Raw genomic sequence first — 123,301 nt, 5'->3', positions numbered from 1 at the left:
GCCAATGCAATCCAATCAAAAGTGGAAGTCTGACTTTTTTTTTTCAGGAAGTTGACAAACTTTATTTGAAGCTTTTGCTTTTGTCATTTGTTGGTGTAAAATTTCCTGAAAAAATGTACATGTAATGTCACTGAACAATGCGCCATGTAAAAACTAGCTTGAGGTGTGCAGCCATTTTGCTTTCAGTAACTTTCAATACAACAACCATGTTTCTGTAGGTTTCCCTATGTTACTTACATAAAATATGTCACTTCATTATTGGGATTTCTCCATATTTTATACTGCCGTTACTCCTTAACCCTTTCACCACCATGGTTTGACCCAAACCCATTGTTATAAATGGTGATTGTGGACCTGTTTACAGGGCAATGGGGTGAACAGGTTAAAGTAGCAATGCAGATTTACGGTAAATACAAATTAAATTTACTGCTCCTAACGATAGTTGTCAGGTTTTAAAATTTGAAATTATGTTATAATTTTGGATTAAATATTTTATGTGAGTTTTAAATTTGACCTTCACATTACTGATACTTAATTTTCAGAAGCAGACATCAATGTGCCATTGTAGTCGCAATCTCTACTGTACATCAAGAAATGTTTAATCTGAAATTTTGTAATATTAGAGAACACTTTCTGACAGAAGGCTACAGCATTGTCAACTCAAAGCACCATTACCGGCACAGTTAGCAGGTCCATGGCTACAAGTACTGAAACAGAACTCACTACAATGCTACACACTTTACTAGACCATAGACAGTCTATGACCACACAAAGCTCTTTAAACTCGCTAGCAAAGAATAATAGCCATCATATAAAGGCCTTTCACTGCAACTGGTCTCCATGAATGCTTATCGATTGTCTGACCTTCAGAGTGACCGCTTTTGTGGAACAGAAACACCCAAAGGCTTGTATTACACATTACTCATTACAGACAGTCAGTGCTTGCTCAGTCTCTGAACTCTTTGGAGACTGGTGGATTGGGCTGTCTGGAGTCAATACTCAGACATGCCTGAACAATTGTCATTCAAACTTTGCATCAAGACTAAGGCTTCGATATTAACTCATGGGGCCTTTGAGAATTTTATGATGCTGGGGCTGGCTTGAACCAACTTCAAATTGACTTCAAATTAGATATTTTCAGATGTCACGGACTATGTCATCAACAAATTGTTCACTACAGCTTGATTGACTGTCAATGATAAGTGACAGTCAGTTGGTATCCACCAATGTTTCAGATATTTGGATCTTCATCTTGCAAACCCTGAGCTGGTCATTGATATTCAATGAGTGTTTTCCTAGAGAATGGAATACAGATTTCCAAGTGTAAAATTGGAGATTTGTCTCTTATTTGTATTTATTTCTGTATTTTTGATCAAATCATATCAATTAATTTAATTTTTCCATGTGCTTTCAAATTTGGTATTTATAGTATTTAGGATAGTTCGTAGCAATGACACATTCAGATTTGCTCAAATGAGTACAAATTTTTTAAATCCAAATTTTCTGGGAATTTTTTTCTTTCTGAAACCACTTGATGGATTCCCTTCAAGTTTGGTTCATGGGCGTCATTAAATTACTTAATTCAGACTTATTCAAATTATGATGCAATTTTACATTGAGTGTATACACACCTGTGGCCAATTTCCTTACTAGTCTGAATATTTTTAATACTGTCTGTGATCTAGTAAATTTACTGTAAAGGGATAATTACCATATTTGTTTTCTGTGAAAATCACGGCATAACGATATTGGCTATATGTGGACTACTTGCATATGAACTTGCATTGTCGACTATGTTATCACTGGGCCGCCAGGTAACAAACAAAGGTCCTATATAATGAGCAATGAGTGACAGTTCTCATGAAGCAAACGTTTGCTTGTTCTTTTTGACCTAGATCTGTAAGTTGTCAAAAGTGTTGTAAAATACATCATGGAAGTATTATTTGCAAAGTTCACCATGGACACTTCAAATAAAGAACAACAATCACATAAAATGCATGCACCTCAATTGTGACATTTCCAACTGTGATAAACCACAAAAGTCTGTAAAGTTCTCAATAATTTAACATCTGTGACAAATTAAGATGTAAAGAGGCAGTCCTCACATGCCTGTATTTATGGTTATCCTTTTAAAGTTGTGCACAGTTAGGCAATTTGCTCAGAGATTAAAGCTGATAAAAAATCTACACCCCTTTAAGGAAAAGAACATGTTAGCAAGTGTGTATAGCCACCTGTTTTTTAATGACTTTAGCATTCAAGAGTCCATGAAAAAAACAGTAGTAGTCTAGTTGCTGGGTAGTTGATTAATGTAGAAATACGCAGTGGCGACAATGAAATCACCAACTGTGAGACATTTGATGCCTACTTTTGCAGTGATTTGGAAATGCAAATGCTTGCTATTGTAATAATCCAGTACTGGTAGCTTTTGTACCACGCATTTCCTGTTGTGTCCAAAGTAGAACTTACTATAAAGTCTCTGGCTGAACCTCTTCCAAAATGCCATTTTTCTTCAGTCTATGCAGATAGACAAACAAGTATGGCATTTCTGTTTGGCTTTATGTAGAATATTTTAGCAGCCCCATATTCTGAGGCAATTGATTTTCACATGGCACACAATAAAAGGTAACTGATTACAGGGAAAGCATGTGCGTATATAGGTTCTTTTTGCATTTGGGAACTGTTGGGACCAGATAGGTATTAAAATGTAGTTAAATGTCCCTCAGCCTTTGATCTCTCTCTTCATTCTCAAATGCACCACATGATTCAATCCATACACAAGAAATTGCTGAGTCTTGGGTAAAAGTAAAGTTCACAGATTTGGTGATTTTGCAGAGTTGTGAGTCACATAAAGTGTATGTGACTCAAAAATGGCTACCAGGACATCCATTGTTCCAAAAGACTAGTACCGCTGTAGGGACAATTTTCTATTACAAAAATTTGCTTTCTATATACCTTGATTGAGAACAGTGAGGGCCTTGAAAGGAAGCTTGTCATTACAGGAATGTAAGAACTAGGCATCCATGTCACATCAAAAGATCTTTGAAATCCTTTGTGAACACAAGTCTAGAGCTCTGATGTTTTTTAATAATAAAATAGTGAAACTGCCAAGATAAAATGGGCCAACTTTGACCTAGATTTTTCTACCTGTTGAAAACCAAATTTGAATATTAGATTGACTGGGTAAGAGTATCTGGGAATATTTCACTTTGTGTACAAAAGTATGATTAAAGGGACAAAGTCAGCCATTTTTCATGAATTTTGTTTGATACGATACACTACATATTTTGTTTGACTTGTTGAAAGATACTGATTGAATAGGTGACCATGCATATATTTGACCCCAGTTTTAGACACGATACATAAAACCATCGCGAAAATGAATTAATGGTCATGACTATTAATTCATTTTTGCAATGGTTTCATTTAATTTGTGTAAAACCGGGATCAAATATATGCATGGTCACCCATTTATTCAGTATCTTTCAACATGTCAAACAATATAAGTAGTATCTTGCATCAAACAAAATTCATGAAAAGTGGCTGACTTTGTCCCTTTAATCCTCGGTGTATCCTAGTGGTTTCCTGTCCCTACAAAAGAAATGGGGTGTGTGTGTGTGTGTGTCTGTGTCTGTGTCTGTGGGAGGGGTTGAAATAACAGCGACAGTATCTGTTCCAAATTCAGCTCACTGTAAAAACAGCGTACATGTACATGATAAGTTCACAGCAAAGGGGAGCCAATCAAGTTTTACTTTGGTACTGTTTATTATGGGAAGGTAAAATGATTTCTCAGACATGTAATTATTTCTTAAACTCAGGTGACGGCATTGGAATCAATAAACAACTCATGACACTCCCCTGGAAAGTAAGATATGACAGCATGGTGCCAGAATATGCTGTCTGGGAAACTGTCCTACATACTGTACAAATGCAGTGTATTGTTGAATGAAACTGAATATACAATTCCTCTCATGACAAACTTAAAAGGTTTGTTCACTGGAACATTTGTATGGCTCAATTGAATGGAAAAGTTTGTTCTCTGTTGGTATATTAGCCTATTAATTGTATAAGTCTCTTTGAAGAGAGTATTTTTACAAGTTAATGAGTAAGTGAGTCTCATTTGAGTGTAAAACAAATGTAGCTCACAGCCCTGGCAACCAAACATTTCCTCTGTAAAACAGCATGACTTCACAGCTCTAGACAGACAAAAACATTATGATTTCACTGACTTAGGGACCGTTCAGTTTTTACGGCCGGGGGGGGGGGGGGGGGGGGGGGGCGGCAAAATCCAGGGGGGGGGGGGGGGGGGGTCATCGTAATTTTGGAATCCGCAAAGGGGGGGTCATCGCTTTTTCACTGGTAGGAAAGGGGGGGTCACCACATTTTCAAAAACAAATATACCAACAATAAAGTTCACTTTATGCCATGGCCATGATCGACCCTCTTTACCGGTGGGCCGCCTTCGGCGGCCCAATACAATTAATATACATTATGTATTACCCGTGACCCTCTTAACAGGCAGACGCCTTTGGCGGCCCACTCCAATTAGGTTTACTTCATGCCATGGCCATGATCGACCCTCTTTACCGGCGGGCCGCCTGCGGCAGCCCACTACAATAAATTAACCTTATGTAATACCCCACGGCAATCTTACCATAAAATTCCCAATTGAAGCCGCGGCTTGTATTAGAAACATTTTTGAGGGACCCCTGGGATCACGCACTGAATAATGGTAATGGCCGCGCGCCTAAGCTTCAGCGGCCCTGTCCGGTAAAGTCTACTTTATGCAATAGCCTCTTTACCGGCGGGCCACCTTTGGTGGCCCACTAGAATAAAGTTGACTTTACGTAATGGCCCATGACCCTCTTAACCGGAGGGCTGCCTTTGGCGAACCACTCCAATAAAGTTTACTTTATACAATGTCCATGGACATGAGTTGTCTATGGAAATGAAGTTAAAAATTGCCTTACAGTCGTCCTAATTAACAGACGTTTCAATGGATGTGGCTGAGAAGTTTGTGCACTGGCATCTCTGCTACACGAATAAAGTGCGCCGCGTACCGGAGTTCAAATCCAAACCATACGGGTAAATTTGACATATGGGTTTTGGTTATTTTTCAGGGGGGGGGGGGTCATCAATTTTTTTTGTCTGACAAAGGGGGGGGGGTCATCTTTTTTTCACAAAAAATGCAGGGGGGGTCTATATTTTTTTGAACACCGGCGACAAGATTTTGCCGGCCCCCCCCGGCCGTAAAAACTGAACGCTGACTTAATTGACCTGATAGTGACAGCTTGTGTCGCAGCTGGCAATGTATGTCACAGCAATCTTTGGAGTTTCAAGGTTTTTACACAGTTTATGAATGACTCAAACCTGAAGGGTTCATACAGAGCTATTGTGTGGCATACTGATGGCACGATTCATTTCACACTTTGAAATAGAAGCAATCAAGCAGAGAAATGTACAACTTAACAAATTTGATGACATCATTAAATGCATATGTGTATTTATATTTTCTATACTGTACAATAATCATTATAGCACAACTGTACATCATGTTGACATATACATTGATTTTTGCAATACCTGAAAACATTAACTTCTTGCTGTCAATAACATGAAAATGAATAAGAGCTACTGTCTATGGTTAGCCACAAGGTTTAATATATTGATCACACTGATAATGGGACACGATCACGTATTAAAAGCTTACAAATTTTGCCTTGGTGCAATATATGTCAATAAAAATTATACATAAATTACCTTAATTGCTGGCAGTAGGAAAATTGTGCATGGAGAAATCAATGAACAAAAATTGAAGTGTGAAATTTATCACTGCTAGTAACTTTCATGAAGGCCATACCTGTGGCGAATGCTGTTCTTGCCAGTTTCCCTGTCTTGGCATTTTTACCAGTATACATCACATAGGCTGCGATACCATACAAACAAAATCCACCAACCAGACGACATTCAAGACAGTCATCCTTTGAGGTTTGTGAAGACACCTCATTTGGTTTGTCTGCCACCGTGCCTGCATCTATACCAGGTGTTGCAGCCATTACTGAAACAAAAGTTATAGATTTCAAAAAAGACTTTATATTGGGAATGCATGATCCAAAACCATGAGTTAAAACAACAACTGATGCATTATCAGTAAATTTGAAATATCTTTTTGAATATCTTTTCAACACCTCCAAAGAACAAAACAACAGCATCAAAATAAAAGAAGAGACACAGGGAGAAAAATAAATAATATATATGTCAGATTGTGTATATATATAAAAATAAATAACATATACACTGTATATATGTGTGTATATATATATATATATATATATATATATATATATATATATATATATATATATATATATATATATATCATACAAATGTATATTATATAATATATATACATTTATATGAAATAAAAATATATCTGTATATGTTTTTTTCAAATGAGAATTAAATAACTGTGTTTTGTTTTTTCATTCTTTCTTGTTTTAAATTAAAACCTGTATACACATGATATGAATTTTCTTAATTCACATAATGTTAATTTGTCAGTGCTAGAACAAATTTTTACAAGGCCCTCTTTGTCCCTGAATGTGTTATTGCCATGTTTATCTTACATAGGAAATCATTGCTGATATCTGAGTACCTTTTGCAGTGGAGTAGGACATATACCTCATCTTCTACTTGATTGCCTTTACGAATTGGACATTCTGTATCTATGACATTGATATTCTCATATCTTACTGTTTTATTTGTAATATGTGTGCACTGATACATAATTTACACAAGGCTGCTCTATGATGTTTGTGTTTTTTATTATATAAGGATACTTTTCAAAAGAGAAATCCTTTAACTTTCTGTAGGTGCGCAGTTTACTTCTATGGTTCCCATCACTATCAAATATATGTTTTCAAATAAATATTTCACTTTCTCCTTGAAAACTCTAATAGATTGTTGTTTATTTTCCCTTCTAACATCATTGAAGTCAAAACTTTATAAACGACAATGCTTGTTTAACCCAGTAACCCAATTATTATCTTTACGTTATTTAATTGACTTCCTAGATTATATCTGATATCTGTGTACTACTTGAAACGATTGAGAGTGCCTACCAAATTCTATTAGACACTGTATTGGAAGCTTTGCTATTAACTTTACAAATTTGTATACAGAATTTAATGTGCAGTTTTCCATTGGTGTTGTAAGATGGCTTTAACATTTGTGCACAATTGTATGCAGTCAAATTTCCGAGCAATATAAGAAGATGAATTTTATCATGTATTAGATATCTGAAGGTGGAACTTGATTGGGATATTTGATTCAGCATACAGACACTTTCTCAATTTAACCCTTTTCCTGCCAGACAGTAATAACTGTATCACTTCCCCATCAGCCAAGTCAGTAAAAAGCGGTATTGAGCCAAAACATGACGTATTTCCACCCACTTGGCTTGGTATGTTATAGCATCTTTTGTCCAAAAAAAATCAACTTTACAGTATTATGTTTTCAACAGCCTTCAAATGTACAGTATTACCGTACTATGTTAAAATACATCATTGGAATACGTTTTGTTTCATTAATTGTAACCATCTTGACCTGGTGGTGAAATATGGACTTGGCAGGAAAAGGGTTAAACATGCTTTCATAGCTCTTACTTTAAGGTCAATTTGTGCCCTGTTTAGTTTTCCTGTAACATTTAATTTCATTCCAAGGTAACTATAAATGTGGATATTAATTGTAAATGTTGGCAAGGTTTGTTGTGCTAATTGTCATTATAGTTAAACATCGAGTTTCTGAGGGTGATTTAATATGTGCAGCTTATCTGAACTGTTAATGCAATTTTTGCAGTTGCAATTACAAATGTGGTAACAAAGTATAAAACAATATTGCCAGTGCTGTAAGCATGATTTGAGGACAATTTATCAAGAATTACAGACAAATAGTTATTTTTGCGTATGATAGTTACATTGTATATCATCAGAAAGAAGTCCTATTGTCCAGTTAAATGTACCATTCATTTTGCTATTTACGGCAAGTTTGCAGGTAAAAAAACTGATTTAATAAGTTTTTTTAATATTTCTTGTTTTTCTATGAGCAAAAGTGTTTAACCCTTTGAGTGCTGTCATTTTTCCCTCCAAAATTTAAGGGTAACATGTTCCCAATTTTTATGAATTTTCTTAAATTTTTTATACTTTTTGACCAAACTAACACCATATTTCATTGGTTACAGTTTTTTAACGAACTTTTTGCAAAAATCTGAAAAAACTTCAATGGGGTATATTTATAGACGCGACAAAAATTGACAAAAAGACACACTAATGGATGGAGAGAAGTCATAAATAGTTTGTGAATTGTTGAAAAAAACGAAAATGTTCAGGCAAGGAAAATGAAGGGGATTCCTGTATGTACTAAAGGTAAGTGTTTACATTATCAGACCATGTAAAGTGTTAATTGTTGTAAATGCTTTTGCTTTCTTAATCTGAGACTGAAAACATTGATGGCACTTTCCTTTCACTCAGTTCTAAACATTAATGATCCCTGTGTATTGCTGTACTTAAACATTTTAAGATAGCAAGCTTATGAAATAGTTGCCGTGCAAACAATAGAGTCCCTATATGATATGACCTGCTGTCAAGATCAGAAATTTATAAGTGTAATATATGAGCATATTTCAGTCGCCAGTAGAAGTTATTTCAAAACTGTATGCACACATGTCAAAAATTATCCCATTTGTGATTGCACTAAAATTATGAGTGAACCTCTGTCTTGGCAAGGATAAACAGTGATAAAATAAACTATCGGCTCCATATTATAACTCAAAACAAAATATTGAAAATAGGATATTTTTAATGAAACAAGGATTATAGATTCTGATATAAACAGTGCATTCCCTGCTAGCCAACTGATGACTAAAGTATACATGCTCTGATCTCTTATCTTGCCAATAATATTGCAAGTCTGTTAGTTTGTGACAAATATCTTGAAAAAATATTCTGGAGAAATTCTGGTGAGTATGGCAACAAGATGAATAAAATGCAAGCTGTGCATGAAACAGTCAGAAACCAAGTGACTCTCATAATTTGAGTGGAAGCAAGAATGGATCCCTTCATTAATGTCAAACTATTAAAAGTTGATATATCTTCTTGAATGTTTATTGTCACATTTATTGTTTATTGTTTATTGACATGCGGTATTCATGTACATGTGAATGAAATTGATTTGACTGATTTTGTACTTTTCATTATCAGATCATGAAATCCACTAGAAGCCTGTCTTAATGACAGGCTTCTTCAACAAAAGTCCTCACCTGAATGCAGCCTTTATAACGCCTGAGACAGGTCAAGGCCACCGGTGACCTTTAAATGTGCCCTACTTTATAACATGTCATTGAGTTACTTTAGACCTGGTAAACAGGTAACCAACATGTTTAAACATAGGCTTGGACACGGTCCCTCCACATTGAGGGACCGTGACTTGGATTAACAGTGTCTAGATTAGTTTTCTATGATTTATACAAAGACTGACAGGAAAAGATATATCCTGCCATTTTGTATGGTTATGACAGGTATTGAAACTGTCACCAGTATACAGACTTCAAGAATGTTAAATGAAAACAATATTTATTTGAAATAATGAAACTGTTGGTTGGTGGGGGTCAGGTATACAAGCTTTTATGTCAATAAATCAATTTATGAACCATGATTGTACATAGTCACGACTTTGTCTGGGGTACAGTGTATAATAACTCAATCATGAACAAAAATGTCCAGGTTTGTCAGCAACAATGGCATATCAGCTGATTTTTATGCTCATTGAACTGAATACAGTACGTGGTAAAACTTATATCGATGAAAAGACTGTTGTATAATGAGGTCAGCATTCTACAGAAGATATGAACTATACAGTACAAATCATTTTCCCACACTTTCTGAGGGAAATCTGACCAGGTTACATCACATCTGAATTATTGCAGGATATTTGGTATGAGTTAAATATAACTTGTAAATCATAAGTCATTTTTCAATATTACAAAATTTTGCATACTTCGTATATTGTTTTTGGTTACAAGGCTAAGGAAGAATTAAATTGTTCCTTGAAATTGCCACTTCTAACTTAGTCAATCTGAAATTCTTTTGAAAAAGCACAAATGTTAGACACTACCTTGAGAACTTAAAAAAGAAAAGGTTGCAATTTTACTTTAACGGCAGTTTGGTTTGCATATTTTTAAAGCTTTTTTGTTTTCTTCTTGGTGCATGTGGAAAAGCTCAGAATTTGTTTGGTCAACACTGCCTATATATGTAAATGTTTCTATTACTGTGCACAGACTTCATCAGTAACAATGTGCTTGTTTGTAAAAAATACACAAAAAACATGACAAAAATTTTGCATGCTGCCTCTATAGCCTTGCCAAACAATCTAAGGATGAACACTTTTTTATCTCCTGCCTTACTGCAAATACAGATTAAAAATTCTTTCCTCTTTAAAACCTTTGTAACCCATTTCCCCTTGCAACTCATTTTTCAAATGTCAACCTATCCCTGTGAAGTCTGTGGGACTTGTGCCATAAGTAGTGAGGTAAATTAAAGTTTAAGGATTAAAGCCAGTAATCCCAGATAGGAAAGCTCAGACACACAGGTTTAATACAGTCCTTGGAATACAAGTTGAATCAGCCTTGCTACAACTGAAGCATCAGAACTCTAAACTTTAAACAATAACAATTCAACTTGATTGCAGAAAATTTCAATATCAAAATCCCTTTCATTGTTCATCATTGCTATTACTTTGACGAAGGTCAACAACTGCAGTGATTTTTGCATCTTTTATCAACATTACTGGTAGTTCATTGTTCAGCCACCTACAGCAAGATACAAGACCCAATGTACAAATTGCATTTGTCATTGTCATTAAATGGCATTGTTTTGACAACAAATAAATACAAAACACAAATACATGTATTTGTAGAACATGTTTTGCTACCCATACTTCATTAAAATATCATATTTGCAAAACAATATTCACCTTTTGTCACCAGGAAGTTCAAGACAAGATGAAATATTTGCATAACAATATACACCTTTTGTCACCAGAAAGTTCAAGAGAAGATGAAATATCAAAACAAATTTTCCAAAGTGTAACCATACAGGTGTTTTACTGCTCGCTGTTTACTGCATGCTTTACAACATTAAATGATGTAAAAGTGGGCAAGAAAATGAATGGTGTTTCACTTCATTACTAAAAAGTAATTTTACATAGAAAATATTCTTTGCCATGTTCCCAAGAATGACTGTTTCAGTGGGCATTCCAATGCATAAATGCACCCTGTCAACCTATTTTGTTTGCAAATTTGCATAGAAACGGCCATTTTTGAATGGGCCAGTAATTTAGTATTTTTCTTGTTTAAACATGCTCACTGTTCCAGTCATTAGATAATAATACTTTTATACACATTTTTCAAAAAATCTATTTACACAGACTAATTTAAATTTGAAATGAAATCAAGAAAATAGTGTGAAAAGTTGCAGCTTTCAGGCCTTTGATCACAATTTGTGAGAAAATATCAATAACATAATCAAAATCGTAGACTCTGATAAATTCAGATGTTCTATACAGAATTAAAGAAATAAATAAATGATAAATACCAATTAATAGGTAGCAAATCATGGAACAGTCCAATAAGCGATACAAGATTGGAAAAGTTTGCATTCAAAATGGTCAAGCGATCTACACTTGATTCTTCAGAAAATCCTTGTGTCTCAGTCTGTGATATGAATACTTTCTAATGATCTAGTCCTACCAGCAATCCTAAATTTAGAGATCTACATTTTTGACATTATATGTCACAGCAGTTGACAAAAATTTGCAAGTGTGATATTACAAAATGAAGATGAAGTCATCGTTTCCTAACAATGCCATGCATTTGATTATGAGTTTATGCTGTTCGATTTGTTGAGGGCAGACATCCAAGCATCTATCCACTTGCATTAGCAACTGCTTCCCTATCTATTGTGGCTCCCTCCTAGTTCCTTCAGTGTTACCGATCTAGAACCTCTGTGAAGCTAATGTTTCCATCCGCAGGGGCAAACCTCTGTGAAGCTAATGTTTCCATCCGCAGGGGCAAACCTTTTCATCAAATGGGCAATATCTAAAAGCCACACAATATCTTTTCTGAGATTAAAAGTCTCTACAATCCAAGGTCACTGTGAATTTTCTCACACTGTCAAAAAAATTGCCTTCGGCACCAGTGACTAAGCTGTGCCTTTTGGCAAAAAGCTCTGCACAAGACTGAAAACAGTCAGAAAATAGTAAACAAAATCCTGAATATGTATAACGTTTCAAGGACACTTTCCACATCTCTTATGCATAGTGTCTGGATATTGCGCTGGATAATGAGTAATTTCTTCATGGCATACTATATGCTACATTTGCCGACAATAGACTTCACTATGCCTGCAGACATAATGATTTCTGAATCATTATATATTACTGGCAGTATACATTTTACAAGAGCACTTAATTAGATGATGAACTACCACAGTGTGAAGTATTTTCTATCGCTATCTGTCTACAATATGCCTACAGCTTTTAATCCTGTAATAATGAAATACTTTTTCCCTCAGGCTGTTCAGCAAAGTATTAACATATCACATAATGATCATCCCCTCATTACGTCTGTATTAATAATGTTACATCATTATCAATATGGAGTTCAGCATTAACAGTTTGCCATTTGTTTGCACAGGAGGGATTTTAACCTCTAAAGTACAGTGCACAGTTCTAATTGAAATATTTCATCATTTTCAAAATTTCAAGCATTTTGTATATTTTGACTATTTTGACTGAATAAACAATGGTTCTTAACTCATATCACTGTTTTTTTACACCTTCATTTGTATTTCTAACTCCTCCTAACAAATTAATATATTTTTACAAGTCTTTCAGCAATATGTACCTATAAATGTATTAGACAAATATGGGACAATATAAGCACAGTTAGATAACTTCATCAAAAAAATGTCATAGATGTGGACAGCCAGTTGCAGACATCCCAAAAGTCGTTGAACCAGGAATTCGAAACAAAAGAGCTTATGCGCAGCATCTCAGAAGCTGTTATCCAATTGGGTAGCTAAATCTTACTATTATAATTGAATAATACAAATAGACTCCCTAAGTTGGTGTGAATAGTGACAATCGAAAACTGGATATAACGTTCCGAGCACCCAACACATAAGTAGAAAAAAAAGGGGAGTGCAAAATCTCGAGTCAGCAAGATTCACCATAAATATACTAGTATTCAAGTATGTACATTCAGTGGCGTCTGACAGAGATTCAGCGAACTTAGGCTAAACTTATCGACTAATTTAAACTTGTTTGCCATGAGGTAATGATACAAAGGCCTGGCTTACTTTTAAGCTACTATCTATCCTGGCAGATAACTGCATTTCTGTTTGAAATCAGGAGTATAAGTTACAAGTACAGAAAAATAATAGGTGCAAAACCTAAGGTTTGCTTTCCAGAGATGATCAAGTATTTTTGCCGTCTCTAGGATTTCCAACATTATTTATCTTCTCTAAATCAAAAGACGTCCATAGCCATATAGTGTGTTCAGTGATTTGTACTATTGAAGCACTGCTTGGATAATCTATTTGATGAGAATATTTCCTGGCTCAAGCCAAAATGATAAGATTCACAATATATACATTTTGCCATCAAATGAGAATGGTAGTATGTCATTTTGGCAAAGTTTTACAGTAACCTGGTAGGTTTAACAAATTCCATGGAACACATCATAACACATCATATTAAAGCATTCACCGTCTTATGATATTTGTAAAATTATCATTGAAGTCTACAATTCTTTTCTTCACATTGAAATCTTAGTGATTTGAAGGATAACGGCGAATTAAATGCATCATCCTGACTTAAATGATTTTACATGGGAATTTCAATTTAGCAATAACAAAAGTTAAGTATGATTAATGAAAGACCCAAGGGACATGGCGAAGTCACATTGCACGAAAATTAAGGTTGTTTAAATGTGAAATCACTTTCAGACCAATTAATCATTAGGGATGACAGACTTACATGAAATGGACAGATTTTAAAAATACAGGACACATTAAATTCATTGAGATTACAGATTATGAATAGGAAACACTTATTGCAGGTCAAATGGTCAGGATATAATTTGTGTCAATGCAACATTCAACTGCTTCATAGGTTTAGATTGTGCAAAAACAAAGCCCTAATAAAGAAATTGTAAAATCATCTTGATAAGCCAGTATTTCCATGATTTCTGTTGTAAGTATGTACATGATCGTTGAATAATTGTCGAATTATAGTGGGAGAATGAACATATCCTCAAAGTTACCACTGTTGGAATATTTTCCCTGAAATTTGAGTTTATTGTCCAAGTGCATGAATTGTGAGGGAATTTGTTAGTCTTACATCTTATTGAATTACAACCTTATCAAGTTATCCTCTGCATACAAATTGATTTATAGTCACAGATCTTGGTGTTACATTATATAATAGCTTAAGGTGGTTGGAAAGGCTAGAGCGTCAGTTATAAATTTCAACAAAACTATTAAAATATAAAAGTAGTCAACATTCTCTGTGGAATAAAAAAAACTAGACATTTGGGCACAAAGGCATTGCAGAGTTATAGCCTGTTAAAACTTCTGAAAAACTGACCAAATAAGAAGAAGTTAGGGAGTCTTTAGTGTATTAACTATGGTAGAGGGCCCCTAGCTTTTAATAAAATGTTTGAAAAGGGAAAGTCATTATTTGCTGTTTTTCAGGAAAGTTTGACAAGGTGGTGCTGGCATTCAGAGTGAGTGACTGCTATTGTAAATGCATTTTTAGATTCTTTGAGTGTCAAAGAGGTGTCAAAAGTGAGAGTAACCAAAAAAACCTGCTCTATGACTTCAAAAGAGGGGTGCAAATATGGCTTGTTTTCAACATTTTTGACAGAATAACAGTTTTCCTACATAATTGTATAGCAATTTAATCCAACTTTGAAATGAGATATGGACATGGAATTTTTACAGCCTATTAACAAGGTTACAGATAAGATTTGTACGGCACAATTTTGCTGTATTTGAAGTACTTTTTGAAAATCACATTTTGAAATTTGAAAGAATTTTTAATAATTTTTTGATATATAAACCCATGTAAAATCATAAAAACAAATTTTATTTACAAATCCTGCCGTAAAAATCTTACAATAAATAGTGTCAACATATTTATAACTAATTTGGTAATATTAATACTATCCAATTATTATGAAATTCAAATATGTAAAAAAAATATGAAAAATTAAATTTTAATATTTACTGGTGTCATATTTCAAAATCATGGCTGCAAATATATAATTTTTATATTCTTTGGAGAAAATACTAACTAAGGGAGTTATCCTGAAAATTTGAACTAAATATCTTGATTCTAACACTTGAAACTTGACATTAACTCTGAGAAAAGAATTGGTGCAAAAATAGCCTTTCCAACCACCTTAAATTAAAACACAATGATATTGCAGTGTGGAATAATACAAGGGTCACCAGGTTACATGTTTATTACATTGGTAGCATGCAAATTGGAAAGGTCACAGGTCAGCTGCATGGCACCAAATCTAAACCAATTAGGTAGCATATGAAACTGCAAGATTTTGACGTTGAAAACCTAATTCTATATGTCAGTATGGCAGCAACATACAACAATTCTCCTTGAAGGTATGTAGGTCTGGCTTTGAGTTGAGGGATAACTACATGAGCATCTTTATTCATGTCAGTAAAGCATACTTTTCCAAGTGATTAATGGTTTCCAATGGCACTAAATTATGCAATGAAAATTCACTTTTTCTCCGTGATGGCCTTATCTGGAGATTTACCAATACTGTAGCATTGTAATGAGATGAAGAATATATTCATAATGCAAAGGGCAAATCTAATCAAGTCTGCCCATCATATAGCTGTACCAATGGTAGAGTTTAGTGCAATAAAAACTTTTCACCTTCAACCTGTTTCATTTATTTTGTGGTTCAAGAATTGCAACAACAAAATCAACTCATTCAAAGCAAAAGATGTTTGCAAATTGCTGAAACTGATTAAGAACATTTAATATTTTAATATTTCTAAGTAAAATGAGTGTGAACCAATGACATTGTAACTGGAATATATGCATGTCAAGTGAAGCTGAAATATGCACCAGTCTGTCATGAAAAGACCAGAATTCAAAATTCTTGAATATATTTGATGAGTAATATATGAATCATAAACGAGATATGACATATGCATGAATGGTGGAAAAGGTGTGCCTCTGAGGCATGTCTTAGTGATGAATGTGTGTCATCTCAAAAACAGACAGTGCGGCCACGCCCAGTGGCATGATGCAGCGTCTTAGGATGGAAACACTAGTTGAATGATTCATACCCAATAGGTAATATAATTCTTTGTGTCTACCAATTATGACTGTTGCAAGAAGTCAAATTACAGCAACAAAAGAAACATTTTATCAGAAATAGTTGAGAATATTTGAGGCTTCAAAATTGTCAATGGCACCTTGAGGTACATCTTAACGATTTCATAAAGGGAAGTGAACATTTTAATGTGAAAATTGTCATCAAATCAAATTGACTCATTTCCTAATTAAGTGGAACTATAGTCTTAGTTTTGCATCCGTCTATCTTTGATTCAGACAGCTACTAAAAGGTTAATTGAATGCCAGGTATCAACAATATCATATAAAGTGATCTGGTCCATGGTCCCCGTGTCTAGTCATACATGCAATATGAATTACATGCAAAAATGCCAGTTATCTTCTAAACAGTAATGCTTTAAATTCTCTTCTAAATAATTCTAAATTTATATACGGCAATTTTCCCCCTGTGCTGTCAGTCAGTGATAGTAATGCCAATGAATGAAATACAAATCAATTATTCATTTATTTTTTATTTACTATCAAAATTAATAAATTTCCTTTCCCTCCTAATGGACTGTTTTTTCATTTATTTACAACTTTTTAAAAATTACTGTAGCCCCAAACCACTTAACTTACATATATGGATACTGATTCACTCACATGACCGAAATGTCTGTAGTGAAGTGGACATATATAAACCTTGTAAATACCTTGAAACTGAAATAACATAATGCAGTAATCTTGTGAGTCAGATTTTCAAGGGGCTGGCTCTATAACATAATAAGTGAACATTTTTATGATTAGAATAGGGGTTCTTTCGTTGGTTTCATTATTTCATTACCAAGTCAATGCACTTACATTAAAACAGGATTATGAAATCTTTATTGATTGATCTGTTAGAACAATTGATTAATGGTACTGATTTATATGGATATAAAAGAAAAAAATAATGCAGCGACAGGAAACTTAGTCATATGGCAAATTGGAACTGTTTGTTGCATTTCTGTAGATTTAAAAAAAACATTTTTATCAACCTGTCACTGATCAAGAATTTATTGCAACAATTACTGAGTATCAAATCTTGTTATCATTGGGTGAACACTTGTATCAATGGTGTGACCTTTGAGTGTTGAAATTCACCCCTTGAAAAGTCAGTTTTTTTTAATGTAAAATAATGTTCCTTCTAAGACTGGATACAGTTGCCATGGTAGTACTTATTGCGCTGATGAAAAATCACAGCACATGATCACTGCCATTGTTGAATAGGGCCCTCTAAGTTGCTAAGCTTTCATCTTTTTATGCAAGAAATGACTTGTCAATGACAAAACATGGACCAGAAAGTTATTTATATCTGGATTTGAAAATTGTGAAATTCTCCTCTCTCTGAGACAGACAAAAGCAAAGAAAATATTGCCAGCTTTGATAACTTCTATGACCTGATTTTCCAAGATTGTACAGAGATAGCTTTTCAAGAATTGTATTTTCATACTGTTTTTTCTGATGTAATTATCTATGAACTATGTGTATATTAATTATCATCTCGTCTTTCAGAAGTGTGATATCTAATTAACCATTCTGTAGAGTTCAATATGTAACTATAAGGGCCTCTATCATTACTATTATTATTCAAATGATCATTCAAATGATTAGGAAAACAAAGTTCAATTATGTCGACATAGATATATGCGAAATACCACATTAAGGCCTGTAATGGTGACACCGTTCCATCCTTTCTTTGTTCTAAGTATGAAAATGGAAGTACTGTCAAAATGGAGGTATTGAAGTGCTGTACTGGCTTTAATATAGGATATCACCCTGTATTCAGAGTTTAAAGGTGTTATGGAAGCAATAGGTAGCTTGATGGTGATACAGATGTAAGCTTCAGATCAACAGGAATTTCCCTTCTGTATCATATCTGTACAGGAGAGATTTGTTCTTGTCTAGTTTAAGACAAAATTAGACGAATTAAAAGTGTCCAGTTTTGATGTATCAAAAATAATTGCAATCTGACATTAAAACTATAATACATGGCACTGTGAAGATGCATCGTGTGCATGATGTGTGCTTGCTAAGTGTACAATACAAATTAAACATATGAAAGCACAGTACATCATTAATAACAAAATATACTTATCAGCAGGGCTATATAATATCTATAATTCCTCCGTCATGGTAGGACTGCACATGGACTCTCTCAGAGCCCCTTGTTCACTACACTTGTCTTCCTAGCAAGTGTGGCTGTCTCCTAAGATTAGCATAAACCAGCTTTGCCAGCACGCTTAGCTGAGCAGAGCTAGGCTTGGCTCAACTGTTATGGGATTGCTTGCATGGTCTGAGAAGTGTAGCTGTCAAGGGGCTAGAGTCTAGAGTGTGTATTAAAGTTTTTAGACAGTTATGGGCTACACATTTACATGTCTATACTGGAGAAACAAGAAACTTTAATAATAGATCATCATTAGGAGCAAGAGATAACCTTGAATTTTCCTAATTCTTTGGTCTTAATTACCATTTTCTTAATGAATAAATTAGAAATCTAAAATAATTTTTAGAAAATCTGTCTGGTCTTTGCTGTTTGAGTGCTGTTTGAGTAGTACCCTATCATGAATAAGAAAAGCAGGGTTCAAAGTTTGGCACTGGAGAAATAAATTACCTATCATTTACTGATAATTGAAATTCAACATGGCCCAGGCTACCTCAGAGTTAACTCTAGTGAGTCTAGTATTAGAATTCTCACTGTCAACAATAACAGTATATTTTACATGTAGACTGGGTGTTTCAGCATGCTTTGGGGAGTGAAATAAATAACTTTCAATGAACATAGAAAAAACAGAGAAAAAAAAATATCAAAAATTACAGCTGCAGACTCTCTAAAACACATATTGGCTTAGTACGGTGGCCCAAAACTACCTGTTCTCCGCATTCAAAGTCTGCGTCGCAATCAAATGTTTTTCTCTCACATATGTCTCTGCATTCAAAGTCTGCGTCGCAATCAAATGTTTTTCTCTCACATATGTCTCTGCATTCAAAGTCTGCGTCGCAATCAATTGTTTTTCTCTCACATATGTCTCCGCATTCAAAGTCTGCGTCGCAATCAAATGTTTTTCTCTCACATAGCTTATGTCTCCGCATTCAAAGTCTGCGTCGCAATCAATTGTTTTTCTCTCACATATGTCTCCGCATTCAAAGTCTGCGTCGCAATCAAATGTTTTTCTCTCACATATGTCTCCGCATTCAAAGTCTGCGTCGCATTCAATTGTTTTTCTCTCACATATGTCTCCGCATTCAAAGTCTGCGTCGCAATCAAATGTTTTTCTCTCACATAAGCTTATGTCTCCGCATTCAAAGTCTGCGTCGCAATCAAATGTTTTTCTCTCACATATGTCTCCGCATTCAAAGTCTGCGTGGCAATCAAATGTTTTTCTCTCACATATGTCTCCGCATTCCAAGTCTGCGTCGCATTCAATTGTTTTTCTCTCACATATGTCTCCGAGGTATGCCTCAGTGTACGTTATTCCGCGAAGCATAATTTCTATCGAACAGCGCTATTGACAACGACGAACATTGTATCAAGTTATTTTCAATAGATTATCGATCGAAAATTTGTTTGGACGGGCCGGGCGCTCGTGTGTTGAGGTCACGTCATAAACATTTCCACAATAACCCATATATTGACTTATACACTTAAATATCAACATTGAAGGTATCCGTTGGTTTCCTGTACTGAAATTAAATCGACGACAATTTTTTTAGTTTTGGTGATACTTTTACGTACGTTTCGGCACATTTTGGCGCACCTCGGCGTAGTTTGGCGCCATTGCGAACGGGGGGGGGGGGGGAGACTACACGCGAGTGAGCGAGACAACAATGTATCAATTTCGGACAAAAGGATATCGATCGATAACGTTCACTGCACGATTACAGTGGAGACTCTACGCCCGTTCGCCTCTGTTCTGTGTTATTCTTGCAGTTTACTGGGATTTTCATAGTTAATATTCGCCAAAATTTGGTATAAATTACAACAACCTGACTGGTATTTGGTCTGTATAATTTAAGAGACGTTAACCGATTAAAATGGGTCAATATTAGACCCTGATTCTGCATATGCAAACGCTGTAAGATCGCCATTTTATTGAGGGCAAGAGCAAAAATTCAGCGATCGGAAAAATAAAATGCAACTAAAACAAGTTTCGTCGAGAAATTCAAAAAACTAAAACGACAGCAATTTTGTATATATATCAAGGAAACACCGTGCCACTTTTCACTATAATTGGTTCAGAATTGAGAAATTTGAACGAGCGATAGTTGTACGGTCTGTTCTGTACATTAAACGCAATTGTTTTCTATGGGAAATCGAGCAGAGTAGACACATCGTAAAATGAAAAATACATCTGAAAAAAACCGTTGGTTTAACTTTTCATTTCGCTGTTATTTTTATAATATTTGGTATGACACATATCATGAAGGGTAACTAAAACTCTATGGTTTTATTTTTTTAGTTTCCCTCTTTTTTTATGAAATGACGAGTTGAAGATCGTTTTGCTGTTGACTGTGTTTTTACTTGATTTTGCATATGTCTCTTATCGCTTACGTATTTTTGGAATTTCCTTGTGAAATTCTTCCCAAAATATTATAATTGTAAGGGCAGCATATACGGGAAATAGGACCTGTTGCTCTTTCATTAATATTTAGATGTGCAGCAAGGAAATACGGCGAAATTTTCAACATGACGCGGGAGGTGAAATTGACTCTCCGAACGCGCACTCCACGTATGTGTGGCAAATTCGGGACGCTATATACCGTACAAAAGGGGCGCCTTTGGGCCGTAGTGCACTACGTATATGCTGCCCTTACAATTATAATATTTTGGGAAGAATTTCACAAGGAAATTCCAAAAATACGTAAGCGATAAGAGACATATGCAAAATCAAGTAAAAACACAGTCAACAGCAAAACGATCTTCAACTCGTCATTTCATAAAAAAAGAGGAGGAAACTAAAAAAAATAAAACCATAGAGTTTTAGTTACCCTTCATGATATGTGTCATACCAAATATTATAAAAAATAACAGCGAAATGAAAAAGTTAAACCAACGGTTTTTTTCAGATGTATTTTTCATTTTACGATGTGTCTACTCTGCTCGATTTCCCATAGAAAACAATTGCGTTTAATGTACAGAAACAGACCGTACAACTATCGCTCGTTCAAATTTCTCAATTCTGAACCAATTATAGTGAAAAGTGGCACGGTGTTTCCTTGATATATATACAAAATTGCTGTCGTTTTAGTTTTTTGAATTTCTCGACGAAACTTGTTTTAGTTGCATTTTATTTTTCCGATCGCTGAATTTTTGCTCTTGCCCTCAATAAAATGGCGATCTTACAGCGTTTGCATATGCAGAATCAGGGTCTAATATTGACCCATTTTAATCGGTTAACGTCTCTTAAATTATACAGACCAAATACCAGTCAGGTTGTTGTAATTTATACCAAATTTTGGCGAATATTAACTATGAAAATCCCAGTAAACTGCAAGAATAACACAGAACAGAGGCGAACGGGCGTAGAGTCTCCACTGTAATCGTGCAGTGAACGTTTTCGATCGATATCCTTTTGTCCGAAATTGATACATTGTTGTCTCGCTCCCTCCCGTGTAGTCTCCCCCCCCCCCCCCCGTTCGCAATGGCACCAAACTACGCCGAGGTGCGCCAAAATGTGCCGAAACGTACGTAAAAGTATCACCAAAACTAAAAAAATTGTCGTCGATTTAATTTCAGTACAGGAAACCAACGGATACCTTCAATGTTGATATTTAAGTGTATAAGTCAATATATGGGTTATTGTGGAAATGTTTATGACGTGACCTCAACACACGAGCGCCCGGCCCGTCCAAACAAATTTTCGATCGATAATCTATTGAAAATAACTTGATACAATGTTCGTCGTTGTCAATAGCGCTGTTCGATAGAAATTATGCTTCGCGGAATAACGTACACTGAGGCATACCTCGGAGACATATGTGAGAGAAAAACAATTGAATGCGACGCAGACTTGGAATGCGGAGACATATGTGAGAGAAAAACATTTGATTGCCACGCAGACTTTGAATGCGGAGACATATGTGAGAGAAAAACAATTGAATGCGACGCAGACTTTGAATGCGGAGACATAAGCTTATGTGAGAGAAAAACATTTGATTGCGACGCAGACTTTGAATGCGGAGACATATGTGAGAGAAAAACAATTGAATGCGACGCAGACTTTGAATGCGGAGACATATGTGAGAGAAAAACATTTGATTGCGACGCAGACTTTGAATGCGGAGACATATGTGAGAGAAAAACATTTGATTGCGACGCAGACTTTGAATGCGGAGACATATGTGAGAGAAAAACAATTGATTGCGACGCAGACTTTGAATGCGGAGACATAAGCGTATGTGAGAGAAAAACATTTGATTGCGACGCAGACTTTGAATGCGGAGACATATGTGAGAGAAAAACAATTGATTGCGACGCAGACTTTGAATGCAGAGACATATGTGAGAGAAAAACATTTGATTGCGACGCAGACTTGAATGCGAGACATATGTGAGAGAAAAACATTTGATTGCGACGCAGACTTTGAATGCGGAGAACAGGTAGTTTTGGGCCACCGTAGCTTAGACTTGGAAATGTATATCGTTAACTACGGCATGGAGCATGGAGGTTACCGTAATATCGCATCGTCATTTATGATATTCGCCGTAGAGGGAGACCTCAGTTAAAATGGATCGACATGGTGAGGCTTTGACTCGAATTCAGTCACAACTCACATACATACGCATATCAACTCATGATGAGTTCTTACACATGCTATGACACCCATACGTCACCACCACAGGCGCTCCTTAGTTGGGTAGTCTGCTAAGTGGATCGATTTTCGGATCGATCTATTGATCCCGTAGTCGATAATGCCCGCCACTGCAACCTAAATACTTAGGTTGCAGTGGCGGGCATATTGACTACGGGATCAATAGATCGATCCGAAAATCGATCTACTTAGCAGACTACCCAACTAAGGAGCGCCTGTGGTCACCACACAGTATGTACATGTATATAAGTATTGTCACCTGCACGATTACATTCAAGTGAAACGTTGAGCTTCAACACAGAGGTCGACGAGTGGACACTCGAGGTTGGCGGCGGTATGTGGTGAATCTTTGACCTAGAATCGTAACCTTTGACCGTTGGGGTGAACAGTCGATAGAGTGCACGCTTTGTGTGAGTGAGGCACAGTTACACACGATCCCTCCACATTGCCTTCATCGAATCACGGTATACTCAATAGTTTATTGTAGCTTTAAGCACCCTATAAATAAGAAAATAAACTTGATAGATGTCAATCGTTTTTTGCAAGAAGTTCTGTGTAAGCTTATTTTTCTTTTCATATTTAATATTACGTAGCCAACAGATACCTCCATAGTCCATACATTGTTTGGAATATTGTTGCCCGGTAAAGGAAAGGCATTTTTATTTGGTTAAAGAGTCCATGAAACGGAGTTTACTAAAAAGATGAAGTAGCAAAACGATCTGTACGGTGCCTGTTCATCTATCAGTCTTTTCATCAAACAATATTTTATATATATATATATATATATATATATATATATATATATATATATATATATATATATATATATATATATATATATAGTTCGGGGGTCACCCTATTTTCTAAAGTTGGAATGGGGGTCGCCCTGTTTTCTAATTTCCGAATAGCGGGGTCATCCTGTTTTTTTTCAAGAGGGACAGGTAAGCCGCTTTCTTTAATAATGTCCGAAAAATTAATCCAACCCTAGTCGAAGAAACTGACTAGTCCCTAATATACTGATGACAAGGCAAAAAAAAGTTTCTGGTCCTTGACATTCAGAAAAAGTGATGCGGCAACGCGGTTTTCTTTTTTTCTTTCTTTTTTCTTTTTTTATATTCCTAACAATGCTGGTTTAGCACTATTGATACAACCGTTATTGTCTTTATCACTGGCTGCATAATACTTTCGTTTTCCTTTCAGCATTATTGGACATGCAAACACTAACAGGGATATATCAAGGGTAACTGTACTGATGAGTATGTAACCAAAAACGTAAACAGACATGACGCGCAGGTTCTGAAATGACGCCCACGATGATCAGAAACAATGGGTGGACTTGATTGGGACGCCCCGGTTCATCTGACCGGAGTATGACCGGGTTTTTCCGTCACGTGGTCGGGGTCATCCGGCGGATTCTCCAATCAAGTGGCCGCCATATTGTATTCGTCGTCTGCCCCGACCAAAATCGATCGGGCTATTCGGGGATCCCCGAATAGATGCGCGCGCAGAATCCCCGACCCAATCAAGTACGAACTTACTTGCCCCGGGTGCACCGGTCTGCACCGGTCGTCCCAATCAAGTCCACCCAATATACACGCCACCGAGTAATACGGGAATCGAGCCGCTATCGCCTGAGGGCGTTCACACAACTTGACTGCTCACATATGGCCATGTGGTATATGGTCACATGATAAAAACTTTGTCTACGGTGTGCGCCATCGTTGGTGCCAGCGCTCGTACTGTACTAGCGCGTGTACCCCTACAGTCCTTGGGCAAAGCAAGGACTTATAGTGTCAGAATGACGTCCGTCAAGGTGTCAGAGTATGGGTCATGGAAGTCACCAATTACAAGTGCACTTGTCACTCAGGGAGGTGTAGGTCTCGGATACGATTCGCTTGTACAGATTGATGATGCGGGCCAGGAATACGCAGGTAAAACAATGCCTTAATTCGTACTTCCGCATTAGCTTAGTAGTCACTTGTCAACCGGACCCATGGCACCACAGGTGCTTGTTGCACAGCGAACCTGTGATGCGACAAAGGAATATCGGCAGTGCCAGTTCGCAATATATATTCTAGCACAGTCTCGCCATCACTCAACTTGGGTTCACCATGGAGGTAGAAGGAGAGACTTCTACCTCCATGGGTTGACGTTGACCCTCAACTCGATAACATATTTCCACTACCCCTCTAGGATTTACCATTGATTTGCACACCTGTTAATCAAATTTGGAGATTGGTCTCACAGTGAAATATAAAGAAACTGATTAATAACTATCAAACATGCGACAGCTGCGAGCAGCCCCCAGTGACCTTGAAGTTGAAGGACCAAATAACAACTGTGATTTCTTTACTCCAGTCATTGTTACATATATATATATAATATATATATATATATATATATATATATATATATATATAATATATATATATATATATATATATATATATATATATTATATATATATATATATAAGCAGATTACTTCAAGTATTATAATTTTCCTCGAGGATATATATATACTTCGATATATATATATATATATATATATATATATATATATATATATATATATATATATATATATATATAAATATATATATATATATATATATATATATATATATATATATATATATATATATATATATATATATATATATATATATATATATATATATAAAATACATTGATGAATGAAAAGTGACCCATGCGGGATTCGAACCCACACCCCCCGAATACATTTCGGTTGCTCTACCAACTGAGCTAATGGATCAGTCGGCTCAATGTGGGCAATCCTGTCTCTTAGATGGGGCAACTCTTCATTCTGTTGTGCGTGGATGGTGAGTAAGACGGCTAAACTCATCACCTAACCTTTCAGCCTAAGGATCCAATACTGGATTCAACAGGGTCTCGCGCACAAGTCACCAACTTAGGAATCAGTTCTTGGTAATGAGGATCAATCAATCATATGAATGATGCAAAGCCTTTTAAAGGTTAAGTTTGAATTGACTCACCATACGAAATTTATGAAATACATTGATGAATGAAAAGTGACCCATGCAGGATATATATATATATATATATATATATTATATATATATATATATATATATATATATATATATATATATATATATATATATATATATATATCAGAAAAGCTACACATTATCAATGCTGACAAATCTACACTGTTAAATTGATACCAAGCCACTGTTTATAAATCATTAATTACCAAGTAAAAGTTTGGAGAAGACAAAACTTTTGATTTTATAGAACACTAGTATTTTTTGTTTTTCCTACATACTTCAATTCTTAGTTCTCCACTTTTTGTATATGCAGATGTTGCATATTGGGCAGAATCAAGATTTGATGAGGCTGGCCGTGTAGTGATATGCTCCAAGCGACTTGGCGCTGAGCAATTTGAAGTATGGACCCCTAAAGGTTTCAATGTGAGGAGTCGCTGTCATGAATATGGAGGAGGGTCTTACTTTGTCCATGGGAGTTCTGTGTATTTTTGTAATTTTGCTGACAACCGGATGTATGTACAGAAGTCATCAGATGATGAACCGACACCACTGACTCCAGCAGACTGTGGTTGGCGATATGCTGATGGACAAATATCTGAAAAGGTAAAATTCCTGTTTATTATAAAAAAAAATTGAACCAGTTGAACAGTGTATTTTGAACTGATTAATTGCCACATATATCCAAGACAATCACAGATGAAAGATTTCATTTCCACTGAAAAAATATAACTTATGTACAATTTGTGTTTTAAGTATTCACTTGTAATTCCTACTCTTCAATCTATACCGTGTTTTATGCTTACATATCTGACATTTTATTTACAATGATATAAAATTCTTAATAATAGTATGTGGAAAAATATTACATATCTACAATAGATACTGATGAAAGTATTCACTGTTATATTACAATTAAAGTGTAAAATGTGGAGTAGGCATGCATATTTATTTATATAGATATCTAGTACACTACAATTGTAATATATTCACAAGAATATGTTGATTTATGTGTAATATTTCTGTTGCAATCAGTTAATATCAATATCAGGACATTAATATCAGATGAGCTATTCAGCTGCTCACATCAATTGTACAGCATGTTTATTCATCAAATCCTCTAAAATTTCTCTGATATATTTCAGCTCAACAGGATTTTATGTGTACGAGAAGATCATAGCGGAATTGAAACTGGTAAAACCAAAGAAGCAGTCAACACTGTTATCATGATAATGCCAGACACAAAGGAACAGAAAGTGCTGGTAACGATATACTTCATAATGTAATACACTACAGGTGTATAAAAACCTCAAAAGAGAGGTTTGATTTTGGTCCTTCTCATTTAGCAAAAGTTTTGCAGTTTCTTGTTGTGATTTTTTTTTCACTGCTGCAAAATATTCTCTCCTTTCATTTTTGCACCCTATTTTATAAAGGACGACGGCTCCACACACAGTCTTGTAGCAGTTTTCCAATATGGTTTCATGCCACTGATTGGGACAAATTTTTTCCAGTTGATCCAGTTTTACAGCAAGAAATCATAATTAACACATTAAACAGAAATTCTGAAAAGTTCTGGCATCTGTCTTTATGAACAAAATGCGATCAATGCAGATAGTGCTATCAGTAATGCAAACATTTCATACCAAAATGCAAACATGAAAAGTAAAAAAAGTGCTAGGAAGAACCAAAAAATTAAATACATGAATATAAAATGAATAAAGTTTATCAGTTAATAAATGACTGTGGTCATCTGGCATTTCATGCAAATGTTCTAGAATATTTGTAGTGCACTCTGATTGACCTGGTAGCCAGAGCAGAAGTTTTCAGTTTGTCGGGTTATCATATTGACCCTTCTAATTGTAGGCTACTACATTCCTCTTCTGGGTCATGACCTGGGGTCATGACAGGTTTCAGGTGCTGATTTTTATGCCAGTCCCAAGGTGTCTCCGGATGGTACAACGCTGTGCTGGATACAATGGAATCACCCAAATATGGTATGTTGCTCTTTGACCCTTGATCTGTGACCCGACATCAAAGAAAGCTACAGGGAGTGCGTGATAAGAGTGCTGTAAAACGTGCAGGCATGCAAAGTAAACAAAAAACAAACATGTTTATAGGAGATCTCTTTAATCATAGAGAAGCAGACCAAATTGTCACTTTGTCGTTAAAAACACTGCAAGGCATTGTGAGCAGCCAAAATCATGTGATAAAGGGTGGCTGATACCTTTACAATAAAAAGGCATGCAAGCCTTGCCATAGTCTCCATGAAAAACTGTTCAGTGTCAGTGATCAGACAGTATTAATTTTTGAAATTACAGATGTTAGTTGTTTGAATGCAGAAAGGAAACAGGATCAGCAAATTTTTGTATTAATCAAATATTATCAGAAGGTATTTTTTGCTTCTATACATGCATACAGCCTTGGGATAACACAGAATTGTGGATAGCTAAGCTCACATCTGACGGTATTGTAGAAGGTTCTGAGAAACAGGTAAAGCTCATTTCATACCACTATGCCTTTAATAATTGATATCACTTTTAAATGTTCTTGTTGAAAGGAAATTAATTTTCTCTCTTCAAAGTCAGATTTTTGATCTCTTTCAAAGGTAAGGTACAACTTATGCATCTTCCCAATCCATATGTTCACACCCTGTCATAAAACAAAGCTTTTCAAGTCCTGTAGGAGTGCATTATGTCATGGTGAAGATGTCATACTGTCATCCCTTTCATATCAAATTTTGGTATGGTCCTATTGTCTTCAGCGGATAGATTGGACCTGTCAATTGGACAGGATGTGTAGGGCTTAAAATTACAATTTATTAATTTCATTTCCTTAGGATGCCTGATATTATTGGCTGTTGGAAAGTATCGCTGTCAATCATTTCACCATGGTTACTGGAAAAAGTTTCACAGCACTAACACAGGCATGTTTTGCTCTACACTCCGTAGATAGATCTTGGTGAAGTATCTGTAATTGAATCACGATGGTCACCCAGTGGTGAACTTTTCTACATCTGTGATAAGACTGACTGGTGGAACCTGTACAGGATAACTGGAGATGGACAGCATGAAGCCATTGCTCCCAAGAGAAGGAGATTGGAGGGCCTCAGTGGCAGTTTGGCCCGAAGTCCTATGTATTTGATCCCCAGGACAGTCGAAAGGTGGCAATTACATATGAGGGAGTAAGTTGAAATTTCGAGAAAGCTCAAGAAAAATTTGTATGAAAGTTCATTTTTAGTTACATATGTCACACAATTAAATCCAAGTACGTACATAATCTTTTGAATTAGGGATAGGTGGGTTTTGATGCTAAAACGCCGGACTAAATTTATTTTATTTTTTCAGTAAATGAAAACTCATAAGAGGAGTAATCAGGTCATAAATCCCAAGACTTCAAAGTTTTCATCCCAAATTGAAATTTTTATGCTGTCTTGCTTATTGCTTGAAGCAACCTTGGTGAAGAAACCATCAATCCAAGATGAAAATGGTTCACAATTCATTTATTGCAGAGGAATCAATCTTGACAGTAAGCAAGTTCTAGAAAGGTCTGATATCCGGTTTAATGTCTTTAACCAATGGCTTTGAAGAAAATGAATGTCAATGAATTGATTGTTGTATTTGCATCATGAATACTGTTCCCCAGCAACGAGCGTGTTTATTTCAGAAAATCGAGATCTTTGATCTGACTTCCAAGGAATCTACAAAGCTAGAAACTGGCTTTACATCTCATGATCATTTGTGTTACTCCTATGATGGGTACATCTACTGTCGTGCTGGCAGTCCAGTCAAGTTCAAGTGCATCATCAGAGTCAATGCAAAGACAGGAAAGGTATGTCTGCTATGGGTTCTATTCCAAATACCTCAAGTTGATAATTGCGTAAGGTTTACAATACCAATTTCATCTCACACAAATCAGAAAATATCACAAGGATACCAAAGTATGCTTTTCCACAAATGATTTTCAAGTGGACCATTCTTGTAAATTGTAAGCGTAAAAGAAGTTTCACAAAATATATTTTGTGTCATATGAACCATGAAAAATAAATTGCCAGTCTGAGAGTACATGTCTGCTTGTCAGCAGCATTAAATATTGCAGCTGTTTCTTGACTACAATCATAGATAGAGTAATTGGTAATTGGAAAATTAACAATCATTCTTATTACACATTTATTTACATACACGCAAAGCAATCAAATGTTACATTTCACAGTTAACATAAATGGTTTCAAGATATGCCATGCATAAAGCAATCAAAAAATATTGCAAACACTGTTCACCTTACAGCTTGTCACAAAGTATTTTACTTGAAAGCTTCAGGTTAGTTCCCGTATGTCAGATCCTTTTTTCCATCCACTTTTTGTCATCTTTCTGTTTACAGACAGACATTTTACGAGAGTCAAGGTCAAGTGATATTGATGAGGGATATCTCTCAGTTGCTGAGCCGATCACTTTCCCCACTGCTGACAATGATGTAGCCCATGCATACTTTTACCCACCAAAGGTAAAGAGATGATAAATGGAGAAAAAATATTTTATTTCTCACATTTTAACTCCAGTGAAAAAGTTGTCAGAGATTTTACAGCACAATGTCAAGAAATTGAAAGACATGCTGCATCTGACAGAAAGATCAAACCATTTTTATCTGAACGGTTCATAATTTGAAAATAGAAGTAAACAAGAAGTAATTATACTGCAAGTCTGTAAATTAAAACTTGACAATTTTTGATAAAACCTTACAGAAGAATTTCCTTATTTGGTTATTATCATTTGTAGAGAAGTTCGTCATAAAGGCAATCCATACGAGATATGAAAAAACAACAGAAAACAAACTGCTTTGACACAATTTGGTGAAATATAAATTCTAGGGATTACTGGTAACTCCAGTATAAAGAAGTGGAGTCTGAGGCCAGAATCCTATAATCTTTCTGTACTGGCAGCTTTGCACATCTGAAGAACTAACAATCAAATGTCTGAAATATTGGCACACATTTACATAGCGTTCAAACAAATCAAAATATATCTGAGTTGTCACACTTATGAATTTAATATTTTTCAGTTTTTAATTCTCACTGAATGATATCAAGTGTTCCTCGCTGTAATAGCCACAGGCTACTGAAATGAGAAGCACATCAGCGTGGTCAAGATGGTCAGCCCTATATAATCACCAAAGGCAGCCATACAAATGAGAAGAGAGGCTTTTACCAAGCGTATCTAGAGCATAAAGACTGTATTTGTGATGTGTTTCAATTTGGGCTTATAATATGTTCTGTTAGAGAGCTCGGATTTACGCCAGTTCTCTCTGACAGAATTTGAACACCCCTATATAACAATATTCTCATATTGCAGGTTTACACACCTGCTAATAATTTCATATATAGGGCATTACAATGAACAACACTTTAATGTAAATATTGAAGTTTCTTATAACTCTTTATGGCAGGCAGAAATCACCTGCAGAATAAAAAGTATTTGTTGATTTGCTCTACAGAATAAAGATTTCAAGGCTCCTGAGGGAAGTTTACCACCACTTTTGGTTCAGATTCATGGTGGACCTACGGCAGCATGCTCACCAGATTTGAATCTAAATCATCAGTATTTCACAAGTCGTGGTTTTGCTCTCCTGGATGTCAACTACAGAGGCAGCACTGGTTATGGCACCAAATATAGAAACAAACTAAGGGGCAAGTACGTCAAAGTTGTGTCAATCTTGCAAATATCAGAATGGGAACTCACAATTTTTAACTGTGTTTTTGCCTTTTTTTTTCTCGAGTGGTTATGTGCTGCATTGTGTGATAATGGGTTTAATCTTTCAATCTTTGAAGAAAACTTCATGAATGCAAAATACATGTTATGGAACAAAAATAAAGGAAAACTCTACAAATAATCATATATTCAGTGTTGCCATCCAAATAATCAAGTAATTCCTCAGACGTAACACAACGAATCCTGAATTTGAAGTTGGCATAATAGCCTATAGGTACCAATATTGTCACAGATAAAAAAATATTGATCACATAGTTACACTGAAGCTACATTTCCTCTTCCTTTTTTGACCCAGCTGGGGAGTTCATGATATCGAAGATAGTTGCCATGGTGCTTTGTATCTTGCCAACGAAGCCAAGAAGGTTGATCCTAAACGGTTGGCCATTTCAGGGGGATCTGCTGGAGGATATACAACATTGGCTTGTCTGACTTTCAAAGACGTCTTCAAAGCTGGTAGGAGCACAATGAAAGCTTTGACATTCTGAATATTAATTAGGAATCTTTTGTTCTGTTTTTGTTCTTACAAGACTTTAAAAATTTATTCCTGATATCACATTGCAAAATTTAATTGAAAATTGACAATACTTGAGCAGAGAGAAAATTTTTATCCTCAGAATATTTTACATTATATCCATCATGTAGACGATTTTCTGCAGAACTACGCATGCACATTATGCTGTATTGTTCTTATAGGCTAGCTAGGGCATTGTTTCAGCTCCATGGTGCTACAATCTTTTGGTACTGCCTCAAGCTATTGTCACAAAAATGCTAGCAGTTCATGACATTGTGCACTGTCTGAAGGTCATATTTTTTTCACATATCCTGCTGTTGTTACCTAAGGCGTCAGTCACTATGGCGTCGGTAACTTGGAAGCACTTGCCACAGATACACACAAGTTTGAAAGCCGCTATCTGGACACTATCATTGGAAAGTATCCTGAGGAAAAACACGTGTACATTGACAGGTCACCTGTCCACTTTGCAGACAAACTCAATGCCTCAGTTGCATTCTTCCAGGGAGAAGATGACAAGGTAGTTATGATGCATCTGCCCTTTTTTCCCTACGAATTTGATTCACCGATCTCTCAGAAATTGAAATGTTGGGTTGAAGTTGTTTACTCATCAGTTAAAAAGAGTAACACTCCTTGAAACCTGAAGCATTTGATGTTGATTTCCTTCATTTGTTTAACAGGTAGTTCTACCAAACCAGGCCGAAGAAATGTTCAGTCTTGTCAAAGCCAAAGGCTTACCCACTGCCTATGTCCTCTTCCCAGGTAAGTATTTTGCAACTACAGCAGGGTTTTTAAAATTTTCAGTCACAATTTTTTTTGATTTTCCAAACATCATAATCACATTAAATTATTTGGCCTGTTGTTTTATATCTAAAATTTGGGTCTTATTTAGTTTTTAAATTAAAGTAAATTCTTTGTATTTTGACAAGTTTTTGAATCTCAAATTTTTTCAGGATCAAAATGGATAGCCAACAGATAGGTTGTATATACATTTATCAGAAAATAGGTTTTATTAAATTTATAGTGAATGTATTTTTGTGATGATGTAAGGGAAACCTCAGTCTGGTAATACCAAACTTCCACTACACCAGACACAATCATATATGGTTCCAAAAAAATAGACACATCAGACTTCTTTACAACACATCCTAGGTTGATAGTTTTACTAAATTCCTTAAAGTCTGCCTATTTTTAAGTTTCAGAAGATTCTGTTGCATCTAATCACTTACAATTTGAATTGTGTACAGAATTTATGTTTATCGTCCTTTTGTATGGAAAAGATTTGCAATTTTTTTATTAATTTGTGAACAGTCTCTTAAATTTGTACATTTTCCATTTTGTTTTGATTTGCAGGTGAAGGACACGGCTTCAGAAAGTCTGAAAACATACAGGCTTCTATGGATGGAGAGTTTTATTTCTACAGTAAAGTGTTTAGTTTTGAACCAGCAGAAACACCATATGAGGTTTGTCAATTATTGTTGTTCATGTCCAACTTTCAAACAATCTAGCAAATCAGCGCTTGTATAATGTGCTGCAATTTGGCTTGAAATGCAAAAATACATGATTTAAAAAGAGATTTTGTACACGGTTAATTCTCAGTATGGGTTCTTTTCGTGAAATAGGTACACATGCGGAAAGCAATGTATATTCCATGTTATCATTCTTCTATCTTCCAATCATGCCAGGAATTACCATCCTAAACAATGGAAGAAATACATGTTTTCACATTTACTCAACTCCTACGCCAGACTGTCTTAAGACCAAGACTTTATATTCTTGTGTTGCAGATGGACATCATCAATTTGAAGTGAAGGATGTCAATTCAAAAATCACTCAAGACTACAATTATTAAACAGTGTTGGAGGTAGATAGTCATGTAGACTGGGGAGTCTGATGTAATCTATATTGCAATTACCAATGAAAAGTGCAACAAACAATAAAACAGGTTACTGCAGAAGATAGCTGGTCAAATCAGCGATATTCATTACTAATAAGTTGTACAAATTTGTCAGCCGATTCCTTCATTTATCAGAAATTATTACAACTGTACTAGTAAACTTCGTTTGGTCACAAGCAGAATTATATCTTGTCAAGTGGATACATGTTATTTCATCTGAGAAAATTTTTTTGTAAATCCTTCATGAATTGTAGATATATGCAATAATACTTGTAATTGCCAGGGAATATTAATGACAAGCATTTTAGTTTTAGTTTCAGTTTTCTCAATACACCACAGCAATCACAGTAAATTTTACCAGGGTTCCTTTGAGATGTAAATGCAGTTATATTAGGAGACAATAGGAATGGTACAGGGGTTCCCAGACCACAGACATATAGGTCTAAACCCTAGCAGAAACAGTGAGCAAGGTTTTTAAACCATTTGTCTGTGTTCTTTAACCTGATTGAAAAACATGGTATGTCCCATTTACAATAGTTAGACTAGGTACTTCTGAAATGATTGATTGGCGTGTAAACAGAACCTGACTGACATTTTGAAACAAGTGGCAAACACTTGCAAACACTGGCAACTTTGTCATCATCATAAAGTATCCTTTTCAATTCACATGCCTGGACCATAAGGTCATCAGAAAATGCCAAAAAATCTACGCAAAGATGAGATGTGTATTTGTATGTGATAAATAAAAGCAATTACATGACTAGATTTTGCAGTGTGTATTTCATTGTATAACTTTACTGAACTTACGCAAGTGTACTTATGCCAGTGTAAAACTGGCAAATGCATAGTATTTAACTATAAATCTACTCTCTGAAATTATAAGAAACCTCTTTTTCAGATGCCTTACACATACTATAGAAATAACAGGTGACGCGCTGACCATTAATGTTTATTTATGGGCAAGGGCAAGTGGAAAGCCGAAAATTAACAGGCGTGGCTTGCTTAGCCTGTTAATTTTGGCTTTCCTTTTGTCCGCGCCCATGAATAGAAGTAAATAGTCAGTGGGGAGTATGTTATTTCAATTATATTATCAACAAAATCCCTCAACCGTCAAGGTTTATGAAATTTCCCACGCGAACAACAAAGGGGGGGGCGAGGGGGGGCCGAACTTGTCAGTGAGTAGTGCGCTCGCTGTAAAAATTTTGCAAATCGGAGATTTTTAGCTCTCATTTGGTGTACCAAAGAGAGCTTATCGTATAAGGTGAATCATTCATTTGCATGTCATTTACATGGCGTCTGTGTGTATGTATGTAAGTATGTATGTATGTCTGTTAGTCCGTCCAGATCAAAAACTCCTAAACTACAGCAGCTACCAGCTTAGTATTTGGTGTACAGGTGCACCCAGGGGTGGAGATGTGAATTTGTTCAAATGAACATGTCAGTGTCAAAAATATGCAAATGAGGTAAAAAAAGGAAAAATCCTGCAAACTGCTAGAACTCAGTAACCATTGGTCAGATTTGGTTGAAACTTGGTATGTAGGTTCCTTTAGGTATTCTAAATTAGGTGTGTACAACTGTGGATGATATTTGTGTTTGTATTTTTAGGTAATTTTTTTCAGTTTTTAATAAAAAAATCTTTTTTTCTGAAACAGCTCGTCCAATTGCTTTGAAAATTGGTATCCATGTTTCTCGGGATGACCTCAGTCAAGTTTGTAAAAATTGTGAATTTTTAGTATTTGTAATTTTGGGGCAATTTTCCCAATTTTTTGTCAAATTTTTTTTTTCTCCAAAAACTGCTCATCTGATACCTTTGGTATTTGGTGTACAGGTACATAAGGTTGATCAAAATGTGATATATTCAAATTCTTATGAAATTTTGGATTTTGTATTTTTTGGGCAATTTTTGTCATTTTTGGTAAAAAAATGTATTTCTCAAAAACTACTCATTTGATATCTTTGATGTTTGGTATACAGGTTCGTAGGGTTTATCTTAATATGATATATTGAAATCAGCATGAAATGTGCAATTTTGTATTTTTGGGGCAATTTTTGCTATTTTGGTCAAAAAATTTATTTCACAAAATCTTTTTTAATAGCTTTGATATTATGTAGAAATTTTCCTATGTATGATCTTAATTTAATATGTTCAAATTATATCTTCTTCAATTTAATAGTTGCGCCAGCGGCTTACTGACTACGCATGCGCATATTCATAATATACTATGCGAGTAACCGGAAGTGTACCTACTTTCATGGGCGCCGCCATGTTTTTTTTTTGAGTACTCGTAAATAAACAAATACGAAACAAATTACTATTATATAACGTGCCATTTATAAAATATACCGCTTTTGTTAGCCAGTAAATGTTATTATGCACCTTGTTGCTGATACAAAATATCGTTAATATTTCTAAAGCGAGAAAACTGTCGTGCATATGAACTGGGGCATACGCAAAGAATGCTGGGATTGAATTTTAGAAAAGCGCCCCCTGTGTCAATAACTAGATTCAAAAGTTGCCAGTTCTGAGACGGAACGCTCCAGTTTTCAGCTTGCAAGTGGTCCAGGTGGGCTGTGCGGTTACCATTGCAATGGTAACGATGGCATAATACGTCCCTTGTTTAACACAATAGGCTGTTATCATGGTAAAAATTGCCAATTTTTGTCCAACATTTTTACACATTACAGAAAATCTATACCTGCACTGCTAGCTGCTGCAGGGTTTGACGTCGTGTACGTGCGTGAACTGCTTTCATCAGAGGGAAACTGGGCATTCATAGTTGTCACACAAACGTATATGAAGTAACAATTAATTCTATTTTATCATGAATCAATACAAATAACATTGCCAATCTTAACCCCTGGCGCGACACCAAGGGCTGAGCCCTATATAATATTAATTTAATATGTTCAAATTATATCTTCTTCAATTACATATTTTTCCAGCTATATTTGCTATTTTGGTCTGGCTGACCTGAAGTGTGCTGTCAAAGATTTCCTCCTTCATCAACACATGTAACAAAAAGTTATTTTCTACATAACATAACACAAAGGAGCTCTATCAGCTGCCAGGTCGCTTGTTTAATTTTTTGAGAAACGTCTTCGATTTCCTATTTTTATGACGCTTCCTAATTTTTTTTATTGAAAAAACTTACAGAAATAGTCCACAGTATTGATTCCATAACTTATTCATGTTATGTTGATATGAACAAAATTAATATTAAAATATTTGTGAAAAGATTTTCTGATTTGGGGCGATTTTATACCTACAGGAACTAAGAATACATAATGTGGTGATTTTGTGAGCATTTCATATGGTAAACTGTATTTGTTGTAAAAATGTGGTAAAGGGCACAGTCGATAGAGGAAATGTGATCAGGGTTATAAATAGCTCTTACGCTTCCTGTCATTGTATCTCTTTAAATAAACATTGTTGATACCAAAGGGTGGACCATTTGATATCCTGATGGGGGGATCTGGAAGATTTTCAGAAAAAAAAAAGATTCCAACGAAATGTCAGTGAAAAACGAATCTGCCAGAAAAGGCTTGACTAAAAGAAAAGGTGGAAGAGTGGAAAAAAATACTGTAGAGTGGATTAGGTAGAAAATAATGCTACCTCATCAATCTTCAGACCCCCCCTGGATATCAAATGGTCCACCCCCATGTCTTTGTGCACACATTTTACAATGCACTGCATTTCAGTTGAAGATTCCAAGTCAGGTCACAGGGGACTCGTGCTTGTTGTTTATTTGTGTCTGTTTGTTTGTGTGTATGTGTTTGTGTTTGTTAATTTGTTATTTTTAATAAAATAACAGCGAAAAGCTGTTTTGTTAATATTTGTCAGTAAAGAGCAGTTTATTTATTTGTTTGTTTGTTTATATATTTTTTTGTTTGTTTGTTTGTTGATACGTATTTCCGATGGTTAGGGTTAGGGTTAGGCTTAAGTTAGGGTTAGGCTTAGGCTTAGGCTTAAGTTAGGGTTAGGGTTACGGTTAGGCTTAAGTTACGGTTAGGCTTAAGTTACGGTTAGGCTTATTCACTCCCTCTATATATGGGGTCTCAATATATAGAGGGAGTGAATAAGTCTAACACTAACCCTAACCGTAACTTAAGCCTAACCCTAACCCTAACCCTAACTTAAGCCTAACCCTAACCCTAACCCTAACCCTAACAATCGGAAATACGTATCAACAAACAAACAAACAAATATATAAACAAACAAACAAATAAATAAACTGCTCTTTATTGACAAATATTAACAAAACAGCTTTTCGCTGTTATTTTATTAAAAATAACAAATAAACAAACACAAACACATACACACAAACAAACAGACACAAATAAACAACAAGCACGAGTCCCCTGTGGTCAGGTCAGGATTTGAAAGGAATAGTCAAGTTCACCACAGTTAAAATTCTTAAGTTGATCTCAGTGCCATCACCCTTGTGACATATTGGTTTTAAAGGTTATTCCAAAAGTGGATGCACCAGTTGCACTGGAAGAAAACAATGTTTACTTTTCCCTGTAAGGTTTTTGAGTTGATGGTTGTGTGTTGAAATCTCTCTGTGTATCTGGTGTATGAGCAAAATGTAAACATTGGTCGCATGTTGTTAAGCAGTTCAGTCAAGGTTATCTGTTGTTCATGAAAATCAAGAAAAGGTAGCTACTTGCCTGTATTTGCCAACACGTAACTGTCTTGCAGGTTGATTGTCTTAAACATTATCACATACTAAGTAGAAAGAGGACAAGAAACTAATCAAAGAAACTAATCAAATTGATGTATAATATTTACCCTGAGTGCCTGTCTATATAACTATTTTATCATTACATCCAGCTGTTTAACAGGTATATCTTTATCACTCTTCATGGGCCAAAGCACACTGAGAAGCCAATGTCATCACAGCCAGTCTGTGTATGTCAGTCTGTCTGTATGTCCATCCATTCACCAGTCTTTCTGTAGACCAAGTTTGTGGAGCTCATAACTGAATAATTTCCATATTAAATGTGGTCAACTTCGGAATGCTTAGATGGTTATCTACAATCCAATGGAATCTTGTAGGCGTTGATAAAAGAATAAGAAAAAAACATGATTTTTTCATAATCTGCTATTTATATTGATAAGATAGTGATTACTTTATTATTTGGTCCATATGATAGGAGGAACAATGAATGCAATAGTTTGATTGAGAAGCATAAAATTCATATAAATGTATTTTTGAATTTTTTACCGACTTTTTATCAAAAGTCTTGTTTTCGAGAGTCACATATCAGATACCTAGTATCAAATTTGGATTTTAAGTTCTAAGGATCATTTGATTACCATTTATCAAAATATTGATGAAATTTGTATAAGTAAATATGAGCGAATTGGAAGACAGAAGTTTGCAGTGCAGCTGACACACTGTTTTACAAACAAATTAGCATAGCGCTATCAATATGTTGTGTTTAAAAGAAGTTTTGGGGTACCATGTTTTGCATGTTTTATTTTTTCAAAAATGCCAAATATGATATTCTTGAAGTCCCTGGTGTAATTGCAAAAGATTGAGAATGCTGCACATTTTACCTGTGTATTTGTGGTAGATACATGCTCAACTGTAAAATAGTATTTGTTCAAACAAAGTCAGGGTTACTAAAATGCTACTGGGCAACAAAAGTGAAAACTTGGTGAATAAACATTGGTCAGATTATCTTGGCAAGGCAGCTAACGTACCACATTGTACAAAAAATGTTGCATGGAAGTTGCTATAGGGGAATCTAAAAGAAGTTATAGTGTACAGATCTTGTATACAACCAGTCTTTCATTTTCAAGGACAACAAGTATATTCATGATAAGTGTCATCTGTATAGTCAGTAAACTTTGCTGCTTAATCCAACAAGGTCAGGTTATTAGTTACAAACTCTTACAGCTGTGGATGTAAATATGACAATTTTGTGTGAAAAAAATGTTCCAACTTTGATTTGAAAGGATTTTGTTTTTTTCCATTGTCATATTGTATATTTATGGAATTGCTTGTCTGTGTAAGTCAAGTAATGGCTTCTACACAAATTCCTGGTTTGATGCTTTGAAAGTCGGTTAGAATAGCTTTAAATTAGATATACATATCTGATGCTTCAGGTTTCTTGCTATATGTTTGTGTTTGGAAATTTCCTCATTTGTCTATGTCACTGCAATGCTTGTTTAACGTGGTGGCAGTTTGGGACATACCATTATCATGTAGGTGTGGCAGCTTCATTAAAAATGGAAGGTGACAAATGCCCGTTATTAGCTTAGTCTTCGATTGTGCAACTATCAACCGTAGAGAGACTAAATATTGTCTACATATGATTAATTTTATGCATTACAATATTATAAGGGACACGTTTAGTTTGGTACGGCTGATTTTATCTCTAGTTATGATGTACTAGGTTGCATGGTATTGTGTAAGTGTGTGTGATCTACAGTTGCAAGTTGCCAACCATTTCATACTTTAATGGATGGTGTATCAAAATTTGCTCAAATGCACTTGATTATGAATATCACAAGCTAAGGTAAATAGATAAATGTTGAATATCATGTATATACACTCATTCTGGCTTGCCACATGTAACCAAATGTGAGCAAAGTGTCATTGACGCTATTTTTTCAAAAGTGTCTAAACTTGGCTCTCAAGTGTTCCATTTCATTTTGTGATTGATTATGATTTTTTTACATATTACAATTTATGTTTTGGCCTAAAAGTTATGTTTACGAAATTATTCATATTCACGGGCACATAAACAAACCATTGTTGTGTATTTGTGGTTGGTCATATGGTTCAGCTCGACCAATTAAAATGCGAGGGACAGGGCATGGTAATATAAATGACATTCAGGGTATGAAAAATTTGTACCTGTACAATTATCAAAAGTATCACAAACATTGGTGTCCTTGCAAGTGATTTGTTAGTTTGACAAGTCAAGAGCTCCCTCTGTGGTAAAATTTTCACACTCTTTACCCTCTCACAAAACTATCTTTTCCAACTTTTATGTGGGTGAAATTTTCTCATTTTTCTGAAACCAAACCTACCAGTGTGTATTTTGCAGCAGCACTATCTTCATTACACTTCAGTCATACATTTTAATAACATTTGATCTAGGGACCATCGATCATAAAAGGTGATGCACGACAAATGTAATTCCTTTGTATGAGGGAAAGGTAAGACGGCAATTCGTTTTACGTGTGTCAAAATTGCAGTATGGATTTTGCTGTGAAATGAAAAAAAATTCAGACTGTGAAACCATAACAAATACGATATTTTAATTGCAACACATTGAAGGAGAAAGGAAGAGAGAGACTCTACAGAAGAGAAAGAATGATAATACAGATAAAGGGAAACTAAATGGGATTCTATGGTTCCAACTCAGTGCTATCTCCGCATTCATGGAGAAACAATGGGACACATATCAAGACAACCTAAAAACCAAAAGCATAATTTTACCTCTGATAGAAAAATAGACCACTTTGAATGTTGGAGCAGTGTAAAAGAAAAGTTTGTTTATCTATATTCATGTGTAGATTTTGCATGTGTAAAGACGGGTTGATATTCTCCATACATAAATAATCAAGTTTTCCTGCAACCAATTTTCATCGGAGGAGTTTCGTTTTCAAGGGAGGATTGGCACCGAAACTAAGGAATTATGTTTCAATTATGTCAGCTTTTATTAAAATTAAACAACTGCACTAACATGTAGATCCTAGATTGCCTTGCTTTTCCATATCGAATATTGTCTTTTGGGGAAAGCAAACTTGACACATCAATAGAACTTGCAGAAATAGGAGAATATAATTGGGACAATCAACTTGAATTCCTTGATACTGAAAATGTGTGTCATCTTTCATTTAGCTGCAGCAGTCTTGAGTTCTTTGAAGTGTAGTGAAATGAAATGTGTTCCTATTTACAATGATGTCAGTGTTGCCATGGACATTCCTTTGAATTTACTATTCCCTCAAAAACTAATCATCTAGCCAGATTGTTGACAATCTGTGATATCTTTTATTAATAGTTTTCCACAGCTACTGACGCAGCTTTTAAAACGACGCTATATGATGTTTAAAAAGACATTGAAATGTGATTGAGTGGTGAACAGACTGGCCTGTGATGTGGGCCAGTAATTGGAGTCATTTGCTGCTTTTCTTTGTCAGATTTTCATGCAGCAATTATGTATGCAGGGAAATGGAATATTCTAATGTTGTTCTACATACAGCAAGTTTGAGCCTGAGTTGGCATTATATCCATGTATAATTGATGGAGAATTTAAGATTTAAGAAATGGGAAAAATTTTCCATTTATGTTTGGCCTAATTAACAATGGAAGAAAATAGTTAAGGGAAACTGTTTGCATTTATGTTGGCTTGAAGATCTTTTCGACACAATAAAGTCTCCCGAGACTCATCATATACCAATAGCTTCCTTACTCCTTTCAGAGCCTAGCTGTGCCAGACTCTAAATGAACAAACTGTATTGGAAATAGAAATGATGGTTACAAAAATTTGAAATCACCTGTTGTCATTTGACCTGAGCCTAGCTGTGCCAGACTCTAAATGAACAAACTGTATTGGAAATAGAAATGATGGTTACAAAATATTGAAATCACCTGTTGTCATTTGACAAAATAATGGGTCATCAGAGGTTTCTATTTTTCCTGTTGAACGTTGTCTTGTCCACCAGAAGTCTGAATTTCATCAGTCCTTCTGACAGAAGACAGAGCAGTGTTTAATTTTATTATCTGCTTTTTGTGATCTCTTTTTCATGGGACTTTCATAACAGCACAACGTTGCATGTTTAAATATTTGTGGATTATATATGAACAGCAGGTAATTACAAAAAGGGTGTTATGGATGTTTACAAAAGGTGTAGGGATGGACTCTACCTTAGCAATAATATTCAGGTATTCTGTATGGATGTTTTGCCTTTGGCAAGTATAGGCCCATTTCCCAGGCAAAAACCCTGTTCTAAATACTGGACAACAAAACTATGTCAAAGCTTATGCAAGAAACTGAACACAATAGGATCTGTAAGAATACCTATAAATTAACGTGTACATGGCGTTTGTGCCATAGGCTACTATTCAATCAATCAATCAAACATAATTTATATAGCACTGAATCCAAGCAAATATTTCTGTTCAATGGCACTTAGAACAATTGGTTTGCACTGTAAGCTGGTTTGAAAAGATGTGTCTTCAATTTGTTTTTGAATGTTTCTAGACTTGATGATTGATGAATTTCTTGTGATAAATCATTCCACAGTTTTGGAGCACAATTAAAGATATATGAAATTTTCCACAAAATCGTTTGCTGTAAGGAAATGATAAAACGGAAACGACAAGCTCTTTGTACAAGGTGCTCTTTTATTGGTTACTTATTAGCAATTTGTATAAAACTATAACAACAACTGTGATATAAGCTGAAATGAAATTCAATTTTCATAAAGAAGTATTTCAGGTCGTGTGACATCTTCCTATCTAATTGGATAAAGTCAAATCAGAATCTTTGAAATGTTGATCTCTGCTGCATTGCCTGCTGTTGTTGCTGTTGTTGTTGTCTCTGTTGAAATGCGTCTTCATAAGATTTGATGAGAATACTCGTCTTTGGTCCAGTCTTCCACATCACTCCGTGCTCGTCAATCACACTGGCTGTGACTGTGACATTGTGGGTGCCGGGTATCGGAAACACCAGTAGAAACTGAACGCTGAAGTAGTCATTGCGAGGATCAACGGTTTGTTTCATTTCATTGGTTGACAGGTCAGCCTGTGGGGGAGAATGAGTAGAGGTGTAGGTAGAGTAGTAGGTGTCATCAATATCTGCTATCATTCTTTATAAAAGCATAGTCCCTCCACATTGTCAGGACTGCGGTGAAAAACATATACAGTGGTGTTTTTCCTTGGTTCAACTACTGTTACAGTTTTCGTTCTGAATTAATAGACTCCTGACCACAGGTTAGGGAATTGCCAGTATAGTATACATAGAGAGAAGGGGAAGGTTTGACATGATTTCGCCCCAGAATCCTTTTGACAATAAAAATCCATGTATATCAATGCATGCAGTAAAAAAACTACCTGACAGCCCAGCGCTTTGCTCTAGATTACTTTGGTGCGGGTAGTGTATAGATGAGATTTTTGTAGATATGAAATAGAAAGTTCTGGCATTATGTACATATGTGATAAGGCCTAATCACTTTTGCAACATAATCACGATTAATTCACACATGCCTTGTTGAAATTCAATTGGACAGAAACAAGAATTTTATCAAAACTTTGTTTATTTATATTCTTCAATGGTACAGTATCTGGGAAAGTGTGGATCATCAGATGAGAAAGAAGTGTTCCTGTTGACCTTAAAACTTACCTTCATTGTGTCATGTGGTTTTTGAATTCTGGCAATGCACACTGAAGACACAGTCAGGCAGACTTCTTTCACCTTACGAAACAGACCTATTATGAACATGAGAAGAAAGACACCATGGAATTGAATGCAATGTCATTCCCTAAATCAGTTTCATTCACATTCTAATTTATTGTTTCCTTCAGTGACAAGGCTGATCAATTTACAGAGGCAATTAAGAAAATAGAATAACTCAGTGTCAATAGTTGATTTGTACTTGTAAATGCTGAAATGGTATCTACTGTCTCATGGTTGACATGGTGAGAGGTAAAGCGTGTATCAAGACCTTAATTTGACATTGCAAGCTCTGCACAGTTTTTTTTACTAGATCGGTGTCACTTCTAGTTCTGCTGGTAACACTGACATAACTGCCATTTAAAATAATTGAGTTTACTGCCTTCCTTTGATTTCAGTCAAATTCTTGATGTGAAAAAGTTAGTGGTTCATTCCTCAAGGTCCGTTGCAAGTCCAGTCTGATGAGCCTTACAGATGTAGCCATCTTGACATGTACGGCACACACAATATTGAAAAGTTACATGATTGGCCACTCACAGGCCATTGAGTATTTTTTTTTGAGAGAGAGAGAAGAATCCCTGCCCGAATAAAACCTGCTTGGCTAGTGAAGATTCTAATATGAAAAGGACAACATTTGTCCAAATTTCTGTCGTCAGTAACCAAAGTCACAAACAGGATGGCTATTATTATTATTATTATCCTTTATTTTAGGTCGATGACCCATACAATAAAAATATATATATAATAGTAACAAAACTAAATTCACAATTAGTACTATTGACAAGTATGGTAAATATCATATCTTCAGATCATTTAAATTTTAGATTATCTGTCACTGCTTACAGTCACGTCCGTTTTACATACGATAAAAATATGCCTTGCTTATGATACAAACAGAATGTAGGAAAATTTTATGACATTTAAAAGGAAGGGCATGATTTACTGACCTGGCCTGTTTCCATGTTGTACAACACCTTCAATTTTCAAGGCTAAATGTGTATCATTCTGAATGGGTACTGGCTCACCAGGGTTCCGAGGTGTAGGTGACAATGCCAACTAGGGGTAACAAGTAAAAGAAACATCATAAACATATCTCCACTTTGGTGATAAAATGCATTAACTGCTATAAAAACATAATTTCTCAGCTGTTGAGGCTTTGTTCATGGAAAACTAACAACATTCAGTTTCTCTGACCAAATCAGAAAATATTAGTTTAAAAAAAGTCAGACATCTCGCCAATGGTGGCGCTCTTCATAATGTGCAATTGTTGTTACATGTTCTTATGAATAATCAAAATTATAGTGTTGCCTTGTGCTAATGAAGTAAGTTTTCTTGTGTGCTCTTTATTATGTCCTACCTTTATACTTGTTGATTGTAGACTTTGAAAGAAATATCTTGGAAAACCCAACGGAACTCGAAGAATCTCAAGTGAAGCTTTTGACAAACATTCTGTGTGCTACACGTGAAGAAGAAGAAGGAAAAAACATGCGTAAGAAAGATAGATTCTCTTGCAGGTTTAGAACTTTAAAAAATTTTTCCTATGCCTTTAAAACAGTGTAAGAATAACAACATTTTTCATTCTTTGACACCTGTACATAACACAAACCATTTTGAATTGACTATGTATAGGGATACAAGGTTTGAAAAACAGAATATCATCTTCACAAGAAGTCAGAATTGTCAACAAAATTTGGATTGAACTTGTGTAGTGGTACATCATTACAGAAAATTCCAAGAGTTTCTGTAAATATATCCTTCATTTGATTGCACTCAGAATGATAGTGCAAATGGCATTTGTGATGAGTACCACACACACACACCATGCACACAATGCTTCATGACATGGAGTTTGTCATGGAACACAAGTATGATTTGCCTCCAACAATTCCTTGGAAAGAAATACTGTGGAAACATTTTTAGCTTTTGATCAGATTTATATCTACAGGCATTGATCATTTAACACTCATTCATTTATTTAACCAGTGTTAGACATTTGAACATTTTTTTCAGAAATACACACATTGACCTGGAGTGCAATTCTTGCAGAGTAACTATACATAAACTTCCAATCTATTCTCAAATACTTTTGAAACAAAGCAGGGAAGAGCAGACCTTTCACCTTCAGCAATGGTCTGGTCAATTTCATTGCAATGAACAAACTAAACACATTTCCTACGTAGAAATTGATGTAAGATCCTTAAGAGGTTTGAAGAAAGAGCGCGTTCAGACATGCTGATAACAGAGAGTTGGAGGATTATATATAAGTGTAGAAATCTGATGATCCTCAAAGTGAGCACCACTAGTGTACCCTACAACTAAAATGATGATCCTCAAAGTGAGCACCACTAGTGTACCCTACAACACCGACTATCAGGATCTAGAAGGTCACTCACAAGTTGAGAAACTGAAGCCCCATTTGTCTTCTCCAACACTTCAAGGATTGATGTCATCACTTGCTGACATGTCTTGACCATCTGGTTGCCATGGCGAGTTGGACCACTCTGGTTGTCCGAAGAAAACATGTCTATTTGGTTGGACAGTTTATTGCTGCAAAACAGAAATGAAATGAAACCATAGTCCTTTTTTTCATATATTGGTGAGTGAATGATCATATTATTTTAATAATGTGTCAATTACATGCAAATATGTAGTTACACATGCAAATGGAAAACTAACCTGTACATCTTATTGCTCAAAATGAGAGTATCAATTGCATAGACCATTAGAAGACATGTCTGTTGCAGTCTGATGATAGAATTGTCAAGGAATTACCATAAGCTATGGACCCTGGGAAGAAATCTAGTGTTATCACCTTTTTTGTTAATCTTCATTGGTAAAGTTCAGTCTTACTTAAAATCTCTCTAAAATATTGTAACTTAAAGGTGGAAACAACATTGTTAAGCAGCAACCAATTTTTGTATTTCCAAGAAAGTCCCTGCCTTTCAGACTACTTATTTACACAAGATGAATGACACATTCTATCAAATGGAACTTAAGAGTGATTTCAAATTTATTGATAAGTTCTTTGAGTACTACAAGGCTACAAGTAGAGTGTTAACTGTAACACCTTGCTACAACAGAGTACTTCTGTCATTCCTTGCTTCAGAAAATCTGACAACCAGTCTTATTTTGCTAAGGTTGTCAACGCATCCAATCATCAGCTAATATTGTTTTTTCATTGAAGGTAAGGATACAGTTCCATGTTTTCCAGTGTAGCAGGGTCAGCATCAAATGAAGCTTTCTGAAAGTTACTGAACTGATTGGCTAGTGCCTGAAATGACTCATAACAGTGCTGCATCTGTGAAAATGATAAATGGCATAGGAGTGAAAATGTTAATTTAATATCCAAAAGTCAAGAAAACAGTAGAATTATTTACAAATTTGGAAACTGTCTTAACATGCATTCAGTCTTTTAAAGCATAAAAGATTCAATAATCAGTATACCAATAATTCAGTCACCACCCATTGAATTTTTAAAATGTGAACAATCTTGCAGGATTTGCTTTCAAGCTTGCTTGATAATAGAAGAAACCTTCCCTTGTGAACTCTCACACATTTCACAGTGATTCTTGATTCAACTGCTTTTGGACTAATCAAATGAAGAAACTGAGAAAACATGGATGATATGCATCATTAACAGATTACATTCTTTCCTCACCTGGGTTGCTAGGCGACCACATTTTTGCAGATCTTGTCCAGTGGCCATGGCAACAGCTGGGGCGATGGCAGGTGGAGGGCACGTCTTAATTGTCTGGCACGTAACGGCCAGCAGACTGTGAAGGCCAAGCATTTCACAGCGTAACTTAACATACTTGCACTGAAAATCCAATGGGTAGGTTGGTGTCACTGCAGCCTGTGAACAGACAGAAAGGCAAATGGTAAGATACGTGGGTGAACAGCGATGAAAGAAGATATACAGACATGAAAAAAAAAAGATATTGAAAGAATGTCACAAACAGGAAACTTCAGATGCCTAACATTACGACATCTTAGATATTTTTTCTTGCATATGAAATGTGCGGTGAAGCCATATGAAAATCTACAGAAAAGAATGCTGATGTACGAAGATGAAAAATAATGTTGGCTTGAAGCACAGATTCAAAAGTCACTCAGTATATTAGAAAATGAGCATTGACGGACCCCTGACATAGAAGGATACAGAGAGCTGTATTTTGTCAGAGAGTTGAGTTGAATTCTTTTAATTATACACAAAAACCTAACATTGCTTTCAACAGCAATTATTGCATCATATGAATGTTCCACCAATACTTACTTTGAGAGTAGCAATGCCTTTCTCATAGTGAATGATACTTTTCTGAATGGAATGTATCGTTTGATTCGGAGTGGATGATAAATTTCTAAGACACTCTTCACCTTCACAGAATGACTTCAAACTGTTCAGCCAAAAGTAAAAATGTTCTGACGCCACCTGTAAAAAGAAATAATATCACTTTCTTTACAACTTCAGAAATATACTAGTGGTTAAACCATGTAGAGTGTCAACTTTTCTCCCCCTCTGGCAAGATCAGCAACATAACACTGATTGTGAGTGATGCATTCCCCCTTTTTGACAGTGGCATCTCTGTCTCTTCCTTAATCAATTATTTCATCAACTGCTGCAGTCTTTTCTTTCATTCTGTCTATTCCAATTCATGTTAAGTCTATTTAAAACTTTTGATTTTCAAAAAACTAAGACAGTGACAATTTTTCTTATTCCAAGAGCTTTAAAATGAACTCCCACAAGTGGTAGATCAGAAAAGAATTGTAAAAGTTTGAGAGTTCGACTATCTGTCCCCGAGGCCCACTCTACCTTCATCCCATAAAAGATAAAGGGTGTTTCTCAGCCTCACTCAGTGCAATCCAGACCAGCCACATCAGCCCTTTTTTTCATGTTTGCTTAAAATGTGAAAGTGTTCAGTGCAACATGTGCAAAAAATATTAATATCTGTAAGATCCAATGTACAGACTACAGAGTCTTGAACAGGGAACTTATCACCATCATCTTGCAGCGTGTCAAAATAGTCACTGTGAGTCAACATTCCTATTCTGTTGTTTCCATGTTTGACTGGATAAGAACTACAATAAATAGATGCACTGGCACATCATTTTTGCATGAGACCAAGGACGGAAAACAACCTGATAATTGTTGTAGAATGTTCATAGTAAATATAATTCATCAAACTATTATAAACCCTACATTACAGATTGTACTGACTCACCTTGGTTGTCAGACTTCCAAAGAGTTCTGCTGCAACTCTGTGGTTGCCCTGCACAGAATGCAACATATCACAACGATGTACACAAAACAGTAAACACGTAAACATGTCAGTAAATGTACAACATTAAAATGTTTTCCTTCAAAAACTTTGGTGAAGACTTTAAATGATGTTTTGGTTCACATTTATTTGCAATCCAGCATGTATGATAAGCACTGTTACTCAAAAGTGATGAGCAATAATAAATCTGGAATCTAAATATTTCACCAGTCCTGTCATAGTTATAAGCATGATTAGTAAATGACTGTACCTGAAACACATTTAGATAACATTTATAGACCTGAATTTCCTGCTGACTTTTTTGAACATTCCATACTCAATACTGATGGTCAAACAGACTCTGAAAACTTGTATCATGTTTTGTGAAAGGAAAAGTAGATTGGAAAATGGCAGCCAGGAGTACTTGGACTCTTCAACTCACCTGCCTTGCTGCCTGCCTGGCACCTTTGAATACAAGCCAGAACCGTGAACTGCCCAGTAACTGGTCAATCACCACTTTTGATAACTGAACATCCGGGGAACCCTTGGTAGCTAGCAGTAAGATTGTAGCAAGGTACACCTATTACAGAAAACAAAGTAAAGTATATATCTTAAGACTGAGGCACTTTCCTAAGCAAACACTAAAAGATTTGAAATATAAACTGACAAGTAAGCTTTTGGTCTCCAGCCAAAAAAATACATACACATAGAGTATCCCTTTGTCAGCAAGGTCTGATCTTGATTTTTTTGTGTCTCTGGTAGTTGGGTTCCATGTTGTACACAAGTCAAAAACGAATCATCACCTTCCAAATGTGTAACACGACTAAACTGAAGGCCAGACCAAAGCTGAACAAATACTACCCCTCATAGAATCTTTTCAGTTAACACTGGACAGAATATTTCAAATTCATCAAACACTAAATTTTCATTACCATCAGGTTTTCTTCATCTTTATCTGTTACATTCTGAGAAACCTCTTTGAACATGTCCATAATATCTGATGTAAGTGTTGCTAGTACTTCAGGTTGGTAGGTGCCTATAGCAGCCAATGATTGGCAGAGTAGAATAGCTACCTCCCCTGCAATGGAAGTCATAAATCTCATCAATAATAAATGCTATATTTTGCATATATGCATCTAGTACGTGTATCCTGTATATCCTCCTTTAAATGTCAATACTGGTGAATTTAAATCACATAGTTACATTATAATCTTTGTTTAAGTATCTACATGCATTCAATGAGTTCCTCAGATACACATACAATAGTGTTCAACTGGACATAATCATTATACTACGTGTTGTGAAGATTTAACTGAAAACAACAACAGCCGTACGTAACTTTTGATGATTTTTTTCACTATTTTTATTTTTTTTATTGACCAGTTTCTTGTTTTACTCCCTACAGCATGTTGAGATACAAAGTATTCAGCCTGTCAACTCTGCCTGTAAATGTGTAGTCTGCATAGGTATTGTTGACAAGTAGAGTGTAGCCTGCACTAATATTCAAATTTAAACACTAATACAGAAGTGCATTTGAAATTTAGGGATGCTCTGCATTGAGGGATGTTAAACTCAGCACTGTTGACAGATTTAAAATGTCACTCACCTATGGCAGTTGTCAGAGTTGTGGCAATGCCTTCAACTAACATCTCTGCCGCTGCAGAAGAGGATTTGCAGAGCTGACTGGCACAGCACAGCACTGTCTGTTGGGCACCAGATAAATATAAGAAAGTACAATACTTAAGGACAGTGTAATATCTATTATGGCCAAAACTACTCTACATATTTCACAAATAGAGTTGGGTGGGAACTAAGATCAAAATGATCCATGTGTAGCATTTGTAACAAGACATGCTGGATGAAAGGAATCAGTCCTCAAGTCACACACTGAACTTGAAATCACAGTGTCGTTTTGATCTTGTTTCGTTCTGTTATCACTTACCAGAAAGGCTGAATGAAATATATGTAAATCTCTACAGTAACAGTAGGAAACCAGTAGATGATATTACTGTAAATTCAGTAAAAGAAACAAGTCACTTTTTTGAAATATTGAATCAACGTCTTTAATGAATCCACTGAAAGACCATCAGCGTTAAAAGATGTAAAACCACAGGCAGTAGAAGTGAGATACTATGGTAAAACCAATCACTAACTGTAACAATGCTGTTGAAATGAGAATCAAATACACACACCATGCTGATCTTTTCCTCATTTTCAAACAGAAAACTCCCATACATGACACTGCATTTCTAATCATGTATTTCATCTTTAGGACATCTCACCTTCAAACCATTCAGTCCCTGTTTACTCCCTGATGAAGCACAGCTAATAATCAGTGCTTCCATTGCCATGGCAACCTCTTGACTGGATTCTGCCACATCTCTTCCCTTTGATGCTGTTGTCACGACAATGTTTGTCATGACATCTAAGGTCAAGGCTGCAACTGTTGGGTTGTTATGGTAACTGCACTGTGAGCACAGGTCCATCACAACTGATCCTAAATCATAAAATGTGAGAAAGTAAATTATAATTTAAAAGAACACGGCATGAATTTAACTCACCAATTCTCAATTTCCTCTTGCCATGCTACCCAATAAAGAAATACTGTTACAGTAACTGTTTTTTATGTAAAATTTCTTCCCCCACACCATGTGTTATAATACATTTTTACAAGATACTTTCATGACCACAATCTTTGAACTGTTACCTTGTTCAAGGTTGATGATGGAGAATGCCACTGATCTAGACAGTGTGCTGAGCACTTTCATGGCACCAATCTTCAATGCATCATGGGAGTTCTGGGCAGTGAAATGGCACAGCGTCTCAATGTTCTCACTTGTCCACATGTGAGGTGCTTTAGTTGCTAACATTCTCAGATCCTGTAGGGCTAATGTCTTGACAGATTTCCGAGGATCAGTGTTGAGGTAGGACAGCAGCAGAACAACCTAAAATCAAAGGTTGTCATGATTTGATCAGACCATGTCTTCTTTTGTTAAATATTAGACCATTATTTTTATTCTAGATGTGGCCACGACTCATACTTGAAACACAATCATCACTCATGAAGTAGCTCTCATTAGTCTGCCCTTTAACTTTTAAGATTTCTGAACTTTTTAAGATTTAGGAATTTCTTGAATTTCCTTGAGCCAGTCCTATACAATACACATACTATGTAAAATCGTCTTCAGTCAAAGTGAACACTTTTGACTCGGCAGTATGCCAAACTGGCGTAAAGGGCACACTAGTTGTCACAATTCATCAAATCTCCTGATGGAAATTTTTATGCAAGGACCCCTTTTCAGGGAGATTAAAATCAGTGTTACCTGAGCCGGAATATCCATCAATGATGCTGCTGCTAGTTTTGACAGTGAGTGCAGCGTGGTGATGACAAATGACTTGGCAGGATAAGATGGTAGCATGCTGATACACAACTGTCTGACTTTGACTGCAGATTCTGCGTCATGGTGCATGTGTTCAAATATGTGGATGAGTTTAAGCTTCACTTCAACAGGAGTAGCAAGACCTATCCAGAGAAAAAATACAAGTGTTACAATGTTGATATTATTATTTAAGCTGATATTATTATTTAAGCACATGAACTTTCTCACTAATAATCAAAATAACTCTAGACTCTGTATATGATACAGACTTAAAGCATGAATGAAAGTTGATGTTGCTTTGATTACATGATAAGAAAATTTGTCAATGCATGTGAGCCTATGGATAAGTAACGGAAGTTCTTACATAAATTCATTTAAGAAATTATGAAAACAAATATGAAATATCTGTGCCAATAAACCATGGAACTTGGATTGATGATCTTAACAAAAAGCCAAATACCCATGTCATAAGACTTGCATCATACCTTGCATCATATCAGCAATTTTATTACAGATTCCAACAGCAAAGTCCCTGGAAGAGAGATATCACAGACAAAGCTAAAGTTGCACATTTAACCTTTTGACAAAACCAATGTGAAGTTAGAAACCTATAAACATTGACAACAGTATCGTACAAATCATACAGAATCTAATCCCAAGGTATATTCTTTACTCAACACATAAAGTTTTGGCTATTGTGTGAGGAAAATTCATTTCATAATTTTTTTGTGAATATAGGAAACTTCATTTGAATTACATTCATGGGGCATTTTAGAGCAGCACTGGTATATCTGACCATATCGAAAAATAGTTTAGGCAGTGATAACCTTTCACGTATGGGGACAGTAAAACACAAATTTCAGAAAAGTGATGCGTCTTACTTTGATTCTGCGGCAAATCTGTTGGCAGCAAAGATGGCAGCTTCTAGTTCTACTGCATCATGGGAATCCAAACTGTTACGAATACTGTAATGAACGTTCTTCCTATCGGCAATGATAGCAGCTATGCTACCAAGCACTCTGTTGAAGAGAATTTAAAATAAAAATTTAAGAACATAGACAGATTACCATTATTTGATCAATAAACCTATCAAAAGTCATTCAAATAAACTGTGGATAGAAAACTATCATACATGTAACCTTCACAATGTACATGTAGTAACCCTTTCGCATTGCACTTTTCAAAATTACCTTCTAATTAGAGACTGCGGCAAAACAACTTTCACAACAATGAGTCAATATTTCCGAGTGTCTATGCTCAACGCTCTGCTCAAGTTGCACTTTGGTAACTGTCAGTGTTACAAGTTTGAGTTCAGACAATGTCAAATCCATCCCTTACCTGAGTGTTATGGCTCTGGCTACAGGATCATTTGTGTGAATCACCGTGAATATTCTTCTAACAAATTCATCTTTATTCAGAATCTTGTCCAACTGTTTCTCACTTTGCTGGGTAACTTTCAAGACACACAAACGGAGAAAGTTGCTCCTTCAAGAAAGTACGTAGAGAGTTATTCAGTAGAAATGCCTCCCAGGAGATGTACTCTGGGTATGTTTTGCAAAAAAAACAAAATAGTTCATGGTCATAGTAAATCACTCATGTACAGTGCTTGTTCAACATTTCAAATTTAACATAATATATAACTGAAACATTTTTAAGGCTGACTTAACAAACCAGAACATCTACAAGGTGTTATCATGTTGCTGTACTTACCCTAGTCTAAAAACTTCAGATAGTTTGAGGAATGCCGAGTTAATGAGGATTGGAAAGGGGTATTTTTCAAATAACCTTGGAAATCGCACAATGGCTTCACACTGTTCTCCAACTTTAGCAGAACGCAATCCTGTCACACAAAAGATAATGGTATAATCACCACTGTATTGACACATTTGTAGATGTAATTTAATGATGATGAAGAAGATGATCCAATTGAAACTGGAAAAAATAAACTTTGTTCAACCATCAATAGACGTAAATTGATGTGAACCCACTGTACTTACCTTACTTGTACTACTTTCACTGTGTTTTGTGATCTTAATCTAAAAAGCTACATTTCTGTCTGGATATTGAACATTTCATCTCAGGAGACTGTGTGTACATCAAACTCTGGGAAAAATGATTTCATACAGTGTCTGTTTGCATCGCTCATTGTTGCTGCTGATTTCACTTTCAAACACGATTTAAATTTGTTAATGCTTGTGTGTATATACTGATGCAATTTTACAAACACAGCTTCACTGGACACCATTGGAACTTCAAAATTTAATCTGACTATAGCATCTACGTAACTTATCAAGTTTCCCCTTGTGATCGTAGCTAGCTTTTGGCTGCAGTGCAACCTGAGCTGGTTCATGTGCAAATCTGACGCAAAATAAAAAAAACAGAAACACAGATTGACAGAATAAGAGTGTAACCTTTATCTAGTTCCATGAGAGCAGTGTTGGCATCTTGTTCGGGCTCCCCATAGGTACTTTCCATGCCCATCATGGACAGGCGAGCGCTCACGGTTGCCATTTTGTGTGCTGGATGAAGCTATGATAACTATTTTCAGAACGTCGCTCATCCTGTAATTTCGTAGGAATCTAAGCAAGTAACAATATATTTTAAAATCTAAAAAAGTATAAATATCCATTTTAATAATATTTTGATCTGGTAGACTGGAACGTTGTCCTTGACAAACATTTTCGATACTACAACAAGGGGCTATCAATAGGAAACTAAATTCATCGTCAGGCAATGTAATTTGCATTGGCCAATCAAAGGATGTGACGTCATTTTCGCGGCAAATTTGTGGCTCCCGCGAAACCAGCGCATTCTGCTGGACGGTGTTGATCGTTTAGTTGACACATGTACGAACTTTCCTAATAGTTGCCCGATCTGATGGCCATTGACGAAATTTCGTATTTGTAATCATATGAGATACGCTGGAGTTAGACAATGATGATTCTTAATTCGCTTTACCATAGGGAAAAGTTAGGAAACTGGAATGACCAAATCGGTGAGTACTACCAGTGCACCACGGAGCTGCCAATGCGCTATTGTTCCCAAGGGCCTTTCCTTCCTCGGCCCCCTTCCAGCTTCATGCCACGCTCGCTTGGTGGCCAACCGCCGTACCAAATCTTGCTTTCAATTCCTCAATGAAATCTAAGGTAAAAACTCACAGTCAAAGAGGGCAAATTCCCTTAGTGGTTATAAGTGTAACGGATTGACCAATATGACAATGTGCAGTAGAATGCGGATCGCTTGGACTTGGGCCAACAGCGGCCAACTGAAATCCAATGTTGTATATCAGTTGGCCTATGGATGCAGGATGTTTGCCCGCGTCCAGCTCCAGATAAGTCACTGTCATGTCATTGACAGTGTCAGTGGGCACAGACATTTTTACTAAAGAACTGGACTGGCCACCCGGGGGTGGGGTGTCACCGTTTCTGATACCCGGGGTGGGATGTAACAGGTGTAAACCTGTTTCTGACTTTGCATGACCATGTTTTTGAAATGCCCATTTTTTTTGGGGGGGGGAGGGGAGGGGGGTCAGTGAGTTTTTGAATTTCGACACAGGCTCATACTTGCCTAAAGTGCCAGCCACAAATTCAGTTGCATTTTCAGCTCGATCTTTTATATCAGACATATTTTTCAGTGCACCCCTCAGAATTTAACCCTTTACAGCGAGCGCGAATAGAAACTGGACACCTAATTAGCAAAGTACCGAGCTGTATTGCGAGGCATATTGCTATTTCCCTTTGTAATTCGCCAGTGACTTTGTTAACTTGTCAGCGATATCGTTTTATGTTTCAGTCAGCTGCAGACACTTTGAGATGTTGCAATAAAGCTTATCTGGGTTTGAGTAATTCAGTATAGGGGTGGCTGCTTGTTGCTTGGTGGGATTCAAAACGAGTGAAGATAATAATATCCGAATCATACACTACTGGAGTGAAACTTCACTGATAAATAAAAATATTCTTCAAACTACACTTTTGGTCTCATTTACTGCTCATCGAATTTCGATAAAATGTGCATGATGTTCGTTGCAAGTTTGTGAATGAGTGGTATCTTCCATAGAGGACGGCCAATGAGTGGTCACACGACTTCTTGGCGGCAAAACTTCCAGGTAGTTAGCTGAGCGGTTTCACCCTCGCGAAGTGAAGTTTCAAATGAACACAGTTAACATTATGTACCAATTTCAAATACTTTACCGCGGCAGAACCCGTCAGGTGTACGCCAAAGAACAACTCAAACAATATTCCCAATTGACGTCTTTCATCACTCAAAACATACCATCGCTCAAGAATGTAGCTTTTCAGTTACAGTACGTCAACGATGAGAAGACTGTCATCACTCTCAGTGATAATGAATATGATCTTCAAGATATGTACCGATGCGCTGCACCAGTTCATAATGCGGACTTCGTTCGATTAAAACTTATGGTCAGCGAAGGGTGTTCACCAGCTATGGTTTTACAAGGCCGAAAAAGAGATCGGGATGAGTCTAGTAATGACAACAGTGCAGGCGGAGATGGCGAAAGACGGATACGAGCAAGACAACAACTACAACTTGATCATGAGTTAGAGACCGTCAAGTCGAAAAGCAAACGATGGAAAGATAAGAAAGAGGAAGAGATGTGTAAGGAAATAGAATTTCTCAAAAGTGAAAAAGTGGCAGTGATAGCACAGAAGCAAGAAATGGACAGAGTAGTTACCGAAGCCAAACCCGTGGGAACTAATCTCAGAAGTACTTGCAACATTTGTCACCGCCGCGGACACAGGGCTACCGGCAATAGGAACAGCGAGGGCTGTCCACTCGGTGAGCCTTGCAGAGGTTACATTTTCTGCGGAAGATCGGATAAGCACAAACATGACTACATGGCACGTCTAAAACAACTAAAGGAGCGGGAAAGCCAACTAACAAAAGTAATAACATCGAAAGAAAACGAACTAAAGCAGTTGCATGACTTTCAAAGTCGATCTACCAGTGTTTTCACAACAGCCATCACCCCACGGCTCCTCGCTGCCTTCCCTGATAAATACAATCGTCGAACAACGACAGGCAAAACTGACCTTCAACGTGACCTAAGCATTCTGAGGAAGGCCTTCAATAACCAAGTAAAGAACCTTCCCGCACTGTCTAACGCCGAAAATGATCGTACAATATTTTCCAGGGCCATCAAAGAACAGTTGCGCTCCATGAACAGTGAATACAGCGGATGCTCGACAGAGGAAAAGGAAAGTTGTACAAAAATATACGATATTCTTATCAATGGTAAGTAAACATATATAGTCATTTGAGTTGAATTCAACAATAAATTGTACTTCATGAATGTAGTGAGCAGTGCGACATAAAGTCGTTCATAATATGTATAAATGTATTATTTGCTTGTTTATTGATTATTTTTAATCTCCTTTTATTTCATTTCGTTTTTCACAAAGCGTCTCCGGTGCAAACAATGAAAAGTCATCAAACTTTGGACCTCTCCGATACGGAGTGCGCTAACTCCAGTGGACATCACAAGCAAGAAAGGATTAGGAAATGCCGTAAGAGGATTGGGCGTTGTGCAGATCATGAAGCAGAGAACGTCGAATCTTCGCAGTCGGAAGATGATGACATTACACCACATCAGCTGAAGGGTATCGCTCGCGCAAATCGCCGGGAAAGTTACCGCGACATGTTTTATTATCCTCCGCCAATTTATCCTTTCCATTTCCAGCCCTCGTTAACTCCAGATCCAGGTTACACACGCGCACCGGCACAACTTTTGCCTGACCATGTATATGCCCAACAGTTTCGCCATCCATTTTTATCCTCCCAACACGTATCGTCAACTCAAGGCCCAAATTTCCCATATTATGGAATGGGATTATCTCCGTCATACCAAGTCGCTACATTCCAAGATACAGGAAACAGAACGAGCGGGCAGTTTACACCTGTAGACTCTCTATCTCGACCGCACAACATATCGTCATCAGAGATGCTTTCGGAAACGCGCGGAAAATATGCCAACTCATGTGATTGACGCCGGGTTACGTCAAATATCTGGTAGTACAGATATTCAAGCTAGGGCACCACCAACTCAACAAGTCACGGCCGCAGCAGCAATTTCTACCGACACCAGCTGCCACCGGCCATCCCCGATAGCAACAGATCGTCATGCTGAACAACACATGTCAAATATGGATGCACTCTTCGAAGCTGCTTTGCTATTAGGCCTACAAACTGGGACGTCGAAGAAGAACGCGACAGACACATGACTCTCATTGAAGTTTGGATTTACCGGTACATGATCTCGCGGACTTGTCAAGCAGTATGCATTTATATTTTGGCATTCTTGGACTGCTGAAAAAGTGCATAAAAATACTGCACTCCACGTTCATTATCTCATGTGATTCAGCTACTTCCGGTACATATCTTGTCAGCGAGTGTGCACAACAGACTACTTTTGCTGTTCTACCGGTAAATTCGTCGTATTTTGGCTGTTTGATACAAATCTCATTTACATCGTAAATATTTCCATCTGAGCTTTTCATCATAATAAGCGTACCCAAACGTTTCACATTGCATTGCTGTTAAACTTATTATGTTTCCAAAAAAAATGTTCTATTTGTTATTTAAAAAAACCCATGGCCAATTGTATTGAGTTTATTCATGAAGATTATATTTACCTACAACAAACTTTTCCTTTCAGATGTGCCATGTCTTAGGATGACATTTTTCCTTTGTTATTAAAATACTGCATTTTACAAGAATATTCAATTGATGTGTTGTAAATACTGAATGTGAAAACCAGTGGATGTATTGAGTGTAACGAAATACAGGTGCACAACTAAGTCTCACTTTTGTCAACAACGTTTATTCTATATCGCGTTACAGAGTATAACGGTAGTTTGATACAAGTCTCAGTATTGCCGAGGAGAGAACGCTTCAAAACATGGATTAGGAACATCAGTGTCATGCCAGTTTGCATATCAATCTAGAAAACAACTACATAATCCAAACCTATGTTTAAAGAAAAGTTTGAGCGTGAGAGAAACTCTGACAACGTTGACATGTATTAGTCCAGCTGACTTCAAGTCCGCAGATCAGCTGTATTCCGCTCGGTTGATTACGGGACCATCAGAATGTCACAAAGTTCAAAGATAGATAGGTGATTTGGTAAGTTTTTGTGGGCAAATCTGAGTTAATGAGGTACAAATTTGCGCCCACAGCAACAGAAAAACAAACGCATGTGTAAAATACTGCATGCCATGTACAGCTGATTAGTAATCATTCGCTTGATGCTCGGTCCCAAGGCCGATGAATGATCAGAGTCAAAACAACGGGAAGCCGCATAGTCTAAAGAAATTCCGAGACATTATCGGTGTAATTTCTGAAACTCCGTCTATGATAGCAGTTTCTGTAAATTGCGTAGCAAATATATCATGCTGTTGAAGGTACCATTTCACGTAGCGAAAACAAAGTTCACACGTATTCATTTCGGGACTGTAAGGGGGTTGAAATATCAGATCCACTCTCCGGTCATTCAGTAGTTGGCGCAAGTTTGTCTCTGCAAAGCGCCCGTGGTGGAAACCACAGTTGTCCATTACCACAGTATCGCCTGGTGATAAAATCTGTTGACCTTGGTCATCTACCATTTCTAGGGCCTCCTCGAAAAAGTGCACCATTTCTAATCCGTTTGAAGGGCCGTCAAGAATACTGAAGTAACTCACTCCTCGCGCGCAGTGAAGGAGGTTTAAAGTAAAATTCACGTCTGATGTGTAACGCTGAACTTCAAACGCACGCTGGCCTATTGAACTATGCCCGTATTGTCTGTTAGCGGTTGTCCTTTTGATGCCTGCCTCATCGAAAAAAATGAACGCTGAGAGGGTCCAGTTGGGTGACTGCATCAATATACAGCATAATCCTCTGTAAATTCCGTTCAGTCAGCTGTTCAGCAGGAATACTTTGTATCTTCTTGTATGAGTAATTCAGATCTCTCCTGAGAATTTCGTATATCGTTCTGCATGCTGGGAGAGTCTCTTCCGTGCAAATGCTTTCACGAAGGAGTTCTGCCCGTATCTCAGAGGCAGTGATCGATGCTTTTTTGAATTTGAGAAATTCGACAAATTCAACTACGTCCGGCAAGCATTTTGATCGGGGAGCTCCAGGTATCTTCTGCCGCAAAACGGAACCTGTCCTGGTAAAGAGGGTTAACACGTTCTGAACCGTAGACTTTGGCGTATTCAGCTGTTCAGCGATCTGACGCACACTGTTTCCAGCCGTAGACAAATCAATAATTTTCAGTCGCATATCGATATTGAGACGGGTCGACATCTCTGTCAGTTGAAGTTTTATTTGAAAGATGCAACAGTATTTAGTGTCATGTGACAAAACGGAGACGGATGCATTTTCTTTGGAGGGGCGTCCGCACTAGACTTCAGTACATTTAGCGTCAATTTAAGGATTAAATCACATTACGTCAATGTGCAATTTCCACTTACATTTCTAAGTTATAATTGTCTTCACTTAGGTAAAATACTTGTTGTATTTCTAAATTGATTTTATCCTGAGAGACGGTGCCGCTGGAAACGCGTTCGACCTAATCACAAAATAGTTTATTCAGATAAGGAATGGTGAGACTTGCCGACGGCCGTTTGGTCGTGTGTGAAAGCGGAAAGTCACTGGGTATAGCTGGGTAAATTGTCTCTATAACCGATATAAATGTATGGACCCTTTTTACTGTGGTTTGACATTAAAACCTGTAAGAAAATGCAAAATTTAGGTGCGCGTACGCTATACTTATTCATGATACGGATCCTCAATAAGAGAGACTGTGTTACTGAAGGCACGCATTCAGTTATATTCTGGATATTGTGTTAAACCTCTACAAAACTTTCATGGTGCGCATCGCATCGCAGCATCTCTTTTTACCTCCACAATCGCCGGTTGCACTCTCTATGCAATTCAAAAGTTACAAAATTGTGCTGAAATGATCACTTCTCCTGGACTCAAGCATAAACTCCTTTATTGTTGTTTGCGTGGATACCACGAATGTGGCCAGATGTGAGAACCTGGACATAAAATTTTGCCGCCATTCACCTCGCGAATGTTGCGCCAGCCACTCTATTTGGAAGAAACCACAGTTGACTCATTCACGATACAAGAAGTAGACACAAACAAAAGGGGATTTTATTGAAATTCAAGAGAGCACTAAATGAGACCACAAGTGTAGCTTACAAATATCTTTATTTTTTAGTGAAGTTTCTGATATTCACCTGAATATCATTATTATCTTCACTCGTTTTGAATCCCACCAAGCAACAAGCAGCCACCCCTATACTGAATTACTCAAACCCAGATAAGCTTTATTGCAACATCTCAAAGTGTCTGCAGCTGACTGAAACATAAAACGATATCGCTGACAAGTTAACAAAGTCACTGGCGAATTACAAAGGGAAATAGCAATATGCCTCGCAATACAGCTGGGTACTTTGCTAATTAGGTGTCCAGTTTCTATTCGCGCTCGCTGTAAGCATGGTAATTTTCTTCCGCCGAAATTTTAGTGCAAAATTTAACCAATTTTTATGGATTTTTCTTTAATTTTTTGATAATTTACAAACAAATGATCACATTTCACTTGCAGTTTTTTCTCAAAATTTTGGCAAAAATCTGAGAAAAATTGACCGGGGTTTATTTTCTAAAGAGGACAAAAATAGACCTCGGCACTCAAAGGGTTAAACATCTATAGACATATTTTTCAGGACGCCCTTTGGGAGCGCTACTTTAATATATCTGCCAGATTTAAATCAGCCATATATCAGAGACTTTAATGTATCAGATATAGCAAAGATAACCAGATGTTTAATGGGCGCACATTTAATTAAACATATCAGAGATATATGTAGGAGATACCTCTATGTTTGCAAATTGAGTCTGTTTTGCAAAATGTACTAATCATTATGAAATCTGCTGTTCATATGAAAAGCATGACAAATTTCTGATACTTTTCTGTTTTCTCTATGGGAATTCATCAACATGCACTAATATTTCACAATATATTTGGTACAGTGTATATTAGAAAGAGAAAAATTACAAGATATTTTTCGTTCTCATTGATGAAACTATTTTCCTTTGTGTCACAGGTTTTCTGTAAAAATGTGCTATTTTCATGACTAGAATAGTTAACAACAGGCAGTTTTTGTCATTATTAGCTGTACTTTTATGGTTTCATTGTTAAAAGAAAAGGTCCTCGCAAACACTGCCCACATCAGATTTGGTAACAACTTACAAAAATACCTCTCTATGGCTTCTAAGGTGATGTACTTGGATGGATGGCAAGTCTAACCACCCATCAAAGTTTTTGATTTTCTGCTTTTCTCTCTTTGATATATGATTGACAACCATTTATATACAACAGTTCGGTACATCTGGTTATGCATAGAAAGTGTGAAATAAATTCACAGCTCATTCAAAATACTGTATTAAAAGTTCAAATTGACACTTTGAAAGTCCTATCTTACAACTGACATGTCTATTTTATTAAAGCACAATGGCTGTTTTGATTGTTTTTGATACTCTTCCGAGTCCATGATTGTATATTTTCTAGCTCATAGCAGGGGTTTCATTAAGCTTTGAAGTAGGGGGCTATAATGGAAAAGTAGGCGGCTTGCAGCTGCCATGACCACAAAGCGGTCGTCGTCGGGGGAGGGTCCGCCGAAGGCCGGAAACCCTGAGAAATGAGCTAAAATTTACTTTTTACAGCTTACAGTCACTTGAATTTCTAGTATTTTCAGGAGAATTGTCAGCAGTGTTCCAGGGCAATTTGTGTTCATATCATAAAAGCCATTTTCCTGGGAGATAAGGCCTAAATATGATGATAAAATGTGGTAATGTTGACGATAATTTGAACAAAGCAAACAAGTCTTTAGAGCCTTTATGCTGTTAGGAGGTAAACTATAATAATTCACTATTATTAATGATATGTAGATGATATTATACAGTGCTACATCTAGACAGGGGATAGGGGATTCCCCCTCTATTGAAATGTTGGCACCTCCAATTAATTTGTCAAGGGGACCACTCCCCCCTTTCATGAAATGGTGCCAGTCACACCTTAGAGGTACAAGTAGAACACACGAACAGGTGAAATGCCCCCGAAATTTTCTGGTAAAGGGGGAAATCCCCCTTTTTGATGCCATCCTGGATGAAACACTCATAATGTTATGCTTAAAATTAAGAACCCTAATGTTTGGTATGGAAATCTGTAGATGAAGTACTTTGATACCACTGAGGAGGTAAAAAGGATAATTTATATAACGAATAATGATAAAAAACGACAATCATTACCATATTTTGCAAATAGAATCAAAGATGCTCAAGGTTATTTGACTATATATATGGGTATGCAAAGTAAGAACCTTGATATAGGATATGAAATTTTGTACGTTCTGAAGCGCACATTTGGATTTAACCTGACGATCGCTTTTGAAGTGAATTTAGAGGTCTGATCGTATTGTAACCACTCTGGGCGACGTTCTTATTGGCGTCGATAGACCAAAGAGCAGTACATATCATATATCCAGCTGGTTATACTCCTTCACAATTACGCCTACCGCAGTGCAACGCACATTGGCTTACTAAAATTTCAACTGTAGGCCTAATCGGAAAGTTTTTCGTGAGAAAAAAAATCAGGTCATTGCCTTTGAAAAGTTTAAATCCACGTAATTATCCTTCTCTTGTTTCTTGGTCCACTTCAAAACCGAGGATCGTACAGCGAAGCTTGACCTTGCGATCCCTTCCGTCTTCATTTGTTCATCGACCATTTTGAGTTGAGCTAACGACGGCCGACAGGTGTAGTATGCACGTTTTCATTAGCGTATATAAAGGTCACCAAATAGGAATCAGCAATTTTGGTAGCCAATAGAATCGTCAAATGCAATTCCGATTTTTATTGAGGCAGTATACGCAACACCGTGCTGCATCGTAGTACAAGGCGATCGTAGTAGTCGCTCGTCTTCTAAATTTTGTTTCACATAAAAGCTGTTGAAAAGTTTGATTACACAGCTTGTGAAACTTGTCCATATCATTTCAGAAGGTAAAAAATATTTTAGCTATGAAAGAGTTCAAATTTCAAAAAAAGTAGCCGGCGAAATCGTGAGAGTAACCAGTCAATTTCGCCGGCTGCCGGCTCTTAATGAAACCCCTGTTATAGATAATAATTGTGATTGTATGATTTACAGACAAAATTACTTGTTACCAAGACGATTAATGTGTAAGTCGTATGGCCTCTCCGCCAGATAAATTCTTAGTGAGAGGACTGCATTGCTGTATTGTTTTACATAATTTATTCATGTGTTTTGTCATTTTTGTCCTTTTAATCCCCCAATAACTTGGGATTGGCAGTAGGCTATAGGTGTTTGCTCTTGTTACAGTAGTCTTCCCTTTACTATCTATGTTTTCATCAACACCTTAGTAACCTGCCATTTTAGGTGATAGCAGCAGTGACTTACCTAATATCTGTCGATCCCAGGGTGGCCATAGCAACCATTTAACTCTCGAGGCCACAAAATGTGAAAGTTGCAACCAAGCTTTCACTGGTACATGTATCTCAATCCCAGGTTGAACAGAACCAGCCCACCAACGCTCAATCCCCGTATCAACACCAAGAATTTGAAAGGGAGCTATTTATTGTGTTTTACCTGAAATTGCCTCAAAATATACAAAAATGTGACTTCTGCTTGAATGATATTGTTTATTTTCCTTGCAAATTCACAATGCAGATACTTATAAGTATTTTATGACATAATGGAGCATTTTCCATTCTATTTCTGTTCAGGTGCTTTTAGTGAAATAGTTGAAAACTTTGACTGCATTCAAGATGATGGTCATATGATTCACAGTGCCATTGACAACTCTGCAGTACCACCAGTATCCTGTGCCTTTTGCAAAGTTCCAGGGTTTGAACACATCTTGGCTGTGGCTGATGAAGATGGCAGTCTACGCATTTTAAACACAGAGAAACATGGCATATTCAGCAATCAAGAACGTATGTTACTATTATCAACGGATTCTCAAGTTTGTTGAATATAGTTTTTGTCGATTTGTTTGCTTTAAATTGCGAAAAAAAAAGGAAACATGTCTTTCAAATAGTTTGTACATATCTAATACGTGTTCAAAACCTTTTTCCTTCTACACCTGACACAGATCCCATTGATCTTGCACTTGATTCCTTATGTTATCTTCAAACCAGACGCTATTCTTTACTCTATTGATCCTCATTTGTGACACACTGCTACATTTTTTAAAAACATTTTGCAAGAATTGGTACTTTGCAGCAATACCTTTAGTCAAAAATGAACTGCTGTAACCTTTTTTGAAACTGTTGAACATAAGAGGAACAAATTATTAGACAGGGACGAAGTTCAAACCAAGGTGTTGCATTCCAAAAAGAGTGCATAGGTTGTCATTTACTGACTGACTATTCTTTCCTATAAAATTGTTCACTGTCAGTCTGTTCTAACTTATTTGTCAATTATAGAGAACAACTTGGTCATAGATGTCACTTTCATTTTCTTTAGATTGGTTAGCTCATCGCAATGCAATCTTTGACATCGCATGGCTGGAGTCTGAACCTCAGATTCTGACAGCATCCGGAGATCAGACCGCTGTGCTTTGGAACATAGAGACTGTCACAAAACTGGCAACTTTCAGAGGACACAGTTGCAGTCTGAAGGCTGTCAGTTGCATTAGGGACAATAAATTATTTTGCAACCTGCGCAAGAGATGGTAATATCATGATATGGGACACAAGGTGCAATAAAAGAGGTAAGGCTTTTCTCTTTTGCCGTTTGAACTTCCTTCTAAACCCTTGATTACGATAGCAGAAACTTCATTGATTTATTCATGGGAATGTTGCTGACCTGACTGTGATAATGTGGTATTCTTCCTACATGAATGATGGAGTGTGTGTTTAATCTGTATTTCAATACAATTGACTTCAGTTTCAGTATGGCCCAGGCACATGGCCCCTGGAATCACAGCTCAAAACAAAAGCTTGTGTCAAAAGCCAATTTCAACATTTTTTCCACATTAACATCAGCTGAGGTATATAAGATATTAATATCATGAATGTGAAACTAACAATTGACCAGAAGAAGAATACTGATTCTGATTTCAGTTTACAAGTTCAAAGCGTACCAAAAATTTTATTTTCCTTTCTCACAATCACTATTTCTGACAAGTTCTCCATTTCTACTGAGCAAATACATCACATTTAATATTATTTGCATCACCTGTTTGCAAACACATAGCATGTTTGGTTTGTTGTGTTCATATAACAGTGAGTGAAGGTGACAGCTGTACTCCAGTGGATGTTATACGAAGTGCCCACATCAACACCAGTGCATCAACTCCCAGACAGAGAAAAAAGACACGTTTGTGTAACACCAAACCAGCAAATGACTCTCAGCAAAGTGTAACAGCGATTATTTTCCAAGATGAACACTCTCTCATATCAGCTGGTGCTATGGATGGGTAAGTGTACATTGCATCCAATTTATATATTGCATCATGAAATCTACCGAGTTACAATTAACTGATAAACATAAATTTCCATCTTTAAAAAGATGTTATGTATAATTGTAAACATTTAACCAAATCAAAAGTTTTTGAGGAAAGATAATGACTTGTCAAACATATCAAGTTGGCCTATTTTATTATCTTTCAATGACGTTATCTTCATTTAATTTTTGCAGGGCTATAAAAATTTGGGATTTACGTAAAAACTACAACAGAAACAAGGCTCCTACACCCCGACATGTCTTTCCCTATGCTGGCAGTAGTATAAGGAAAAGAGGTAATGTAACACTTTTTACAAAAATATCTATAAAACTTTGAAGAGTTTTCACAACACGAGGCAAAGGAAAAATATTTCTGCGAAGTTTTGAACAGTAACCAGAATATATCATTAGGGTTGCAGTAAAGTTTCAATGCTGTTCAGTGGATGGAATATGTATTAGCATTTTTTCTACTTGACTGGGAGAATATGTGAGAATAGTGGATGCAAAGATGATATGGACAGATACTCATTCCACTCTTGGTATCAGCTTAGTACAAACACAAAAACTGTCCGCTTGTCAATCAGTTAAGCTAGTAACTCAGTAGTGCCTCATAACTGAAATAATTGAAGTTTTGCTCAAACTTTGCTTTGGGAAAATTCAAACCATTCACCAAACTTGAAATTAAAAATCAGGGGTCACTCACAAATTTTGGTACTGAAGAAAAGAAAATTACCCCACCAACCCTGTGTTATTATAAATCTATGGAGAAATTTAAATTTATAGTTTTCACAAAAATATGGTGAAAACTTTGTTGATTCCATGCCTTCAAAGTGAGCCTACACAAAGTAGTAGACAAGAAAAGTATTGTAAATCTTTGAGTCTGATTGTCTGTCTCCACAGAAAATTCTACCTAAACAATGATGTCTGATATTGTTTGGTTCTTTTGTTTCATGTTTAGGATTTTCCAATTTACTGTTGGATTCCACGTCCTCCAGGATGTTTGCCAGTTGCACGGATAATATTATATACCAGTATGACTGTGCAGGTATTTCAACTGCTCCAGTAGCACAATACACCGGACATTTACATTCCTCATTTTATGTGAAAGCTTCTCTCTCACCAAACGATGAATTCTTACTGAGTGGCTCCAGTGATGACAATGGCTACATTTGGCAGGTATGTACGACATTGCGTTTTATTTGAACTATATCGGTGTATGATTCTTGCATTTTGTGTTGTATTGAATTATGCATCAATTAAAATCTCGGAATTTATCAAAGCATCTTAATACCCAGGGTAACTCGATTTTAATTTTACAAGTCTTCATATTTTTTATCCATACATGCAACCAATTTGAATTTACTGTACTTCTGTGGAAAATAAACTGAACATAATAAACCCTTTCAACTACACAAACGAGCATTTTGCATCATACAAGATAAAAGGATTCTTTGTGTGTTTTGGATAACTCTTCACCCTGTAACTATATGGTGTATATCCATACTGAGATTGAAGCAAAAGCTTGTTGAAAAATATTTAATTATCAAAGAATTCAAATCAAATAATACATTATAATGGGGAAATATTCAAATATTCTTACATCATACATTGTATAGTGATGTAACATCAGAAAGTCCCAGTATTCATGTAGCCAATTGTCCAACAAACACAAATTGAAATCTCAATACATACCAATGGCAATGTGAAGTTAATATATCAAGTCACAAAATCTTTCATCTTTTACAGGTCGGTAAATCGGAGAAACCATTATACCAGTTGCAAGGCCATGCCAATGAAGTTACCAGTGTCGCTTGGAATCACAAAGACTTCTTTAAGGTATGTCTTTTGGATATTTTGCAATGACTTTGAGTAGAAAACCTAAAAATTCTAGCTTTATTGTGTGTTTTGCTTTTTATTTTCATCGTGATTTTCGTTAAATACGTTTACAGCATTTACCTGTTACATTTGACTTTCAATTGTCACAAATTCTTTTTAACAGTGTAAGTTTTATTTCTGTATGCAAATGCCTTCAAGCAAGCCAGAGGTTGGTATGGCTTACATTCAGTATTTGTAACAATATAGAAAGTTGAATGTGAGATTTGTGCAAAATAATTCAATGTCAATGCAGTGAATATTTTAACATAAATATCAGTTAATCAGATTCCTCATTTTTTTGTAGTTGGTCACTTGTTCTGATGACAATACTGTCAAGGTATGGCGATTGAACAAAAGAGCGGAACCACTTCCTATCAATGAAAGAAGTGGATGGTGTACTAAGTACATATCCACAGGTGCATCAGCTGAGTCTACAGTCAGCAACCATGCAAACGGTGAGAGAACATTCTTTAGTTGAGTTTGCAGATAGTTTTTTGATGTACTTTTAAGAAAAATTGAAATAAAAAGTTTATAATACCCACTAAGATTGCTTTAAAGTATGTCTTTCAAATTGTATTTTTTGCTGATTGTTCCAATTCTTTTACTGGAAATCCATAAATATGTTGGGTAGATGGTGTGCTTACCTGGTAATCTGTTAACATGATGAATCTATGTAGAGATTGAAGATGTACAGACACTTGAAAAATAATCATAAATGTGTACTGTCAGGAGGCAAGAATTATTTGTGAGAAAAGTGCAAAATACCTCATATTCAGGAAGAATTGAAGGTCATCTTTGGCTCGATTCAATTTTTCCACTTGGATATAATTCCAGCTGAAATCCTCATTACCCATGTATGCATGTTCACAATATAGTGAAAATGTGACAGTTACAGTGCATTGCACATTTGTTTACTGTGAAAATATCACTGTCTGTGGAAATGGTCTATGGTAATTAGAATGTTACACCTAACCCTCCAAGACCAATTTATAATTTATGATATTTTGTGTTGTCAAGTAATAAGGTACAGTCAAACCTTGCACAGTATTCCACTTTTGGCAATGGTAATGCAAATACAGTGATTTATTATTCCATCCTACAGGTAACACAGGATCAAATGATGTCACTGTCATTCAGACATCGATTTCTTCAACAAGAGCGTCTACTGACAGTCAGCTAATGACAATGCGGCCACTGTCACCACTTCTAGCCAGAAGTGCTCCAACCAGTCCAGTGAGCAGTAGCCCAAATGCAGCTGCAACCTTGCCTGTCACCCCACCGCAATGCAACATGAACAGGAAATATGTATCACCAAAACTCAGGGACTCTTCCATTAAAAAGTGGTTGGACAGGAAACAGCTTGTCAAACAAGGGACTCTGAAAAAATCTCCAAGAAAATCACCGGTGAAGGAGAAAGAGAATGTCAGTGGATCTGCTGATGATGGAACTTTAAGAGGTGTCAAGAGGAAAATTGAAGACGATGAACGATTTTCAAGAGAAAATAAAGTCAAGGTGTGTGAGGAGACGACATTCAATACTGGTGATTTACAGCCGTTGGAACAGCATTTTGTGATGGAACCAGAGGAGAAAGATGTGCAGAAACTATCTGAAATAAATGTTAACGTTGAAAGTAATGATGTTGTGACAGCCTCGCCAAAAACTGACAAAGTCAGGAACATGAAGGGAGATGAAAGTTTTTGCAGGTCACCCACCATTAATCTACCAAACTTAGTGTTGGATTCACCAAAGAAAACAAGTGGACAACAGCAACTAAATTGTCAGGGTGAAATGAAAAAGAAACAAACAAACTGGCTGAGTCAGCTGACTAGACAGAAGAAGTTACTCAATAGTGAGGATGTTGTACCAAGCAAGCAAACAAGTCCAAGCAACGGCAAAAACTCACCAAAGTTGACAAAGGTCATGAGAGCAAGTAACAAGGACTTGATGTCCACGGGAAGTCGACGACCCTTGTCTCCAAAAATGCCCCAGGTTTGTTGAAATCTATATGATTTTCAGTGGCTGCTCACAAGAACATATTGTTTTCAAACTGTACCAGAATTTACCACATGTACAACTGTGCCTTTAAAAAAAGATTGCATCATATGAAAGGAAGGAATTCAGAACTGGATGGTTTTGTGACTGATGATAGTTTCCCTGGCAATGTGTATAGTGAAGATTTCAAAGAAATACAAAAGTTCTAGTTAAGGTAGTTTGCGCTGTTAAAATGAAAGACTGAAACTTTTGCTCCAACTCATCTAAAACAAACTTTCAACCATTCTCTTTCAAAATCAAGAATAAAAATTAGGTGCCACAGTAATGTTGGTACTAGAGAAACTAATTACCCAATATTTACTGATATATTTACAGATATATGAAATTCAAAAAGGCCAACATCCCTGTGTTTATCTCTATGTGGGAAAATAAAATTCCTGGTTTTCACAAAAGTAAGGCAGTGAAAACTTTATTTACCGTAAAAACCCGATCAATTCGACCACCCTATTAATTCGACCACCCTATTTTTTTCACAAAACATAATTTTATTTGGGCCCTTTCAAATCGACCACCGACTAAAATTTGGACTTTCTCGATCTCTATTAATTCGACCGAATTACATACCCTTCAAAAACTTCCTTCAGTTGGTGAATGAACGATATTTCAAGACATCGAAAACCACCGTTACGAATACGATGAACCAGGGTCAGACAAAAAGGCAGAAATGAGAACAACAAAGGGCTTTGTAAACGGCTTTCAGATTGGTTTTCATTGGGTCACATGATTATTTTCGCTGAGTATGAAACCTCAGTGATTTATAGTGAGCTGGATCTCAGTCGCCCTCTTCCGAAATCTGCGTGAAGTTTCAGCGTGTGTGAAGTACCAACCCTCTAGTCTCTGGTTTTGTCACTATTTTCTCACCTTAATATCGAAGAAAGTAAGAATAAATTACCTACTTTCTCCCTTTCTCATTGTCTTTTCCGAATTCTTACCATCCCGTGTCGATTGAAATTTACAGACTTTTTCTGTGTGTGAATCAATATCCCTTCCTAATTGGACAGATATTATGTTCTAAACCACATGTTGCTTGTTCCTAAAACACATAGACAGATGTGCCCCGTGCACTAAAAGGACGAGTTTGCGAAATCTTTTGCGAACGCTGAAAAAATTGCTGAGGAAAAATCGATGTTACATGTCAGTAAGTACGGCCGCCACCGCCGCGCCGTGCGTTCTTACCGACTGGGAACAGAGCCCGGGGAACAGAGTAATATTTTCAAACGCAAATGGGGACAGTGTCAAGGAAAGAGTAAGACGACGACTTATTTTTTTAAGCTGAAGAAATTGCTCTTTCTGGCTGTTTTAATGACTCAGTCGAATATTTTTGTACCCAATTAATAAATCATAGACAATCTCAATTCTCGGTTTCTGGCAATTTTTGTCGACCGATAAGTCTTTTCATCTTCAATATTCCATTCTAATTTCACCTATATAATATCCTAACCTCCTGTGACTTTCCTTCTAAACGTTGATTTGCCTTGTGCACCAAAAGAGATGCTCTATTTTATGCCAAACGATGAAAAGATCCCTGAAGAAATAACCATGTATCAGTCAGTACGCCGACGGCAGGCGAAACCCGCCGGACGGCCATACCGATTGGGGACAGAGCAGAGTAGATCGAAACGCAAACGGGGTGTTATTATAGGAAAGGCGGTGACTTATTTTAAAGCTGAATAAAGTGCTGTCTCTGGTTGTACTGTGTAAGTCTGTCGATCGAAATATATATTTTGTTCCCAGTTGATTAATCATGGGGGATGGCAGTCTCGATCTCCCCTTTATGGTTCGATATTTACTGACTCGTTCCTTCTCATTTTTGTCAATCGATGAAAGCATTTCGTCTTCCTTATTCAATCTTACTTTGACCGATGTGATATCCTGACCTACAGTGTCATTAGTTTTGACCAACGTACAAAGACGTTGCCCATGCGCCCGGTTGACGAGATATTTTGCAAAACGGTGAAGAAAATTATTATTTATTTATTAGCCGTGTTCACAATAATGACACTGGCTCAGAAAGAAAGAGAAGGACAAGAAAATGTATAACACTGAAATATTTGGACACGTACGGCCGTACTGCATGGGGGCCCGGGAGACATCGATATCAGTCTTTCCGGACTGTTTACATGTAGCTTAGGGGATATCAAAGGAGATGAATCAGTTGGTTGAATAAAACAAAAGTTTTCAGACATATTTTATGTCAATGTTGTAAATGTTGGACTTTTGATTCGATTGAGAAACCAGAATCACCTACGAGAGATGTCTGTATTAAACACGGACGCACAATTCGGAATAGTTTGTTGTGCTACTGCCGGTCTCAGTCGTGGTGTCTCTCTCCCATAAAATTTCAAAGCTATAGGCCTACACTTGTCGTTTCGATTCACAGGTAGCAGTACACCGATGACCAGATATTAAAACAAGTCTAAGCAATTTTACGCCGTGAACGTCCTTGAACCTATGGACGTGCCCATTGTTTTACTGCGCCCATTAGTGTGTAAACCCCTGCTCGTTCCCAGCAGAGTACTTTTTTAAAGTTCTGTACATCAGTGAACACTTGTGTATAAGCCCTAAACCTAGTTTAATTCAATTATGGAAAGGTATTAGTAAAGAATAAAGGGTCGTTACAGCTGCTAAAATTGCGAGAAAAATGGCACGTTTTTCCAGTACTTTTACAGTTCTGTGCTTTCCATCCCCGTTACTCAAATAGAATAGTCCTATTCACAAGCGCTATTGTTTTAAATCACGTCCAGGATGTGCAGTTGATTTTCATTCTTTCGTGCAATTTCATTTGTTTGAAGCAATTATCCTTTCATTTGACTGCTCTGTGGGACTCTTCTGGATATGTGTTTGGATAAAAAGAACTCGACAGTGAAAGACATAAACTTCGACGGTGATAGGTATACAATATCGGTTCGATGTGCGAAGATATACAGATTACAAGTTATTTTAGAAGTTCTCAAAACCAGTAAAAATATTTCTGCGCGCCACTTATTGATCGTGTCTTCATGTGAACGTCCTTGAATCCGTGACCACAACCATTGTTTTTGAAGTGTTCGACGGTCGATGATCGGTAGATTAATATGTTACTGAACTATCGTGTGTTGTTAGCATGGTTAGGTAATAGACGGTGTAGTCTGTAGAGGCGATACGGCGAAATTCCAAGGCCCAAGAGAGCATGTGACGTACATCGCATGCTTTCTTACAACGAACGAGCCGTCGGTTTCCATAGCTACGTGAAATCCGCCTCACCGATGTCCCTGTCCTGATTCGGAGAACAACTTTCAAGCTGCGAGTTGAGGTTCAGATGTCCGATTTTTTCATATTCAAAAGGCTTATTGATTCACAGCGAACGCCCGCCTTGTTTTTAGCACATGAGGGCAATTGAAAATTCAAAGCCAAATAGCCAGTGGGAAAAAATTCCACGGGACGACTCGCTCTCACCAGCTGTCGCAATGAAAAAAAATCGAAGTCTCTGAAGTCGGTATCATTGCTCCGCCATGTTTACTGTTAGTTGTACGGCCAGTTAAAGTCACAGATTTTGCTTCACGGCAAAATTCATATAATTGCCATACCGCGAAGTTCCCTGTGCAATATGTCTTATGTCAATTTGGCAGCAAAAGCGTCACGGACATTCGATCGATGGTGATACACTTTCTCCAGGCCGTGACATGTCACCAGTTACGAACTTTACCGGTTTTCGATACGAAATATGCAATATATTATCAGCATTGTTCACGTTGTGTTTTGAGTCTGATATCGAATATAACAGGGAAAAACTAACGATTTGAGAGACGATAGAGACCATGCCCGATACGGAAAATTGACATCAACTACTTGCATTGAGCAGTGACCTGAAACTTCAGACTTATATATAAATGTCGACAATATAAAATATCGAAATACCGGAGAGGGAGAGAGAGAGGTTTACGCTGTCACGATTTGATTATACTGTTTCGGATATGACTTCGGTATAGACGATACACAGACATCGAAAATGTACACCTACTTTCCAGAAATTCGACTAATCTTATAATAAGAGTAGAATAAATATAAAAGTGTTGGTTGAAGTAAATCTTCAGATGTTGGTTTTCCAAAGTTAGACAATACTTACAGAAATATGGTCATCATAGTCTTCTCTTAAAAACTATTATCTTCAACACCACGTTTCTTATGATCGGTGATGTCATTTTTTATTATTTTTACAAACTTTCAATGCATCAAACGCCATTAGACTATCTCATCTGCCTGTCAGGGAGTTACTATATATTTCCAAGGGCTGGCACACGATGTCAACTTACGCGTCGAGCGGCCGGTGGCAGTGTCACAGATCGCTTCGTCTGTAATCGCGGCCACTTTGATTTTGATGTGACACCCAGGTGTGTTTGAGGTTTTTTGTTACCTAATTTGTCGACCTCAAAAAATTCCACAGTCCATGCTTTGAAGCAGTCTCAACATGGCAAACATGTCTCGCGTAAATTTCATCCTCGTCGTTCCAATTAATTCGACCACTAAATTATTTCGGCAGTTTTAATTTCCTAATAAATCGACGATTTTGAAATCGTAATTATTTTTTTCTGGTCGAATTGATCGGGTTTTTACGGTACTCAATAAGCTTCGAAATGAGCCCCAACAAGTGGTACAAAAAAAAAACATCGTAAAAGTTTGAGAAAAATGTCTGTCTCCAAGGCAAATTCCACCTTAACCAATGTATTTTAAAAGTCATGCAGGGTTGTCTAAAATATTTTGCAATTGCATGTCACAGAATTGCATATTATACTCTCTCTGTTCAAAAAAATTATTACACAAGGCTGTACAGTGTTGTATAAGGCCAGCAAAGGCAATTTCAGTGACAATATTAACACTTTCTTTATTTGTTTACATTTCAGCCAACGACTCCTACTTCTCCAAAGTCACCGAATACAAGATGTATCCGACATTACTTCCAGCCAGTGTCAAGCAGAAACGAAGTCCAAAAATGAACAACAACAACAACAACAGGATTCAAAAAGAAGTGTACCAGTAACATGTATGCCAAGATGAGTTTTAAACATAGACTTGATCTGTATGATCAGAAGAGAAATGTGATTATTTCAAACAGTAGCAGCCTTGCGTACATGTCCTAATTTTAGTGACCGTAGCATTATAAGTGACAAGTTTATCCAGAATTCTGTTAGCAAAAGACATACCCTTGATGACAAGAGAAATCAATAAAATGTACAAATCTGGTTGATTGTCTATGGCAAATTTTTGACACATGGTTGACATGTCGATAAATGTACTTACCAGATTAAATGCTGTATTACTTGCCTCAAAGGAAATGCTATGTGATACTGCCAGAAGTTCTGAAACCAGGATGTCCCGTCTCAGAGAATGACAGCTTAGTTATCATTGAATGTGCAGACATCACACAGTTGCTTTTGTCATCTGTTAAGCAGCATCAGCATGTTGATTTAGGATGTTGAGTAAGGGGACCATGATGTAGGAAAACATATCATAATGAGGTCAAAGGACAGTTTGTGATATTGTAGATATCAATAAAAAGACTGCCTGTATGTAGTTTTGCATGTTCTGGTATTTTTACTGATGTTTCCTTCTTACATTCATCCTTTTATCATCAAGTTTGGTATAATCCAACAATTTCTGTGGCAAAGTAGGAGCTCTTTAAAATAGGTAGTGATGATTGACTGATAGAATTTATGTTGGGTCAAGCAAAGCAAAGCCTGGTTGGATGTAAGACGTACATTAAGGATACTTTGTAGTTGAGGCAAAAAAAATCAAATTTTAACACTTTTCTGTAATAATTGATTTGTAATGACCGTTGAATCTTTTAATTCTTTTCCCCTGGAGGAACCATCAGAGTTGCTTACATAGGATACAAAATGTCTTGTAAAACTACTGAAGTAGTGGTTTGTCTTGTTTAAGATGAACCCTTATGCAGGCTAGGAATGAAAGCTAGTGTCAGGAATCTGAAAAATTGATCAAGGCTTAGGATAGTGAGTTGATCATATGTGTATTGAATGTGGTGCTAATCAATACTTAAATTCTTAGAGTTTTATCTGATATATTTACATACCTATAATAAATTTTTTACATGTATATATATATTTTGTTTGAAATTTGATATGTGTTCCAACTGTTGTCTGCTGGTTTCTCGAGTAGCTGTATTGTATGCATTGTATTATCAATGACATCCTTAATTAGTCATCCTAGACTCTTCTTGAATACATGTACTATTATTGAAATGTTTCTCCAGATTTCCTAAGATTACAGCACTGTCACTTGATTATAAATCGACCAATGTCTTTAAGGGTTCCACGAATTGCTTTCATTCACATTTGAAGAGCTGTGTGCTCATGGTCATTCATTGTGTCAATATGTTGACCCTGTTGATATGATGTCTTCGCTCAGTTGAGGGCGCACTTGTTTGTAACTTTTGAATTGGTAGCAATAGATAACAGTATGTATCACTGTATATTCTCCGTAAATTTTTCAGATTTTTGTCAAGATAACCCAACTAGTAACTCGATACATACTGTATAGTAATTCAGATCTCTGTTTCTATCGATTGTTTCTGTGATCATGTTAAGGATTTCAAGGGAATAAATTTGGAATATATGCAATAGAACCTTGGAAGACTATTATATGCCAAGCACAATCTCAAGTTCAATATCTATAAACCATTACATGACGAGGTAATGTTTTTTCTCTGAACCAAGATGAGAAGTGTTCACTTATTATTTTGTGTCAGCTCTTCACACTTACAAGTTTCATTCGTTAGGTCTTGATCTAACCATAGACCCTCGAGAGTTTTTCTCGAGGGTCAATTATCTAACGTACTAGATTTTGTTTTTGAAACTTGTGTCACAAACTGGCTCTTTTTCTAACACTCACCAACCTGTGGACGATGTGTGCGTGTCAGTTTTTAGGTGTATAACAATTAACTGTGTTACCTCAAATACTGGTGACCGACTCTACAAAAACTCATTGATTTTTGTTCAAGAACCTTCAATTTATGGCAACAGTGTCCCAAGGCTCATTTTGCTTCCATTAGCAAAGACATGACATAAATGGTTTCTAAGTCAAGGTAGAAATGAGCACACACATGAACAATGCAAAAAGACATTTTTTCCTTTCATTTATTCTTTACATGATATCAATATACAAAGCAATTTTAAATATAAAATGAAGAATTAAAAGAAAGTCGAAATAATTGCCAGTAACATGCTAACATATCCTTCAAAGAGATTCACCTACCGTCACCACAAAATAAAAATCACAACCAAAACATTGCCCTCTATTTCACGGAATGGTCCACATTTAAATTCATAGGGAGGAAAATTTGATTCAACAAAAAGACCTTAAATTAAAATTAGAGTTCCTAGATTAGATTGAATTATTCTATTATTGACCATAGCAGCCAAAAGTAAAGCAACTGACAGGGTCAACATGAGTGTACCAGGCTAGAAAGGGATTTTCTTGTACTGTATTGTTCTCTCTGTGATGTGAAAGAGTTACACTAGACCATACACATGACAAGGCCACTTTTTAACAGCAGAGGATTCAAGCTGATGACGTAACATCAACTTGGATTTGATGATGACTTGTTGTTGAAGAATGTACACATACAGTCCCCTATATGACAAAGTGACGCATTTAAAGAATATGTACACTATATTCATGAATACACAGTCTGTGCACTTGAGTAAGACAAGCCATGCACGCACACACACACCCATTGGCTATTGTGGTTGTTCTCATGCATAAGCTGGTCATTACTGACACTTCCTTTGATATTTTCCATTGCTTTGGTGTTCCAGTACTTTGGTTTTCTTTTGGAAAAACTCACTAGTGGCATCGAGTAAACTTTGAGTAGAATTAGTATAACATGGCTGTGACTTGAAAGGTGCTAAATTTTTGTGAAATGATAGCTCTACAAAACAGTTTACCTGCCTGTCATTTATGATTCTGTATTGTACAAGATCCCGTGAAAAAGAATATTTTGCCCGCCATTTCTCGTGTTTTTACAGATACAGCTTAAACAACTCAGGTCTGTTATTGGTGTTATGGACTACACAAGTTAGGAGCTGCTTATCCAGTGCACTCTCATAAATTTCTCTGCACCAGCTGGCATTGGGGGTTGGGACATGGTGGGGGTATTGCTTGAAGTTTAGTAAACAGATCACAGAAGCCACAATCCAAGCTACGATTTCTCTACTGTGCCAAAATACTTTGATGGAAGCTAAACAAGAGGAAAAAAATTCTGAAATATGATAGCAACTCTTTGGCACAACTTGACAACTTGTCATTGATCACAATAAAGAGAACAAATCTTTGGAAGGAACTACATGTTAACATGACATGCCCTGAGTGAAACAAAGCATTAAGATAACTGCACCAGGGTATTGACAGACCTGCACTACTCGGGATGCATGCAGTGCAGACAGTATACACAAGCCCTATGTGTATACAACTCAAATATCTGCATTGTTTCCTATAAAAAAAGTTTCCACAGAGTAATAGCATTGACCTACTATTCACAACAGCCATCGACAGATGTTACTGCCTAAGACATCATACTTGCAGAAAACAGACTGATAGTTTCAGCATTTCTCATCCATGGCAACTTTTACTTCGCACAGACTTGTGTTTTGAAGTCAACTACTGATACAACAGGTCTGTCAGTCTTTGACTTTGGAATAAATTAATCACAACTTTTAAACCGCAAACCAGTCCTTTGCTTTTTTCATGAGAATGGCAAGCTGCATGGAAATGTGTTGGTCAAAATAACAATGCAACTGCTCATTTGGCAGTTAATTCATTGGAAATTGCATTTTTTGTACAACATTAAAAAAAAACATGGATGTTACAGATAATGTTCTTGAGTTCTTGAAGAGTTATGGCAGTCAGTTGAAATGTCACTCAATAAGCATAACACAATATGACAACTCAGAAACAATCCCCTTTAAAGGGGCAGTCTTCAATCCCTGGTTCTCATATTAGTGATTGCTGACACTGATTTTTGTGCCTTGTTCTCCTTTGAAAGGTGTGCACAGTTAGTCAATTTGCTCAGAGATAAAGCTGATATAAAAGCTGCCCCTTTAAACAAGGATTGAAGCACATTTCTTATGTTGCTATTCTTTTTACTTATGAGTAAGGCTCACTGTACTCTTATCACGACTACTTTTGTGACCAGCGCACACACAGTAACTCTCAAAAGTTGTTGGGTACAAGCTTTTCTGCAGTGTGGATGTAATCAAAATGATACAATCACAGAAAGGTAAGTGGCAACGGTGAACACAAATGAGTTTGTGCTGGCACATTGCACAACATTCTTTGCAATGTGAAAATCCATCTACGTGCATGGGTCTCTCATGTCACAATGCTGCCAAAGCTAAAAGCTTGCCCACAACAATGTCTCCTAGCATCGAAATAATGACCTAAGCATCACCGAGTTAGATTTTAAGAAAAAGGTGGTGAAAGTTATGAACAGCATTTCTTCAACTGTACAGATTTTGCTTCAATACAAACTTCACATTTTCTTGGTCGCCATTTTTAAATGCCCAATTAGAATTTACACGTAACATGTGATAACCTAGAACACATATGCATAACTGTTGTCAGTGCTGAAAATGCATGCAAGACCAGATTTGTACTGCACCAGATAACATTCGTGTGTTACAGTAGTAGACCGCCATTGTTACTGAGTAGAGAAGGTACTCTGTTGAACAAATGATTTGAAATTTATTTGATGCTTACCACCTCTAAAAAAGTTGTGAATTTATATTTGAGGGGAAGGGGAGGGGGAGGATACTTTAATACACACATTGGTAGATAAAAATGGAATAGATGGTAGAAAATATAGACATATTTCACTATGGGTATATAAATATACTGACCAACTGAAATGGTGTGTGTTGAAGGGACAGGAAGGAGTGAAAAGTTGGCATCACATTCAGAACGAGATTTAAACCACTCAATCAATATAAGACTAATTATGTTACTGCTTATGGTACAAGCTATGTAAACATGGTGTCCACTTCATGATTCTACTCTTATGATAAAATTGGTTCAATGCTGGGAAATAAAATGACTTTTGAATATAAACTTGTGGGCCGAATCAGACATTTATACTTTTCCCCTTTTGTTTTTATCAGAGGTTCACAATCTGTGCAGAGTGGGTAAGAAGTTTGACATAAGTCCTGACAACATTGATGCATAATGACCATTTATTTTGTTTACATTAAGGTAATACGCACCTTGAAATTGAAAAACTTGTGCTCAAATTGTCTGAAAGGAACTTCTTTAAACTATTTCCTTTCAAAATCAAGAATAAAAATCTGGGGTCACATTGCAAAATGTGGAACAAGAGAAACAAATTACCCAGTATTTCCAAAAGCTTGAAATTCAAAATGGCCGCCATCCCTATATCAAACTCTTTGAAGAAAAAATTAATTTTTGATATTCACAAAAATGATTGGCTGTGAACTTAATTTTCCCCGTGAACTTCAAAACGAACACCCACAAGTGCTAGACCAAACAAGAATTGTAAAAGTTTGCGTCCGAATAACTACTTTAGTAACAGATTTGATTGTGTGAGTTTATACTGGTACATTTGTAGCATCAATTTCTGCGACAGTTTGAAGGAGATGCCAACTTTTCTGTCATAAGATTTTTAGCGCCTGGCAGCTAGATGTACATTTTCTGATGCTAGTAGGTGGTATGGCTAGGGCATAGAAAACATTGGAAAATATTTCCAGAAAAGACCTTTGGGGAAAAAAAATGAGCTGAAAAAGTTATGACAGGTTTTTGCACAAACCTAGAATGACCTCTTTAAAATGAAAATTTCAAACACATATAATATTTTCACTGTCTGGCTGGGTTACCCTTAACACCAAAACTACAGTAAGACTGTAGCCACTTATTCTACTGACAGAAAAAAAAGCGATTAAATCCAATATAAATTATATCATTTCCTCTTTTATGTAATTTTTTTTGGAGTGAGTTTTTGATGAGCGATGACAATCAGACCTGTGTGATGTTTCTCCTTACATGCATTCGTATGTAACTCCGTACTTGGATATAGACAACAGAAAGCAAACAAAAAGTAGGAGTTTAAATTGTGCTTACATGCACTTCATGTAAATAAAACAAATGTGGGGAACACAAGAGAGAATTGCACAACAAACAATATATGATGAAACAACAATAATGTGACTTTGTGGAGAGTGTCCCTGTATTGGACTGTATATTGAATAAGACTGTGCTCCTTCAGTAGTTCCTGGTGGCATTGTATGATTTATGGACTCTGTGTGTACCTCGAAAATGTCCGCTTCAAATCAGCACGGGGTTTTTTCTGCGCTTTTGCGCGTCTGCAGTGAAAAGTTTTTTGCCAAGCGCACACATGTGTGCTACAATGACTGGCCCCTCCGGTTTCTTGTGTCCTATATACATTTTAGGCACAGCGTTTCTGTTTCATGCTATGGATTTCTTTTGCTTCATTTTTGCCTTGCTTTTGCCTTTTCCTGCATCGTAAAGGGAGTCGATGTAATATAAACTGAGAATGCCACAATGTTTCCATCCAGCAATACTCTGCTAACACAGATGACAACGACAAGGAATGGTGAGAAGAATGTGCACAAACTGCAGCCATCAAAGCAGCAGGGTGGTTGGGTATCTTCACCATCAAAACGTACAACAGGTCTGACTTCTGCACAAAGTAGTTTTCACGTTTTTTTCTATAATTCCTCTCTAGTTATTTTCTTTTGTTTCTGGTTCTTGTATACTAGACTGACGTGCTGCTACCATTTGTTGTTCCATTGCTATTACTACAGCTAGCTTCTGTCGTGGGTGGTTCTGAAAAGAATACAAAGTTGATGTGGTTAGCACCCTTGGACTGATGTTACTACAAGTATTCAAAGCTGAAGGTAGCTATTCTTGAACTGAGTCAACAGAAAATCAAACTCTGAAGTTTAGTTGTAACAACTGGTTACATCTGGAAAGACAGCAATTAAAAGAAATGAAACATACAAACCACAAGTCATCGTTGATGACACAGTCCCCACATATCCATTTTGTTATAATCTTTTGTGTCTAGGTAGTTGTGGTCTAGGTCGCTGTGGAATGACATTGATGCAACGGTTGCATCAGGCCTGTGACTTGCATAATAAAGTAATCTGAGGAACGTTCAATAAATGACTCATCTCTGCCGGTAATGACCACTGAAGGAACTTTTGATTACATCAGACATAATGATGCCCTCACTGGCTCTAGTGTTATGACGGCACATACTATACACATGGTTTGGTGGAATTTTCGAAATGCTATAGGATTGGGTATGTCGTTGTAATCAGCCATCAGCCATTTCGGATCATATAATGAAACAAATTAATGTGCACAAGAATGCAGCCATAGTATTTTATCTTCATATCATGTTTGAACAAAATCAGTCCATTGAGGGACAGTGACCTATGTTTATGTTTCAAAGACATAAAAACATAGGGCCAAAGTCCCTGAAGCTACTATAGACATGGATACAAAATTAAGTATTTCCTTACTGTATGAAATTATCTCACTAAGGTCATCCTACGGACAAGTAAACTAAATATTAAAGCTGTCTGACCAGCGGTTTTGAAAGAACAAGCAACTCAACAGTTGACAGAGCTCTGTTATGTAGAGAATAACCTTTTGTGACACATGTATTGATGAAGAAGGTGGATATCTTTGATTAACATTGTGAGTTCTGTTTAATAAGTTGAGACTGTACATACTCAGAGAAAGCACACTGAAGAGACAAAGGTTTGAAACTTAAGAAGTTCAAGGTCATCAAAAGCATTATAAGGAATCATGTTACACTTTCATTGCACTGTTTACACAGATTGCATAATTGCTATAAATAGCACATGAGGAATCTTTATACAGCCCAGCTTTACCATAAAAACCCTATCACTTTGACCACTCTTTTAATTGACCACTCTATTTTTTCCTCAAAAAGTAATTTTATTTTATCCTTACCAAGTCAACCATAAATGGAAATTAGAACTTTCTCTATCTCTATCTCTATCTCTATTGACTATTTTGAGCAATTTCTTTTAGATAACATACAGGGCACAATAAATGACGGTTCAGAATATGTCAAAGTTGGGATTCAGGAAAGTTGCCTTTACATGTTTTAATCCTCCAAGATGGTAAGCATTTCACTATGAACTGTCAAAAAAAGTTGAACTTTCTGATAATTCTACACTAAAATTATTTTGGCTTTGATGATTTCCTAATTAATTCAATTATTTAAAATCATATTAATTATTTTTTTCGGGGTGAATTGATAGGGTTTATACAGTACAAGAATTACATACAATGTAAGTCAAATTTTGACCAAAAATGACAAAAAAATTCCTTAAAAATACAGATTTGCATATTTCATCACAATTTGAACAAGTCTAAGTTGGGTTACCCTAGGGACCTGTATACCAAATAACAAAGCTGTCTGACCAGCGGTTATGAAGAAGAAGATTTTTTACCAAAAACACCTTTTTTGGCATTAATTTGCCTATTTTCAACAATATCAAAAAATTAAAAAAAATAGTTTCTCAAAATCATATTTTTCATCTACACAACAAATTATCAAATCAGTAAGTACTGCGGTTCTCAAGATATTTGAGTGGACGGACGCCTCACAAACGGACATACATACATACATACATACATACATACATACATACATACATACATACAGACTGACGACGGACGCCGGACGGATACCCATCCCAATAGCTTCTATAGACTATAGTCTATAGTAGCTAAAAATCACACCAAAATTGAAATCAAATGGCTGTCTATTGACCATATGGATCATAGCACAAAATTAGTAGACATGCATATGTATGCCATAGTACTTTATCTTTGTACCAGGTCTCAACAACATTGGTTGAGGAATATTTGCATATGATTAAGCCTCAAAGACATGAAAAAATCCAAAAATGACCATCGGGCAGCAATATTGGAAAAAAATAGTGACAACATCACTGTTCGCTCCCATATGGTAGTTATCAAAACAAGTCAACAATTGTATGAAACATGGACATACATATACAGACAGACTGACATAGACAGACTGGCACAGAGTGATGACATTGACCCCAAGTGTGCCTTGGCTCATGGAGATAACGAACAGCTGAATGTAATGATAAAATAGCTAAGTATAGGCCTATAGAGGCACTGAGAGTGAATATGTTACAGCAATTTGATTAGCTTCTTTTCCTTTTCTACTTCTGTGATAATCTTTAAGACAATCAATCTGCAAGGCAATTTATGTATTGACAAATATGTTATCTTTTACAAGTACACAGTAAACTGTTCTTGATTTTTCATTTACAATATTTGACAAAGACTGAAATACATAACATGCAACCAATGTTTACACTTTGCCTATACACCAGATACATGGAGAAATTTCAACATACAATCATCAACTCAGAAACCCTACAGGGAAAAGTAAACATTGTTTTCTGCCAGAACAGCTTGTGCATCAACATCTGGAACAACTTACAAACTTAACCAATTACACAAGGATGATGACACAAGAGATAAAATTAAACCAGTGTTCTCCACAAATAAAAAAATTAAGTGGGTGACTAATTTGCATAATCATTTGCATAATATTAACATAATCATTTGCATAATATTTACATATAGTTTGTGTTCAGCAAAAATTGACAAAACAGGGTACTCATGAAGCAGAGCCCCTCCACTGATTTTTTCAAAATTCAGTACATCCTCACTAAGTTGCATAAGCTCCTACCCTTGTTTAACTCAAATAAAGAAAGGTAGAGTAAAATATACCGTTAAAGTTGGTAAAACTGCTCAGATCAAAGAAACTATTACAAGATGTAAAACAATGAGATATCGAAGTTCCCGTGACAGCATCGCTAGGAAAATACTACGTTTTTCAGTACGTTTATCAGGGTTCTCTGACAATGCGCATCCCCGGTACCAAAATAGAAGAGTCCCACTCTGATGTCATATCCGCCATTGTTTACGGTATATTTTCATTCACGCACGCGATCTGGGATTTTATTCTCTTCACATGCATTTTCATTTGTCTAAAGCAAGTAACGCTCCATCTGTTAAGAGTTTTTACCGCTGACTATAACAATTTTCATTGCTATGTTGCTGTTTTCACAAGATACTGACCGTTCGATCTTGGAAAGTTGAGTTGCTTTTACGTGCAGCAACGCATGCCGGTGCAGTGACAGACAGTTCCGTAAGCTATGCTACGCTGTTGATCGGCAGCATACATGTCTTCATTCCACGTTTACTTTTTATTTCAAGATGTGAGTCAAACAGAAATTTCACCAAATTGCCACTTCTGTATCTAGGGAATGTGTAATCAGTTTGATTTCAAATTTTTCGTCAATTAAGAGCAGAAATCGTCGCTGACTTTTGCTGTCTTTTGACTATGGTTTTATATCAATTTTTCTGTCCTTTACAATTTCTTTGGATGGGTCGGTGGAGTCAAGGGTTGAACAATAGCGTCGCGGGCCGCGATGCTGTTTTGGGCTGGGAGAACCCTGATGATGGTGTTAAAAGAATGTGTACTTTCTTGGGGGGAAATTCGGCAGAATCAATCGAGACAACCCTTAGATCTTGATGCGACCGCACAGTTTATTGTGTCACCGTCCGGGTGGCGGGACGGTGATTGTGTGAATGGGTTGACAAGTCGGTCGAGCTTCTCTCGCGGTCTTTCTTCCGCTATGGTCATCGTGACATATCTTGACGAGGTATTTAAATGACAAATTCACACATACAACAACAGCAAAATGTGCCTTATTGATTTAAATTAACACCTTATTGAAATTCAATACAGAAACAAACAAAAGCACGGCATAAAAACATTGCCGTGAACCAAATCCGCCACCCCAGAACAAAGGCTGACGGTGGGTTTCAAAAGCATGGGCGGCCGAAAATTAAACTGGGTGGCGTAGATTTTATCTGGGCGGCCGTGAAATTAAAGTGGGCGCACCGCCCACTTAAAAGGCGCCGTGGAGAACACTGTAAACTGTTGTGAACTTGACCATCCCTTTCAAATCCTTACCTAACTTGACATCTTAAACTAAAATACACTGCTTGGTTAATTGCGCACAAAAATACATCGGGGTGGACCATTTGATAAGGGACGGTGTCTGGAAGATCGATGAGGTACATTACGGTATCTTTTTTATCCGATCCATTGTACATTCTTTTTTCCCCGCTCTCTCATCTTTTCTTTTTGTCAAACCTTCTCTGGCTGAATTTTTTATTGGCATTTGTTTGGAATTTTTTCAAATCTGCCAGGATTTTTTTACCGCCTTTCAACACCAAATACAGTTTACCATATCAAATGCTTACTAAATCACCACATTATATACTCTTAGTTCCAGTAGGTATAAAATTACCAAAAAAATCTTAAAAATACAAAATGAAAGATATCCCAGTAAAACTGACAGTTTCGCAAAGTTGCCCCGAAAATTCAAAATTCCGGATTTCAACTTAATTTCAATATATCTTATTAACAAAAACCCTAAGAACCTGTTTACTAAATATCAAAGCAATCAGACTGGTAAATTTTGAGAAACAAATTTTTTGACCAAAAATGAGAAAAATTGCCCCCCCACCCCCCAAAATACAAAATTGCAGATTTCATCCTAATTTTAAATATATCAAATCAACATAAACCCTAGGAACCTGTACACTAGATATCAAAGCTACATGTATCAGATCACAAGTTTTAGGAGAAAAAATTTTTGACCAAAAAAGGCAAAAATTGCCCCCAAAATAAAAAAATTGCCAGTTTCAACATACCTTCAATACATTATATTGGGATTAATCTTAGATACCTGTATACCAGATATCAAAGCTATCAAATCAGTAGTTTTTGGATAAAAATTTTTTTTATCAAAAATTGGGAAAATTGTCCCAAAATTACAAATATGACAATATCAATACAATTTGCACAAGCATGACTGAGGTCATTCTGAGGAACATGAATATAAAGTTTCATAGCAATCAGACGAGCGATTTCAGAGAACAAGATTTTTTGACTAAAAACTGAAAAAATATCCTAAAAATACAAACATGCAAATTTCATCCCAATTTTTGCACACACACTTTAGAATAGCTAAAAAAATCTGCATACCATGTTTCAACCAAATCTGACCACTGCTTACTGAGTTTTAGCCATTTGCAGGATTTTTCCTTTTTTCCCCCTCATTTGCATATTTTTGGCACTGACATGTTCATTTGAACAAATTCACATCTCCACCCCTAGGTGCACCTGTACACCAAATACTAAGACAGTAGGTGCTACAGTTTAGGAGTTTTTGATGTGGACGGACATACATACATACATACATACATACATACATACAGACGACATTTTTCCACCTTATACGAATACCTCCCATTTGCATATATACGTATGCATATTACATGGGAGCTAAAAATGACAATCTGGCAGCCATATTGGAACATATCACAAAGTACAATGACATGTATGCAATAGTGCTTGATCTTTGTGCCAAGTTTGGGTGCAATGACCTTTGAATTACGCTTCAAAGACATGCAAAATTCCAACAAAATGGCAGTTCTGCAGCCATATTGGATCCTATCGCAAGGTTAATTGATACATGCATATGCATGCCATACTACGTGCTTTGCCTTTGTGCCAAGTTTGAACAAAATGGGTTCAAGGATGTTTGAGTTACGGTTTAAAGACATGAAAATATCGCAAAAAAATGGCCGTCTGTCGGCCATATTTAATCATATCATGAAATAAATTGGTGTTCATATGAAGGGCATAATGTTTTGCTTTTGTGCCAAATTTGAACAGAATCGGTTTAAGGATGTCTGAGTTATGGTCCAAAGACATGAAAAATCGCAACAAAATGGCCACCTCACGCCCATATTGGATTGTATTGCAAAATTATTTGACATGGATATGAAAGCAATAGTGTTATGCCTTTGTGCCAAGTTTGAACAGAATCTGCTCAAGGATGTCTGAGTTATGGTCCAAAGACGTGAAAAATCGTAACAAAATGGCCGCCTCGCGGCCAAATTCGACCATATCACAAAATAAATCGACGTGCATCTGTAGGTCATAGTGCTATGCCTTTGTGCCAAGTTTGAACGAAATTGGTTCAGCAGTGTCTGAGAAACTGTTGATGACGGACGGACGCACAGACAGGACCGAATCTATAAGTCCCCGCCGGACTTCGTCCACGGGGACTAAAAAGAACTTGTCGCAGTTGGGACTTAACCTGTTCACCCCTGATTCCCTGTAAACAGGTCCACAGTCACCATTAACAACAATGGGTTTGGGCCAAACCATGGCGGTGAAAGGGTTAAAGTGCCATCAATATAGTACAAGTACCCTCTTTAGAAATCCAGTAAAAGTAAGGCACAAGAAAGCATGGAAATAGGGATGTGACATTGAGTACATACCGTGTTCTGCTGAGGGTCCCCATATCCGTATAGTGCCATCATCTGAGGCGCTGGCTAGCATACTAGGTACATGTGGGTTCCATGTGACACAGTTGACTGTGCGGGTATGACCATGTAAGACAGCTATGGGAAGCTCACGTTTGTGGTGCCATACGTAGACTTGATTGTCTGAGATTAAGATGGAACAATAATGAAATGACAGTATTTTCAAAGAAAGTTGCAGCAGCACAGCTTGAACATAAAATAACATCATTTAGGTTCATGGTTGAGCATCATACCAATACCACTGTTTACCATTATAGGTTGGTTACTAAATAAAGCTGCACGTATACTACATTGGACATTGCTGATTGCTATGTGGACAAAGTTTGTCAGTATTGCATGCATGGCTGGTTTTGTTGCTTGTAGTTTGAGCACAGGGGCTCATAAGTGGCTATATAAGTCAATATTACAGCGTTTTTCTTTCCTTTTCAATGTTAAAAATAAACTAGCTGAAGAGCACAACACTTGTGTAGCTGTCTTTTGTGTAGCTTGTATTGGCATGTATAGTGCGCCCTCAATAGGGAGTGTGATCATATGTAAATGCGACCTTTAGTTCCGTGACCTCTAGCCATGCCTACTTCCTGTCCTCGCTATGCTTACTGTACTAATGGGAATTTAGTACAGTAAACACAGCGACGTCAGTAAACACAGCGACATCTGTACGCATGTCCGACCATATGGAGAGGGAAGTAGGCATGGCTAGAGGTCACGGAACTAAAGGTCGCATTTACATATGATCACACTCCCTATTGAGGGCGCACTATACATGCCAATACAAGCTACACAAAAGACAGCTACATAAGTGTTGTGCTCTTCAGCTAGTTTATTTTTAACATTGAAAAAGAAAGAAAAACGCTGTAATATTGACTTATATAGCCACTTATGAGCCCCTGTGGTTTGAGCTGTTTATATATCTTTTTAGTATTCATTGTACGTTACACAAGTTGTCCCCTTAACCCTTTCACCTCCAGTTCCCTGTATACAGGTCCAACTTTACCATAGAAAACAATGGATTTGGGACAAACCATGGTGGTGAAAGGGTTAAACGGGAAGTTACAGGACCATGGGCACACAATAGGGGACTACTGATGACACAGCCATTTGCACACACTGGGTGGGAGTTTTTTGAATTCTCATAGCATCGCTTTGACTGTATGATATAATCCTGATGTGCACTTTCGTGACATATGCAAAAAGGGGTCAAATGGTCGTACAGAGAACACGTTTTGAAACATATGTGTTCTCAGACAAAAAACAGAACAATTTTTCAGTATATTTTCGATTCAAGTTTGGTCACTATATATTCACAGGCATCACATGCAAGATTCAATGACAATGAACGCCTGAAAGATGGCAAAAATATGGGATTCTGGGACCAAACACGGCACATCCGATCAGTAGAGTGACCTTTTTTACATTTGCATGGATTTACGTTAATCCAGCTTTTATGGGGGAAGTTCCTGTTTAATAAGTAATTATTTTTGTCATTCTTGCATGCATGACTTCTAAATATACTAATCTCAATTTGCAGACAAATATTTATTTTTGCATATTAACGAGAGAACAATGGTGTCATTTGCAAACAGCCCTATTCTGCTTTCTATGAAAGGCTTGCATGAGATATAAGTTCTGCTTGCATTTATAATGAGTGTAGTCTCATCAATGATGAGCAATTCCTTGGACAGCAGCAGTGCCCTAGAGCTACTCGTAAGATGGATATAATGTAGCTCTTCAAGTAATAACATACTCTGAGTCACCTAAACCTCACATCCACAACGAGATAACAGATCTATGCTTATGAATCATTAGATCACCAAATTATCTGACAGAAAAATCTCTTGAGGTTTGTTAAAATTAATCAGATGCTGCCTGAAACAGAATTAATGCCGCAGAACAAATCTGATCTGTCATCCTTGTTGAAAACCAGATGCTAAATCCTTTCTTCAAAGTCTTTCCCATCCACACTTTGATTCACCCAACATCTGATCAGGGTCTTAACATATTTAGTACTTTTTTCTGTGAAATTTGGTGAAAGTCCTCTGTTATGACTCATCTCGGTCGTAGACAACATCATTTGCATGTTCTAACATGTGTGCATGCATAGAATGAACTTTCAACGTTACTCAGTCAACAGTTGTCGGATATATTATCCATGAACCGATACGTGGTTCTTTCCAAATATCAGCTCCAAAATGACACATACCACATGACAGTACATTCATAATCACAGATTCTAAATGAGATCAGTGTTGTGGTAGACAAAACAAATCACTGTCAATGACATAGTCCCCACTTGCTTAATACGGTAAATTTAGAAACCACTGACGGAAATGATGGTCATAATGGATTGTATCACATAACAAATCAACATGCATGTGTATAACCATAGGTAGTAATCCTTATACCAAGTCTGAAAGAAATCACTATAGGCATCTCTGAGAAATCTGTGTGAACGGATGCATGCACAGACAGACACACGGACACGACCAAATCTCTGAGTCTCCCTAGACTTTGAACATGAGGACTAACAATGAGTCATCTTACTTACCTTCACTACCACTGGCAATGAAGTCTTGATTAACACCACCAAAACAAGAATATATTGTATAAAAGCTTTGTGTAACACCTTGAAACTTTCTGAGCAGTATTTTATCTTGAATATCCCATAGGTGTACTCCCTGAGTGGCAACGTTGAGTAAGGCTAAGTTTTCTTTGTCATTCAGTGTAAAAGACATGATGGAATGATCTTCCTGGACTCTGTTGTGGAAAAAGAAATGAAAGAAACAAGAAACAAGAAGCCAAGAACAGTCAAACCTGATGACATGATGACTTGTGTCCATGGAAGGGCCAGTATTTGTAACTTTTGATAATTTTTCACTGTTTTGCTTTTGCATGTCAATCGCAAGTTCTTTTTATTCAACTCCCCAAAGCATCTTAAAATAGCTTGCCACAATAGCATCTATACCTCTATACATATGAATTCTAGTACGGACCGGAATTCACATGACAACAATAGCAATGCAGTTAACACACATACAGGCTGAGTTGACAAGCTGAATATTGAGTATCTCAACATGTTTTGCGCAGTAGAGCTGTACATGACACACAAAACAAAAATAGTGACAAAATCATCAAAAGTTTAACAGTTACTGGCCCTTTAATAAGCAATTTAAATTGTCCAAGTTGATGTGTTTATGTGTGCACATGCAGGTATACACGGATATAACAATTATCTATGAAGATTTTCCTGTTGATAATATCATCAATTGTCACTGACATAACACTGTGTTAGTGTGGAGTACAAACAGTAGTTTGCTTTCCTTCCTTGGAAAAATTCTGGGTTAGTGCAAACAGAATTAGGTTTATATGACAGGTGAAATCCCTTGTGTACTTGGTGTTTAATTTTCTCAAAACAAAATGAGAACTAAATTTAAACAGCAAATAAAGGAAGCTAGACAGACATAATCAGGAGAGTTCTGCCTGACTAAATTTCTCAACGGAATAGACGATTTCATTAATTGTTTGGGGAATTGTCTGCAAGAAATAAACATGTGTGAGAAGGGCAACTGTGTCATATATCCAAAAGAATGAAAACAAAAAGAGAGATCATATTTGATACTTACATATTATGGTCTGATGATTCTTCAAAATTATACGCTCTTATCCTATGATGTGTATCTGATGCTAAAATGGTTTTACCATCGCTTTTAACTGCTACACATTGCACCCGCACCCCTTCCCAGGAATCTAACACATTACCGTCTATATCCTGTGAAAGATGGAAAAATGTATGACTGAAATTGCGAAAAATGTTGTGGCAGATTATTTTCTCTCTATCTCTCTGCTGTTGATGCATAAAGTGGTCCCTCTGAGTTTTAAAATGTCTAGGGGGTTTGATGAGAAGAGATCAAAATTTACTTGTAAACCCAAACTTCAATAAGTAAAAGTCTTGATTCAAACATTCCTACATACAGTTTTGCAAAGATTGGTCTTTTATTCTGACTGTCATCAAATTATTCCTCTGTCACATTTTCAACAAAGTTATCGGCTGTACAAGTTAGAATAGAATATTCTAATCACTATAACATTACTCATCTATTTGCCAGAACAGGATTGTTCTCATGGGCAACACTGCAAAAAATTTGGATAAGAGAGCTGTTCCAGATCTCAATGGTAACATTTATGATTTTCAATTCATGCTGACACACAATGGTAGCCATACACTCTCTGCAGATTCTTTCCGAGGTCAAAGGTGAACATGAATGTAGCAGATTCACCTTGTTCAATGCTTTAAATGTCACAGATTTTAGTATATACTTACGGTAGTATAGCACCTCGAAAGTGAAAGACTTAAACTTTTGCTCAAACTTTCCTAAATAAAACTTTAAACCGTTATCTTACCAAATCAACAATAAAAATCAGGGGTCAGCTGCAAAGTTTGGAACTAGCAGAACAAGTTATCGAACATTCTGCGATATTTGAAATTCAAAATGGCCACCATTCCTGTGTTAACTCTAGGGAAAAATTAAATTTTGGATTTTTGAAAAACTAAGCTGGTGAAAATTTTTCTTTCTCCAAGAGCTTTAAAATGAGCCCCCACAAGTTGTAGATCAAAAAAGAATTGTAAAAATTTGAGAGTCCGTGTTCTGCCTTAAAGCAGCATACTTTATGACAAGTCTCGACAAGGTACACCTTTTGTTACTTATCAGATGCACACTTTGAGTCTTTTGTCTGTGACAGAAATTTTAACCCATTAAACAATTTGCTCATGTTTATGACCTCGTTTGGAATATGCCTCTTTAGTTGCAGTCAACTTTGATTATCTGTCTCTGATGTAAACAGTTACAAGTGAAACCTTGGACAGGTCGATATAAACACCTTTCAGTTGATGTTGTGTTGGCCCTTTTGAGAATAAACATCTGATTATCTCATAAATGTCAGGTTTTGCCTAAACATTAACATTACATGGTCAAAATGGCTGATAAAATCATAAAATTTTAGAAAATGTATGGTTTGTTCAGCAGTCACAAATTGTCAAAACAAACATGGCTGTACTATACATGAAAGATAACACACATAATTTTTTTTCCATATTGGAATCAGTTTTTGAACCCTGTCACAACAACAACAAGATCGTTCCCATTCCTTCAGGCAGAACAGCTATTCCCATTTACAGTGAAAATGCAGTAAAAACAGATAAAATATGGGCTATGAGAGTACCGCAGCCATATCAATGAAACCACAGTGACAGGTTTTGGTGGAGTGATGCATACTTACACATTGATAAAACTGGCCTTTCATACCACCTGCCACAAATCTCTTGCAATCTGAGTTCCAGGCTGCACATGTAAGGCTGTCATCTGGTGATTGACTCATTTTACACCTAAGATCACCAGTCTGAAAATAAACACATTGTTTACAGCCAAACTAAAAATATCAGTAAATGACATGCAGATTGGAATTATGTCTGAAGCATAGGGTGTTTCCCTTCTGACTTTTATAACAGATACATATTATCTAGTATTTATTTTTTTGTGTGGAGGATCATCATTTTTATTAATCATCAATTTTTATTACATTACATATTTGTTGTTACATCATATCAATATAGAGAGAACCGTATTAGGTACAATTTGTGTTGCTTACCAGAAAAAACGAAAGCTTTACAGCAAATATGAGATATGTGATCAACAACTGTGGAATTATTTTGTAGATGTTGGAAGGCTCTTTCCAAAGAAAGTGTGAGAATTTCCAGGCCAGTCCAGAGCAAATGGAAATCAAAGACACACCTGCAGTGTTTTCTACAGGTTTCTCTCAATATCCCCCTCTGCTTAAAAATTTGAAGATGATTTGTTTTGACTGAGGGGACCATACCTGTGATAATTATGCAAATTTAAATTATGCAAATTAAGGTTTTTCAAGGTCTCAGCAAATTAAGTTAATGCAGCATTGATAAAATATCAAATTAAAGACAATCTCCAATTTATTACTCTTTTCCATCCAGTAAATGCAGAATAAATTCAAAGCCTACACAAATCATTCACACTTCATTCATATCAGGCAAACTCAAGTTGATAGTCTTTCAGCTTTAGCACATCCTTCCGCAGACGGGAAGCTGGTACTATATCACTTCACTGAGGCTACAGATAGAGGGATAAATCAACTATTTGATATTACATCAAAGGCAGTTATGATGGTGTGGAATGCCATTATCAATACTCTATGTACATGTATGTCAATATCTTAGGATCTCATTGTAGAGGGGAACTTGTTAAGGGGGAATTTGTTTATAGGGGATTCATGCAATCATCACCCAGTCCAGAGGAAACACAGCATGTCTAATATATAAATGTGAAGGACAAGAGATACACTGCTAAAAGAGAAGTTTGGATGGTTCATGGGTTCATGTTTTGAAACGTTACTTTGTGAAAGCAATGCTTTAACCACTGTTAGAGCAGATGTGGGTACACACAGAGCAAGTTGTCCAACTCAAAAAACACAATGATCAAGGCCTCACTGAAGTATACCGGTATATGATCAGGTGTCAATTATTAATTTAGATAGTTGAATTTTCAATCATATGTATCATATTAACCAAGAAACATGTAAAAAGCAACACTGGACATTGATGAATAATACACAGGAAGCATGAATCATCATCATATCTGGTGTGGATACTCACCTCAACATTCCATATCCACAGCTCAGAACTCTCCTCTGGACCACACGCTATAATAAATTTACTATCTGGACTCCATGCTAGATAGGCAACACCAAAGGCATGGCCTTCAAACGTGTGCAAATGTCTGAGTTCTTTGGTTTCCTACGTGACAAACACAATGGGATGAAATTCAAAGGAATATCTGCAAAGCTAGGTGGAATTGGTATTTCTATGATGTACGGTTTGTGGATCAGCATGGCTGACAATATTGATCAAAATCTGACACATTAAAAGTCCTTGATCCACAAGAATGTTTTACAGTTATCAGACAAAATAACTTTGTGACTAATGTTTGCAGTAATGTACTCATGATACATGTACTTTTTTAAAGGCACATGCAAGCATAAAGGTATGCATAATACATTAATGTACTTCAGATATCCAAAACAGGCCAGAACGGAGTAATACCCATTTATGTTTTGAAATTTTACAGGCTATGTGATTCCCTACATATTATCTGAATGTTATCTTTCTCTCTACTTTTGAAGAACTTTCAAAATATTGAAAAATTTAGCAACTGTCCAGTCCTGTGAAAAAGCCTACCGGTATGTACACACATTCGGTTTATATGATTACATCAACATACATGTACAACTTAATCTTACACATTCTTTTGCATAAATTACAATAACAATGCAAATATGGGACACGTGAAACTCCTTTCCTCTCTTCTGAAACTAGAACAATATTCAAAGAAACATGTTTCACACATCATGGCAGGACTTTTATCTTTTACCTACTACCGGTAGTTTAAAAATTATATTGTGTGACAAAAAATCTTTGTACCTAAAAAAACAAAATGAAATTCAATAAAATATGCATTGGAGTAAAAGGTATTTCTTTGCATGCTGGAATCATGCCAAGTAGCTTGTAGAAAGCACTGCATATCACTTCCAACTTGATTGGACATGGCTACCACATCACCGAGAGGATGAGTGATTCACCCCATTAGTTGATTGTCCATCTAAAAATAAACTCCTACGGGCATTTCACTTCTGACTATGCTAACTTTGGAGATCTCACTTCAAAAAATGTTGAATTTTTTAATGAGGATTGAAAAATGCTTTTGATTTTGTCACTAAATGATACTTCAAGGATGAAGACCATCCACCCAGCTATCAGTCCGCCTACAGGATCATATGAAACCCATCAAAATAGTCTATAAAATTAGACATGTAATGCGATGATTCAGTAAAGCAACAGCTAAGCTATCTGATATCATGTAATTCCCATATTCTATAGCAAATTTCAATAGGAAACAGTTGTTTACATAGCTATTCAAAAATCACACCGAACAAAGTATTTTCAATTTATGCTTTTTCAACAAGACTTAAAATCCATTCAGCAGTGATATTTCACATGTATTGCATATCAATATCATCATAAGCAGTATATACGGACTAACATTTAAGTTACAACATAACAAAGGATGAATAGATTATCTAGTAGCATACCTGATGTACCTCCCAGATAATTAGTGTGGTATCCTTGGAACCTGTGGCTAATTTGGAACCGTCTGGTGAAAATTTACAAAACCAGACTTCATCGCAGTGTTCATTTAGAATCTGTCTGGTTTCACATGGAAAGTGTTCCCTGCAGAATAAGACAAAAGGAATGGAGAATGAGCCCTGGGCATATACATTAGAAGAACTGATATAATTGTGTAGATACTGTATAACGTACAGATCAAATTTCAATATGTAAATGTGCTCTGTGATGAACTCTTTACCAAGTTGTGTATCTATACCGTGCCAGTAGGAGAACTATAACCCAAGCACTCCTCAGTTGCATTTTTTAAAGCAAGGTTTGATACAGTACTCAAATAAATGATTAATCAAATGTGGAATGGCTTTGGAATATCTTGTTACACATGGGTTGCAGTAAGACTTTCAGTACTGATATAAAGAGAACCAGTAATATACAGCAAGAACTACAGTAGATGTGGAATAATTACGCAAATTCTTCTCAAAACATGTCTACATGTCTACATCTTTCCTTCTTTGATTTGAAAAATTTTTATGTAAATTTGCAATTTGACTAATTTTGGACAAAAATTTCACTTATTATTCTATAAAAACTACAGTGAACAAACTTGTACAGGTGTCTCACACCTATTCAGTTGTGTTTTTACACAACATCAAAACTTACCATCACAGGTAGCATTTTAAGTACGGATGCTGAACTTATATTCTGACAAAACATGGCATTGTTGGGAACGAGAGTGAGAAAACGACAGAAACAGCAAGAAATACCTAGTACACGAGTGGTCAACCAATAACGAAACACTGATGGCTTCATCATGTTTGGTATTATGATATGGACATCTGTCTTTCTGAAGTTCTATGGCTTGGTTGAGTAGTGTTTGGAGTCGTCTCGGAGGTAACATTATCGATGGTGGCAGCAAAGCTGTTAAAATATGTAAACAAAGACTGTATAATCATAAAGGGTAATTAATGATCCCAAATTGATAAAATATATACAATACCATAAATGTGAAATCTGTTACACAGGTGTATTTCTAGCAAATGCCTTGGTTGGATTTAGTTGGAGCTGAGAGTCATAATACTGGACAAGTCTATGAAAGATATAATTGAAGTGTTTTGTGGACACAGGAACAGATATACTCACTTTGAAGCTGTTCCATTAATTTGGCTCTGGACGCAGCTCCCTTTCCTGCCCAATCTGCTTGTCTATGGAGTTCTTCTGGACTGGTACACATTAAAAAGCTAAAATGGAAACAAACCACATAATAAGTACTTGATACCGATTGACAAATAAAGGACAAGGTATGCAGGGCAACAGAAAATCAACAGAATTTTCAGCCCCACGGTCAAATATCTTAACAAACTGCTGCATATCATAAGAACTATGTTGCATTATCAAAGTCTATATGCTGAGGCATCAGATCATGTTATCACAGGGATGGTTATATCTGGATGATGCATAATATAGTCTAATCAGAGACAGGGTTGTATACTGCATGACATCTCTAGGCATTAACGTCTAAGACTTGTCTCTTCATTAAAATATCATTTCCCACAAGATTCCCATCCACAGTCAATTTTTAAATCTATGTTATGTCATCATTTAAGGACAGGCAAATATTACTGTTGGTCACATGAACAACAAGAATTGCATAAATATACTGGTTTATACATGAACAAAAGCATTTTGAAATGAAAGAGAAAAAAACATACAATATCTACCCAGAATAAGTGCGAAATACACTTTGATTCTGAATTGAAATTTAATATTTTCCATAATGTAATGTAACCATCACTTGAAAAGGCTACATTTTCACCATATTGCATGATGGTTAACTCCAACACTTTTCACTATGATTGTGAATTCGCAATTAATTTTCGAAATGTGTTTATGATACTGAATATCAATAAATATGCAATGATCATAAATAGACTATTCGGAGATAGTCAAAAGATAAGTAAATGTAAAGCAACTTCAATGTCCATGAAGGAAATGATCTGCATTTACATTTAGCCAGAGAAATTTCTACATCAGGAATAACTATTTTGATTCCACAAATGAGTGGGCATAAAAAACACAAATTCATTCTATAAATTTCTTATTAAAATCGATCAAGCTTGTACATTGTTCACACTTGTAACTGGCATTAAACAGACATTAATCAACACAAATAGCATGTTATATTGGTAATTCAATATGACACATTTACATCAACTGTATCTATTACACACAACAGCAGAGGTGGTATGCCTTTTGCAAACAGCTTAATATACATTCATTCTCCTTTATTGATGCTATTGAATATTGTAATACTTTAAGAGCAATGTCAATACGAAAACTATTGCAACTGGAATGGTTGGTATAAAATATATTGTAAGCATAATCTGAAATCGACATTTTATTTATTCAGAATGGTTGCCATGTACAAATGACCTTTCATTACAGCTGTGAACTGTAACTGATTAAAGTTATATGTTTCCATAAAAATCAATGAATTTAGGATTAGATCAGGCTGATTGATTTCTGAAATCTGTGGCAATATAATTTTTCACCTAATAACAACATTAATATATGTAATCACAGAAGTAATCTTCTGATTTATTAATTCTTTAGGAAGGATAGCATGATCACTTTCAAACTGCTTGCATTTCTTATCTCCTGTGGATATATTTACAAATTATCCAGTCTTCTATTTGGTTCTTCAAACTCATCATTTTTATCATACAATTGTACTTGGAGTGACAGTAACATTTCAGATGAAGGGATTTATAAAATGTCAAAGAAAGAGAATATCGCATGTCCACGAGAGAACACTGTTGACTCTCTTGTTACATGTTGCTTGAAAATAACAGCTGATGACGGCCCTATGTATTTGCCTTAATCAAGAAATTTTAAGGAAAGCTGTGGAAATTCAATGTAGTACTACCAAATTTAAGTGTCTTGAGGAGCAATTCTGTAAATTGATCACTGGCAAATTATCCACAAAAATTCAGATTGGATCACAACGTGCACATTCATGTTTTATTGATGAAACCTACAGCACAGATGGAATAGGCATATCGTCCATAATGTGTAACACTTCTGCTGACCAATATCTTCATCATTCCTGTGATTTACATCCAAATGTATCATTTGACAAATTTTCTTTCAAGTTGAGAACTATACTTTCCAAGACTGTACGATGAAACAAGTCACAATACTTTTAGAAATCCTCTTATCCTGATCACATTAAAATAAGCTCTGGGAGCGTTACTCAAATAATGATATTTCTTCAACAGACACAAAAGTGCAAGAGTGTCAACATTTGCAATTATCATATGTGATCCCTCATTGGGTTGGATTTTCCTTCCCAGCAACTCAGTTCTGAACTGTGTAATTTGAATATTTGAATTTTCATCTATAAACGGGGTTAATGTTATTGTTTGTTGACCATGTTTGTGGCCTAACTTACCTTCCTGACCATTGTGATTGACTTGTCAGACCTTGACAAAAATGAAGTGCAAAGGCTATGTGGCCTTATCTCTTTAATCGCTATTCAATGCTTTGGATATGATGTTGGTACTTTTTGTTGTGAAGCACAATGAATACATATCCCTGGAGGTCATTTATAACATTACAATTCAATCATTCACATAAAAGTAATTAATACGATCAGATCATCAACCAAGTGACCTTGTACTGAAATTCTGATGTAACATGAAACCCTACGGAAATTATAATATCTATATGAAACATATAAAAGTATTTTAAAACCTGAATAACTAATATTTAAGCAATAATGCACCCCCTCCCGGCTCATAATGGACGAAAGCAAACTTTGCACGACATAATGTACGAGGCGAAGCCGAGTACATTATGGAGTGCAAAGTTTGCTTGAGTCCATTATGGGCCGGGAGGGGTGCATTATTGCTATTATTTTATAGTTTTGGCAATGCCAGTGAATTTGTAGTTGTAGAAAACGAATAAAAAAGGAAATTTTAACTGAGTTTGAAGCCAGTGAGCGTCGTCCAGCATGATCGGCCCTGACTCTGTACATATTACATGCACTCCACAGTGCACTGCACTGAACACGCACGTTCAGCACAAAAAATGACCAGCACTTTCACGGTTCATTTTGAATTGAAAAACGATGTATTTTCGAGGGAAATGAAAAGTAACTGCATCCCTACCGTCTATATCAAACTTGAAACATCACCTTTAAATATCATGCCATTCAAAAAATCGACACGGTGAAATGCCAGAGATGAAGAAAACGGAATGTTCATGCATCGACATCAGTAATGATCAGCGAGCTGCATGCCATGGTATCAGCTGATCAATACGATCATTATTATGTCGCTAGTAGTACAGCATTCATTGCAAACGATATCAACAGAGTTCAACATTGTTATTCAAATGTTTATATTTCAATAATAACTGTGTCGATAAATTTAATTTTCGATGACTCCTTGAGAAGAGCTATTTTATTTCGGCGAACGACAGAACTTGACGTAAACGGGTGCTTGAAAGGTACAGTTGACAAACATACTAGGGTTTCGGTACCGTCGCGATATCGAGAAAGGCAAGGTAAAATCACAGACATGGAGAAAAAAACGATGAATGAAAGTTGTCTCCGATTACAGTCAGTGCATCAGAATTAGGTGGCCGAGATGTTAGATCAACGGAGAGTCCACGGTCGTCATGATTGTTGGTAGTAGCTGACCTTGGACCGAGACTTTGAATGGCTCCGTAGTAATTTCCGTAGACACTTCCGGTCAAGGTTGATGACAGCAAGCTGCCGTTGTTGGTCCGTTTACGGCTGGTTCGAGTAGCCTTTCACGCTTGCATCGTTTACATGGCCACTGACATACATAATATGCCATGTGTCAAACCCGGTATCGTCTAGGAGTTTGCAAACGTACTGAGTTCTGTTTCACCTATACGGCAACGAAGCGAACCATGTTGTAAACAAACGTAGTACAACCAGCGTATCGGACGGGGACTGCATGCTGAGCGCCAGCCAGCACGACGGCAAGTGCGTGCGTGAGGACTCAAAAAATTTAATAAATCATACAGTAAGACATTATTATCAATATTGTGAACCATTGTCAAGATTTATAGTTTTGTGTTTTACATGGTTTATCCGACATTTCCCCTCCTTTTAAATGCGCAGTCCTATTTTCGTTTTCCAAAAACATAGGGCCAAAGTCCCTGAAGCTACTATAGACATGGATACAAAATTAAGTATTTCCTTACTGTATGAAATTATCTCACTAAGGTCATCCTACGGACAAGTAAACTAAATATTAAAGCTGTCTGACCAGCGGTTTTGAAAGAACAAGCAGCTCAACAGTTGACAGAGCTCTGTTGAGTTATGTAGAGAATAACCTTTTGTGACACATGTATTGATGAAGAAGGTGGATATCTTTGATTAACATTGTGAGTTCTGTTTAATAAGTTGAGACTGTACATACTCAGAGAAAGCACACTGAAGAGACAAAGGTTTGAAACTTAAGAAGTTCAAGGTCATCAAAAGCATTATAAGGAATCATGTTACACTTTCATTGCACTGTTTACACAGATTGCATAATTGCTATAAATAGCACATGAGGAATCTTTATACAGCCCAGCTTTACCATAAAAACCCTATCACTTTGACCACTCTTTTAATTGACCACTCTATTTTTTCCTCAAAAAGTAATTTTATTTTATCCTTACCAAGTCACCATAAAATGGAAATTAGAACTTTCTCTATCTCTATCTCTATCTCTATCTCTATTGACTATTTTGAGCAATTTCTTTTAGATAACATACAGGGCACAATAAATGACGGTTCAGAATATGTCAAAGTTGGGATTCAGGAAAGTTGCCTTTACATGTTTTAATCCTCCAAGATGGTAAGCATTTCACTATGAACTGTCAAAAAAGTTGAACTTTCTGATAATTCTACACTAAAATTATTTTGGCTTTGATGATTTCCTAATTAATTCAATTCTTTAAAATCATATTAATTATTTTTTCTGGGTGAATTGATAGGGTTTATACAGTACAAGAATTACATACAATGTAAGTCAAATTTTGACCAAAATGACAAAAAATTCCTTAAAAATACACATTTGCATATTTCATCACAATTTGAACAAGTCTAAGTTGGGTTACCCCTAGGGACCTGTATACCAAATAACAAAGCTGTCTGACCAGCGGTTATGAAGAAGAAGATTTTTTACCAAAAACACCTTTTTTGGCATTAATTTGCCTATTTTCAACAGTATCAAAAAATTAAAAAAAATAGTTTCTCAAAATCATATTTTTCATCTACACAACAAATATCAAATCAGTAAGTACTGCGGTTCTCAAGATATTTGAGTGGACGGACGCCTCACAAACGGACATACATACATACATACATACATACATACATACATACATACAGACTGACGACGGACGCCGGACGGATACCCATCCCAATAGCTTCTATAGACTATAGTCTATAGTAGCTAAAAAAACTTGCTCGCTGTGGGTCCACTGGTATTGACAAAGCTATAATATAATTTCCAATAAAGAATGAAGAATAGATGGTAACGTGAAATGGATTAACATTTTATTGTGTTAGATACACTTCTTTATGACTAGTTTCTATCATAATTAGTGAGCAGAAAACCACCACTGATTCTGTCGTCTTGTGATCATGGAAATTGAACATTGTCTATTTGAGCTACAGACAGGACTATCAACCTGTGATGTCATATCACCACAGTACAATTGATACGCCACGTTTACCTGGGACAAAGGAAGACATAATTAGTTGTTAAGTTGCACTTTTCAATTCTCCAAAACTACTCCAATTTAGTCCACTCAAAATCATTGAATATTTACACAGCTAAATTTAGAATTTTGTTTCAGAGAAGAATGACAGTAATTTTAAAATTCAAAAGAGGGCGATACAAGGGACCACAGAGCGTGATACATTGGGGTGTTGTAAATTGATAAGACCTGCACAAAATGCAGCTATTTTTACAATGACACTTTCAATGCAACAATCCAGTCCATATGCAAAAGCAATTATTAGCTTTGAGGGCTGATTAGCAATAATGGAATTGATACTTCAGCAGGTCAAATTGACATACCAGTAATTAGTGCCTGGATTTTTACTGCAAACTCTACAATGATGGATGTATATGATATTTCACTTGCTTTAATAAGTAGTTCACCAATTATAAATGTGAGCTTGCATGTATCGGTTAAGTTTGACAGCGTCATATATCTTAGTGTGCCAACAAACTGTATATTTCACACCTGCCTTGCCTCCACTACACTGCCCAGTCAACCACGATTACATGGTTGGCTACCTGTGTATGTGACCTTCATGACCATGACAATATCAACATATCAAAATGCAACCTAATCAACTTGTGGAATTGAAGTGGTATCCTATAAAACCAGTTTGAACCATGTAGCAGAAAGCTAGCTGAAGTCAACCTTTAACACACCCCTGAAAATCTTCCTTTTATCCCATATTAGTATACATACACCATATCTCATTAGGTTTTACGATGGACGTAAAAAAATTGATTTTTCACGTCCATGGTTTTACACTTTACTAGTATACAGCACTGAAAGACTTACAATAATTCATATCTAAAGTTTGCATCCTTTTTAACAAGTCACTACAACAGGGCATTCGGAGGACACTGTAATCGTGAGGCCATATATAGTGTGCAGTATCACCTCAATCTGCCCTGAACTCCTTTCACCCACTGCAATTCAACAAACCCTACCATTTCAAATGATTTTGTATGATATACATATCAGCCAATGGAGACAGAGGGTTAATGTGGCCTAGAAGAATTGCAATGAGTATTAAATCCTATCATGTACCAGATTTTCACATATGATGCATATTTCTGCACAAGTAGCCTAATTTCTAAATTGATCACAACTGCTAGTAATTTTGTGATATAAATGGGCCTGTTGAAAATAAGTCTACCTGATCCGAAAAATTCACCTCTAACACATGTTGAAAAGAGTAATTCAATATTTCTAGATTAGATAACCAGGCAAAATGTCTGATTCTTAAATAATCAAACGAAAAAAACAATGAAATTTCAACCTGACATCATCGTTGCACATGCTGTTCACACAAAAGAGGAGATTGGGTAGATTTATTGATAAAAATTGGAGGAAATGAAAATGGGGAAATGTGATTTAATAGAGCTGAGATGCCATAATAGGTATACTTGTCATTCAAACATGTCAACTTGAAATATTTCATCACCAAAAATATACATCAAATGAACAAATTATATCTTACCCCAACGGAACAAATCAAAATCAGAATTCATCCAATTACTGTTCAAACATAACTTCTATTGAGATAGATTTCACAGCCATATTACTTTGATATCTGTTTCAAATGACAAGGAAGTGCACAATGACCAGCGATCATTTCAATTTGAAATGACATACGTTGAACTATAAATTACAATTTCAATTATAATCTTTGTATAGCACATATGTATGTAGGGTCAAATATACACAGTATAACCAGGATAATGGTTATGACAGTTGCATTTGGAACACGAGCCAGATTTTTATATTGTGTCTATGTTCAGGTCATATTTATTGCACAAAATCAATTTCTTTCAGACACAGAAAGACTATCATCTTTATGCTCTGTTACAAAATAGGTCTGTAGATAATTTCTATATGAATTATGAAATATAATCTTGTGGTTCACAAAGTAGAAAGGGTATGATATGCTTCAGAAATTCCTCCAAAATAAAACTAATTATATACCTTTACGTAATGTTGGTATGTACAAGTGCTGGTTCTACAATCCTTACTGAGTAAATCTGGATGATGGCAGCTACATATAAAGTAATCATAGCAGTGTGCTTGTCATCATCATGTGAGGATGCAATCAACACTGGGATCAATCTATGGTACCTAGACTCCATTCACCTTACATGTACAGGTCAAACAGACTCAACTTCAGACATTCAAATTCTAAGACACAGCAGGCTGACATCAGATTTCAAAGGGTTGATTGCATTACTGACTAAACTCCTATCATCTTTGCTTTGAAAGATGACAATTCCACACAATTAGATTTTCTCGGGGAAGTCATTTAGTTGCCCATTATGGTAAATTTGGCTCCCTGGCTTTGATGCCACTTCACCTGAAATATCATATTATGTGTTTACAGTGACACTCTTCAGATGCATTATTCCCTGTTAAATAACATAATATCCATTGGGCCTTCAGAAGCATTTATTCTTTATCTTAAACTATTCTATCCATGTTGGGTAACATATAAATTATAATATTTGTGAAAATTGCAATGTGGGAATTACACAGATGCAATAGTCAGAACAACAATTCATACTGATATAATAATAATCATAGATGCATCTTGGTTTGATGTCAAAGTATAAGGGACGCTCATTTTTAATTTTTAAAATCTAACAACAGGCATGTTCATAGATCTGGGACTGCTAAGGAAGTAAATTTACCTCCTAATAAAGATTATTTTTCATCACATCACTGATGGAAAAATTATACCAAAAATCATGTCGCCTAAAATTAATTAATAAAATGCAAATTAATCTGTCAGGTGTCAAATCACATAAAGTATGCGATATAAATTTACATGTGTACTCCCCCTGTAATAAATAAATTGCATCCTTTGTAGAAAGAAGACAGCTCTTCATGAGTCATAACAGAAGAACATGACAATTGGTAATGCTTGCTGCTTTGAAGCTGCAACTTTGTATCTTAATAGGTCACAGCTATGGTAGCATTATTTCAGCAAAAGTATTAAAAAATAAAGGAATTTACAACTTCGAAAGAAGCTGTAAAAAATCAAAATACTGCAATAGAATTTATAGGGATGATCATTGATTTCTAACTAAACAATTATTGTTCACTGAATACCATATTGTTTGCAAAGTTATGTCATCTTAACATGTACATTAAAATTTAAAATGCACTATTCCCATACAGTGACAGCTTTATGCCGTAAGCAACCAATAAACCCAATCCACGATTTGTACCTCACAGGCTGCTGTATTGGTTTTACCTCAGTTTCTGCATCATGGCAGAAGTCTTTTTTTATTTTTCTTTGAGTTGAGCCCTAAATTATGACTTTAATACTTATGCTGATAACTGTCAGGAAATCAAGGCTTGTATACTGTCAAATGCGCATGACTATAAAATGACTGTGTGAATGAATGTCTATACAGCTGTAAAAGCAGCATAAGATGTAAATAGCATGGGCTGAAGACGTATTAATTCAATTTAACCCTCTGACCCAAGAGTTTCTCTGATACTAAGGTTTAAATATAATTGAGTGGTAGGAACTTTTGAAAGGCTCTGTAAGTATTATTTTTTGTAAAGTTACAGATATAAAATTTAGTCAATTTGGAAGGTGCATAGTGGGATGTGCCTGACCAGGCTTACCAAGTTGCTGCTGAATTACAATATTTAAACTGGCAACCTCTCATCAAAGAAATATTTCATACAAGTCATTACCTAAACTCATGCAATTGTAAAGTCCCTTTGTGAACTGAACAAAATCAGCATTTCTGCTTTTTTTATGTGTCTGACTTCCATACAACTCTACATACAGTGCCTATTAATATGTGAATCTTGTTCAATGTGAATTTGCTCCCAGAAGCAAATCTTACAATAAATTCCTTCCTCTCTATCTCCAGTCTGCCGTGAAAATACCAATTATACTCAATCTGTTGGTTGCTGTGCTTTATACTCAGCATAGTGCAGGCTTCTGACTGTTCAAATTTTTCAAACCCAATGCAAATCTGTCTTTGCATCTAACATGCATTTTTTAAAATTCATAATGACTTTCTTCTGACTGCAACTGAGAACTGCATATTTTCAGTCAAATTTAAAAATCATGTCATGTGATCCACTCTTATCTTTCAGCTTAGCATAAAAGCAAACAACTCATCAAAGATAAAATAGCCCCTGATGTTTGATAAATTTGACAGATGCCCTGTATGATGCCTACATAATTGAAATAGGAGAATGGTTACATGGATCTAACCATCAAAATTATTTTTTTGAACATTTGAAAAAGACTATCTTGCAAATACACTGAGAGTCTTGACAGAGGAAACTGGTTTAGCTATAAAGGTGTCTGTGTTGCTCCATTGACAAGTACTCTAGATGCATAATTTACAGTAAAGTTATTGTAAGTGACATGTTGGAACACTCAGCAATGAACAAGGTAGATTAAGTTGTCTGACCACATAATGGCCTTCAAAAGAGAACAGTTGTATTGAAGAAAATCAAAAGTCAACCATATTGGATTATTTCACAAAACAGAGACAGGCATATAAATATTAGTGTTCTTGGGCATGGACTGTTGAAATCAATTTATTATGACTTAAGTGAGTAACCTGAGAAATTAAATATTTACCGTGGTATCAGTCAGCCATGCTCAAATGTACAGTTATGAAAAGCACAATTCGTATCCCACAAAATATATAAAACTTAAACTACTTAAAGGAGTTTTTGCATAAATGTTATCACAGAAAACTTGGTATGCATATGGTCAGATTATTCAAAAGTGCACTAAGATGCTTTAGAGAACACAAAGATCTTGTAAATAATCTGGTCTGGCGTTGAACTGGCCAGGCTAGTTTGCTAAACACCCTGTAGTAAGAGGTGAGCTATTCAGTGGTTTTTTCATATAATTTGTTCCGGCAATGTTATATTTAAGTGAGCACCTGAGCTGAAATCAAGGTCTCCAGGCAAAGTATATCAATATTAATATGGCCATTACTGATTTAGTCAGTATATCTCAACATGACTGGCAATAGGCAAATAATCAATGAGATCATCATCAGATACCGGTACACTGTGCATTGATTTGTGGTCTAAAGAGAATTGCAGAGATATACAGTAATAACTGCCTCTAAATGTAACCCTTCGTAAATCAGTATGATGCCAATGTTGCCTTTCAAATATGATCGTTACTGCTCTGGTTTATTCATTGGACATAGAGACCTGGGACATACAGAAAATATTGCAAATATATCATGAGGTAATCACAGTCTTGTCATGTTATAATGTATGCTGCCCATTTCACATTGCAACTATTTTGCGATTTTTTATGACTGCAACATGAAATTGAAAATGTGATGTGTGTGTACACTGAAAACAGTGAAAATGATTCTTTAGTGAGATACTGTTAGATACATGAACAAATTATGTAGATTTTATACTGTAACCATGGTAACATCACTGTCATGGTCACAGAAAGGATTTCTGGCATCTTGCCTGTTTTCCAATTTGTATTTTCATTTTTTTCAGCTCAAAAAACACACTTGGGCTTCTTCCTTCAGTTAATAATGCAAGGTTGTAACTTGTACCATCAAAGTACATGAAATGACTGATGAATCAACTGAAAAATTTCAGCTCCAAAGCAACCATCCTAAAAGGCTCTAGCAAATTTGCAATCAAAAGGCAAAGAATTGGGCTCTAATCACAAAAATGTGAAAAATCACCACTGATATCCTGTTCTTCTACACTTAATAACCATAATGATGCCATTATCAGACATACACAGTTTGATGTAGGCTCAAAAAGGATTCTGAAGAGTGTCCTCAGGGCTCGAAAATTCTCGCCGCCCGACGCCCGTGACAAGTGAATTTTGAGTCCGGGCAAGTGAAAACAACATTCTCCCAGCCCGACGGACAAGTGAATTTCAATGAGGCCACTGTACGTAGGCGCTGCCACTCTCTAGTTCTTTGAGTGTACCGCTTTAGATATTGCCGGCCGATAAAATAGCTCTGTTCTACTTGGTTACAAAATAGCAAAATATTGACGTCTTTTCAGCTCTTATGTTTTTTTCTTTTCATGAAATCATGTCACGATGCCTCCACAATAGAAAACTACAGCTTACAATACAATGTTGTAAGCTGTTAAAACAATTTACCCTCCTTCCTACAAAGTTGCAATGTATTGAAACACTTTACTCTCCTTTCTACAAAGTTACAAATTCCCTGGTACGTGAAGCAAACATTGTTGCTGTTTGATTCTGCAATCGCGGTCCCTCAGTCCCTCGGACCGTGCTCCAATACATCACGGAGGAATGATGAATACACTGAGGCTTGGCTTTGCCTCTGTGAGTCCCGCGTACCGGTCGTCCTTTTTTGGTCCAAGTTTTATCTACTTTGCTTGAATCAAAATTTGGCCTGTAATTACTCATTTTGATAGTAAAAACCATTATTTCAAAGGAAACTTTCACAAACAGAGTCAGAATACAAGGGAAAAGGAGAAAAATTTGAGGTTTTCTGAAAGGTCAAATCTGGGTCATCTTATGTGATGTCATGAATGAAGACCCTTTAAGTACACAATTATGGTTCAAAAGAAACCACCTAGGGAGGTCCAATAGGTACAATCTTATGATAAAAGGTAATTTCTTGGTGCTTTCCAATTTAATGGCATTTAGCTTGGCTGTCAGTTTTGAATTAAATTTTATTAACAGTTATGGCAAAGGGAAATTGTCAACAGTAGTTGCAGTAAGCATATCCATTTCAAATCATCACATTAATATTTCTGCAGAGTCCTCCAGTTTAATGATGTAATAGTGAACATCACTAGACATTTCTTGATGATATCAAAATATCAAATGAAAATGTTCCTGGGCTACAATGTTATCATTATCATTAAAACTATTATTACTCTTTAAAACATTGGGAAATGAATTGAACAATATCAGTGTGTCTTGTTTTAAAGGATGCTTATGCTGAAGATGCTATTGAGCCTGCTTGATCACAACTATGACACAACACCACAATACTTGTAGCTACACTGTCACTATGCTACCGAATGCTTTCTTCTGCATGGAAAATTTGTATTTGTGTGGCAAACAAAATTTACATCATGACTTAAAGAGTGCACAAATGTGCCACATAAGGTAGTAGAGCTTGTAGTGTATATGTATGATAAGTTGTCATACTGTGAACACTAACTCAATGCTGCAGAAGTATTTTGTATCTGTGGTAATACACTTCACATTGCTACCTGATTTTTAGAATTGCCACGTTATTATTTCTTGTGGAAAAAGTTTACCATCAGAAATGAAAAAGTATTTCGATCCCTTCAATGTCATAAAAAACACAGATAATTAATGTAATAAAACTAAACAAATATTTCTTTAATGTAAAAACTATCATGAACAACATACAAAACATCTTGATTTGTAAAATTAGGAACTCCTGAATGCCGAGAAAGCTGTTGCTACACTTGAGATCATAAACTGTTTAAAAGTTGCTCAAAGTGGCTACAAGATTTTTTATTTGGCTAAAGAGTTGGCTAATCATTTTGGTGACTTAGGGGAACCCTGCAGTTTATGCACATACCATGTGGTAGCAGTAAACTAAATGATACTGAAAGTTTCACATGGGCACAATTTGACACAACACCTGTGGCCCATTACATACTTGCCCTTAGTGCACCCACCTGACTTGCCTATTTAACACAAGGTACCAGGTCATGATGACACACAATGACAATGTACCGGTGTTGTTTTATTGAAATGCATTACATGTCCCCCAAAAATTTAATTGGTCCCCCATTAAGACCTACTATGGGTCACTGTGTCCCCATGCTAGCAAAAGCTGGCTGAAACACTGTGTATGTGTACGTTACATAAGATATTATTTTTGATACACAGAATAAGGACACAAATTTATCAGTAAGTTACAGCTATTGTTTCTTTACAATGACATTAATAAAACCATACATATTTACACTTAAAATCATCTGAAATTCAGGGCAAGTGAATTTTTCTTCCGGACAAGTGAAATTGAAAATTCACTTGCCCTATGGCAAGTGAGTTTTAAAAAAAATTTTCGAGCCCTGGTCCTTTTAAAGTGCTTGTAAACTTACACAAAGGAATTCCGATAATATCTGTCTAAATCAACAACTGATTCATTTCAACATTTGCCACTTTCAACATTTGCTGCTTTCCAAAAAAGGAAACCACAAGGAGGCAAAATTACTTACCACAGACTAAGAACTCTTAAGCTCATTTAAAAAGCATTACACTTACGCAAGGCATGTGGCAAACAATGATAAACTAGACATTTTTCCAAACCTGACTACATTTTGTTTCTTATTTCAAAAATGCAACAGCCAAGGGTAGATATAAATCAGGAACTTTTTTCATATTTCAACTTTATTTGGTGCAACCCATCAAAAACAACAACGTTTGGCAAAATCGTACATGACTTCAGTAATGTAAAAGGAAAGTTATGAGTTGGAGGATTCTAAATAGGGTAATTTCAATTACTGGAAACATGCATATTTTTTTTATTTGACCTTGGTGACTTCAGTGTTTTTGCCTAATGAAAAAGTTCATCGTGACAGACAATTGCTCTACATTCACCATACTTACATCTACCTATTTTACAATGCAGTTTGTCAACTATTTCACATCAAAGACTGAAAATAATAGATCTTTTCAGTATACAATTATGTTTACTGAAAACTTTCTTACTGAATAATGGGCATTTAATGTGAATATATGTGGAGTACATGGTCAGTATGTATCAATGGGCAATAAACCTACCTTATGATACAACAGACAGTATTTTAAAATTAACTTCTCCAACTACACGCTTAAACGATTTGTACTGTTACTTTTGGAGTCTTTTTTAACTTGTCTGTGTGATATATGTTATTTGTTGTTTTATTTTTGGCCTGAGCTCTGCAGATCCACCCTGAATTCCATTGTATTTTTGTTTTTATACACATGCTAATAAAGCGTTATTATTATAATTATTATTACACCTACGGCTCAACATCGAGAATGACTCAACTTACCCACTCAGAACATGGACTCTTTCTGTGTTGTATTTGAGAGGTGTTAGTTCCTGCCGTAGACACTGAAGAGCCTCTAACACATGACCATCTTCAAGATACTCCAAATACTTTTGTTCTAACAGCAGGAACTTCATCTTCTGTGAGAGAGAAAATAAAGAAATTCACCATTCTTTACATGTTTAATGTGTTGGTTACCGTTAGATATTTCCTGTCAAGTTTTACGCAATACTGCAAATAACACATTGGGCTAATATATGTCATAATGTTGATGTTTCCAATCTGCAAGCTAATTATAAATTTCTCAACATGGTATTTAATTAACCACACAGAGAATCCTTATACAATATACAGTCAAGTTTGACATGTTAGTGTGTATGATGAACCTACAATTATCAAAACACATCAAACGGTCTGCACACTACACAAGCTTAACCTACTATCCTAGATACCTCCCTGTGACACTACCGTCCATTTACAAATACAACCACTCACTGCATTTATAGATGTGACTGTTGCCGATTTAGTGGCAATAACATTATTTGGCAAATCTTTTTTCAGATATTTTTTTTAATGCATCCAATTTGCCACTGACAACACCTTTTATATTAATCAAACAACAACATCATGCTGGGTTGAGTTTGTGTAGACAATTAAGTATCATGGAAATAAGGCATTAAAAAAACTGTACTGTTATATCTTAATCATGTATCATCGTTGTTTAAATTTAAATTGTGACCCAAGCATGTTTGAAAATACTAGCATTGTGATGTTCTCATACTTTGGTCTTTCTGTGAACTTGAACACAGATATTAAAGATACAGACATTTAATATGCAGTGCAGATATCTGATCTAAATACTACAATGATATTTAATACCACTTCACAATAGCAAATAATATTGGTGTAATGAATTTTCCTTTTCCCCCTTGAAGTAAATTTTGCTTATATGAAACATTCTCTTAGTACCTTTTTTATGTCCTCAAATTTAAAACTTTTTTCATTCCACTTGTTTTAATTTTAATATACATTGACCACAAAGACGGTAATATAAGAGTTTGATGTCTGAATCATTTTGTATTGATTAACACATGAACTGTACAAAGAGAACATATTTCACGTTGCATGTTTCTGTGGACGTATTTACACAAATGATGCATTAACCTTTCACTCCTATACTCATATATAGGTCAAACAACCTGTAATTATTATAAAACAACTGGGAAACCCGATGTCAGTATATGTTGAAAACAGTGGAGATATCCCGGTGCTTGGTGGTACAAAGGTTGAACAAACTGGCTCATTTATTGGCTCTTAAAACTTTCACCAACAGATAATTTGGCCAAAACCCATGGTTATCGACTGTGATTTTGGACCAGTTCACTGGGAATTGGCGTGAACAGGTTGAGCAGCTCTACAGAAATAATTACAACTTTCCAAAGGAAGCCCTATTGTACAACGCCATGAGTATCCAAATTATTATTTATTGCAGACAAGTGCAAGTCTAGGGTCAAGTCTAATGGGTGCAAGCAAGCAGACTGTAACAATAAGGTAAACACAGAATACCAGCATGCCAGACACTAGTCAGCCATGTTTCTATGAGGCTGATAAAATCAAAATCTGCATATTCTATGGCTTCAAGCATGCCCTGCTTCTGCGCAATGCTGAGAAAATGTTCTTCTCTATCTACTGCCATGGGTTGTTTTCATTCCACCGCGCTAAAGGTTAACATGTTCTGCTGACTGACACATGTCAAATCACAGTCCTTCCGTCAATCAAGGATGTTACCATTAAAAAATATGCAGAAATTTATTTGAAGCCGCTGTCTTGAGAGCCGCTGTCCTCAATACCTATTTCTCCATTGACATTTACAATTTAGATGGCATTGGTCCTTTGTTTTCCTTCAAAAATTTTATAGACCAGTTTGTTTTTAGATAAAGTTGATGAACAACCTGTCTCTTCTTATGGCTGGGCAAACAGGTTCTATAAAGATGGCCGACTGAATTGATCAAGACCTGTTCCTGTCCGCTGAACAACCAGAGTGACAGTCAAGTTAGTGTGGAAGTGGGATTGGGGAAAGGGGTTAACAGGAGGATGTCTGCTAGCTGCTGCATGAGACAAGTCCACTGGACCTAAAAGATTTGATAACACAGTTGAATCAAAAACACTTCTGACTGACTAACCTAACAGTTTTTTGCTACTTCAACTCACTGGCCACTGTTTTCATGGGTAATTTTCAATTTTTTGAGGCTCTGAAGGACTTGCATGAACTATGAACACGCAGCTAATATACAATCAACAATATCGTCTTTACAATTTTCAATATTACCACGAGTATTACCGGACTGTAATATCAATGTGGCTGTTCTTCAGTATTCTTATGGAACATAGTTTACTGCAATTTTGATATCCAGCTTGTTGGTTTTTCTGTTTTCTAGGTACTTTTCAAATGTAACACACAGTATGCTTTAGACTGTGAATTTATGTGACTCTGTGTAGGAAAGGACAGTCGGCTGTGTCTGGCAATCTCGCATGGAATTATGTGGTGCGCTAGAGAGAAACTACCGCCAGACACAGCAACTATGTAAAAAGCAATACCACATTTTATGGAATACTGAGATGTACAGAGTTTAATACAGGCAATGATGAACACTGTCACATGCAGATATATTAATAACCTTGAAATGTACGATTAATCACCCTAAATTAGTGACAAATTGAAATAAATACTTCTCAGGCTACTTTGGCTTGTATGGTGGAACATATCAGATTGAGTGTACTTATAGAACAGTACTCTCAGCTTGTAACAAGTTGGAATAAATTGGTTCAGGCATGTCTAAATCTTCAGACATGAAAAAATGCAACACCAAATGGCTGCTTGGCAACTATATTAAATTGTAGTGCTGCCACATCACTTTAGGTTGAGCGCTAAGTTTGAACAAAACAGGTTAAAGCATGTGAATGATGGTTTCACATATGGAAAACATTTGCAACATAGTGGCTATCTGGTAGCTAACTGGGATTGTGTATGTATTGCAAACAAAACAATGTGTATAAATCTATGTTTGTCATTCTCTATATTCACTCATATGTAATGTTTGAAAAAAAATGATAATTAGATATGAAACAATCATTACAACCAAATGGCGGTCTCATTCATCGGATCATAGTGCAAAAGAAAATGTCTACAAAAGTTGTCAATGAATATATGTACTAGAGCAAAGTTTGAACGCAGTTTAGGCATATCTGAGTGATTGGTCCGGACATCAAAACTCTATGGCAAGATAGCTGCCAGTAGAAGCCATATTGGAATGCATCATGAAACAGTTTACATGTAGATCTCCCAAAGTTTGAATTCAAATCAGATGAGGCAAATCTTAACAATGGTGCCAGATTGATGAACAAAGGGCTAAAGCTTAGTACGGGCATTTGTTGAGGATATTCTCAGAAATATACATTAAATTTGATTAAATATTCAGCAAATCTTATTTTAGATGGTTGTTGGTAATAACTGGACCTCGTACATTTGATAAACTATGCCTAGCTGACTGTGGATCTAAAAATTGGTCAAATTTATATACACCATGGATTTGAGCACTGTCAAGACTTGTACATGTATACAATATATTTCTCTCTGAATGAATCATGGGTGCACTTAATTTCACGTAACGCATAACACTACATTCAATGTTTGAAAGACAGGATTACCATCCTATGATATACAACCAGAAACGAAAATATAAATACAGTGATTTTGCTTCAGGATTTAAGGCCATAGAAATAGCTCTCAGATTAACTCTGGACATGTGTGACACACATGTTGTGCATCAGAGGTAAGGGCTAAAGAGTAATGATTTGAAAAATACAGTCTAGACTGACTGGGGTCACTGATGTCAAATAACATGATATTACAAATAACTTGACAATCAGCAAGTGTACACTTTTAAAAGCATCAACACACATCAACAGAATAGAAGGTGAGTCATACAATGCAATGTCATACCCTGTTATATAATTGAGGATAATTATCCTGAAGTACACATGAACACATTGCAAGACCTGTGACATCTGACAAACAACTGTATCATCAAAAAAGCTTTCTTTTTTCCCCATTTGCATTTCAACAATATCTCCATATTTTTTCAGCAACATGTAGAAGAAAAACAAGTGTTTTAGTATGTGTTAAACAAATGGTGAAAATGGTTCAACTTGGCCTTGTTTAATACCCATGGTGAATCACTGGGTAAAGTCTTCCTGTTTTGCCATCCAGTCTTGTCATCACATCAAGGTCATATTTAGTCTGGAGGTCTATGTCTTATTGTTGATACCACCGTCCAACTGGGCCCTGTTTTATGTGCCAGCATAGTGTCCTTGCATTGTTTAGTGAGTTCTCCAGTGTAACAGGGCAGACACATTGATTGATTTCTCTCACTTCTGCGTAATTATGCTTTCTGTTTGGAAGGGCTAATCTCAAAATATTCAAAAGTTTTAGCCCATTTTCTCTTCTGCAGTTTCAGTTGAGGAATACAGAAGAAATTACATGTGACATTTTCACACTTTAAAGAGGTCTAAAAAGCACTGGCAGTGCATAAACCGTCAGAGCTCTGGAGATTGTGAAAATGGAAAACCGATGCTTGTATCCTGCTTTTACCAACCATGAGTGAAGATTTAGTTGATCATATGACACTGATATAAATATAAATAATACTTGTTCCTGTGAGAGTAGCATGCCTAAAATATCCCACTGATTGCAATTAAAAAATATTTTTTTCAATGGACAAAAAATATTTTCAATCAATACAAAATTCACTTATATTAACCCTTTTCCTGCCGGACAGTAATAACTGTATCACTTTCCCATCAGCTAAGTCAGTGACAAGCGGTATTGAGCCAAAACATGACATATTTTCACCCACTTGGCTTGGTATGTTATAGCATCTTTTGTCAAAAAAAATCAAGTTTACAGTATTATGTTTTCAACAGCCTTCAAATGTACAGTATTATGTTAAAATACATCATATGGAATACATTGTGTTTCATTTATTTTAACCATCTTGACCTGGTGGTGAAATATGGACTTGGCAGGAAAAGGGTTAAACAGAACCTGATTGATATATCCAATTGGTGTGCAAACGGTAACAATGTCGTCTGTAACTTTTAACAACAATGAAAAAACTCAGGTTACTGGTAATGCAAGAGGCCACCAAATGCAGATCAACCCAGGGTCATAGAATATGGCTTCCATTACAAAAGTCAACGTCGTATTTATGCTCAAAATGCATCAAAACTCATAACCGCACCTAAAGCCTACAATCTTGTTTATTTTTAGAAAATCCATATCACTATTAGACAGAACAGTAACTGAGAATAAAATGCAACTGCTAGTCTATTACATTTGATGGTTGGGTTTCTCTCTTGAACATTAAAACCTTAACCCTTTCACCCCCAGTTCCCTGTATACAGGTCCAACTTTACCATAGAAAACAATGGATTTGGGACAAACCATGGTGGTGAAAGGGTTAAAGCATTCAATGCATGAGTAAATTGTGTAATTGAAATTTATTTTTCACCACTTTCATTCATATCACATATTTACCAAGCCTTGGTACATAAATCTCCATAATTGCATCCTGCAGGATTGAAACAATAATTCGCTATTTTCACAATGCAGTGTTATATCTATGCTGGTACATTTAAACGGGGACAGGGGTTATTGTGTCAGCATGACCTTGACAATGGCTATTAAATGCCTGACATGACCTGGTAGAAGAAAATAAGTCTGACCCTGGGAGGAAACAAAACCTTATCTTTTGTTGAGTGGAAAATACACAATATATCACATGTATTTCCTCTGTGTCAGGGCATGAATGTGCTGATAGATGACTGGCCCCTGCACACAAAGTGGCATTGCTCTAGAATGACCTCTTTGGTTTTAGTTCACCCCACTAGGCAAGGCTTCATGGCATAGCTGTTGTCAATTTGTTGTTCAACACCGACAAAACCGTTTATTGATTGGCATTATCAAGCCACCGTGAAGTACACTGCTTAAGCTTGCATGCTTAAATATTCCACCATATAGTTCCCCATTGCCTAAATGTCCTGTCATACACTTAAATTTTCCTGACTGATGACTGCATTTTGATTCGATTTGAATTTTCATTTATTTTATTTTTCAGTAATTTAGTTTCTGTAAAAGGGTGTTCCAAAAGCATGTTCTCAATATGGCAAGCTGTACTTGACTACATTGTGCCATAAAAGGGTATACCTGCCCTCTGACATAGTACAGACTCAGACAAACATGATTGCAAATGCAATTTCAAAGGGTGGCAAGTTTTGTCCATTATGAAGTCTGGCAAATTCCCAAGCTGTATGACTGTGTTTTACACTAGAGATGACACTCCGAACTGCTTTTCATTTCCATGTCATATTTCTGTGAGGGTTTCAGGTTTTGTGACCTACTAAGAGTACCATGGCTGGGGGATATCTACAGGTACACTGCCATATAAAATTTAATGCTGATTGTGAGATGTGAAAGACACCATACTCTTTAGATTTTGGCTCTGACCCAGAGATTACATAGAAATATACTAACCCTAAACATGCAAAATCTTGACTAAACTGTAAAAAAAGAAAAAGAAAGTATGGTGATTTGGAAACTATCACTATGGTCCAGACAAAATTATGCTTCTTTGAGTGACCCCTCTACACAGAACTGCCTTTATTGAATAAGCTAAAACTCAATAATGTATGTGTTTATACCGGTAACTAATTGTTCCCTGCTAATATGTAACCTTCCCTTTTAAGAGGGCTTCATGAAGCGTAACTACAATACAGGTAATATTGATCCCAGACTGACTCCAATACGACTGCTTCCTAATGTGTATACCTCACAATACTAAAAGACAGTTGTCCTTACAATGAGAGTGATCAGCTGTGTTTTGTTGTTAGAACAGAGAGGATCATGGGAGATAAATATGCATATGAGATTCATGCAGGTCAAGTTTTGTTATTTTATCTATGCAAATTTGAAATTCAGCTGTGGGTGCCATTTAAAGAACTAAAATTGTATGGTTTCAGTGACACATATTTTTGACCATACAATCATAACTCTCTGAGTACAATAATTCTACCATGCCTATAATTATCAAAATTTCAAATTTGTCACTTTTTTCAACACCATTGGCTGAAATGCCTATTTGCAAAAAAACAATGTTAATCAGCTATAGTTAAATTGCATTGTCAGTCTTTAGATTTGTTTTCTATACTTACTGGGCTGCCTTCTGGAGTTTCTATCAGATGTTTAAGCTCGTTCAGGTCTTCCTCAGCCTACAAAAAACACAGAAAACGGCAGACCTGATGTTGACTAGTTGAGTTTATATAAGTGGGGTTTTTTTGTCAGCATTAATTGTAGCAGATGAACTCAACAAATCGTCCTGAACATTCGTAACTTTTTCCATTGCATAAATTCGCAACGTCTTTACAAGAAACAAATTTCGTCTTCGTTGAGACAACTTATTGAATTTTTTTTCCAAAGAAGAAAACAAAATGTAAACAATTGCTAACCTTCTGCCATTCCCCGTCCATAACATGGGAACGGAATCTCGCCGCAGATGGATGTTCTAGTCGGCAGCCAGATTCGGCCATGAGTTGGTCAACAGTCCGACTGTAAATTAAAATGTTAGATTCAGTGATTACTCTTATCATCTTTGTTCAACCATTTCCCTCATTGAAAAAAAATTCTGAACTTTCAAAATGTATGCTCGTCAAGATGGCGACGTGAAGCCATTGAACTCACTTGAGACCTAATGTCCGCAGATGCTGCCCTATGAGTCGGACGATTTCCTTGTCATTTTGAGAGGTTATCTTGGCGGGTGGGCTCTTAGTACTGTCCCGATCTGCAACATCTGGGGTGGCGATTTCGCCGTTGCTTGCCGTGGCTACGTTTGCAAAGTCATTGGTGTCTCCATTGTGCTGAGCGGACGGGGAGCCATTGGCATGCATGGCGGCGACCAGACGTTGTTTTTTCGGCGGTGGCGGAGACAATCCACCGTTTTCTGAATCTGACGAGGAGGCCAGTATTGCTTTAACACAACAGATGATATGACCTCTTCTAAAAGAAAATGTTGAGACGAAAAAACTGGGTTGAAAACTCAATATTCCGAGGTGCCGACGAACAACAACACAGAATGAAAATCGACTTCGGCTTTATGTTGTTTAATGACGTCACTGCCACAGCTGACTGGAGGACTGTGGGAAATTCCAATACAGACACTTTTTCATGTTCCGAAACTTGTTTGTCTTCTTTGTTCTGCATGGAACAGGGGCAATCTATATCGAAAACACTTAATAGTCATACCGGTCAACAGTTTTGAACTCTCTCACGATTGTAAGTGACAGTGACATTTTATCGTCACCGAAAACTTTTCCAAACTTTTCTCATCTCAGGAATACAGCATACACTGTGCACTTGTGTGCAAAGTTTTAATGAAACACAAGATTCATGTTAACCACAATAATTACTGTGAATATTTCAAGGAGGAAAACATTGCAAAATTGGTCTTGTTTATTTGACGTTTACTCTTGTATGTGCAGAATTTGATAGTGAGAGACAATATCTTCAGTGCATTCAAGAATATTGCTCAACAAAACACTCCGAGCTGATCAAAAAAATTGCAAAACTCAAAGTAACATCTACTAACATACAGCTGCAGAAGCTTCTGTTGGGGAGGAAGTAAAGTACTAGAAACCAATTTCACAAGAAGTAGTTTATCCTTCAGAGTAAAGATGTGAAT

The 123,301-nt window shown here is 36.3% G+C and overlaps 5 protein-coding genes and 1 long non-coding RNA gene across 6 annotated transcripts in view; 3 read left to right on the top strand and 3 right to left on the bottom strand.

Annotated features, from left to right (window-relative positions):
• The window catches only part of LOC139149188 (uncharacterized), a 25,154-nt gene extending 1,524 nt beyond the window's left edge, over nucleotides 1-23,630 (bottom strand). The window contains exons 1-2 of the long non-coding RNA XR_011556083.1: nucleotides 23,530-23,630; nucleotides 5,858-6,055 (exon numbers count right to left, since the gene is read on the bottom strand). This is a non-coding gene — a long non-coding RNA (uncharacterized lncRNA). The remainder of the gene's footprint in view (nucleotides 1-5,857; nucleotides 6,056-23,529) is intronic.
• Nucleotides 23,631-25,068: 1,438 nt separating this feature from the next.
• Nucleotides 25,069-35,233, top strand: LOC139150581 (dipeptidyl peptidase family member 6-like). Its single transcript, XM_070723018.1, has 13 exons — nucleotides 25,069-25,201; nucleotides 26,615-26,904; nucleotides 27,444-27,560; nucleotides 28,232-28,292; nucleotides 29,385-29,479; nucleotides 29,962-30,126; nucleotides 30,676-30,798; nucleotides 31,786-31,982; nucleotides 32,356-32,513; nucleotides 32,901-33,091; nucleotides 33,252-33,333; nucleotides 33,925-34,034; nucleotides 34,359-35,233. The coding sequence occupies exons 1-13, from the start codon at nucleotides 25,069-25,071 to the stop codon at nucleotides 34,380-34,382; spliced, it is 1,746 nt and encodes a 581-aa protein (XP_070579119.1). The 3' UTR covers nucleotides 34,383-35,233.
• An 8,579-nt stretch (nucleotides 35,234-43,812) lies between these two features.
• LOC139149182 (integrator complex subunit 7-like) lies at nucleotides 43,813-56,086 on the bottom strand. The gene is made up of 21 exons (XM_070720754.1): nucleotides 55,928-56,086; nucleotides 55,227-55,356; nucleotides 54,855-55,001; nucleotides 54,398-54,535; nucleotides 54,002-54,048; nucleotides 53,460-53,659; nucleotides 52,844-53,081; nucleotides 52,419-52,633; nucleotides 51,743-51,839; nucleotides 51,069-51,214; nucleotides 50,579-50,716; nucleotides 50,101-50,148; nucleotides 49,155-49,310; nucleotides 48,540-48,734; nucleotides 48,076-48,179; nucleotides 47,558-47,626; nucleotides 47,275-47,428; nucleotides 46,239-46,337; nucleotides 45,829-45,937; nucleotides 44,831-44,916; nucleotides 43,813-44,233 (listed from the first exon to the last, which is right to left on the bottom strand). The coding sequence occupies exons 1-21, from the start codon at nucleotides 56,025-56,027 to the stop codon at nucleotides 43,967-43,969; spliced, it is 2,883 nt and encodes a 960-aa protein (XP_070576855.1). The 5' UTR covers nucleotides 56,028-56,086; the 3' UTR covers nucleotides 43,813-43,966.
• A 216-nt stretch (nucleotides 56,087-56,302) lies between these two features.
• On the top strand, nucleotides 56,303-78,584 carry LOC139149183 (denticleless protein homolog). The gene is made up of 10 exons (XM_070720755.1): nucleotides 56,303-56,511; nucleotides 66,316-66,525; nucleotides 67,058-67,304; nucleotides 67,820-68,012; nucleotides 68,234-68,334; nucleotides 68,997-69,214; nucleotides 69,785-69,874; nucleotides 70,218-70,368; nucleotides 71,016-71,902; nucleotides 76,846-78,584. The coding sequence occupies exons 3-10, from the start codon at nucleotides 67,274-67,276 to the stop codon at nucleotides 76,936-76,938; spliced, it is 1,764 nt and encodes a 587-aa protein (XP_070576856.1). The 5' UTR covers nucleotides 56,303-56,511; nucleotides 66,316-66,525; nucleotides 67,058-67,273; the 3' UTR covers nucleotides 76,939-78,584.
• On the top strand, nucleotides 57,060-60,409 carry LOC139149181 (uncharacterized). The gene is made up of 2 exons (XM_070720753.1): nucleotides 57,060-58,769; nucleotides 58,937-60,409. The coding sequence occupies exons 1-2, from the start codon at nucleotides 57,665-57,667 to the stop codon at nucleotides 59,518-59,520; spliced, it is 1,689 nt and encodes a 562-aa protein (XP_070576854.1). The 5' UTR covers nucleotides 57,060-57,664; the 3' UTR covers nucleotides 59,521-60,409.
• Nucleotides 78,585-79,077: 493 nt separating the features above from the next.
• Nucleotides 79,078-122,746, bottom strand: LOC139149185 (WD repeat-containing protein 26-like). The gene is made up of 13 exons (XM_070720756.1): nucleotides 122,305-122,746; nucleotides 122,073-122,172; nucleotides 121,779-121,835; nucleotides 114,513-114,649; nucleotides 99,825-99,922; nucleotides 99,449-99,602; nucleotides 98,651-98,789; nucleotides 97,158-97,298; nucleotides 95,753-95,872; nucleotides 94,099-94,244; nucleotides 93,024-93,232; nucleotides 90,434-90,601; nucleotides 79,078-83,812 (listed from the first exon to the last, which is right to left on the bottom strand). Exons 1-13 carry the CDS (start codon nucleotides 122,508-122,510, stop codon nucleotides 83,742-83,744), a joined length of 1,746 nt encoding a protein of 581 aa, XP_070576857.1. The 5' UTR covers nucleotides 122,511-122,746; the 3' UTR covers nucleotides 79,078-83,741.
• Between the last annotated feature and the right edge of the window lie 555 nt (nucleotides 122,747-123,301).

The sequence above is a fragment of the Ptychodera flava genome, chromosome 14, assembly GCF_041260155.1.
Source record: "Ptychodera flava strain L36383 chromosome 14, AS_Pfla_20210202, whole genome shotgun sequence".
NCBI lineage: Eukaryota > Metazoa > Hemichordata > Enteropneusta > Ptychoderidae > Ptychodera > Ptychodera flava.
The sequence above is the reverse complement of the archived record's forward strand: the minus strand, read 5'-3'. Positions and strand labels throughout refer to the sequence as shown.

Coding starts and splice junctions, on each gene's coding strand:
- LOC139150581 (XM_070723018.1), top strand. CDS start 25,069: ATGACGTCCGTCAAGGTGTCAGAGTATGGGTCATGGAAGTCACCAATT. Junction 25,202..26,614: donor TGCGGGCCAGGAATACGCAG/GTAAAACAATGC, acceptor TTGTATATGCAG/ATGTTGCATATTGGGCAGAA. Junction 27,561..28,231: donor CAAAGGAACAGAAAGTGCTG/GTAACGATATAC, acceptor TTTTTATGCCAG/TCCCAAGGTGTCTCCGGATG.
- LOC139149182 (XM_070720754.1), bottom strand. CDS start 56,027: ATGGCAACCGTGAGCGCTCGCCTGTCCATGATGGGCATGGAAAGTACC. Junction 54,049..54,397: donor AGATTTGCCGCAGAATCAAA/GTAAGACGCATC, acceptor TCTCTCTTCCAG/GGACTTTGCTGTTGGAATCT. Junction 53,660..54,001: donor AATTGCTGATATGATGCAAG/GTATGATGCAAG, acceptor TTCTCTGGATAG/GTCTTGCTACTCCTGTTGAA.
- LOC139149181 (XM_070720753.1), top strand. CDS start 57,665: ATGAACACAGTTAACATTATGTACCAATTTCAAATACTTTACCGCGGC. Junction 58,770..58,936: donor ATACGATATTCTTATCAATG/GTAAGTAAACAT, acceptor TTTTTCACAAAG/CGTCTCCGGTGCAAACAATG.
- LOC139149183 (XM_070720755.1), top strand. CDS start 67,274: ATGATATGGGACACAAGGTGCAATAAAAGAG. Junction 67,305..67,819: donor CACAAGGTGCAATAAAAGAG/GTAAGGCTTTTC, acceptor TTCATATAACAG/TGAGTGAAGGTGACAGCTGT. Junction 68,013..68,233: donor TCAGCTGGTGCTATGGATGG/GTAAGTGTACAT, acceptor TAATTTTTGCAG/GGCTATAAAAATTTGGGATT.
- LOC139149185 (XM_070720756.1), bottom strand. CDS start 122,510: ATGCATGCCAATGGCTCCCCGTCCGCTCAGCACAATGGAGACACCAAT. Junction 99,923..114,512: donor AGAGTCCATGTTCTGAGTGG/GTAAGTTGAGTC, acceptor TTTCCATTTTAG/CTTTTTAATGTGTACCAGTC. Junction 83,813..90,433: donor GGGACCCTCAGCAGAACACG/GTATGTACTCAA, acceptor TATTCTTTTCAG/AACCACCCACGACAGAAGCT.